This window comes from Manis javanica, chromosome 3 (genome assembly GCF_040802235.1).
Source record: "Manis javanica isolate MJ-LG chromosome 3, MJ_LKY, whole genome shotgun sequence".
Taxonomy (NCBI): Eukaryota; Metazoa; Chordata; class Mammalia; order Pholidota; family Manidae; genus Manis; species Manis javanica.
Window position 1 is genome coordinate 90,352,995 of NC_133158.1, and position 144,179 is coordinate 90,497,173.

Genomic DNA, 144,179 nt, shown 5'->3' on the forward strand with positions numbered 1-144,179 from the left:
ACTCCTTTAGTTTAAGATATTTAATATACCTTGGTGGCATGTGTTGGGGTATCATGTCTTGAACCATATCAGTAGCATAACAGATGTTCAAAAAATACTATTTGAATGAAAAAATCAGTAAAAGAATTGATGCATTAGACCAATAAGTAAGTGTGTGTGTGTGTGTGTGTGTGTGTGTGTGTGTGAGTAGCTCCTCCTAAACCAGTACTTGTGTCTCCCATTGTTTCATCTCTCCATGTCTGATCTTGGCATTTTTCACATTTTGGGGAAGTCATTAGTTATATTTATCACCACTTAAAGGACATTGTTGTACCAGAATACCTTATTCATGCTATTTTGGGATTTAAATTTCTACATTTGAGAAATTGAGATCCATCAAACATAAATTCATGAGTATTTTACATATTGTCAGGATGAGAAAACTGGAACAAAGGGTAATGAATGGCATAGTCAAGGTCACTTAAGATAAAACCCAAAGTTCTTGACTGCTGGTCCACTGAATGTTGCATGATGTTCCTTCTTAAGTGATACCAAAAAGCTCAAATCTATATTAATAACTTAATGCAATTATTTCAAGGAGCAGTAGCTTAGCATAGTGATTAAGAGAAGACTTGAAATCTGACAGTTAAAGAGAAGACAGTTAAAATCTGTCTCTCCAACTTACCTTGGACAAGTTATTAACCTCTTCATGTCTTAGGTTCCTCATCTGTAAGGACTATAATAATATAATAATAAAATAAATACTGCCTCATAGAATTCTTATTGGTATTGAATGAACTGAGACATTATTTGTAAAAGTGCCTAGAGCAGTGTCCTGGCTTATAATAGGTTATATGTAAGTGCTTTCTATATAACTAAATATGTGTAAATATGTATTTCCATTTCTTATACCTTTGTTTCCAAGCATGATTAGAGAGTAGAGGGTCAGCAACTAGTCTGTATCACATTATTCCTTCCTATATTTGGAAGAGGAAAGAAAAAGAAAAAAAAAGAAGGGAAAAAAAAAAGAAAAAAATGACCAAGTCAGCTCTCCTGTTCACTAATAAGACCTCTTAATGGCATTTTTTTAATGGAAAGATAATGTAATTAAAGAAGAATTCTTATGTATGTAATGCTTTTACCAGGATCTAGTTGCCCGAAGTTGTTCATGATAAATAAACAGAATTTATGAATTTTAGAGGCCCTGGCACACTGACAAATATCACTACTATGTGATTTTTGGAGTGTAAAATGGAGAGCTTTCCTGACTAAAAATCTTCCTTTGGGTGTGTGATGCCCCACATTCATCTCTCTGAGGTTTCATGTGCCAAAATGTCTCCAAATGCAGCACCAAAGAATGAGGGAAGCTGAGATCCCAAATCTATACATACATGGGTAAAATTACAGTATTTCCAGAATCTCTGGCCTGGCCTTAGTGCATTTCCGTATCAATAAGTGTTTCCAAGGGGTGGAGAGAAGTAGTCTACCTCCATTTCAGTAGGGGATTATAAGGGTAGGGGGAGTGAGGACATATCTGGGCCAGAGAGGTTTGGTGGGGTCCCTTTTTATTGTCAGGTCACAAGAGACACAGGTGAGCAGAAGTGAATGACTGCTTGTAAGCAATAAACAGGTTTCTCCCCCTTTATTTCTCCTTTTGACTAATTTCGGCTTCAAAGGTAATTTTAATTTTCCCTGAGTTAGGAACTTATTTTCCCCCTGAGTTACAACTGGAAGTAGTTGGCAGGATCTCTGAAGCTGAAATATGTCTTTATGGAAGTGACACTTGGGCAGGTTGCCCCTAGGGATGATGGGGCGATACCTGGAAAACCTTCCTGTGGAATGTGGGGAAGCCGAGGTGGCTGCAGTGATGGAGGGTGTAGCTTCACCCGGAAGCCCCGTACCCATTGGGCTTCCAACTGGGGAGCCCCTAGTGGAAAATTGGTCTAGGTTAAAGTACCTCTTAGGCAGGTTGACCCTTCCCCCAGAACTGGGGAAGGATGGAGATGCCAGAAGCTGTAGAATTAGCCCTCGGTGAGTTAGAAGACTGCTTAGAGACCCTGAATGGTCATGTAGCAGCTGGATTGTGGGATGTTTGCTCCTCGCCTTTCAGTTGTAGTTCTTATGTCCTTTCGTGCTCTTATTTCAATTTCCTCCAGATCTGCTAAAGTATGAGTAGCCTCACTTATGGGTTGCCCTATGCAGGTTTCAGGAATAGTCATTATGGACACAAAGAGAGATGTGGGAGCTGTATGGAGCACCAGATTTCTCATTCCTGCATTGAACAACTCCATTTCTGGGCTCTGGGGTCCATATTATAAATGATGTTTATAATAGCCCTGTGAGCTAGATTTTCATGTAACTGAAGATGGTTATGGTTGGGTCCTTTGGCAGTGGCTTGAACAGATGCTCCAGCATGCTGGATTCTGGTCACAATGCCAGAAAGGAGCAGACTTCTGGTATACCTTGATAGAGAAGGAACTGGCTCCTATGTACCCTGTGTTGATGGCTATGGAACCCATCACCAGAACAGCTCCAACCAAGGTAATAACCACCTGTCCAATTGCAGGGTGGGTGCCAGACTGGAAACAAAGGCCTCAGAGTGACATGGCATAGATGTGTACACTGGCCAAATGAGGCACATATTTACAGCACCATAGCACCCTCTTTACTAGCCCCCCAAGTGGAGAACTCCAACACTTACAGGGTCCATTAACATACACCAGTGGAAAGCAGGGAGAATTTGCTTTTGATCCATTGGTAACTGAGAGTCCTTTTCAGGAGGGAAGAGATATAGGGATACCAAAGATGCTTGGTATATAGATAGTTCCAGTCCTGGGCAGTCTCTGAAGTGGAAGGCAGTGGCTTTTGATCCTAAGACTGAGACAATATGGAAAGAGGATGAAAGGGGAAGAGCAGCCAATGGGCTGACTTGCAGGCAGTATGGCTCATGATCACCCAGGAACCCTCCCTATAATTGTCTGCACAGCTGGGCCATCTATCTTGGCTTGACTCTGTGGTTACTGACATGGTACCATGCCAACTGGATGGTGGGTCACTGGCCCCTTTGGGGGCAAGAGTTGTGGAAGATCTATGGGCCTCTGGTCAGATTAAGACAGTTACTGTATATCATGTGACTGGCCATTTGCCTTTGGCATCCCCAGGGAATGATGAAGCAGACACTTGGCCCAGGCACACTGGCTAGAAGGAAACCTGCCTCTGATGTAGCCCAATGGTTACATCAACTTTTGTTGCATACAGAGAAAAGACACTGTGGGCTGTAGCCCATTGGTGGGGCTTGCCACTGACCTTTGAAGAAGTCAGAAGAGCCTGGAAGGAGTGTCTTGTGTGCTCCAAGAGGGACTTGCACCGAGTCCTGCATCAACATGGGACAATAGTAAGGGGCCAATACCCCTTGTCAGGTGGCAGATGGACTTAACTGGTCCTCTGCCCACACCAGAAGGATATCAGTATGCCATGACTCATGTGGACACAGCGACTAGACTGTTGGTTTTTTTTCCTGCATGTCCTGTAGATCAGCAAACCACCAAAAGGGGCCTAGAGAACCTCTTTGCAGCCTATGGCGAGCTGCAGATGATTGAGAGTGATCAAGGTACCTACTTTCCAGGACATGTGTTAAAAGAATGGGTACAGCAATTAGGGATAAAGTGGAAGTTTCACGTGCCATATAATACTAATGGGGAAGGCATGATAGAGAGGTACAATAGTTTTTTGAAATCTGGCCTGAATTCAGACACCAATAATCTATGGGGCTGGTCAGTTCACTTATTTACAGTGCTACAGTGTTCGATTGAGGAGCCCCAAAAAGGAGCTTTGAGCTCTGTGGACAGGCTAACACACATTGCTGCTTCTCCTATACAACTATCTGTGCAAACCAAAGAGGAGTTACTGAAGCCAGGATATGGCCAGCAGAGCAACATCCTGCTGTCATCCCCAGCTGTGTTAAACCCTGGAGACTGTTGAGTGGGCATGGCCCTGGACATTTTGAAGCATGGACCATCATTGGCTGGCCCTTCTGGCACCTTGGAGAAAAGGCCTGGAAGCTGGCCTCCTGTGTGTTCCTGGATTAACAGCAGAGTCGCTCCCAAAGATCACAGTAGTGTACTCAAAACGTCCAGGAGGTAAGATTATCTTACAGGGAAGTTTTGTTTTATCTTTTAGGCCAGTGCATCTCCCTCCTGTAGCCTTATATATTGACCCATCTGTAACTCCACAAGGAGGGAGGTGAAAGTCTGGTATATTAAACTGGGATGAGATCCCCTTCCTGCTACTGTCTTACCACAGGACCACTCTCTTGCATGAGTCCTACTTTATGAACAAGAATTGCCTATGCTGGTGGCATTAAAACCTGTATCATATCACCCTTTAGGTTATTTTCTTCTACAGTCCCTGTGGCCTGGAACCACTCCCTGGCTGCAGCTGCCGCACAATGATTGCTCTGAACTCCCTACCCATTCAGCTACTGGCACTTGTGGAATGCAGAAGCTATGGATTTAATCTGTATAGGATTTTGAACCTACCTGAATCCTCCAGCTTGAGGGTTACCATGATTTTTTTGCTGTTGTTATTATACATTTTTAATTTGGTTACAGTGCTCCAGTTTTCTTACACAGGGGCCATTGCGGAAGATGTAGTGTGTGTAGACTGTGAGACAATATTTCTGGAGGGGTGGGCTGTGAATAAAATTGAAATAGTTTCAGAATCTCTCACCTGGCTTTAGTGCATTTCCATATCAATTGGTGTTTCCAAGGGTTCGAGAGAAGTAGTTCATCTCCATTTCAATAGGTGATTACAAGGTTTGGAGGAGTGAGGATATTTCTGGGCTAGAGAGGTTTAATGGGGTTGCTTTTAACAGCTAGGTGGCAAGAAACACTGGCAAGCAGAAGTGGATGATTTCCACTTCTCCCCCTTTATTTCTCCCTTTGACTGTTTCAGCTTCAAAAGTAATTTTCCCCAGGCTGGGAACTTATATTCCCCCAGGAGTTACACTGTGACTTGACAGTGTCTAATGGTTAATCAGTCCTTTTAATTTTTAGTTGAGTTTGAATCTGGGGGACAATCTTATTCTTCCAACTTAAATTTGGCAAGCTGTCTCTTTGTTAAACACTGTGCTGTGTACATTGTATACCCACAGTTTATAAATGTTTAAATCACCTTTGGTCAAGAGCCATGACGAGATAGGAAAAGCAGATGAAGATCTGGTGCTGTGATTGGTGCCTACTTATTTTTGATGTTGAAGTATGAAAGATTAGATTTGCGGCAGGTTGTGGAAGTCAGTCTGAACAACAGAATTTAGGAAAATTAGACTTAAAAAGATCTAGGAAATCAGGTGGACATGGAACATACTGCTGCAGAGAAGGAAAATTAGCAAAAACTTTAATTCTCTACCCGTTATTACAGTTCAGGTAAAAATGAGATGTCTAGAAGAAGGTTTCATAACAAAATAAAAGGAAATAAAACCAGAAATTCTTTGTCACTTGAGAAGCCTTCTTACTGTCCCTTAGCCACCTGTGTAGCTGGTACACTTACAAGTAAATTAACTCAAGACTACTAATTCCTTTAAAAAGCCTTTAAGAATAATAGCCATGATTGGTGACCATGGAATCCCAAGGGTATTCTTTTAAAGACTTAGGGTTCTTCATAGCAGAATATTGGCAAATTGTTATTTACATAGATGCATAGATTCTTAGAATTAATTTTAGGGGTGGGATCAGTGTCACTTTTTCCAGAAAATTCTTAAAGGAAGAAATTTTCTTTAGATTTTCAAATAATCCCCAAGTAAACTTGCATGAGCAGACATTTCTGCATAGTGACTATTAATTTGCTGTAATTGGTAAATGAAGGTTTTTGATGGATCTGCTCTGATAGGGGTAACTAATTTTAAATGAAAGCAATTCTAAACTGTCTTTGTTATAACACATTGAATTTAAGGTCATTGGCATGGACTGTGATATATGTTACAGTGTGACAAAGGATTCCCTAATCTTCTGTGCCTTATGTTATATTGTTCTTGGAGCCCTGTGAATTTTTAGGAAGCAGCAACTGACATATTCTGCATGCAAGGAATTGCATGATATTAAAAAGATGCCATCTATGCACAAGAAGCTATATAATGGGAAAAAAAAGAAAAGACAGAAGAGAAAATGTTAAGGGATACCTGGCATAACTGGGTGAAATGGTTTAGATGGCTTTCAAAGAATGGGATAAAAACTTGACAGGATTGCCATTAGGGAGTTGGTAGCTCATTATCAACAAAGAGTGGGGTGTAGAGATAAGAGAACTGCCCACCCACCTCATATTTCCCCATCTAATATTCTGTCTTTATTCTAGCCTGAAGAAATTCAAATCCAATTGTAAGGATCCTGGTATAGAATGAAATATATTGAATGAGCAGGTTGCTAATTCACACTCTAAAAATGAAGCAAGTGTAAAAAGCCTAGATTTGGTTGTCCAACTCCTGCGTGTGAATCTTAAGACATGCAAAGAATAGGGTGACATGTTCTTAGTAACCAGAAATAGTGGTATGCAACACATTTTAGATTTTCTAGGTGCAGGAGGTCAGTATATACAGATGATGCTCTGACAGGTAGGAAGGCTACACTGGGAACATGTGGAGATGTATGGTAGAGGAAATTAATGTAAAGCTTGAGTATCAAATTGTAAAGTTGCCCTGAAGAGATAAGTCTGTGATCATACATACTTTACTTGAGTGAATATTCTGGGTGGATAATGTGTGAATGGAGCATGTTTTATTTAACCTTTTGATAGAATAAATCTGTCTTAGAAGCAGTTACTTGGTCAAGCTAAATATTGCATTTATCCCTTCCATCTCTCCTCTACACAAACATTAAGCAATACAGTATTCCAGAAGGGCAGTAGAAGATCACTATAATGATTAAGGGAATGGTTGAAGAGGGATTTTTAATTCCCCTAAAGTCCTTTTTATCAGTTCTGTATGTCCAGCACAGCAAAACAAATGGTTCGAGAAGGTTGACAGTAGACTAACAATAAAACAAGATGATTCATTAGATTGTTTCAGCTGCACTTGATATGGGGTAGCCTCCATGGGAAGCTCAACAAGCCAAGGGAGACAGCAGGTCACAAGGCTAATGCTTTCATTTCAATACAAATTTGAAGTTCATCCAGGCACAAAAGTAGTGTTGCCTAAGTTAGTAAATAAAACATGGGAGCCCAGTTAAGTTGAACTTCAGATTAAATATATATATATATTTAGTACAAGTATGTCTTAGATCTTACATGGGTCAAATGTATTTTATCTGGCAGTCCTGTGTGGCATCCTTCTGGATTGTAATTTAGTACACAATTTTGCTACAAGTATATTTGAATTGCCATAAGCTAATGAGGCAGGACTTGCATTTGGTAACAATTTAAAGTATGTTAATACACTACATTGGTATATCATGACTTACCTCCTCTGAGGAAGAAGCACAGTAGGTATTAAGGACTATAGTCACCAGTACTACACATAGAGAATAACTGACAGATCCAACTAAAATTCAAGTGCCAGTCCAGTCTGTGAAATTCCTGGCAGTTAGTTACTCAGAGTCTGCCCTGCTCAGCTGCTTTTCACAGCCCATTAAATAGACATTTGCTGCCTTGTTACTGGATGTTGGTATAAATTACCCCAACCATAAAAGAGCATCAGGTAATTCAGGAGCCAGAAATTCTAAGCATGGCTAGGTGATGTAAGAGAGATATTCCAACAGATAAAAAGAAGCCCAGCAAAGATTACTCATCAGATGGAAGCAGTATATTTCTGAGCATACTAAGCAGGGAAAGGTCAAAGGAAGCACCTTGCTCTGGTGCACTGGCCATAGGCCTGACTGACAAGCACTCCAAGAACTTCCTTCGCCCCAGTGCTATGTAAGTGCAACAATATAATTCTCCCCAATTGAGGCAAAACAGATTTCTTGGTTTCCAGTTGAGGATTTGCTTGTTGGTTGGAAATCATCTGCAATATATCCTGCAGATGGAAAAATCTTAGTGACAGAAGGTCAAAGCTGAGAGTTGTTTATTTTGTGGTAGAAGAGAAATTCAGCTGGGGTGCTCAGGGCACTGTTTGAATATTTACAGACTGTTGGGCAGTAGCTAGTGGCCTTGCAACATGGACAAGCAAACAGAATCCTAGATGACTAGACTAAAAAAACAGCATCCTATGGGGTTCTCAGTAAAGGAAATTTCTATGGGAATTTACAGAAAGAATTAAAGTGGTTCATTTTGACTACTGTGCGTGGGTATGTATGCATGCACACATCACACACAACCACACAATGGAAAAATAAACAATCAAAACCAAAGTTGCCAGCTTAGGGGTTGGGATGCTAGGGTAGATGTCCTTGTCAGATCTGCAGGTCTTCCTCCCTAGGTAAATGAAACATACAGAAATGCAGGTACTCATATCACACACAGGACACAGAGAACACATATTACTTTGGCACCTTATGAAACTGAGACAAGGAAAGGAAAGTACCCATTTTTAATAGTTGAGAATTCACTTGAAAATGGCTTGGGGAAAAATTCCCAAGCCAAGAGCCCCACCATATCTAGCAAGTAGATTATATTGGACCTATACCAATAACCCCAGGGTGCTACAAGTTGTTGTTGTTGTTACCTGGGATTGACATTTATTCTGCTTTATGTTTTACTTATTTTGTAACAGAAGCAGCTTTGGACAGTATAGTCAAAAGTTTGAAAGAGAAAATCTAGCAATTCAGATCACCTGAACATATTTCTTCTAATCATACCATACATCTCAATGCTACCAATATATCAAGGAAAAAAAGAAAGAAAAGGAAACATAGTAAAAGTATCATCTTCCTACCACATCCTCAGAACTCTAATCTCTTTGAAAATTAAAATGATAGAAGCATGTGTTACTCAAACTATGTGTTTGATGATATAGATTAATTCTTTAAGTAATGTGTCTTCATGTTGTGTATGAAGGAAGTAAGCCAGGGACTTGAATGGAAAGGTTTTGAATATTAAACAGAAGAATGAAGAGGTGGGGGAGGATGAAAAAACAAAACTTTCGATCTCTCCTCAATAAATTTTCATTTTGTCTGACCCCATAGTCCCAGGCCCAGGTCAGACCTATATATATATATATCCAAAGAAACTGATATAAAAACAAGACATACTGTCTATGCCATTATATCTAACAGCTCCTCTTCCTAAATGTACTGCCAAATATCTCATCACTTCACTCCACATAGCTAGATTAGGCCTAACTAACTGCAACTCCATCACCATCACAGAGACAGTCCTGTGAATTTTTTATAGTCAAATCCATCACCATCCATCTCAAGTAGGTCTGATAAAGTGTTAGTCAGTTTCCTGTAGTGTCTGCCCTATTGGTGAGGAGTACAGCTGGACCAGGGAGAGAAAATCTGAGCAAAGAGAGAGGGTGTGGGTCAGAGAGATGATACACAGAAACAGAGGGGATCTTGCAAACAGGAGGAATGCTCACAAGTGGGTCAAAGTACCAGGAATTAAGTCAATCATGCCATTTTCTTGATAGTATGTTGGAGCTGAGAATAACTCTGTCCACTATTTCTTTCAGATCTGGTGCTGTCTAAAGGCTGATGCTAAGAGAAAATCCCTCTGGAGACCTGTGATTTCCACAGAAGGAAAATTAGATTTCTGCTGAAGTATGAGTTCTGCCTCAACACTCCACTTGGATAATATGGGAGAGTAAAATGATGTACACTCAGATGACTCAACTTCATAGTAGCCAAAAATAATTAACCACTGGGTTGTGCTTTATAGGCTATGTTACCCTTCTGATTAATTTTCAAGTAAGCTGAGAGAAATACTACCCTTGAATAATATAGAGAAGAGAATTCTGATCAGCAAGCTTCTGCATCCAAAATCTACCATGATACCTTTGTATCATGGGGAAAGGATTGCTGCCATGTGACTAATGTCAAAGCTTGGTTTACTCCTCTGATTATACCAAATGTGAATTTGGATAGAAATTATTTAAGGAAAGTGGAAACTGAGTTAGGAGAGCATTAGGAAATAATGCCTTCCTTGGATGTTATTTGTTTGCAATAAATTACAAAATGAGCCCTATTAAGGTTGGCAAAGGAAATTTATAGGAAACTTTATGAGATACAATTGTATTTGATGGTAAACTATATCCTATAATAGACTAGTGGGACACACTATATTTTGGGGTGCAGAATTCCCAGTAATGTTCACTGATAAAATATGTAATAGTTTGGTGAGCCTTAGCCTTGCTATGCCAGTCTATGTTATGCTATGTTCTGAGTGAATTTTAGGAACTGGCCTAAGGGTCTGAGTCAATTTAAGATTAACAGTCCTGGAAGTTCTTCAAAATTATGGAAAATACTTGCCAATTTAAATGAATCTTCTAGCAGGAATTCTCTTCCAAGAAACTTTGGAGAAATTCAACTTTAGAGGGATATAAATCTATAAGTAATTGAACTAATAAAATAATTGCTCTGAGGTAATAATACAGAGAGATAACTTAAAACTCTCACTCAAGGAGAACTATGGGATATTTTAATCATTGTGGAATCTGATATATTTTAACATCAGTGGCCAGGATTTCTAGAAGTCCAAGTTAAAGAGGCACATTTATGGGAAACTTATTTATCATAAGCTTATGGCATAAATTATGATAAGGTCCTAATTGACTGATGATTTGATCAGCATTTCTAATGATAATAATTAGAAGACCGTAAGTATAAAGCTGCTATACTTCTTTTGTGTTGTGACTCATCTGGGACAGGACTGATAAGAAATCTCACTATGTCATCCATATGGCAAGCTTGACTATTTTATATAATGACATTTGGAAGCTAATATATTAGTTATCTATGGCTGTGTAATGACCAAGACAGCCTTAATATCCTCTTCAGCCTTGTCAAACTTTAGACAGGATTATTCCTGAGTAGAGGTTTGATCTCCCTTTTTTTAGAGAATTTAATTTAGAAAAGTCACAACTCTAAGTTCTTTCTCTGCTCTTTAAATGTGAATCCTCCACATCCCATCAATATCTTTCTCAAAGACCTGGGAACTATCCCTTTGGAATGTAATTGTTAAGAAAGTTAGCACTTCTATATCCTAACCTCTGTTGAGGAGCCTAACTTCCATAACCGCCAATCAGCACACATAGATCACAGACACCCTCATCACCTTGACCAACCCTCTCCCTAGTGTTCTCCCATACTTTTTCCATCAACTGATACCAGAGTTTAAATATTCTCATCATTATTTTTTTGCAGAGTTGAGTTTACTGTCTCTCTTTATTGCATTAGTCTCTCCCTTATTGCAGTAGTCGTGAATGATATCTCCCTTGTTATTTTTAACAATTGTCTGTTACTTAGTGACTATTATTATCACATAGGAATAGACATGAGGGTACTTTGTATCTGGAGATTTGAGAAAGAGTGCTAATTAGCTAGTCTACCAGTCATTTGTTGTTATGCTACGTAGTTTCCTTAACCTGTTACAACTAACTCTTTTGTCATTCTCTATCACCTTATTCTTTTTGTTTTACTTTCCTTAATGCACTGATCATCTGTAATGTTATATATTTATTTGTGCATTATTTCTGTCTTCCTCCAATAAGACAAAAATTCCACAAGTGGTAGGACTTTTTTTTTTTACTCATGTATTCACAACAACTAAAACAATATTTTTATTATTAGAATAATATAAGGTTTATCATATATGTCCTCAGTATATTTTGATTGAATGTAAGAATGATATTATCAGTCTAGAATGTTATTTCTGATGTTCTCAAAATATGTATGTAAATAAACTCCTTTACAAAAACTATTTATTTCTTTATTTTATAACTTATCATTAGGTTTTGCTGAAATCTGTTGAAAGTCAAGCTTTATGTTCTACTTCAAAAAATCTCTGGAAAAAATCTTTTCAGTGTCTGCTAAAAGAGGAACAGCTAAAATGTATTTGCATAAAATTGCAAGTTTAATGTTTCCTTGGGGCATTCAGTTCTAGAGCTTTCAATCATTTCCTCATCCTTGCTCTGAAATGCCTGAGTCTCTTTTTAGGCATTTTGTAATTTCTGAAGCATTTTTCTCAGTCTGAAAATTCTTACTTGGATAGAGTACTTTTCTTCATGCTCTTTAAAAATCAATTTTACTTTTTTTACTTTCACTTCATAGTTTTATCTATTTCAGTGAATGATGGTTGATTCTTCCCATTAAAGCCTTCTCAAGTTAAAAACCTTGCAGTTCAAAGCCCTGGATAATAATTTGACAACATTTTTGAAGTCTGTCAAAAATTTTAAAATACGAGGATGCTCAAGTACTGAGTTGCTCTTTCATTTTGTTGACTCTTACTACTTCTACATATACCTAAAGTTGCTTGAATTTTAATTGAACACATTTCTTTTAATGAAAGGATCCTTTCAGATGTTTGAATGTGTATGTGTATACGTGTGTGTAAGGTTATAGTAAGCTAGATGATCTTAAAGATGCAAGTGAAAAAAATCCCTTTGAGGTGAAAACACAAAAGGGAAGAGGAATAGAAATCAGACTCCAGACCAAGAGAGCAACAAAGCAGATCCCTGAATTTCTCTTTTCCCACAGACACACTGAATGTACTGCTACACACATAGCAATTCCCTCTTAAGCAACTTTCAGGCACTAGCTTAGTGACTCTACACATTGAGCAAGTGAGAAAATACCCACACTGAAATGGGTAGGAAAGGCTGAGACAAATTCTTTCCATCAACCCTACAAGTGGCACATCATTGTATAATAATAGAGAGTGAGCCCAATTCCCAGCTTCCACTGAGGAGCAGATAGTTTGGACTTCCTATTTGGTTCCCCAACTTTTAAGGTTCCCACACAAAGGACAGGACCCCAAATCACCCTGCTCTGAAAGCTAATGATGTTTGCATTCACAAGTCCCACAGAAATATAGCAAATAAAGAAGCAGTCATTAATGAGTGTGGGAGCATTCTCCATGGCTACCTAGCTAGGGCTCAAAGCAGAAGAAGTAGGCAAAAGTGCCCATTTCCCAATCTTGCCCTGCAAGTGATTTCACTGCATACTTTCCATGCTGATGCCTGAGGATCTGGTTTCTCATTAGCATCATCAAGGTGCTGGGTGTTATCCTTTCTAGAGACCAAGGAAGCTTGTATGCACTTCCTCAACTTTTCCCTCTAGTTTGCTCCAACAGTAAACCCAAGTCACCAGCATTTTTGTGGAAGCATCATTTCTAGTACAACAGCCTTTATAGCTGTCATCTGAGGAATGGGCCCCTAAGTGAGTGAGGTTTGATTCCCAGGGTTGCTTGCATTCATGAATCCCTCAGGACAGTAGTGGACAAAGAAGTAGGTGCATACGTAAGCACTTGCTGAAGCTATGACCCAGGGCTCCATGCAGAGAGAGCAATCACATCCGTCTTCCAGTCCTTCCCTGAAAGGGGTTTGACTACATACTTTATAAGCAATTCTTAATAAATTTAAAAAATATTGAAATAAATCTTAGGCATCTTTTCTAAACACAAAATATGGAACTAGAAATCAATTACAAAAAGAAAACTGGAAATTTTGGAGATTAAGTAACATGCTTCTGAGCAACCAGTGGGTCAAAGAATAAATCAAAACAATGATTAAAATAGGTCAAAAGGGAAATAAAAAAAATATTCTAAAACAAATGAAAAGGGAAAGGTAATATACCAAAACTTAATGGAATGCAGGGGAAGTAGTTCTAACAGGAATTTTATAGTGTGTAATGCCTACATTAAAAAGAGAGCTCAAATAAATAACCTAATGTTGCACCACAAAGAACTAGAAAAAGAAGAGCAAACTAAACCCAAAGTTGGTAGGAGGAAGGAAATAAAAAAAGAGCAGAGGAGAAATAAATGAACAAAGACTTGAAGAGACAACAGAAAAGACCACTGAGATTAGATCTGATTTTTTGAAGAGAACAAAACTGACAAACATGTTAAATAGGCTAAGAAAAAAAGACATAAGACTTAAATAAATAAAATAAGAAATGAGAAAGGAGACAATATAATTGATGGTATCACTTATATGGGGAATCTAAAATACCAAGAAGTTACACTCAGAAACAGAAAGTAGTACTGGGATTGCCAGGATGTTGTAGGGAGCATTGGAAGAGGCTGGTACAAGGGCACAAATTTTAAGTTATAAGGTGAATAAGGGCTGAGGATCTAGTGTACAACTTGTTAACCATAATAGACAATACTGTATTGTATAATTGAAATTTGCTAAGAGAGTAAAGTGTTTTTACAAACAAAGGTAAATAGATGAGCTGATGAATGTTTTAATTAACTTGATAGTGGGAATCCTTTCATAATGTATGTGTATATCAAATCATCACATTGTACTCATTAAATATATCACAATTGTATTTGTCGGTTATGCCTCAAATCTGAAAAGAAAGAGTATAGAATAAATAGTGGAAGCCACAAATATAATAAGACCTTCTTACTTTTTCCTCTGCCCTTTCTATTAATTAAATGAAATAGCCAGATATCTTTATTATGCTAATTTTATAAATTATGCTTCAATGGAATGTATATTAATTCCTGTGAAGTAGAATGCATCATTGATGACTACATGATTTGGGACCCCAAAATACAGAAAGATGTCAATCACTAGATGCCAACAGGAATTCAGAAAAAATGCAAGAATGCTTTGCATTCTTCCACCTAGAGTTTCTCATTAACCTGCTTAGTATAGGTGAGAAACTGAAGTGTATTAATTATAGGATAATCCTTATCAGACTTGATAAAGTGCTATGGGAACAAATCAGCCAGTGATGAGTCTGAATGGAATAACTATGAAGGAACTTTACAATGAATCAGAACCTGATTTAAGGGGTATTGTTTTAAGAAATGGATTTGACGACACAGATTCATTAAAGAGATAAATCAAACCTTGAGATTTAATAGATATGTAGTTTGAAAAGTAAATGGAATATAGGATAATTCAGAGATTTTTAAGATATGTAAATTAGAGTGGGTGGTTGATTAACTCAGATATTGGATGAAGAATGAATAATTCAGTAGTGGAAGGTGCTCTATATCTAATTGATTTAAAAAGGTCACTCGATGATTTCTGTTATTTATTTATGTGTAACAAACTACTTTAAGACTTAAAAACTAAAACTACCATTCATTATTATCCCTCACAATTCTGTGTGCTGATTGGTCCAAGCATGGCAATTTTTGTATCTCTCAATTATCATTTCAGATGGTGACTAATAGTTTGACTAGACTGAACACTGAAGGTGACTTTTTCTCTTAGGTGTGGGACCTAGAATGGGATACTTAGATGGCATCTCTTTACCATGAGGCCAGCTGGATTTTTCTCACAGCAACTTGGTTCATCTCATGGTCAATAGACATTTTATATAGTGGATTGTTTTCTACTGAATGAGCATTCCAGAAGATTTAGGAGGAAATTTCAAGAGAGCAAGGCCCAGAATACCACTTGTTTTGCATTTTACTTGTCCAGTAAATCACTAAGACCAGCCCAGGTTCAAGGTGTGGGGAAAAACAGATTCCATGTCTTGTGGGGAAATGAGATGTGAATACATGGAAGAAAATAATTGATTATAAACATCTTGGGGATAAGCTATGACACTTATCTCCAAACCATTTACTAGCTTTTGGGTGAATAAGGTGAACACAGTAAGTATAGAGATTTGGGAGTCTTGAGGATATAAGGAGTGCTTGTAACCACAATAGTTTATGTGACTGTTCAGACATAGCATGATATATGAAAATAACATTATATTTTGACAGAGGTTGGTGCTTACCAATGTTCAAAACTGCAGTATCAAGAACAATGTAGGATCTGACATTTAACCCTTCCTGAGTTTTCCACACTTTCACTGATGCTGGCATCACACACAAGATGCTTGAGTCAGGGATAAAGAATGTTATTGAATGAGTTTCTTTCATTTGCCATTTCCCTTGACTCCTCAAACTTCATAGGACTAATATGGTTAAGTGTAGATGTATGTTATTCACGTAGTAAGTTTCTCAGCTGAGAACCTTGAGTACAGAAAACACCAACTTTTTATAGTGGTTGCAAGTAAATCTGCTTGATTTTAATCCTGAGTGAAGATATTACCTATATTACACTCATTAGCAAACAAACCTGTCCTCTGCTCTGAAAGGAGACATAATTTCTATCTTTCAAGGCTGTTTGGTATTTGAATATCCTTGAAACTAAATTTATATTCTATTGCTGCCATAACAAATTATCTTAAACTTAGTGCCTTAAAATGACACAAATTTAATATTAATATTTCATAGTTATGCAGGTCAGATATCTGAGTTGACTGAACTGGTTTCTCTGCTCCAGTTTTCACATGTCTGAAATAAAGTGTTGCCATTGGCAAGCTAATGTGTTACCTGGAGGCTCTGAAAAGAATTAGTTTCTAAGTTCATTTAGGTTGTTGCAGAATCTGATTCCTTGTGATTGTGGGTTTAAGTTTCCATTTCCTTGTTGTTTGTCAGGGGCTTCCCTTTGCCTCTTCCCAAGAAAATCACCAGGCCTCTCTTACTGGTGATTACCTAAAGATCCCTATATTTCAGAGCCAGAGACATCATATAAAATCTTTATCAGTCTACAGCAACTACAAACACAAAGCACAGAGGCTTATACCTGTGTGCTCGGCCCACTGGCTCTGGCACTGCAGGCAGGCAAAGCAGCCAGGAAGCAGGAAACAGCTCTTCCTTCCCCCTAGGCACCAGTACCAGTCCCCTGCAATCCCTGACATTGCTTCAGGGGCTGAGCAGCTCCAGAGAGTAGATTTTCTGGGCACTAGAGGGTGCCATATACCAATATGAAATACCAAAGAAACCTGGTTCAAAGTAAAATTATGAAAAAAAGACCTGAGAAAGATTCAAATGAAAATGACCTCATGAATCTTCCTGAAAGGGATTTCAAAATAAAAATCATTAACATACTCATGGAGGTACAGAAAAATATTCAAGAACTCAGGAATGAATTCTGGTCAGAGATCCATTTGTTGAAGAGCACAATGGAGGGTATTAAAAGCAGATTAGATACAGTGGAGGAGACAATAAAATGAAATCAAAATTAGAAGAGAGGAATAAAAAAGAGGCTGAGGCACAGAGAGAAAAAAGGATCTCTAAGAATGAAAGAATATTGAGAGAAATGTGTGACCAATCCAAATGGAACAATATTCTCATTATAGTGGTACCAGAAGAATAAGAGAGAGAGAAAGGGATAGAAAGTGTCTCTGAGGAGGTAACTGTTCAAAACTTCCACAATCTGGGGAAGGAAATAGTCTCTCAGGTCATGGAGGTGCACAGACCTCCCAACACAAGGGATCCAAGGAAGACAACACCAAGACATAATAATTAAAATGGTAAAGATCAAGGATAAAGACAAACTTTTAAAAGCAGCTGAGAGAGAAAAAAGTTCACATAAAATGAAAACCCATCAGGCTATCATCAGATTTCTCAACAGAAAACTTAAAGGCCAAAAGGGAGTGGCATTATGTATTTAATGCAATGAAGCAGAAGGGCCTCAAACCAAAAATACTTTTCAGGCAAGATTATCATTTAAACAATTTCCAGATAAGCAAAAGCTGAGAGAATTTACCTTCCACAAACCATCTCTACAGTGTTTTTTGGAGGGACTTCTATAGATGGAAGTGTTCCTAAGGTTTAATAGCCATCACCAGAGGTAATAAAACTACAGTAAAGAAAGTAGAACAGTTAATTACTAAGCAAATGTAAAATTAAATCAACTATCCCCAAAGTGAATCAAGGAATAGACAAAGAGTACAGAATATGATACCTAATATATAAAGAATGGAGGAGGAAGAAAAAGGAGGAGAAAAATAGAACTTTTAGGTTGTGTTTGTAATAGTATATTAAGTGAGTTAAGTTCAACTCTTAGATAGTAAGGAACTTAACCTTGAACCTTTGGTAACCAAGAATCTAAAATCAGCAATGGCAATTGGATCTCTGAATAGAATTCATTCCAACTGGAATACATACCTATTGATAATCACCCTAGATGTAAATGTACTGAATAGACCAATCAAAAGACATAGAGTCAACGGATGGATAGAAACAACAAGACCCATCTATATGCTGCCTACAGTGAAACCCAAAGACATTCAGAGACTAAATGTGAAGGTGTAGAAAAAGATATTTCATGCAACTATTAGGGAGAAAAAAGCAGGAGTTGCAGTACTTGTCTCAGACAAAATAGACTTCAAAACAAAGAAAGTCACAAGAGGTAATGAAGGACATTACATAATGATTAAGAGGTCAATCCAACAAGAAGTTATAACCATTATAAATATCTATGCCCAACACAGCAGCACCTACATATGAGAAACAAATACTAACAGAATTAAAAATGGAAGTAGAATGCAGTGCATTCATTCTGGGAGACTTCAACACTCCATTCACTCTGAAGGACAGATCAACCAGACAGAAAATAAGTAAGGAGACAGAGGCACTGAAAAACACATTAGAACAGATCTACCTAACAGAAATCTACAGAACTCTACACCCGAAAGCAGCAGAATACACATTCTTCTCAAGTGCACATGGAACATTATCGAGAATAGATCATATACTAGGCCACAAAAAGAGCCTTGATAAATTCAAAAAGATTGAAATTGTACTGACCAGTTTCTCAGACCACAAAGGTATGAAACTAGAAATAAATTATGCAAAAAAAATTAAAAATCCCACAAAAACATGGAGGCTTCAGAACATGCTCCTAAATAACCAATGGATTAATGACCAAATAAAAACAGAGATCAAGCAATATATGGAGACAAATGACAACAATAATTCAAGACCGCATAATCTGTGGGACATAGTGAAGGCCATGCTAAGAGAATAGTATATTGCAATACAGGTCTACTTCAGGAAAGAAGAAAAATCACACATGAGCAGTCTAAACTCACAATTAACAAAACTAGAAAAAGAAGAACAAATGAGGCCTTAAGTCAGTAGAAGGAGGGACATAATAAAGATTAGAGCATAAATAAATAAAATCTAGAAGAATAAAACAATAGAAAGAATCAATGAAAATAAGAGCTGGTTCTCAGGAAAACAAACAAAATAGATAAACCCCTAGCCAGACTTATCAAGAAAAACAGAGTCTACACACATAAACAGAATCAGAAATGAGAAAGTAAAAATCACTATGGACACCACAGAAATATAAAGAATTATTAGAGATTACTGTAAAAAATTATATGCTAACAAACTGGATAAACTAGAAGAAGTGGACAGCTTCCTAGAAAAATATACCTTCCAAGGCTGACCCACAAAGAAACAGAAATCTGAAAAGACCAATTAACAGCAAGGAAACTGAACTGGTAATCAAAAACTATCTAATAACAAAACCCCTGGTCCAGATGGTTTCACTGGTGAATTTTATCAAACATTTAGTGAAGACCTAATACCCATTCTACTTAAAGTTTTCCAAAAGTAGAAGAGGAGGAAATACTCCCAAACTCATTCTAAGATTCCAGCATCACTGTACTACCAAAACCTGGCAATGACACCACAAAAAAAGAAAATTACAGATTAACATTCCTGATGAATATAGATGCAAAATTCTCAAAATGTTAGCAAACCAAATTAAAAAATACATCAAAAAGATCAACCATCATGAAGAAGTAGGGTTTATTCCAGGGATGCAAGGATAGTACAACATTCAAAAATCCATCAACATCATCCACAACATCAACAAAAAGGACAAAAACCACATGATCATCTTCATAGATGCTGAAAAGGTATTTGACAAAATTCAACATCCATTCATGATAAAAACTCTCCAAAATGGGTATAGAGGGCAAGTATCTCAACATAATAAAGGTCATATATGACAAACCCACAGCCAACATACTTAACAGTGAGAAACTGAACCTTTTTCCTTTAAGATCAGGAACAAGACAAGGATGCCCACTCTCCCCACTTCTATTCAACATAGTACTGGAGGTGCTAGCTATGGCAATCAGATAACACAAAGAAATAAAAGACATCCAGATTGGCAAGGAAGAAATTAAACTGTTCCTGTTTGCAGATGACATGATATTGTACATAAAAAATCCTAAAGAATCCACTCCAAAACTATTGGATCTAATATCTGAATTCAGCAAAGTTGTTGGATACAAAATTAACAGAATTCTGTTGCATTCCTTTACACTAATGATAAACTAGCAGAGAAGGAAATCAGGAAAACAATTCCATTCACAGTTGCATCAAAAAGAATAAAATACCTAGGAATAAACCTAACCAAGGAAGTAAAAGACCTATACTCTGAAAACTATAAGACACTCATGAGATAAATTAAAGAAGATACCAATAAATGGAAACACATCCCATGCTCATGGATAGGAAGAATAAATATTGTTAAAATGGCTATCCTGCCTAAAACAATCTATAGATTCAATAAAATTCCTATCAAAATATCAACAGCATTCTTCAATTCTAGAGGAAATGCTTCTTAAATTCATATGGAACTAAAAAAAGACCCTGAATAGCCAATGCAATCCTGAGAAGGTAGAATAAAACAGAGGGGATTATGCTCCCCAACTTCAAGCTCTACTACAAAGCCACAGTAATCAAGACAATCTGGTACTGGCACAAGAACAGAACAATAGACCAATCGAACAGACTAGAGAACACTGATATAAAACCAAATATATATGGTCAACTAATATACAATAAAGGAGACATGGATATGCAATGGGGAAATAACAGCTTCTTCAACAGCCTGTGTTGGCAAATGTGGAAAGCTAGATGCAAGTGAAAGAATCTAGATTATTGTCTAACCCCATACACAAAAGTAAACTCAAAATGAATCAAAGACCTGAATGTAAGTCATTAAACCATAAAACTCTTAGAAGACAACATAAGCAAACATCTCCTGAATATAAGCATGAGCAACATCTTCCTGAACGCATCTCTTCAAGCAAGGGAAACAAAAGCCGAAATGAACACATGGGACTACATCAAACTAAAAAGTTTCTATATGGCAAAGGACACCATCAACAGAACAAAAAGGCATCCTAGAGTGTAGGAGAATATACTTGTAAATGACATATCTGACAAGAGGTTAACTTCCAAAATATATAAAGATCTCACACCTCAACACCCAAAAAGCAAATAACCTGATTAAAAAATGTTCAGAGGATATGAAGAGACTGTTTTCCAAAGAAGAAATTCAGATGGACAACAGACACATGAAAAGATGCTCCACATCACTAATCATCAGGGAAATGCAAATTAAAACCACAATGAGATATCACCTCACACCAGTAAGGATGACCAGCATTGAAAACACTAAGAACAGCAAATGATGGCAAGGATGCAGAAAAAGGGGAACCCTCCTACACTGCTGGTGGGAATGTAAGATAGTTTAACCATTGTGGAAAGCAATATGGAGGTTCCTCAAAAAACTAAAAATAGAAATACCATTTGACCTGGGAATCCCACTCCTTGGAATTTACCCAAAGTATACAACTTCTCAGACTCAAAAGGACATATGCACCCCTATGTTTATTTAAGTGCTATTTACAGTAGCCAAGATATTGAAGCCACCTAAGTGTCCATCAGTAGATGAATGGATAAAGAAGATGTGGTACATATATACAATGGAATACTATTCAGCCATAAGAAAGAAACAAATCCTACCATTTGCAACAACATGAATGGAGCTGGAAGATATTATGCTCATTGAAATAAGCTAGGCAGGGAAAGACATGTGCCAAATGATTTTCCTCATTTGTGGAGTATAACAACGAAGCAAAACTGAAGGAACAATATAGCAGCAGACTCACAGACTCCAAGAAGGAACTAGGGGTTACCAAAGGGGAGGGGTGTGGGAGGGCATGTTGGGTGGAAGGGAGATGAGGTTGGAGGGGTATTATGTTTAGTATACATGGTGTGTGAGGTCTCAGGGAAAACACTGTAGCACAGAGAAGGCAAACAGTGAATCTGTGGCATCTTACTACACTAATGGACAGTGACTGCACTGGGGTATGGGTGGGGACTTGATAATACAGGTAAATGTAGTAACTACATTGTTTTTTCATGTGAAACCTTCATAAGAGTGTATATCAATAATACCTTAATAAAAAATTAAAAAGAAATCTTTATCACACTAGAAATATCTCTGACTTCTCCTTTTACTTCCAGCTCTGGAAAGTCCTCTGCTTTTAAGGACTTGTGTTATTAGATTGTGCACACCAGAATAATCTTATTTTAAGATTCTAATTATCATTATATCTCAAAAGTCCAGTTTGCCAGGTAATAAAGTATATTCACAAGTTCTAGGGAATAGGCTGTGAAAGTCCTTAGGGAGACTATTATTCTGCCTACTACATAAAATAGCCCTGAACAAAATCTGTCAAGGCTTCTTCTGCTCACGAGAAATGCAGAACCATAAGAAACTGATGGAGAATTGTCTCCTAGCACTCCATAGAGATACAAAAAAGTCACCAAAACAAGGGCTCCAAACTGATCAAGTTCAAAAGGGGAATAAGGAAAGAATAGTGCCACTGAAAGTGGGGCGGGGTAGGAGGGGGCAGTAAACATTTAAAGTAATTACAATAACAATATTAAATACTATATTAAGATAAGTTTAGGCAGTAAATGTTAATCCATTTGATATAGTATTTAAAAAGCCATTAGTGACTATTCAAAAACAATTTTAGCAGTATTGTGGAGATAGATGCCACATTATACTGGAGGATCAAGAAGGTATTTAGTGAAAAAGAGATATCAGCACAGCATACTCCCTTTGGCAAAGCTCGTCAGTGGAGTAAAGGGGCCATCAAAAAGTTTAAAGCTAGGAGTGGAATCACTGATGGACTTTCCTGTTTTGTGTGTGCGTGTGTGTGTGCGTGTGTGTGTGTGTGTGAGTGTGTGTGTGATAGAGAGAGAGAGAGAGAGAGAGAGAGAGAGAGAGAGAGAAAGAAAGAGAGAGAGACAGACAGAGGGAGGGAGGGAGAAATTTGGCCATATTCATATGGTAAAAGTTCCATAGAAAGGGAAGTCAAAGTTGGGTTTAGCTGAGACAGAAGAATTGGTGAAATAAAAGACAGAAGTTGATTGAATCAGAATCACAACTATTAAAATGGAAGTAGAAAATGATGACATGAGCATAAGTTTATATATCGAATTTTATACTATTCTAAACAAAATACAAAAGAAATAGTGGATCAAATGAACACATGGAGATTGACCTTGACCTTGAGTTTAAGATTGAGTGAAATGAGAATACAAAATAGAAACAAGTTAATAGGAATTAGTAGAGTTTGGGTTTGGGGTATCCATGAATGAACTTGTAATGGTATGAAGGTGATAAGGGACGATAATTTTTGCTAAAATCAAAGATGGTGAAAGTTGAAAAGGAATATTACAAAGACATGATGATTATGGCTAATTACTGAGGGAGATGCATAAAGAGATTATATAAGGACACAGAAAAGTACTGCGACTCAGCACAGATGCTCATTGAGGGAAACCGCTGTCGATTTGAATTTTCAGCACTTTTACATGGCTTTTTTCAATAATGCTCAGTGTTTGCTTTAAATCTCTGTTCATACAGAATTTTTTACCATATTTTACATTGCTGAGGGATAAGAAACCAGACCTTATACTTATGTACAGATACATCTTAGATCACAAATTATATTGGGGCACAAAGAATAACCACAAGGTGGGCTTAGAAAGAGAATGTGGAATGATGGCAAAGAGAATGACTGGCTTGCTTCAGTTTCCTGGAGAAAAAATATTATAATATAATTATGTTCTGTGTGAACCGTGTCAATACCCTACTGTACTTATTGAGGAATTTATATTAACCTGAAAAAATATGATCCAAGCAATTAAGTGAATGAGGTATCAGAATTGAATGCCCTTTCTATCAATAAGTAAATATACAAGTCTTACCTGAAAAATTCTTTCTAAAGCCAAGCCTCTTATTATATCAAAAAAAAAATCAGCTAAATGTTAACTTCACAGTAAAAATTACCAAATACAAAAGAAACAAAGCTACCATTCATGAGAGACAGTGGAAACAACAATTAACAAATTCAACTTTGATTGGTAAATATTAATTGATATATCACTAAAAGGCAAAATCTCTTTAAGAATATAAACAGAATGTTATCATATCTAAAATAAATCTTAACTATAAACAATATCTAGTTAATGTTCAAAATTATCTGATTGTTTTATATTTACTTAGATTTTGTTGGGTTAACTCAAGTTCCAGGTAAAGACCATATAGTGTAATTGTTTATTATGTTTCTTAATCTTTTTTTGATCTACAGGTAACCCACCCAATCTCTCTTTTTTTTTGTTTGATTTTACAATTCATTTGTTGAGGAACTAGCTTCCTTGTCCTACCTGAAATTCAGTGTGGTTGTATGGTCACATATATCATGTTTTTCTGACCTTTGTTTTTCCTGGTAGGCAGATCTATGGGCTTGAACAGATTTGGAATTAATATTGTTGTTATTTGATTTCTTTTTTGGCAAGAGAACTCCAGGGGTTAATTTTATTCTCTTATCAGAAAGTAGAGTTTCTGTTTATTTGTTATGTTAGCAGCCTAGATTTATTTCATCTGGTCACAAAATGGCAAAATTCTATTGTTATATTGTCTTCTTCATTTATTAGCAGGATTGTATCTATGCAGATTAGGAAAACATTTCTTCAACTATTTGCTTACACTGTGGTATGGTTTACCCAGGCAAGAAGGAATACAATTTTATTATGTTTTATTTTATTAAACCATCATAATGATGAGCTAATTGCCAGCATCATCCAAAAATAACTAAAGAGGGTTTTGGCCTTTTTTTGTCTTTTAGCCATGAGCAATCCATAGATTTAAACATATTTATTTCAATTATGTTTTTTTTTCTATGATGATTACATTAACATCTTTTGACAGAGAGGCTTCTTCAAGTTGGCCACCGAATCTTTTTAACATGACTTTGGTAGATTTTGACAGTTTTCCCTTTCTGTTATGACAAGTTTTATCAGATCTTTTATATCAAGCCGATCTTTTACTTTTTATGCTTGGACTTGAAATTGGCTAATTTCCCAAAGAATCCTTGTTTCTTTCACTAAGGGAAAATAGGATTTAATAACCATCACCTGAGCACTATTATTGGCTGTAACAGTTTGCTGGGACTGCTGTAATAAAATACCATAGACAGGGTGGTTTAAAGAACAGAAATTTCTTTTTTCAGTTTTGGAAACTGAAAGTCCAAATCAAAGTGCCAATTTCTTTGAGGGTTGATGTCTCCTGAGCCCTCTCTCCTTGTTTTGCAGGTGTTTTGCAGGCTGCTGTCGTGATGCATCTTCATATAAACATCCCTCTGCAAGTGCACCCCTAGTGGCTTTTTGTGGGTCCAGACTTCCTCTTCTTGTAAGGATACCAGTTAGATTGTACTGGGGCCCACCTGTTTGACCTGATTTAATATTGATTACCTCTTACAGGTCCTACTTCTAAATACAGTCAAATTCTGAGGTACTGGGAATTAGGCTTCAACATATGAATTTTTGGGGGGACACACTTCAGCCCATAACACTGGCTGTTTATTGTTTCTAAGTCTTTTCAGTGGAAACAGTGAGGGCATATTTACTTTTAAAAGGTAGTCCATCATGAGTTACGTTTGCATATACTTTTTGTTCTTGGTTCCTTATTAGTTGAATATCATAACTCAAAATAGTTTAGGCATTTTTACAGCTTTGTTTTTCTGCCCTTGGTATAACGCACTAGAGATTTGTTATCAAATTTCTAGGTTATGAAGTGAACTGAAATAGCTTCTTTGTGATTTAGCCACCAACTACACACACAAATAAATTTTTTAATTTGTCTTAGATTTTAAGAATTTCATTGTAAGTTAATTTTTTTCTGTTGTTATGAGAAACATTTGCATTTGTTTCCCAAGTCAAATTCATATATGGTTTCCTGTGAAGCCCCTGCTTAGTATCAGTGGGACCTTCTCACGCAGAGCAGGAACACCTTCTTTTAGGGGTAAGTTCTTGACAGTCAGCTTTCTGATTTCTTGGATCTCAGTACCATCAGAATTCCCCTTATTTTACCTTACTTCCCACATGGTTACTGATACTACCAGAGTCTGATTGCATTTGTGATTTGACACTTTCTACTCATAATTGACACCCTCCATTTTGTATAGTTGTAGGGATAATTTGTGAGGCAGATTATATTTTTCAAAGATGGATGTACATATATATGTATGGATATTTGTTATGTCTTGTGTGTACATGTGTGTGTGTTTGTGTGTATGTGTGTGTGTGTGTATATATATATATATATATATATATATATATATATATATATATATATATATCTGTCTCATCTACTGTGCTGTTAAATGTTTAACCACTGACTCAAGTGGTGAAGTGGATAGCATTCATTGCATTTTTTTGTCAGTTTTCTTGGTGTAAATACTACTGCCATGCCTGACTTCAAGTTTTCATTGTGATGCCACTGAAGAAAAAGCTGGGAAGCAGTGCTGTCATCAGCCTCTATGAGTCAGCTTCACCACACAACTGATCCCGTTATAAATGTTCCACTTTCTATGTGACATCAACGTTCCTCCATAAAGCTGGTGGAGATGATACTATTCTCTTTGAACCTAGGCAGACTTTTCTAATAATTTCAACCAAAAGAAAAGTGCTATATATGACTTCTGAATCTAGATCATTAAGAATAGTGTGGCTTTCTCCTGACTTTCTTTCTCTTTGGAGCTCTGACTCACAACTTAAGTAGTCTAGCTGCTCGGAAGCTGCCTTACTGATGATAGTATATGGAGTGACCCATCAGAGATGGAGAGAAATTTCCTCAGCTTTTTATCTTTCCACAGCAGGCAGCAACGAAGCCTCCAGATGACTTCAGCCCCATCCAACATCATCTGACTGAAATTGCATGGGACACCTCAAACCAGAATACTTAGTTAGGCACAGTCCATTCTTAGAACTCTGAAAGACAGTAAAAATTATTGCTACTATAGTTGGTATAACTGTTCATTTAGAAATAATTTTAGATTAAAAAATTACAAATATGGCACAAAGTATATCATTCAACCAACTACCTCAAGTTTTGCTACTCGTTTTTCTTTGGGGGCAGGATACAACCCAGGAATCCATACTATACAGCTTTAGTTTTGGGTGGGTTTTAGTGCAGATATAGTACTGGGGACATCATTTCTTATTTTTGGCTAATGAGAATCTCTTTATATTGACTTCTGTAATGGAAACCATCTGTTTTAGCTCCCAGATCTACTCTCTGTGCTTCTTCCTCAGCTTTCCCTTAGTCTCAGGAGACTGATTTGGATCCTCTTGATCTAGAGCCTTATGCAGTAAAGATTCAACTTTTCCACCCGACGTAAGTGAAACCAATATATAATGATGGAACAGGGACAGGATTATTAAAAAGCACTTCTGTTCAGGAAGGGAGACTTATTCTGGTGGTCATTTTATTATACTTTATCATCTCATCCAAAGTGATCATTGGAGAAATTAATTGCCCTTCCATTTCTCATCTTGTTACAGGCCAATAGAAGTTTGGAGAGTCCCTTAGGTATTTTAAGTCCTGAAGAAATACTTTCTATTTTGAGTCCAGACCTATCATCTTTTGTAATGCAGATCTCTTACAAACTTGCTAGTTTTCTTATCTTTTTTGGTGTTTAATTCTGAGTTATTTTCTAATTATAATTCTGTGATAGGCTGTAGGACATTTCTTTGTGTTCTTGCCTACATGACTCTTTTTATCCTTGACTAAATTGGATCTGACAGGCTTTGATGAAGAGTCTCATGCTTAGCCTTTATCCTGGAGTCATTTATGTTAAAATAAGCAGATGTATTGGTGTCATGTTAACCAATTAAATTCACTAATTCTTATATTAAAATACTTTTTATTTGATTTTTTCTGCAAAGCCGAGTTTTAGTCAGATTTTTACTTAATTATTTCCCTTTAATTTTCTACTATTTGGAATGTAAGGATAGTTGTCTCTTCCAAATTTACTAGTCCCTGGATTTCTGGATTATTTGAGAATTTTTATCCCTTTCTGCACACTGGCTGATTCTGAATTTAAATTTTATGATACTTTTAAGGAGCAGCAAATAATCAAATGTGCTATTATAAATCTGTCTTAAGACTTTTCCCTAAGATCCATAAGTACATCAGCCAAATTATCTGTCATCAATACTATTATAGGATAAGTTTCCCTATATGTCCACACAATATAACATGCATTGCCATCTGTCAACCTCTGACTCAAATAGTTTCTAAGCCAGGGCCACATCTTACAGGTTCTGGTTGTGGAAATGCCCTACTAATAGGTACTTGTGTTGAGGTATCCCAAAACCATCCCTATACACCATTCACTAGAATTACTTACTGTTATCCTCATGGTTATAGTTAATTAGACCTTAAACATACCAATAAAATGAACAAAGAGAAAAGCCGCATGGGATAAAATCCAGAGGAAGCCAGTAAAAGCTTCTAGATATCCCACCCAGTGAAGTCACATAGGACACTTAACTCCCCCGCAGTGACATGTGGCATGTGCAAAGTGTTGCCAACTAGGGAAGCATATATATGTGTATAGATATGCATGTACATGAATATTCAAATAATTTTACATATATGAAAGTATTTTTTCGTAACATCCCCAAATTTGCTTTTTAGAATATGAATCTCTCACAGGCATTTACTATGTGTGAGATCATCCATCATGGAATTTAGTGCTTATTTATGCTGCAACTTCTATTATTCATCACTGTAAATTTAATGCAGTCATCTCCTCCCCCAAACCTTTGATCATATTTTAAAATCCCTTAATCTAAGGACACTATGTTTCCATTTTTTAAGAATTATGAAGACATTAGCTTATCTTTGATTACTTTTATAGTTTCATCTAGAGGAAGTTGTATGTATTTTTTTGACATGAGGGTTAATTTTCCTTGAAGAAAGACAGAAAAAAGTCCCAGTAAGATCATTTTTGTGGGTTTTCACTAATTTAATGAGGAAATTCTTTGATTTTATTTCATTCTTATTATTGCCCTAATTTTCTTAATATTCCCAATAAGAATAAATATACAGATCTAGAAAACTCTTCGAAAATTTTGATTGTCAGGCTCCCACGCATATTTTTGAATATTTTAAGAGTCATACCCTCCAAAGTTATTATACTTTAAAAGTAGTGTAATATGCTTTTAGCATATCACATTAAAAGGTATTTGTAAAGAATAATTTTATTAAGTCTGTGGAAAACAATTTCTAAAAGTAGTTATATTTTCATATTATATGAGAAACTAAAACTGAAATTAAACTTAAATTTCACTTAAATAAATCTTATTGAGGAACATTTACCTCAAAATCTCAATCTCTACTATTCATTTTTTGCTCCTACATCTGTATACTTCACTTTTTCTTAGCCTAAGAGAAGTTTAGGGCCTGCATCTTAAGCATAATATGAACAAATGATTGTTCATATCCATTAGATTTCAGGGTCACTAGTCAGCTATATTTTTGTTTACTCACTCTTCAGCAGTTCCCATAATATGATAGTATAAGCACTGGTTTTAAATTTTTAGTAAGTGAACTTTATCTCTGTTTCCTTTTTTTAGTTTTTTAAATGCTTTTATTTTTTGAATTTGCTAAAGACTAATCACCTTTGAATCACCTTTAAATTGGATGGTATTTTAAGTCACAGCATGCTTCTCGTTAAGAAGCAGATTGCCTTATAATACTATGAATGCACTAGAAAATATTAGTAATGAAATTAATGAATTATAACTGTTTTATTGATTTAGATATCAAATTGGTTGTTATATAATCATAATTATTTACTCTGCTAGAGTAACTTGTAGACTATATTTTATACATTGATAATAAAACCACATTTCCTTTATAAAATTTGTCTTTCTTAATCTTTTTGTCTTCTTTATTCTATTGAATATTTGTTCTTGAGTTTTTTCCCAGAACACTCCATCTTGACACAGCCTGCAGCATTTCATCACCATTGACACTCTAACCTTGGGTACTGTGAATCAATATTTGTCCTACACGGTCTCTTCTTTCCTATTCTACCTCTAAAACTGTGTATTTTCCCCCATTGGTATCTTGTCTGCAATGTTGTATTTATTTTAAACAGCATGGGAAGCAATTTAATGAAGAGTATTTGTATTTTTAGATTTAGGATTCATGATATTAATGATAAGAGATTGCCATGAACATTTTATGAATTTTAATTCTTTGTAAATCTGATGAGGCACAAAAGGTACTTACCACTTCTACTTTACTTTCTTGAAGATACTGTTTTCCTAGATGTCTTCATCTTTCTGGTCCATTCAAAGCCTGCTCTAAAACCAATTTCTAAAAAATGCATTTATTCATCTTCCTGAAGTTGTTATACATCTTTTGCCTGAATTTAATAAATAATTTTTATTTGTTTCTTTTCAAAATACAGTGTGTACCTTTAAAATTGTTCATTAAGCTCTTGTTCTCTTTGAACACATCTTTAAGCAACTTCCTAATAAATAACCCACGTGTGCATGGGAAATAATTTTTTAGAAAGATAATATATTGAAGTGTATATTAATTCGACCTTCACTCTTGGTTGATAAATATTTTTTATTCATTTTATTACCATTAACCTACAATTACATGAAGAACATTATGGTTACTAGACTTCCCCCATCACCAAGATCCCCTCACAAACCCCATTACAGTCACTGTCCATCAGTGTAGTAAGATGCTGTAGACTCACTACTTGTCTTCTCTGTGTTGCACATCGCTCCCTTTGCTCCTCCACATTATACATGCTAATTGTAAGGCCCCTTTACTTTTTCCCTGCCCTTATCCCTTCCTTCCTACCCCTCCTGCCCAGTCCCTTTCCCTTTGGTAACTGTTAGTCCGTTCTTGCGTTCTGTGATTCTGCTGCTGTTTTGTTCCTTCAGTTTTTCTTTGTTCTTATACTCCACATATGAGTGAAATCATTTGGTACTTCTCTTTCTCTGCCTGGCTTATTTCACTGAGAATAATACCCTCTAGCTCCATAAAAGTTGTTGCAAATGGTAGGATTTGTTTTCTTCTTATGGCTGAATAATATTCCATTGTGTATATGTGCCACATCTTCTTTATCCATTCATCAATTGATGGACACTTAGGTTGCTTCCATTTCTCGGCTATTGTAAACAGTGTTGCGATAAACATAGGGGTGCATCTGTCTTTTTCAAACTGGGCTGCTGCATTCTTGGGGTAAATTCCTAGAAGTGGAATTCCTGGGTCAAATGGTATTTCTATTTTGAGCTTTTTGAGGAACCTCCATACTGCTTTCCACAATGGTTGAACTAATTTGCATTCCCACCAGCAGTGTACGAGGGCTTCCCTTTCTCCGCAACCTCACCAACATTCATTGTTGTTTGTCTTTTGGATGGTGGCAATCCTTAATAGTGTGAGGTGACATCTCATTGTGGTCTTAATTTGCCTTTCTCTGACGACAAGCGATGTGGAGCATCTTTTCATGTGTCTGTTGGCCATCTGAATTTCTTCTTTGGAGAACTGTCTGTTCAGCTCCTCTGCCCATTTTTTAATTGGATTATTTACTTTTTGTTTGTTGAGGTGCGTGAACTCTTTATATATTTTGGATGTCAAGCCTTTATTGGATCTGTCATTTATGAATATATTCTCCCATACTGTAGGGTATCTTTTTGTTCTATTGATGGTGTCCTTTGCTGTACAGAAGCTTTTCAGCTTGATATAGTCCCACTTGTTCATATTTGCTTTTGTTTCCCTTACCCGGGGAGACATGTTCATGAAGAAGTCACTCATGTTTATGTCCAAGAGACTTTTGCCTATTTTTTTTCTAAGAGTTTTATGGTTTCATGACTTACATTCATTCAGGTCTTTGATCCATTTCGAATTTACTTTTGTGTATGGGATTAGACAGTGATCCAGTTTCATTCTCTTACATGTAACTGTCCAGTTTTGCCAGCACCATCTGTGGAAGAGACTGTCATTTCCCCATTGTATGTCCATGGCTCCTTTACCATATATTAATTGACCATATATGTTTGGGTCAATATCTGAGGTCTCTATTCTGTTTGACTGGTCTGTGGCTCTGTTCTTGTACCAGTACCAAACTGTCTTGATTACTGTGGCTTTGTAGTAGAGCTTGAAGTTGGGGAGTGAGATCCCCCACACTTTATTTTTCCTTCTCAGGATTGCTTTGGCTACTCGGGGTCTTTGGTGTTTCCATATGAATTTTTGAACTATTTGCTTTAGTCCGTTGAAGAATGTTGTTGGTAATTTGATAGGGATTCCATCAAATCTGTATATTGCTTTGGGCAGGATGGCCATTTTGATGATATTAATTCTTCCTAGCAAAGAGCATGGGATGAGTTTCCATTTGTTAGTGTCCTCTTTAATTTCTCTTAAGATTGTCTTATAGTTTTCAGGGTATAGGTCTTTCACTTCCTTGGTAAGGTTTATTCCTAGGTATATTATTCTTTTTGAAGCAATTGTGAATGGAATTGTTTTCCTGGTTTCTCTTTCTATTAGCTCATTGTTAGTGCATAGGAAAGCCACAGATTTCTGTGTGTTGATTTTGTATCCTGCAACTTTGCTGTATTCTGATATCAGTTTTAGTAGTTTTGGAGTGGAGTCTTTAGGGTTTTTTATGTACAGTATCATGTCATCTGCAAATAGTGACAGGTTAACTTCTTCTTTACCAATTTCGTTTCCTTGTAATTCTTTGTTTTGTCTGATTGCCACATCTAGGACCTCCAGTACTATGATTAATGACAGTGGGGAGAGTGAGCATTCCTGTCTTGTTCCAGATCTCAGAGGAAAAACTTTCAGCATTTCACTGTTCAGTATGATGTTGGCTGTGGGTTTATCATATATGGCCTTTATTATGTTGAGGTACCTGCCCTCTATACCCATTTTGTTGAGAGTTTTTAACCTGAATGGATGTTGAGTTTTGTCGAATGCTTTTTGAGCATCTATGGAGATGATCATGTGGTTTTTATCCTTCTTTTTGTTTATGTGGTGGATGATGTTGATGGATTTTCGGATGTTGTTACCATCCTTCATCCCTTGGATGAATCCCACTTGGTCATGGTATATGATTCTTTTGATGTATTTTTGAATTCAGTTTGCTTATATTTTGTTGAGTATTTTTACATCTACATTCATCAGGGATATTGGTTTGTAATTTTCTTTTATGGTGGGGGTCTTTGCCTGGTTTTGGTATTAGGGTGATGTTGGCTTTATAGAATGAGTTTGGGAGTATTTCCTCCTCTTCTATTTTTTGGATAACTTTAACAAGTATGGATATTGTGTCTTCTTTGTATGTCTGATAAAATTCTGAGGTAAATCCATCTGGCCCGGGATATTTTTTCTTGGGTAGTTTTTTGATTACTGCTTCAATTTCTTTTCTGGTAATTGGTTTGTTTAGATTTTGTGTTTCTTCCTTGGTCAGTCTTGGAAGGTTGTATTTTTCTAGGAAGTTGTCCATTTCTTCTAGGATTTCCAGCTTGTTGGCATATAGGTCTTCATAGTAGTCTCTAATAATTCTTTGTATTTCTGTTGGGTCTGTCATGATGTTTCCTTTCTACATTCTGATTCTGTTACTGTGTGTTGATTCTCTTTTTCTCTTAATAAGTCTGGCTAGAGGCTTATCTGTTTTGTTTATTTTCTCAAAGAACCAGCTCCTGGTATCACTGATTTTTTCTATTGTTTTATTCTTCTCAATTTTGTTTATTTCTTCTCTGATCTTTATTATGTCCCTCCTTCTGCTGACTTTAGGCCTCATTTGTTCTTCTTTTTCCAAGTTTGATAATTGTGATGTTAGACTATTCATTTGGGTTTGTTTCTCCTTCTTTAAATATGCCTGGATTGCTATATACTTTCCTCTTAAGACTGCTTTTGCTGTGTCCCACAGAAGTTGGGGCTTGGTGTTGTTGTTGTCATTTATTTCCATAGATTGCTGGATCTCCATTTTACTTTGGTCATTGATCCATTGACTATTTAGGAGCATGTTGTTAAGCCTCCATGTGTTTGTGAGCCTTTTTGGTTTCTTTGTACAATTTATTTCTAGTTTTATACCTTTGTGGTCTGAAAAGTTGGTTGGTAGAATTTCAATCTTTTTTAATTTACTGAGGCTCTTTTTGTGGCCAAGTATGTGGTCTATTCTGGAGAATGTTCCATGTGCACTTGAGATGAATGTGTATCCTGTCGGTTTTGAGTGTAGACTCCCATAGATGTCTATTAGGTCCATCTGTTCTAGTGTGTTGTTCAGTGCCTCTGTGTCCTTACTTATTTTCTGTCTGGTGGATCTGTCCTTTGGAGTGAATGGTGTGTTGAAGTCTCTGATAATGAATGCATTGCATTCTATTTCCCCCTTTAGTTCTGTTAGTATTTGTTTCACATATGCTGGTGCTCCTGAGTTACGTGCATATATATTTATAATGGTTATATCCTCTTGATGGACTGAACCCTTTATCATTATGTAATATCCTTCTTTATCTCTTGTGAGTTTCTTTGTTTTGAAGTCTGTTTTGTCTTTTACTGGTACTGCAACACCTGCTTTTTTCTCCCTATTTTTTGCATGAAATATCTTTTACCATCCCTTGACTTTTAGTCTGTGCATGTCTGTGGGTTTGAGGTGAGTCTCTTGTAAGCAGCATATAGATGGGTCTTGTTTTTTTATCCATTCAGTGACTCTATGTTTTTGGATTGGTGCATTCAGTCCATTTACATTTAGGGTGATTATTGATTGGTATTTAATTATTGCCATTTCAGGCTTTAGATTCATGGTTACCAAAGGTTCAAAGTTACTTTCCTTACTATCTAAGAGTCTAACTTAACTCACTTAGTATGCTGTTACAAACACCATCTAAAGATTCTTTTCTATTTCTCCTCCTTTTTCTTCCTCCTTCATTCTTCATACATTAGGGATCAAATTCTCTACTTTTTTCTGTCCCTTGATTGACTTCATGGATAGTTAATTTAATTTTGCATTTGCTTCATAATTAGCTGTTCTACTTACTTTATTGTGGTTTTATTACCTCGGGTGACAACTATTCAACCTTAGGAACACTTCCATCTATAGAATTCCCTCCAAAATAGACTGTAGAGATGGTTTGTGGGAGGTAAATTCTCTCAGCTTTTGCTTATCTGGAAATTGTTTAATCCCTCCTTCAACTTTAAATGGTAATCTTGCCGGATAATGTAATCTTGTTTCCAGGCCCTTATGCTTCATGTCATTAAATACATCATGCCACTCCCTTCCAGCCTGTAAGGTTTCTGCTGAGAAGTATGATGTTAGCCTGATGGGCTTTCCTTTGCATGTGATCTTATTTCTGTCTCTGGCTGCTTTTAACAGTCTGTCCTTTTCCTTAATCTTTCCCATTTTAATTACTATGTGTCTTCGTGTTGTCTTTCTTGGGTCCCTTGTGTTAGGAGATCTGTGTATCTTCATGGCCTGAGAGACTATCTCCTTTCCCAGATGGGGGAAGTTTTCAGGAACTACCTCCTCAATGACACTTTCTATCCATTTTTCTTTGTCTTCTTCTTCTAGTATCCCTATAATTCGAAAATTATTCTCAGTTTTCTCAATATTCTTTCATTCTTAGAAATCCTTTTTTTTCTCTGTGCCTCAGCTTCTTTGTATTCCTCTTCTCTAGTTTCTATTTCATTTATTGTCTCCTCCACCATATCCAATCTGCTTTTAATACCCCCCATCATGCTCTTCAATGATTGGATATCCAACCTGAATTCATTACTGAGTTCTTGGATGTCTTTCTGTAGCTCCATTAGAATGCTGATGATTTTTATTTTGAACTCCCTTTCAGGAAGAGTCACGAGGTCCATATCATTTAAATCTTTCTTGGGAGTTGTATTAATAATTTTACTCTGGGCAAGGTTCCTTTGGCGTTTCATGTTTGTATATGGTGTCCTCTAGTGTCCAAAAGCTCTATTCTGGAGCTGCTGAGCTCCTGAAGCAATGTTGGGGGTCACAGGGGAGTGGTATTGGTGCCTGGGGGTAGGAAAGATCTGTTCCCTGTCTCCCAGCTGCTGTGCCTGTCTCCAGTGCCTGAACCAGTGGGCTGGGCACACAGGTATAAGTTTTTGTCCCTGAGTAGCTGGATATGGATCCCTGCTTTCCACAAGTGGTGGGAGTCCCAGTCTCCCCAGGAACTCTGCTTGTATTAACTTTCCAACCCAGTAGTCATGCGAGTCTCATGAAAGCACCATGAAATGTAGGTTTGTGCTCCCAGCACAGATCTCTGGAGCTAGGTATTCAGCAGTCCCAAGCCTTCCACTCCCTCTCTGCTCCATTTCTCTTCCTCCCGCCAGTGATCTGGGGTGGGGGAAGGGTTCAGGTCCTGTGGAGCCACAGCTCTGGTACGTTACCCCGTTCGCTCAGGTCTGCTCTTTTCTCCAGGTTTGTGCAGTCTGACACCATCCTCTTTCCTGTCTCTCTTTCATGATTAGTTGTGCCAACTGTGTTTTCTAATTGTATCCAGTTTTAGGAGGAAGCCTCTTTCTCTCCTCTCATGCCGACATCTTTTTGGTTGATAAATTTTATGCTGTATTTTTTTTTAACATTGAAGTTTAGTTTTCTTATATGTCAGTATAAATGTTGAAAAGCTAATGCCTTCTTATTCTTAATTCTTTTACTTTATTTCAGAATACGTTTGTTTTCACCTAATTCCAGTGAGATATTTTACCTTATGGTCCTTTTTAAAAGTTTATTGTCCAGGTACTCAATTCAGTAAGCTTTTTCTTTCTATTGATTAGTTCTGGAAATTTTACTTTGTTTTTCAGTTAACTTAAGGGGGAAATTCTTTGATTTATTTCATTCTTGTTATTGCTTTAATTTTCTTGTATGACCAATAAAGCTAAAGATACAGTCTTATTCTAAAGATACAGAATGTTTTAAAATTTTTTGATCCTCATGCTCCCTTGCATATTAGGTAAATAAGATTAATTAAATAAATAAAATAAATACCCTTCTTTCTTTCTCTCCTACTGTAAGTTTTTCTAATAATCTATTAGATATGCTGTATTTTTTAAAATTTTAATTCTGTTTTCTTCCTAATTTCCACTTTTATATACTCACATTTTTGAGACATTTCATAAACACGTCTTTCAACTCGTTAGTTATTTTATTAGTGTTGTTTGTTTTACTTCTCAGGAAATCTTTCATGTTTTCTAAATGTTATGCTTTTATAACAATTATTTATTTCTTGGATACAGGTATCTCTTATCTCTGTAGGCTGTATTTATAGTTTCTTTATTTCAGGTTTTGTTGAGATTCTACAGCCTACATCTTAGAAGGGAAGATAAATAGCAAGTGGATATACTCCCAAGGACTGGGGACCAAACATGAATCCTTTAAATCCCTAAATAGGATAACTAGATCTTTTATTTCTAGGACCTTTAGCCAAGTCAGTTGCAAAAGTAAATGTTATTTGAAGAAGATAATGAGACAGGGAAAATACAGGGGTAGACCCATTCTGTTAGAGCAGGAAAAGGACCCTCAGGAAAGAACAAAAGCAGGAAGTGTACTGAGGGCCTCAGAATTGTACAAAAGCAGGGTGCCTGCGGTTTCTTTTTCTGGTAGCAGTGAGGGTCTTCCAAGGGTGCCAAATTTGGGAATATAAATAACTTTCAATGAGATTGGTCAAAAAATGAACAACATTCCAGAAAGAACCAGCAGAAATTTCAGCTAGGTATGAGATTAGACAATTCAGCTAGGTATGAGATATATACCCCTAGACACAGTACAGAGCGGGTCATTCTTGTCCCCTCCCAGTGTGCGCTGGGAGTTTTGTACTTTCACTTTCTCTGAATAAGAAGCCTTTTTCTCCTGCTTGCTTACCTGGAGCATTTACAAAGCTCATTCTTCAACTCCATGAACACAAACCCAATATCAGTAACATTATCTGTAACTCCATTGCATTAAGTGCTGTAGATTTTCATATATAAGGTATAGAGCACCCTTTAAGAAAAGGCAAATGAGATACCACATATTAATAAAAAAAAGGAAAATTAATAGAAATAGCAACACCAGAGTTTAAGAGATGCTAATATTTAGGCTTATCAACAAAATACTATTACAAAATATATAACTAAAATTAATAACAGATGAAATTTTTACAGAAGATCAAAATTGTACTTATTTAATCTATACATTTAAAACTCACAAAGAAAACTCAAGGCTAAATGGACCCACCAGTGAATTAGAGTAAACAATTATGAAATAATGCCAATGTTATTAAAATTCTTCCTGAGAATGGAAAATGAAGGGCTATTTCCCGTTGTGTTTTATGAGTCTAGTATAACATTATTTCTGAAACTTAACAAGAATTAGATGAAGGAAATATATAGGAAATTTTCATGAACATATACAAAACTAAACAGACAAAAATAACCAGGTATTTATCAAATGTATGTTTTCTTTGGTTAAAGATTGAAAGAGGAAATATTTTTTTACACTATTATGGAAGTTTATCCTGATTTATATCTCAAAGTTTACTCCTCTTTGAAAGAAATATCAGAAAGATTAAGATATCAGATACAGACATTGCAGTAATCTTTTTGTAGGCTCTGTTAATGATTTCACTTTTCTCACTTTTGAAAAAATGTCTGCTTAATAAAAGGCATATATCTGATAGATGACATTCTTATTGCCAAGATGAATAAATAGAACTCTATTTAAGAATGGGGAAATATGTTTTCTGATTAGTTTTCTCAAATTTATCTGCTTGTTCAATTCTTTTGTTTCAGTGTATGTGTCTTCTCTGGCATTTTTACCTTTTTCCCAAATGAAAATAACACTGAAACTGTGGAGAGTATCTGAGAGAATGAAAAACAACAAAGTAAACAATACTTTCATGACTGGTTCTCCAGTTTGGAGGTACAGGAACTGCAAGGTAAGAATTTACTTACAAGAGTAAACCAAAGTAAAATAATAAACCAAAAAAAAAATAATACAAATTCATTTTCTAGTAGCATGCTCATTTGGAATGTATAACTTAGCCAGAGCAAGTCCATTTATATTCAGTTACAAAAGATTGTTGGGGCAAATCAAGTTCAGTGTATGGGGAAAACCTCTTAGAAAAAATTTGCTTCCAGTGCACCAAGTTCTCTAGGCCTTCTTGGAACACCAGAATAGAGAGAAGTTTCACAGGATATCACTGATTCCTTAGAAACTGTGGAAGGTGAACACTTATTCTTGGGATCTTTAAATGGTAGATACATTGAAAAGTGTGCATAAAAGTATTTTAAATATAATGCAAAAATTATTATCCTCCCTATAGATTTTTCAGTGGGATTTTTACATTTGGGATAGAAAAACACATAATTGCATGTTAACCACTGCACACTGAATCTATCATATATTCTTTGCAATATGTTAGGCTCTTGGAAGTTATGTAATGAATGAAACTGTATGATATCTGCCCTTGAACAGATTTTACTTAATTATGGAGATAAACAGGAAACTTTAAAATAGAGCTACTCTTAACATAAAATTCACTTTAAAACTTTTAACTTTATTGAGCTCTACATCTTAGGCCTTCCTTGTCAGACAAACTAATTTCTTGCTTCTTTGATAATATTGACATGACATGGGAGGACCTCACTTTCCATTCTGTCAGTCACAGATTTTATGGCATCTTCAATTCCTTTTCTTCCTTTTCCAAAATCTCAGTAGAATATTTGTCATTTCTTCTCTCCACGGCAAATCACTCTGCTGTGTCTTGGAAACATTCTTTCTTCTTAATAATTTTGCCTTTTATATCCCTGCTTCTTGGCATTTCATTCTATCTTCACTGAATTTTTGCACCTTCTTTTCTAACTTACTCTCTCACCTATGTTCACAACATCTTTTAGCCAACCCTACAACCATTCATTCTAATGATTAAACTTCTTGAAGATTAGTCTATATTTACTCCTTCTATTTCATCACCATACATTTATTTTTTATGCTACAATAATGCTTTGCTTTTCAATCCTGTATTTTTAATGCTCTTAATGGGACAGAGATTCAAAGTACCATAGATTTTTATATTCTCTAGTTCTTAAAAACCATTTAGAATCATTTGTTATGCTTTCCCTTTGTCATAGCAAAGTTTAAGTTTTCACTCCTTATACCTGAATGGTCAAAATTTCTTTCTAACTGTTAGGGTATCCTTAAATAAGCATAACTTATGAGAGTAAGTTCATTATGCATAGTTACTAAATGAATCTTTCTGAAATACTGATCTGAAAAATAGTATAGTATAGAACACCTCTGATGAATCCCATTGTCTAAAGACTAAAAAAAATTGATTTATTTTACATGTACTGCACCATTTGACTACAAATCACTTTCCTGATTTTACTTTTCACTACTTACCCTAAAGCCTTGCCCATAATCTGCTTATGCTCATACATTTGCTCTATTCAAGTGCAGATATCATATAGTTTCATTAGTCATATAACTTCCAAGAGCCTAACATATTGCAAAGAATATATTATAGATTCAGTGTGTAATGGCTAACATGCAGATATATTTCTATTTTTCTATACTAAATGTAGAAGTCCCATTGAAAAATCTACAATTAGTATCAAATCTCTATACATCCACTTTCCCAGTTTCTCCAGCTTTATGATCCTTCTCTGATACTTTAAGGAAAATACACTCTCTTTCTTTTTAACTTCCTTCTCATTTTACTTACACATATCTTATTTTTTTCTTTAAATATATTTTATTACTTATAAAATATACCAAGGTGTGGGTAAACTGCAGTATTTCAAGAATCTCTCACCTGATCTTAGTGCATCTTCCTATCAATAGGTGTTTCCAAGGGGTGGGGAGAAGTAGTTCATGTCCACACCAATGGATGATTACAAAAGGGATGGAGAGAAAATGCATATCTGGACCAGAGAGGTTTGGTGAGGTCATTTTGCAGCTGGGTTGTGAGAGACATGGATGAGCAGGAGTAGATGACTGCTTATCAGCAATAAATGAGTTTCTCCCACTTTATTTCTCCCTTTGACTGATTTCAGATTCAAAAGGTATTTGCCCTGGACTGGAAACATATTTTCCCCCAGAGTTACACCTGGCCATAGTCGGGAGGACCTCTGAACCTGAAATCTGTCTCCATGAGCATGAAGCTTGGGCCAGCGGCCCCTGAATATTGTGTTGAGATACCTAGAAACCCTTGTGGATGGTGGGGAGGCCCCGGTGACTGTTGCAGTGGGGGGTGATGACTCACCCTTCCTTCCAGCAGCAGTGGATGTGCAGCTTCAACCGATAACACCCCACATGTAGGACTTCCCCTCAGGGAGCCTCTAGTGGGGAACTGGTCTAGGGTAAAGCACCTCCTAGATGGGTGGGCTACTCCCAAGAGCTGGGAAAGGGTGGAGATACCAGAAGCTGTGAAATTAGTCCCCCAAGAGACAGAAAACTGCTTAGAGGCCCTGAGCAGCCATGTAGCAGCTAGGATTGTGGCATGTTTGTTTCTCGAGATAGTGGAAAGTGTTATCAAGGAGAGAAACACACTTAGGCATCATTTGGATATGCTGGGCAATGACCTATGGGATGCCCTTAAGAAAGAGAGATGTTATTTAGAGAACAAGTTGTTCTCCTGGAAGCTTTAGCAACAAGGAAGGAGGCTGCAGAAGAATCCATGTTGCTGGTCTCCGTGGGAGAGGGGAAGGAAAGAGAGGTGCCTTCAGCCCCAGAGATGGTAGAGAAGATGTAGAGAAGATGAAAGGGTGGAGCTGAGGGAAGAAATGTTACTAAGGCTACTGCCTGAGGCAACAGCCCTTCCTTTATCAAATGCCCACCCAATTATAATTAAGAAAATAAAAACACAACAATCTCAGGGGGAGGAACAGCCCCCTCGTCAGATTGTGGAGCATTCCTTGCTCTGACCCTATACCCAGGAGGAGCTGGTAGACATGAGCATCTGGTTTCAGCAGAAGCCATCAAAACCTCTGCCTATATAGCTTTGGTGTCTTTGGGATATAGGAGTAGAAAATATTGTTATATCATGTTCTGAAATGGGTAGACTGTCTCCCCTGATGACTCACCAATTCCTATGACAGAAGTTCCAAATTGCCCGTCACACGTCAGGGAATCAGGCACTTCTGGACTGGCTGACAGCAGCCATCAGGGCAGTTTGGCCTAATCAGGGAGATTTACCATATGTACTCACTAGCTGGAAAATGTATGTGGAGCTCCAACAGGTGTTATGGGAATTGGACATGTAAAATATCATATAGAATATGTATATCCAGGACCCTGAGGAGGATTTGTTCAATGCAGGAATGAGAAATCTGGTGCTCCATACAGCTCTTCCATCTCTCTTTGGGTCCATTGTGACTATTCTTGAACCCCACATGGGGCAACACATAAGGGTGGATATTTGACTTAAGCACATCTGGGGGAGGTTGAAACAATCAGAGCACAGAAGGAAGTATGGACTACAACTGAAAGGAGAGCTGCAAAGGGCTCCCTGAAGATCTTGAGGACAAAGGTGTGGGTTGATTTGATAAAGGCCGGGGTAGTGAAAGAAAAACTAGATGGGCAGCTCAATAGGATATTTTTAGAACTGTGGCAACAATTAAAGCCAGAGCAACAGTTTTAGCCACTGAGGTCCAGGACACAAATCTGGAGACAAAGTTCCATGTTTGGCCTGCATCCCTGCAAGACTTCTTGGGGGACAGTACTCAGGATTTGCCTGGGTCCTCACCCCCACAGAAGGATGATTGGGCGTTGCAGTTTGACTGAGGTGGGGGACAAGACCCACACCTGGGGGGACATGGTTGGGACCAGAGGCCACATGTAGAATTAGCAATTCATTGGTCCCCTGTGAATGTAGAACAGTCCTGGTGCTGGTGGACATAGGAGCTGAATGTTCCCTGATTTATGGCAAAACTGAGCATTTTCCTGGGCCCCCTGCTGTGATAGATGGCTATGGAGGTTAAGGCAATTTGAGTGAAGAAAGCCCAAATCCTGTTGGGGATAGGGCATTTACACCAAAAGAGTATACTCTGCCCTCCTTATAGATGTCTTCATTGACAGCTGAGCCATCTATCAGGGCTTGACCCTGTGGCTACAAACATGTTACCATGTCAACTGGATGGTCACCAGCCCCTTCAGGGGCAAGAGTAGTAACAAGACCTATGGGCCTCTAGACAGACTAAGACAGTTACTGAATATCATGTGATTGGCTGTTTGCCTTTGACATCATTAGGGAATGATGGAGCAGACACACTGGCCTAGGTTTTATGGCTTGAATGAAAGCCTGCCTCTGATGCAGCCCAATGATTACATTAGCGTTTGTTGCACGTGGGACCATAGCCCATTGTGGACCATAGCCCATTGGTGGGGCTTTGCTGTTGACGTTTGAAGAAGTCAGCAGAGCCCAGAGGGAGTGCCTTGTGTGCTCTAAGAGGGACTTACACTGATTTCCTCAGCAACATGGTACAATAGTAAAGGGTTCGAAACCCCGTGTCAGGTGGCAGATTAGCTATATTAGGCCCCAGCCCATATCAGAAGGATATCTGTATGCCATGACTTATTTGGACATAGCTCCTGGACTGTTGGTTGCTTTTCCTGCATGTTGTAAATATAAGTAAAAAAACCAAAAGGGCCCTAGAGTGTTTCTTTGCAACTTATGGCCAGCTGCAGGTGATTGAGAGCTATCAAGGCATCCACTTTAATGGACATGTGTTACAAGAATAGGTACAACAATTAGGAATAAAGTGGAAGTTTCATGTATCATATAACACTCCTGGGTCAGGCATGATAGAGAAGTACAAGTTTGTTGAAATCTGGCCTGAAGTCAGACACCAATAGACTATGGTCAGTTTGCTTATGTTTAGTGCTACAAAATTTGAATGAGAATCTCCAAAAAGGAGCCTTGATCTCCGTGGTCATGCTAGCACTCATTGTTGCCTCTCCTGTACAACTGTATGTACAAACCAAAGAGGTGTTATTGAAGCCAGGATATGGCCAGCAGAGCAACATCCTGCTGCTAGCCTCAACTGCATTAAACCCTGGAGACTCTGTTGAGTGGGCATGGCTCTGGACATTCCAACACATGGACCAATGATGGCTGGCCCTTTTGAGACTATGGTTAAAAGGCCTGGAATCTGGCTTTCTGTGTGCTCCTGGAAAATAGCAGATATGTCCCTGAAAGTCATGGTAGTATACCCAAAATGTCCAGGAGGTAAGAACATCTTAATGGGAAGTTTTGTTTTATCTTTATGGCCAGTGAATGTACCTCCCATAACCCTATGTATTGATCCATCTGTAACCCCCACAGGGAGGGGGGTGAAGGTATGATATACTAGACCAGGATGAGATCCCATTCCTGCCATTGTCCTATCACAGGACCACTCTCTTGCATGCATCCTACCTGATGGACAAGATTTGCCTATGCTGGTGTCATTAAAACCTGTATCTTATCACCCTTAAGTTTATTTTCTTCTATAGTCCCTTTGGCCTGGACTTGCTCCCTGGTTGTAGTGACACGTGATGAAGGCTCTTAACTCCCTACCGGTTCAGCTACTGGCCACCTGTAAAATAGGTGAGGTATGGAGTTAATCTGCATCGGACTTTGAACCTAGCTGAATCCCCTGGCTTGAAGATTATTATGATTTTATTACTGTTGTTATTGTATGTTATTAGTCTGGTACACTGCTCCAGTTTTCTCACACAGGGGTCATTGCCGAAGATGAGGAGTGAGTTGATTGTGAGGCAAGGTTTCTGAAGAGGTGGACTGTGGGTAATATTGCAATATTTCCATAATCTCCCACCTGGCCTTAGTGCATCTCTATATCAATAGTTGTTTCCAATGGTTGGAGAGAAGTAGTCCATCTCCAGAGAAAATGCCTATGTGATCTGGAGAAGTTTAGTGGGGTCTTTTTGTAGCCAGGTAGTGAGGAAAGTGAGCAGAAGTTTTTGACTGCTTGTAAGCTTTAAATGGGTTTCTCCCACTTTATTTCTCCCATTGACTGATTTCAAAGGTTATTTGCCCTGGGCTGGAAACATGTTTTCCCCCCAGTTACGCAATGGTAATAGTGTTGCATGAGAAACAGCATAAACATAAATATTGCAAGAATAATATTTTGTGTTATATTTTAAATTAGTTATACCATCTAGTGTATTATCTTGATTAACTGTAAGATTTTTCTAACTTTCCTCTCTACAAATGCTTTTATTAAGTTATCCAAATATTTAACTTTTCAACTTTATTTTCAGTTAATATGAATTAAAACATCATTGTCTGCACTTGGCAAATGCAAAATACAAGTAATTTTTGAAAATTTTTAATGTTGAGTATATTTTTGCAATATAATCTAATTGGATTGTTTGGATTTTTAAAACACTGTTGAGTTTTGAGACTTTTCTATATACTCTAGCTTCAAGTTCTTTGTCATATATGTGGTTGAAAATATTTTCTTCCAATACGTACATTTTATTTTCATCCTCAGCAGAATCTTTCATAGAAAAAAAAACATTCTTTTATCTTATCTAAATTGTCATGTTTTATATTTATAGATTGTGTTTTTACTGCCATATCTAAGAACTCTTCACCTATCACTAATCATTTAGGTTTCCCTGTATTTTCCATTAAAGTTTTACATTTTTGTAATTCATATTTAAATCTACAATTCATTTTGAGATAATTTCTGTAAAGATGTAAAGTTTAAGTTTTTTCTTTGTTTCTTTTACTCTCCTCCTCTCTCCACTAATCTTTTTTTTTCTTTTTTGAATATGAATATCATGTTGTTCCAGCATCATTTATTGAAATGACATTCTTTCATTTAAACTGCTTTTTCACCATAGTATAAAATCAGTTGTCTATGCTTGTGTATGTCTACTTTGGTGTTCTTTATTCTCTTCCATGGATCTGCATTTCTATTCTTACCCCAAAACTACAAATCTTGATTACTGCGGCTATATAATAAATCTTTAAATTAGATAGAGTTGCTAGTCAGCTGCATCTGGGGTGGTTTCTCCCTGAATACCAGGTGAAACCTCAATCCTGATGGGGGAGGGTTCTTGACTCTGAATGAGAAAGAATTCTTGAGCAGGTTGGATTAGTGTAGGTAAGGAAGGAATTCATAAAAGGGAGACATGGAATGGTAGCTGTCTTGCAGGTAACAGAGAGCAAGGAAGCTGAAATAGGACAGTTGGAGTGAAAATCTGTGCTTTAAGTCTAGAAAATAGAGTGAAATAATGAAGTAACAAAGATGTTTACTACTGGAAGAGTGCAGAGACAAAATACAATAAGTTGAGCAGTGAGAATGCTTTATTTAAGAGAATGCATTTAAAGGAGAGTGCAGGCAACCTTAGAGAGGAGGCTTGCTAAAAGTCTGGGGATTCTGTCTTTTAAGGGTTGTCAAGAATGTGACAAAGGGCCAGGGGTATAGACTTGTAAAGCGATCTCAGGATGCTTATCTCCAGTGAGAGACATTATGTCCCCTCTGCTCTATTATCAGTCCTCTAGGTAATTCTACAAAATTAACACAAGAAATTGCTCAGTTTCTCTCCAGGATAGCGGCTTCCCTCTATGAACACATCAGTAAAGACTGCCTGTCCTGCCCTTAACGTGGTTTAAGTATTGACTGTTTACCAAAAAATACGTGAGGATTCTTACCTCCTAACTTCCTGGTTTTTAAAATGGAATCTTAGCCTTAAGGTGGAGTCCCTACTGTTCTTACTCTACTGCTTATATCTTGGCTTTTTTCATCATAGGCAGAAAAAATTAATGAAGGTGCTTGTCCCAGGTCCCTGCTATACATCAGAGTGATTCCTTGCATTTTCTTTCTCTTTTTCAAAATTCTTCAGTAATTCTAATTCCTTTGATTTTTAGAATAATATTATCAATGTCTACATGATATTGCTGAAATTTTGATGGGGGAGAATTAACATCTTAACTGTGGAAAGACTTTTATGTATTTACTTAAATCATCTTTTGTTTCTTTCAACAATATTTTGCACTCTTCAGCATATAGCTTTTATACATGTTTTGTTAAGTTCATGTGTAAGTCCTTGTTTTTGAATTATGTAAATAATATGTTTGATTTTTGTTTCTGTGTTTTCATTGCAAAATAAATACAATTGATTTTGTATGTTGATATTATATCCTGAACATTGATGAACTCAGTTATTAGTTCTAGGAGTTATTTGTAGTTTCTTTAGAATTTTCTGCATGGACTATCATGTCACTGCAAATATTTACCTATGGTATATCTTAGTAGTTACATATCTCTACATTTTATTATAGGCTTGAGAGTTATCTCATATATTTTCTCCATTAATTTAAAAAATGTGTAAGGACTGAACTTTGCACATCAGGAGTCCTAAATAAATAATTAAATAACTTGAATAAAATTTCCTATTTATCTAATTCATATATATCATATAGTGTAATAGAATGAATTATGAACTAAATTAGTCCTTTGGTATATTGCAGGTAAATTCCCATTTAGGAATTTTACCAGCAATATGTGAAATGATATCTGCAACAGAGTCTAATATCATATGACAAACCAATTTATTATTAATTAGTCTTACTTATCAGAATCTTGATTCTGTCATTTGACAGTTATCCTGGTACTATCTATATTAAGCGAATTGCCAAAGAACTTTAACAACTTTTAAACATGTGAATTTCACACTTTCCTTTCATATCCACTGAATCAAAATCTCTTGGTCCTGAGGCTCTGGAATCCTATTCTAAAATCTCTTCAGCTTTTAGTAAAACAATGTGGTTATGAAGAGGTGCATGAGTGAATCTTGTCATGGTTCAGTTAACTTTCTTGATCATGGCAAGAGTTACATTAAGCTACACATACAAAATGCATGAGGTTACACACACATGCACACACACACACACACACATACACACTAAGGCATGTGTAACTGATGAAATCAGATTAAGTTCTCTGTATTATACCAATGTAAATTTTCCAGTTTTGATATAGCATAGTGATGTATGATATTAATTTTGGTGGAGACTGGGTGAAGAGTGAATGAGACCTCTCTTATTTCTTTAAAACTTCTCGAAGTTCTATAATTATTTCAAAAAGTCAAATTTAAAAACAAAAACAAACAAACAAAAAATCTTCTCAGGTGACTTTTATGCAGCCTTTTGACTCCGCCCTGATCGGCATTTAGGAACCCCTGCATAGGAAACTTTGGGGGGAATTCATGCAAAAGTTGCATAGACATTTCTCCCTTTGGTGTTAAACATATTATAATACTGTTATTAAAGAAATTTGACTTGTACTTTGAGTGTTCGAAGAGCATAGGAATACTGTTATGTGTGTGTTAGAAAGATACTGCTTAATTTAAAATTAATCCACCCATCTCTTTCTTCTATACATTAAGCTGCCTTGACCTTGTATTACAGTGATAGAAGATAATATGAATCTCAAACTCCTCATACTGTTAGCTAACATGTCCAGGCTAAGCTATAATTGATAGTCATTTCATTATTGAGGAAGGTCACTGGATTTGCATAATTATTCTTTTATTGTGAATGCATAATTCACATTTTATCCTGTGAAATGACATCTTGGTTCTTTGGTTCATAATCCTAATGGGAGCTATTCATTAGCAGTGGGTAACAAGATGAACTAACAAGATGAACATGAATGCACAATGTCAATCCTTAGTTATAAAAACAGTGGAATAGTGGAATTCATGGTGAGATGGAGAGTATGTTATCATGATATAAGTCTCCATTATACTCAACATCCCAGCATATTTAAAACCTTTTATGGGTACCACGTTAAGTTTTGGTTCTGCAATGTAAAAGAGAATTTACAGAGGATTAAAAGAGAGTTCTGTAAGTGATAAAAGGATTAAGTATATGACCTCCAAAAGAAGGTTAAAGAGACTGTAATTATTTAGCCTGAAGAGAAGAAAGCTAAGAAATAAGTTGGAATTATCTGTTACAGACAATTATATGGAGAATGCTATGTTGTATTCTCTAATTCTTTTGAATATGCCTGGAAGAACTGAACATAAATTTCAGCATAAAAGATTTATATTATATTTTAAATGGAATTTCAAGGCAATTAGATATTTTAGATATTCAAAATCCTTGTCTATGGATACAGTACCAAGTCTGTTGTGAAAAAAAATAAACATATTTAATCAAAATGTATCTAATTTAATTGATCTACCTGAAGAAATATTGGGTACGGAGTGATACTTCTGTCATAGAAACCCACCATATAAGAGTTGGTCTAAATAATGTCCATCATGCCAAGCAACAACATGACAACAATAATGAACAGTGCTTAAATAAGTCGTATAAAACAGACAGACCTATTTTTGCAATGATGAAAAAAATACTTCCTGGAATTAGATAAAGATAAAGGTAGTCTGTCTTGGAAGAATTATGCTCCCTGCCTACAGTGTGTTGTCTTCTTTTGACCTCTCATTGGCATATTTTCCCTCTCTACACTTTAGGCATCCAATATCCTCCCATTTTCCCTATTTAGTCTCCTCCTGTGGAATCATTTATTTGTTTATTTGTATCTAGCATGCTACAGGCTCTATGTTGGCTACGAGGACATAGGGAACAAATACAACAGGACCTACTGTCATGGAGCATACAGAGAAGTAAACAAGCAATACAATACAGGGTGGTATGGCACCACATAGGGAGATAACTAACTTTGGTAATGTGGCAGTTTTGATGACCTAACATTCCAGTAATCAAAGAAATGTGTTCCCACCTTGTTGGATAGCAAAGTAACTTAATCTTGACAATATCTCAGTTGCTTCTGATGTGTATAATTTCTGTTTAATTTAAAATAATTCAAGACAGCTGCTCAGCCTTTCTGCCTACTAAAGTTTACATCTGTTTCTTTCTTAAATGGAAAGTGCTCATTATATTCTCTTGACACAGAGTAGGATTTTCTATCTGGACATGAAGGATCCTGCTCCTTGGGACCTTGAGGGATCCTGAAGTGAAGGTTTTTCTTCGCTATCTGATCACTGCTCTCAGGCTCTGTCCATGAAATCTGCAGCTGGTAGCTTCACAGGCTGAACTCTTTTAGTTTGATCAGAGCCTGGGGTCATCCTCATTGGCACAATCCAACTTCAGTTTTCATCTACTCCTCTGATAATCTGGCTGTGATTTCCATTTGCTCTCTGACCCTCCTGGGGTCCCACCTGATCACTCACAGATCCAGTTAGCCCTTTGTAAGGCAAACTTCTGAAACACTGACCAGACAACTTCATTAGCTACATTTTTATCTTGCCAATGGTTATTCACAATCTTCTCAACAGCTAGGTTCTTATGTCAGTGAATCAAAGCCAAAGAAGTGGGTTGCTATATTTGCAGCGATGAATGATCTTGATGACCAAGAGAAAGTTAGATTACATTACAAAGTGGGGGTGAAAAGGCATATTCCTTGATTGTAAAAGATCCCCTGAGGCACCCCTAAGTACTGCCCTGCCTGTGTTTAACAAAGCAAATTTACAACAACCCAGTGCAGGTAGATCTGAAGATCTGATAGATAGTGAACCACTTATGTCAGGGATGAAGTTCTGAGTTAACCTACCCCACAAGGAACCCAACAACCCAAGATGCTTGCTGAAGAAAAAGGGATTATAGAATGAGTAGGAGAAAGAAGTTGTACTAGTTGTAATCATGTGACAATCTGCTATATGTATTTCTTTATTATTTCGATATAAATATATCTCTATAAAAATATTTTTACACATGGATGTACTATATTATACATATATATTTATAGTATATTTACAGTGTATATTTATATATTACATTACATGTATATATTATACATTTACATTTCTATATAAATAATATAGATATATAAACTTACATACAAGAGTTGATTAAGCAATTTACGTGTGGCTGCTGGTGGTTCCACTTGTTTAATCAAACCTTCAGTGATATATTTGGATAATAATAGTAACTAAGGATAATTGTTAGAATTAAACATGTTGGTGCCTAACTCATGGAATTAATATGACAAATAATTAAAATATTAAGAAGCCCTTAAAACACTTCTGGCCTATAACAATATAACTATAATAAAGTAATGAACTTGTGGATATGATTATTTTAATTAATATTATTACTCATATTTTTATAAACATTCCCATTCTTTCTTAAAAGTATAGCTCTGTATTTATTCTCAATTGTATATTGTTTAGTACCACATGCTTTTGAAATTTACATAATTGAATTATACCATATATTTCTTTGTGACTTGCTCACTTATTACAGTAGCATGTGATCACTGCTGCATTATATACTCTTTTTCTAAACACATATTTATTTATGTATAAAAGTGACCAGAAATAATATTTAATATATACTAACATATAACACAATATATATATATAAGTTGAAGCTATATAGAAATGTTATAAAATAAAAAGTGAAGAAACAATTTATAAATCAGGAAAAATGTATAGCAAAAGGTCACATGGTTGCAACCAGTATTTATAACTATTTTCTTCTACTGTTCATTTTATGCTTACCCTCAACAAACATCTTGGGTTGTTAGGTTCCTTATCGAGTGGGCTAAATGAAAACTTCATATGTGACATCTATGGGCCACTATCAGCTCTGCTTGTATGGGGTTGTCATAATATTTGTTAATCACAGGGCCTAACAGCATTAGGTGGTGCCTCACAGGATCTTCTTCACTCCAGAGATACTTCTTCTTACCCCAACTTAATTTGTTTGGACTTCTATAACAAATACTATAGACTTGGTATTTTCTAGACAACAGAAATGTATTTCTCATAGTTCTAGAGGCTGAGAATATAAGATTAGGGGGCCAGCATGACTGGGTTCTGGTGAAGGTCCTCCTCCGAGTTGCAGATTGATGACTTCTCCCTGTGTCCTTCCTTGGTGGAAGGGGCTAGGGAGCACTGTGGGGTCTCTTTCATAAGAAAACTAATCCCATTCATTAGGGCTCCTCCCTTAGGGATTAATCATCTCTCAAAGGCCCCACCTTTTAATTCTGTCACACTGGTCATTAGTATTTCAAGACATAAATTGTGGAGCAGACACAAACATTTAAACCATCATCCCTATTGTTTATTAGCCATCCCATTTTCTTCTGAACATCAATTTTCCACTGAAAATAGTAGGAGTTTATTTTAGCATTTTTGTGCGTGTGTGTTATGAACAATGCTACTATAAGCATGTAATTATCTATTGCTGAGTAACAAATCACCCCATAACTTTGTGGTTATAAACAATAATAATATATTTACTCATGATTCTCTGGGTCAGAAATTATTCTTGGGCTTAGCTGGGAACAATTCATCTTTGTTTCACATGATATCTACTAGTATCTGTCCTTTGTCTGGAGTCTCAGATGGGAGGGCTGGACCTTTCCGTTCACATGGCTTACATCCACAAGGTGGGAAGTTCAGGCTTTTTCATTTAGTGACAACATTTCAAAAGGGCAAAAGCAAAGGCTGTAAGACTTACCAAGGTCAAGGCTTAGAATATACAGCGCACAATGTCCATAGCATTCTATTAGTCAAGGAAGTCATAAGCCAATCCCAGATTTAAATGGTAGGGAAATAGATGCCATATTATAATGAGGACTTAACAAAGAATTTTAAGCCACAAATTATTCACATTACTTCTCACCTTAAATGTGCCTATCACAATGCTAGATTCCCCAAAAGAATCTTTTCCAAGTGCAATACCAGGCTCAAAGTCCATATTTGCATTATCTACATCAAGTCTGGATGGGGAAATGCTATTGGGATGCAGTTCTCTTGAGAGATCTTTGATTTAAAAAGGCACATTATCATCCTTCTCTATACCCTGTGTATAATCAGGAGACCATGCAGGACAGAAACAATAGACACTGTCAATCAAAAAGGGGAAAAAGAAAGGATACATAGTAGTCACTAGCCCAAAGCAGTTCTTAAATCTATCTGGACACCAGTTAAACCACCTCCTCCATCCTACTCTAGAAGCTCAAAGTATTCTTTAATGAGGACCTATTTTTGTAAACTGAGAATGTTTTCCTGCTTTCTCTTCGTTTCTTAGATCATCTTCTAGGCCCTTGGATTCATGCTCCTAGATAATTATCTTTTCTATAAGATATGATTTGTGTTTTCAGCTGTGCAGCATTTTTATCTTGTTTCCTGTTCACAAAAGCTCAAGGTTCTGGAGGTTTCCTTTGTGTTTTTATAGCGTCTGTCTTTTTCACTTGAGGTATGTGGTGATTTTGCTAATAAAAATCCTTTAAATTTTATGTGGATTTCCTTTGAGTCTTATTAGAGAGTATAGCATACTCTAAAAGCACATATTAAAATAGGCTTTGGGATTTAGAGCAGTTTTAAGTTCATAGCAAAGTTGAGTAGAAGGTATGGGGGGATTGCCCACATATCCCCTGCCCCACTCGTGTGCTTTCCCCATTGTCAACATTCTTCACCATTTGTTGCAATTGATAAACCTACATTGACACATCATTTTCACCCACAGTACATAGTTCATGTAAGGGTTCACTCTTAGAATGATTTATTCTATGAGTTTGGACAAAATTTTGATGAAATTTTATCAATGTGTGTGCTGTAGTAATATGTGTGCAATAGTATCTCACTGTTGTTTTAATTTATATTTCCCTGATGACATATGACATGGAAAATATTTTCATATGCTTACTTGGCATCTGCACATCTTCTCTGGCCTATTTTTAATTGGATGTTTTCTTATTGTTTGGTTTTAACAGTTCTTTGTATATTTTGGAAAATGGTCCTTTATCAGATGTGTCTTTTGAAATGCTTTTCCCAGTATGTGGTTTTTCATTCTTTTGAGAGTGACTTTGCAGATCAGACATTTTTATTTTAATGTAGTACAGTTTGTGATTTCTATCATGGATCATGTCTTTGGTGTTGTCATTACCATATCCAAGGTCATGTAGGTTTTCTACTGTGTTATTTTCTAGTTTTATAGTTTACATTTAGGTCTGTGACCTGTTTTGAGTTAATTTTTGTGATGAGTGTAAGATCTGTGTTGAATGTTCAGTTCTAGCACCACTTGTTGAAAAGACTATCTTTGTTCAATTTTATTGCCTTTGCTCCTTTTTCAAGGATCAGTTAACTCTTTTTGTGTGAGTCTGTTTTGGGGCTCTCCATTCTTTTCCATTGATCTGTTTGTTTTTGTTTTTTCACCAATATACACTGTCTTGATTAATGTAGCTTTGTGTTAAGTCTTGAAGTCAAGGAGTATCAAGTCCTCTGTTCTTCAAAACAGTTATATGTGTTGCCTGTTCAGTCTTTTGCTCTCTGTACAAAATTTAAAATCATTTTTTCAATTTCCCTCCAAAAATATCCTGAGATTTTGATTGTGATTGTACTGTATCTGTGAATCAAGTTGGGGAGAACTGACACCTTGACAATTTGAGCCTTCCTGTCCGTGAACATGGACTATATCTCCATTTATTTAGTTCTTTAATTTTGTTCATCAGAGTTTTGTAGTTTTCCTCATTTATATCTTTTAAATCTACATACTTTGTTAGATTCATATCTAAGTATTTCATTTAGTCCTAATGTGACTAGTATGTTTTTTATTTCAAATTCCCCTTGTTCATGGCTGTTGTATAGGAAAGCAAATGACTTTTACATATTAACCTTGTATCCTGCAACCTTGCGATATTTGTTCCAGGAGTTATTTTGTATTATGGATTTTCTACAAAGATGATGTCATTTGTGAACACAGTTTTGTTTCTAACTTCAAAATATGTATAATATTTTCTGTCTTATTGCATTGTGTAGGATTTCCAACATGATGTGAAAAGTCCAACATGATGAGAGGAGACATCCTTGTTTTGTTCCACATAAGTGGGAAATCCTCAAACTTCTTGCCATTAAATATAATGTTAATTATGGGTATTCTATAGATATTCTTTATTAAGTTGAGGAAGTTCCCCTATATTCCTAGTTTACTAAGAGTTTTATCATGAACTGGTGCACATTTCTTTGGGAGACCAATTTCATTCTGTTTAGAGCCATGTGTCAGTCTACTCTTGGATGGTATTCTTAAGATAATTTGAAGTGCTTTCTTTTTATGTATCTTTTTACAAAATGGTTACTTGAACATGTGATTAATAACTTTCAAATATGGGTATTTTCTGTTTAAATTTGTAATAATTTTATATAATTTTCATTGAAATCAGGAAACATTCTTTATGATCCTAGTATTGAGTTTAATTGATGGTTGTTTATTATTGAGGATATTCTCAATTTTCATAAAATTTCTTTTTGGGTTTTAAGAGAGTGTATGTTCTACTATTGTGAATATGTTTTGTTTTCTTAATAATTTAGTACAGAATATTTTCAAATTTATATTGTAATTTCTCCTTTGACTAATATGTTTTTATGGGTGTATGGTTATTATTTCCAGATATCTGGAGCTTTTCTAACAGCTTTATTGTTGTTGATTTATAATTATAATCTGTTTTCATTCAGGGAATCTATGAAGTAGGATTTCCTTTTTAAATGTATTAAGACTTGTTTTGTAGCCCAGCTTGGGTTTATCTTTGTGAACAATCCACACAAATATTAAAAAAAATATGTACTCTGCAGTTTTTGGAGGTAGTCTTCTATAAATATCATTTATGTTAAGGAAATCGATAATGTAGTTCAGATCTTCTATTAGTTTCAGGAAATGCATTAAAGCATCTGATTATGATTGTGAATTTCTCTATTTCATCACTTAATTTTATCCTTTAATTTGGAAACTGTTATTAGATACATATGCATATAAACATATATATAAATATATATATATACACACACACACACATACACATAAATTTCATATGTATGTATATATATTTCTTTCTATATATCACTTTGATGTATTGTCTCCTTTACCATTGTTTTGGGGCTGTTTTTTCCCTGACATTAATATAGACACTCTCCAGTTTTCTAATGTCTACTGCTTGTATTTTGTATCCTTTCCCATCCTTTTACTTTCAACCTCTATGTCTTTATAAACAAGTGTGCCACTTACGTATGTCATATAGCAGTTTCTTGCTTTGATAGGCCATCTGATTATCTGTGCCTTTTGATTTGAGTGTTTAGTCCACTTATATTTCATGTGAGTGTTTTAGTCAGCTTAGGCTGCCATAAAAATCTATTATCCACTGGTGGCGTAACCAACAGAAATTTATATTTTCTCACAGTTCTAGAGGCTAGAAGTCTAAGATTAAGGTTCCAGCCAATTTGGTTTCTGATGAGAACTCTCTTCCTGGCTTGTAGATTTATGCCTTTTTGCTGTGTCCTCACATGGTGTTTCCTCAATGACTGTACAAGTGGAGATAAAGGGATTTCTCTGTTGCCTTTTTTTATAGTACAATAATCCTATAGGTTCAGGGACTCATTCCTATGTGACTTCACTTAATCTAATTACTTCTTTAGAGACCCCATCTCCAAATATAGCCACTTTGGGGATTATGGCTTTGAACATATCAATTTTGGGAGGATGCAAACATTCATTACCTAACAGCTTTGTGTTGTTGTTGTTTTTTTTTGCTTACATCAACTGCTTTGTTATTTATTTTCTATTTGCTTGTTTTTATTTGTTTATATTCATCTTTCCAACATTCCTGCCTTTTCTGTGATACTTATATATATTTTAGTGTTCTACATCTAATCAACTTGGTGAGTTATTTTAAGTAAAATGCCAGATCCTTATAACAGTTAATTCATATCATTTAATTATATATATAGATAGGTAGGCAAATAAGTAGGTAGATAGGTAGGAATGCACACACGCACACAGATACACACACACTAGCTACAGTTTTTCTTATTTTGATAGTCATGAATAAGTAAGAGAATAACAGAAACTTGAAATGATTAATATGTGGGTAAATTTAAAGGATATGTTCCATCAAATGGTTTATTTCTATTGTCCTATTCTTGTGTAAAATTTTACTTTTTTTCTCTTTTAATTATTATTTTGATCATTCTGCTTTTCTCCTTGAACTGCTTTTAAAATTGCATTTTCTATTTCTGGTATTGTGTTAGTTAATAGAAATTAATACATATATTCCTAACACTTCAAAGTTTAAGTTTACTGAATAATATATACTCCTAAAAGATAACATAAGATCTTACAATATTAGCTCTGACTTTTAGACATACATCACTATTTTTATTTGGCATAATTTATCCTGTTGTCATTTTATCTTTATAAGACATTATTATCATTGATTTATATGATCTAATATGTTAAGATTTTCACATATTTTTTTTCACTTTCACTGGTCTTCATTTCCTCTTGCCTCTCAGCCATTTATTCTGGATTTATATTCCTTTTGCTTGAAGTACATTCTTTACAATTTCCATTACTGATCCTCAAACTTTCTCCATTTCTTAACATTTTTTTTCTGGAAGTAACTCCTTAAATCTTTGTGAGCACAATTTTCGCATTTCAATATAATGTTCTAGGTTGTGGTAAACATTATTGATTCTGACCAGTATTTATTTATTTTCTCCTTCAGACATATAGAAGTCTTTACTACTTTGCTCTTCTTTGGGACACGGGCATATCACTGTGGCTCTGGATAAAGAAATAGGAGCATAAGTGATTGGTATAACTGTGTTGTAAGAAAAACTAAAAGGCAGTTGGCTAATGAACAATAAGGAAATTTGTATCAAAGACAGGAAAATTGTAATTCATTTTTGTAGTGGCAAAATATTTAGTAAAATCATGTCTTCCATAGGAGGCCTAGCATGTGATTATGTTAGGAAAAGAGTCATGGTAAGGAAAGAGTTTGGACAACAGAATATAAATAGTAAGTATGCATTCCATTTGCTGCTTTTATCAGTGTATTATAAGAAAGTGAGGATCTTGGGAAAATGTAGACAAGTTTTGCACATAAAAAAAGTAATATTGAGGTTCCATAAATTTGGAGCTTTTTCAAGTATGGAAGAACCAACTGCTACATATGATAAATTTGAAAATACTTTTGAGGGAAAGACATCCAATAAATACCTTCAGATGTGTAAGTTGCCTATGGGCAAGAATGAATTTAACCCATATATGTCCCCATTGCTTCCACAGCCATCCATTTCTTTAAAAAATTTTTGCTGTGACTTACCTTGTTTTTCCAGTTGTTGCATCTTGTTTTTCTAGTTATTAGACTCCCTGTGACCTTCTTCTTCCTTACCAGTTGTGGAAGTTCTCTCCTGAAATAAAAAAAGAATTTACAAATACATAGTTGTCCTTAAGATCCCTTGAGTGTACAATGAAAAATGCTATAACTATTTAAGTCTTTAAAAAAACCCTTGTTTCCCTACCTCTTATGAGCTACAAGTAGGCTAAGGCCATGTAGCTTCCAAGGAAGAAAGACTATTACCCAACAACCACTTCAGCTAAAGCAGAGGAGAATAGAACTCTGTTAGATCAGGGGTCAGCAGACTTCTTTTTAAAGGGCCTGGTAGCAAATGTTTTAGGCTTTTTGGCCGTACGTACAGTCTCTGTTGCAGCTACTCAATTCTGCCACAAAAGCAGTCACAAACAATATGTAAATCAATGTTTGTGGCTGTGTTCCAATAAAAGTGAATTTAAAAAAGATTTTGGTCAAGGGCTAAGTCTGATATTTACGTTGCAGTTTGTTGACTTTTGCTCCAAAGATTGAGCCAGGCGTCCTGGGACAAGTTTGTAGGAGTTACTTCTTAAACAGTAGAAGTGGTACCTAGTAATACTTTACTTTAGAAGGGCCACGACTGCTCAAGGATATTCAAGAACAATTTTATGCTTGTGGCTTTGCATGTCTTCCATAATTCTCCTTTCTGAATGGAAGTAATTATGTTTCCTATTAAGCCATTTTACTGTTATCTGTTAAACCTGTACCCCATGTAAGTGCGCAGGTACAAGACTGCAAATAACTTGTTTATTTAAATCCAGACAGCATGACCTAATTTATCTTGGCTAACAAATAAAGAGACAGATACATTATTTCAGCCTATTGACAGAGCCATTCTACTGTGACTTTTTATTGCTAATTGCAATTCAGAACTTTTTTCCAAATGTAAAATCTTATTTTGGAAGGTAATATCTCTTTTATTTTAGGCTGCTGTTGAGATTTGTCATTCTCCATGAAATGACTATGTGCTGATTTCTGTTTAATTTAATCTGATTGAGATTTGTTGCTTTTCTTAGTCTTTAGTTGCTTGTTTTTTTTGTTATTCTATGGAATCTTCACAATTATCTTTTCCTCTGGGCATTCTCTTTCTCTTCTTCTACTGCAATCATGAAGAGAATGCAGGATCTTCTCCTAGTGTCCCACATGTCTCTTAAACTATCTTCCAAATCTGGTTATCTCCTTGCCTCACCAGGCTGTGCTCTGGAAAATTTCTTCTGACCTTTTATAATCTTGAAACCTACCCATTTACTTCCAATTACAGTGATTTAATTTAGTTATTATGACATCAATAACTATTTCTAGAGTACCCATTTGATTATTTTTGAAATTTTGTTAATCATTTATCATACTTCTGTTTTCTGCAAATATATTCTAATTTTTCTATTTTGTTTAAACTTACTAATCATAATAAATAAATTTCATAAGGGTTTTTAAAATTTATGCTTGATTAGTCCAACACTTAAAACATTTTTGAATACTAACTGCTATCATTTCTGCTGGTTCTCAGTTACCAGTTACTTATTTACTTGTATGATTTTTGCCTGTGAGATGTTTGCTTTTTAATGCAACTTAATCTGTGAATAGTTTTAGGCATTCCTTGACTTGAGTTTCTCCAGACAGGATTTGTATTTGCTGCTGTTTCCTGCCTGGGGCCACTAACAACCAGAACCACTTTAAATATTAATTCCCTCTTTGCTTTGGTATTTGATGTTTTTCAGAGAATACAGGTAGCATGTTGGGTTGAAAATAAGTGCTAGAGCCATTTTAGGGTTTTTGACTTTTCAAAAGAGATTTTTGTTTGTTTGTTTATTCTTCCAACATTGAGGTATTTGAGCTTCCCTTCTGTGTCCACCTCAGTGCAGTGTATTTCTTGTTGAATCTTACCCTGAAGGTGTACCCTATTGAATGCTGTCTTATAACAGGTTTCTTTAGGTTTTCTGCCTTGTCTCTGCTTCCTTGTGTTCAAATGTCAATTAAAAAGCCCTTGTTCCCAGAGTACAGCAAACAACCCCAGGGTGAAAGACACCTTCAACTTTCACTTTTTTTTTTTAAACAGGATTCTTGTTTTCACTTCACTTGTTTCTTTCAGTGTCCTTCAGCAGTGTTTACAAACAAATCTGGGCTTGTTTATTTTTACCATTTTAGCTATTTATTTGGAAGGACCAGCAGAGTGTATAAGCTGCCATACTGCAGGAAATATAAGTTCATTCCACTTTCCCAATTTATAAAGTGTTATGACAATTTACTTTTTATTTGCTTTCAACATGATTCATGAGAAGAGGAACCATGTCTCTTACTTATCAATACATTCCAGCACCTAGCAGAGAGCTGGATGTATAGCAGCTAGCTGGTAATTATTTGCAGAGTGGAGGTGTTACTAGATTCTTTTAGATCCTAAAGGCCACTGTCCCAGCATAAATGTCTATACAGAATAGGTTTCTGTATTAAATCATAAATGAGATAACAGGTAAGATGCAAATTGCACAACACATGGCACATAATTGAAATTCAACACATTAGTCATAACCTGCTCTGTCATAAGCCATGCCCCACACATATCCCAGTTCTGTTTCACAATCTGATATACACATCGATCTTTTGTAAGGTTTTCATTTTAATTGTGGTTTGACTTTAATATTTCTTTTTCATTTCAAATCATATAAACATCACCCACATATCAGGCAGTAAAATGATATTGAACAACTACATTATTTTTACCTGCAGTTATGCAATTTCTGATGAAAGACATATGTAATTGAAATCAGTGTCTTCACTAATAAATATATGACCTATCAACATATTTTTCTGTTATATATGAGTTACCCAATAAAATATGTAGAATATTAAAATAATCTGTTTAGATAATACTGACTTTTTGATAAAAATTAAGTACCTTAAAAGCTAATTTCTATTTCAATAAACACTAATGTGTATTGTTCTTTGTGTTATGAAAACATATTTAATTTTTTAGAATGTGCAACAATAATTGAAATGTTGAAACTCTTCTCTATTCAAAAAATATCATTTAGTAAGCAGTGTTGTAGTAGTGTTGGCCTTTAATTCTGCTTGTTTTTATTTTAAATATTCTTTGTAATTTTCTTTATCTGGGAACTTTTCACTTGGTTTCACTGAGCCATAGAACTTACTCTTTTGGGAATCTTTTTTCCCCCAATTGTAAGCATACCTACACAAAGTTTATTTGTTAATTTTCTGGACAGGGTTAATCCACTAAAAATAAAAATGGCATTTTACAAAATATTCAGATACACTGATGTCACATAAACCAATAAATGTATTTTCAGATTTCACCTGTTTCTATGATACTGTTTCCTTGAATTCAGGTGCATTCAGAAAAGATAAATATAGCAGGAAAGGACAGAAAGAAGTTGAAGCAACTCATCTTTAAGGAATGTTTCAGAAAAGTTGTTATCTTAGGCAAATATAAATATGGGGCAAAATTTCAAACCAATAAATGAAGTTTTGGGTTAACTTACCTGAAACTTAGTCTATATAGTGGCAGAAGTAAGTTTTTTGGGAAAGATTAAGCGAATCTTCAGCAAAATGGATTATCAATGAGGCTTTTAGGAATCTGTGCTAAAGAGAGACTGATATAATTTCTACACTGTCTTTCAAATCCAAGTGTTGTCCTAGAAGACACCAACCTGCTATTCGGAAATCTAGGATTCTGTACTGGTGGCAATCAATTACTTCATTAAGAATCTGAATATTTGTCTGTTTGCAGTGAGACTCTGATCACAGAGATCAAAAATGAGCTTCTGTATAGAGTAGATTGGTAAGAGATGGGCAGGGAATGAGGCCCCACATAATCAAATAAGGTTGTAGATTGCTCACTACAGTACTGCAAGGGAACATAACCTGAGAGAACCCTGGTGTAATTTCAGCCACACAAATTTAACTATTTCAGAGAGGGAATTTTTTCATCTGAAAATTTTTGGATATTAATTGTTCTGCATTTGCCTTATTAACAATGTTCTAATTTCATATTCCATCCTCAGTAATGTAAATATTTCCACTTTGGCTTCCTGCCTACACCAGAGGCTGCTCCCCCACGTACTTTTCCCCACATTATACCTTCTTGACTGATGCTTTTGATGTTGCCACTTTTCAAGTTTTAAGCTAGGCAACAGAGATTTATTATAAAGACATAGGAGATTATATCCCTTCCCATATCATAACTGTATGCTGATGATTCCCAAATGTGTGTACGCAGCCTGACCTAGCCATTGACTTTCAGATGTTTGTATTTATTGGCCTATTCATCATCTGTACTTGGAACTTTCATATGCTACTCAAACTCAACAGTTACAAAAGAGAACTCTTGACTCCCTCTGAGAGCCTTACTAGATTCCCTCAACTCATTTGTTGGCATCAGCAATTTTACTACATGCTAAATACATATTGAAATTTGAAATCTGACTTTCATTCTTTTGATTAACTCTTCATCTAGAGTATAATCTGAATTTGCTCTCTCCTTATAATCTATAGCCTTGACCATTTTCTAGTAACTCTTTTTTCCTGTTGTCCTTTTGTCCCTTCCTATTCCATTTATCTTAGATAAGCCAAAATGAATGTTTCAAATAGTGAAAAGCCAGTAATATTGCTTCCTTATTTATAAGTGCTGTCATTAAATTTACAACAACTTCCAAGCTTCTCCCAATGCTTCTGGTTTGGTTCAACCTCCACCCACTTCTCCTGACTCTATTCTCAGTTCTTCCTTATTCATTGAGTTCTAGTAACATGTTCCTTCTGTCAATTTCTAGATCATATTGAGCTACTTTTTTCATCTTTAAGATACAGTCTCTGATTATACTGTCCAAAGTTGGCTTCCTTCATTATTATCATAGAATAACTTACCAAGTATTAATATTATACATGTATATATATTATAACATATATATAACACATATTTATGTATATCCAAACACATGTGTATATAGCATATGTATGTTACATATATATATATATACATATATTATATGTACATGTAATATCACAGAACTATGCATTCTGGGTGTCTTTCCCTACATCAGTGTAAGATGTAAACCCCATAGGGGCATGGATGGACCTTGTCTACCTTATCATTCACCCTAGCATATACAAAGCTCTTAATAAATATTATATAATTAAAAGAAACATAAATAGTTAATGAAATCAAAGAAATCTTGTTGAGGGGGAATTACAGGTAGATACCATCGTTGGTCTTAATTCCATAATTTAAAAATTCTGCCCCTTCTTAAACATATGAATGCCATTTCATTTTGTCAAAAAACATCTATTATAAGCCTATCATGTGATAAATGTTGCATTAGGGGATTGAAATCTCATATCTTTGTGAGCTAACTATGGTTTGCCATCTGGAAGTTATATTCTAATAAAAAAGGCAAAGGATATTCAAATTATAAAAAAATGTAAATTTTCAACTTTTAAAATGGTTATAAAGGAGTACAGAAAGTGTCATGCGAATTTTAGTAGGAGAAAAATTAGAAGTTAAATATGTGAGTTGGAAATATAAAAAGTGTTTCTGGGATAGATAATTACATACAAAAACCCAAGGACCTGTTTGATTTGTATCTTCCCTTTGTACAGAGACACCTTTCACTGCTGTTTAAAGTACAGAATAGGAGAGGACCAAAGCAAAAGAGAAGTCTTTGGGCTAATGCTGGAGCCCAAAATAAGAATGTCCTATGTTGTATAAGGATGACAGCAATAGAAATGTAGATGATTAAATGGATTTGAGGGAAATTCAGCATAAAAAATTTCAACAGCTAATCAGAAGTCACCTGATGGCTACCCTTGAATAGCTAACATAAAATAACTTGTTATTCACTATCACACATAACCTGCTTTATTTTTCTGTATAGCAGCTACCATAAACTGACAGACTTGCTCTTTCATTATTTCTTGGCTGCCTTTCTTTCCCACTTCTCCCATCCTTTTATTGAAATGGTGTGCCATGATGGCATGGACTTGACTTATGTATTTTTTCCTTCTATATCCTTAGAACTTAGATCAGTCCCTGGTCAGGAGTAGGCACAAGAATAAAGATTAATTTGTTGAAAGACTGAATTTGGGAGGAAGAGAAAAACAGGAGCCAAAATAGCTTGTAGACTTCCAGTTCCTGAAGCTGGGATGGATTGATGGTGATGTAACTCAACGATCGGGAACACCAGGAGAGCACTAGGTATGGAGTGCAGAGAGGGAAATGTCGCAAATACGGTTTAGGACATTTTGAGCCTGAGCTGGGCAGATAGATATACAATTAGAAATAACTAATAGACAGGTAAGTGTATGTATATATATATATATATATATATATATATATATATATATGTAGGTAGGCCTTAAATTTATTTGGATAGGGAAATGATTGACTAGAAATCAAAGCATTTAATTCAGTCTAAAATCTATACTTGAGAAAACCAAATTCTTACATTTTGGTAAAGGATCACATTAAAAACACCAATTAGCCAATGAACAAGACAAATATTAATGTTCAGAGATATAGGAAAATAGTATCAGAGGACAATTTTAAATAGGGAAGAGAGGAGAGTTTTAACAAAGATGGAAAGGCCATCATTGATCAATTTGGGGGAAGATAAAAAGATAGTTGGAAATGAATATTGAGTTTAGCAGTATGAATGCCATTGATATCTTTAGTTACTTAGTAATATTTCTGTGGAAGGAAAGAGACAGTAGATAGAATGGGGTGAGTGGAAAATACAAAGATGGGGAATGATGATACTCTGTGGTTCTTTCAAGGAGATTGGCTGTAATAAGAAGGTGGTCTCAGATATGGAGTCTAGGAGTTATTTTTAATATGGGAGACATAATGTTTAAATGCTGAATGATATTCAGAGGGAAAACTGGATTAAAAATAGTTAATTGATCATCTAATTTTCTTAAGAAAGTGGGAGGTATGTGACCCAAAACATAGGCAAGAATACTGACCTTTGATAAGAGACGCTTCCTCTATTAAAACAGAAGTCAGGAAAAAAATGAATAGATAGAATTCGAAGAAGTTCCAGTTGAATGCTTTATATTTAACCTGTGATTTAGGAGGCAATCTCATCTGATAAAAAGTGGGAAAGTTTTGGTGGAGAGATAGAAACTTGCAGGAAATTAGAAAACTTTAGAAATAGCTATTGTGGAGAAGAGAAAATAACTGAAGAACTCCTGGTCCAGGTTCAAGGAAGGAGATCTTGAATTTTTTTAAATCATGTATTTTTAAGGACAACAATAATAATAATTATAACAATAGCAAACACATAGAACTGAGCTAGGCATTATTCTATGTTCTTAACATGTTTTAAGTCATATCATTAAAGGAAATATGTGATTTGTTTAAGGTCAGAGAGCTAATAAGTATTGAGCCTGGTTTAACAATTTGTACTAGGTAGGTAATTAGTCACTAGGGGTGTGTGCTCTTACAACCAATTGAAATTTCACCCTGCCTTTGCTGGCTATAATGGCAACCAATTTTTCCAAACCAGCAACCAGAGGAAGAAATCATGCCTCCATAATTGTCTCCCTCCATTCTCTAATTGTTCAATAATAGATACTTTTTTACCCTCAGATATAAAATTTCCAAGATATTTTTTCATTTCCCATAGATACTCCCTGTGTTCTCAGTTTATTTACAGTAGGGGCCCTGGCCAATTTCACATGTCCTAAACGTGTTTATTTTTTTCCACTGAGAGAAAGCCAGTAAGAACCTGCATCTTACTTGTTTCTATCATGCTGGCTGAAAGGAAACACATCAGACTAGTTCAATTAGGACAACTACTCACATAAATCTTAAATAGCAAAGGAAATGCACACACACATATAGGGAGTACACAACTTTTCTGGCCTCATATAAATAGTCTGCTTCTCTGGATCAACTGAATTACAAAGAAATATATACTATTAGTCTACTGGGAATTGAACATATCATAAACAGTCTATATCATTCTTTCTCTTAGTCATAGATCCTGTAGCAAAAACTGCTCAATAAATGTCACAACAAAATCCATTGGCATAAAATAACATTAAATTGCATTTTTGCGTAGTGTGAATGAAGTATGAAAAGTTTTTCTTAATTGTTGCTAGCAATTTATCTTTTAAGTTCTTTGCATTTTTGTACAAGCAATGTGTGCATTGCATTGGGTAAGGACCCATGGGATACAGAAAGCATAAACAAAAGAGGCAAATGAGGAGAGTTTAGTGAAGAGCCTACTTAACAAAAGTTTGGTCAAGGGAAAGAGAAATCAATGAGAGATGGTGTGCCATAATAGGGATACCATTAAAACACATGGAGAAAAGTTGGCTGAGAGTTTTTTTTAACATACTAAATTTAATATGATCATTGCTCTGGAATATTATTCGGCCTTAAAAAATAAAAAAATAACCTTGCCATTTGTGACAATGTGGATGGACCTGGAGGACACTACTCAGTTAAATAAACTAAATACAGGAAGACAAATACTATATGCTACCACTTATATGTGGAATCGATAGTAATCATACTTATAGAAGCAGGGACTAGGGTTGTGGGAAAATGAGAAATGGTCAAAACTTGCAAATTTTCAGTTATGCAGGATGACTAAGTTCTGGAAATCTAATGTACAGCATGGTGACTATAGTTACTGTACATTATATTTGAAGTTTGCTAAGAGGATAGCTCTAAACTGTCACCATAAAAACAAAATGAAACATGGTACTTAGGTGACGGATATTTATTAGATCGATTTGTGGTGGTTATTTCACAATGCATATCAAAACATCAAGTTGTTTATCCTTAAGTATATACGATTTTTAGTTGTCAAGTGTATCACAGTATAGCTGGAAAAAGAATAAGTTACCTAAGATGTGAAGAAGGGTTGTTTGGACTTGGGTGGGTAGTCCTATCAGTCGCTTTGTAACAGGACTAGCAATTTTGTTTTTCAGGCTCAGTAACATCATTCTTTCCATTTAGTATGACAGCCTGACAATGTGAAATACTTACGGTCTCTGAACCAGAAGCCAGTTCTGACATTTTTTTCCCCCATCTACAAGAACTATTATTCTACATTTGAAAGTACAATGTAAATTTTATAAGGTTCTCAGCAGTGAATTTTGTCATTTTTATTCTGGAGAGGCTGATAAAGGGAGGAAATAGGGGGGAGTCAGAGCCACTGCAGAGCTCGACACAGTTTGCTGTTTGTCACTGCCTAAACTCATCATGGGTATGGGGTTATGAAAGAGCCTGCTGGAAGAATAAGGATTTTACTAGAACATTTCAGAATAATATTAAAGTGAGATTTATATTGACACTTAAGATGAAAATTAATGCTTACTCTGTTAGCTGCTGTGATCTGAGGAAATACACAGTGTTGAAGTGAGGCACATTATCCTCCCAGCCAGAGCAAGTTATATAAGGTATAAAAAGGAATACAGGAAATGAAGGGGTGGAACATACAAAAGATAGATGTATAGTTTTTTAAGGAAATGTAGGATAAAAGAAAAGGAAGAAATAGAGAAAAGGCAGGGAGGGCTATAACATACATTTGGGAGAAAGAAACATTACAGAGAAAAATGTTTATTTCATAGTATAAATAGCATAGAAAAATAAAAGTAGAAGGAGTAAGAATAAAATAGAAACTGATATGAAAATATTCTAGTTAACTTCATTTTTACTATGCATTATTCAACATATATTTTTTAATTATAGCATGTATTATTTACTCTGAAATTATGCTTCCTATTTCTTAACACAATTTCTCAAGGTTTAATAATTTAATTGAACAAATTTCATTCTAAATATCAGCTTAATGAAGGCTTTATTCAGCTTGCACATATTGCCACAGAGGCTGTGCAACATCATGTCTTAAAGCTTGGCCTTGGCCTGATCTCAAAGTGAAATACTGGGTAAAGTATTCATTCTCTCTGTGCCTCATTTTCCTCAAGTGTAAAATGTAGTTGGTTGCAATAGTATTTACTGCTTGCTGTGCCCATGAATATTGAATTAATTCATGAAAACACTGAAATGAATGATTGCTAAACAATATATGCTTAATAATATTACCATTCTTATTATCACCTGCAGGTTAGTAGTTCACGCCTGTCATAGTTATAACAACATCACTAGATAACACAGTTTTTAAACTGTTTATTTTTAATTAATTTAAAGAATGTATGAAAGTTGCCAAAATCACACAAAGTGTCTCCTTATTTCTTCATTCTGCTTTCCCTGAGTTAGCATTTTATTTAACGATAGTACAGTTGTCAAAACAAGGAAATTAACACTGGTGCAATACTATTAACCATATCATAAGCCTAATAAAATTTCATCAGGTTTTCCATTAATGTCTCTTTTTTGTTTCAGAATTCTATCCAGGACCCACATTATTTAGAATTTTATTTCTTTTTGGTATCTTCCTAGTCTGTAAGATTGTCTCAGCCTTGTACTGTCTTTCATCATGCTGACACTTGAAGAGAATTGTTCAATTCTTCTACCAATGTCACTTAATTTGGGTTTGCTGATGATTTCTCATCAGAGCAATGATGTTACACACTTTTTGAAAGGGCACCATAGAAACAGTGCCATATCCTTTTTATTGCACCTTATCAAGTGGTGCGTAATGTTAAAGCATTCTACCACAAATGTTGTTAATCTTGATCACTGAGTTGAGGTAGGTAGCTTCTTCCACATTTTCCATGGTAAATTTTCTATATCTTCTTTGCACTTAATAAATATACAGAAGAGATACTATGACATTATGAAATCTTGATTCTCCTCAAACTTTTGTCTAATAATTTTAGCATTCATCAGTGAATCTTCTTTCAAAATGTACTATTGCTGTGTTTGTCTAATGGTAATTTTCTATTTTCCTCTTGCCTTCTTTAACAGTTTGAATTATACTGTAAGAAGGAACATTCTGTTCTCCTTCATTTTTATTTAATATGGATTTAATATTTATTCAATAATTTATTAACTATTTAATATTCAATATGGACATACAAATACTTATATTCATCTTGGTTTAAAATCCATTACTATCTATCATTTATTTGGCTGTTTAAAAAATTTTTTTCAGCTTTTGCCATTACAAGATTCTTCAGATTGATGGACTCTTGTGTTCTTTTAACATGGCCCTGTTTTTTTTTTTTTTTTAGTATTTCTTTACTTTCTGACAATGTAAGATGTTCTAGTTCTTGTTCTATTTCTTCTGCTGTGTCATTCACATTTCTAAGGGGTTATTGTTCCTTTTATTGGAGAATGTTGTGTATAGAGCAAAATGGAATACTGGATGTGCTGATTTATACTAGAGTATTATTGCTTCTAACATACATACATTTATATGCACATCAATATGACTGTGTATAGCTAGCTATCTCTGTGTGTGTACATGTGTACATGTATGTTTATATAAGAACACACAGATCTGCATATTAAAAATTATTAGTTTATAGTGCTATTTTATAGCAAATGTCTCTGGATGAAGTTAAAAATCTGGCTAAATTTTGAATATGAATTCACATATATATCCATTGGATATCTAGCCAGTGTAGCAGTTGTGGAAAACTGCAGTCCAGCTGCAAAGCTGCATAAGCACATACATAACAAAATAATCATGGAGTGGAAGAGGAGCAAATTTAACAATGGAATTGTAAACATCAGGAAGAGAAGACAAGTGAGGAAAAAAATAAAAAATATCAGAAAAGAGGTAAACAAATTGCAGAGGCCCATGCGTTAAAAGTGAAACAGAGTAGGCTTAAAATCAACTATTTAATACCAGAGAGACTTCTCTGGAAAAAAAAAGGGGGAATGGGGATTGAAGGAATAACTAGATAAATTCATTTCTGATATCAAATTTGAATAAGGAAAAAGAAGTTTTCTCAAAGTGGAAAAGCAGAATCTAGGCTACAAAAGAATATTTTTTGTATTTGATAGTAGTATAGAATTATAGAATATCAGATCTGAAATCTATTAAAAGTCAGATGTAAATAAAACCTAAAAATTATCCTTTAAATTGGATCCAGTAATGAATGTGTAGAAATTATGCTTATAGTTCAGATTAGAATGTAATAAATACATTTAAGCTTTTCCACACTAACTGACTAGAAATAACTGAGTTTAATATAAAGTAGTAAATCATCATAATCGATGAATCACGGGGCATCTTCAAACAGAAGTGAATTGTAGATGATGTAGGGAAGGAAAGGCAAAGGAGATTCTCATTGGCCATTCCAGTCCAATGCGTGCATTGATGGTGTTACTTAACCCATTACTGGAAAGAAAAGTATGTCCCTCTGTTCGTAGCATTTCTAGGAAATTCTTAAGCGAGGATTAACTGCTAATAATGAGTCCTGGCAAAGAGAAAATAGTGTGGTTTGTGTGAATATAACTGTCAAAAGGCAAGTCCTATGACATGATCCCACACAGGATATAATGGCAGAATAAGGGCCTCATAGTCTCCTCAAAGATGTCCAAGTCCTAATCCCTGCAAGTTGAACACCGCAAAAGGGAGTTTGCATATGTGATTAAAGTTAAAAACCTTGACATGAGAAGATTATCCAGGTAGGCCTAATCTAATCACATGAATTCTTAAAAAGCAAAAAGATGAGAACTGAGAAGGATTTGAGCTGCCATTACTGGCTTTGAAGAAGGATGAAGAGGTTCACAAATGAAGTACATGAGGTGGCTTTTAAAAGAACTAACCTACAGTTTATAGCCAGCAAGAAAACAGAGACTTTGGATCCTCAGTGACAAGGAAAAACAACTGAATTTAACAACTGATTCTCCTTTAGAGCCTCTAGAAAGGAACACAACACTGACATCTCGACCTTAGCCAACTGAGTCCTGTGTCAGACTATAGAATTTTAAAATAATAGGTTTGTGTTTTAAGTCCCTAAGCTTGTGCTAATTTGTTATAGCAGCAGTAGGAGTTAATACATTGGGTTTTCCTTTTGTTCTGTATACCTAGAGGGACATGAGAAAGTTCAACAAGCTGCAATGATTAAATTAAAAAAAAGATTTATACTAACATGGTAAAAGACAAATGAATGTTTTTGACAACAATTATGTATTAAATGTGTAAAGTAGCTTAAAAAATTATCATATAAAATCACCTCTATAACCCTGTGAGATAGGTATCATTGTGCTCATTCTATACATTTGGAAACTGATACCTAGTTGGAGAGGTTGAATAATATTCTGAAGGGTATATAATTATGAAAGAGTGAGATTGTGATTTCTAGCTAATGTAGGTCAGTCTTCAAAGCCATATCCAATAAGAGGCCATGTTTCTTGAAACATCTGGACATGTAAAGTCTTGTGATATGTGCTTTATTTGCATTATCTTATTTATTACTTATAACAATTGTGCTGGGATTGACTATATAAGCAAGCAGTTTAAAAAAGGGAAACATCAGTCAGTAGAACAGTTTTTTAAAAAAGGTGGAAGTGGAACAAAGACTGAGCCTTTGAATGGGAGATGGGTGATAAACGGCATTTAGGTTGCCAGAGAATAGTAAGAAAAGCAGCAAGATGCTCTAAAGGTGAATTTGTGTTCAGTGGGTTTTTTATATGAAAGATATTAGAAGCACTAAGAATTATGTGTGTATGTAATATAAAATGTGTTTATATGTAATGATGCATTACTTTATAATATTGGCATTGTTTTTGATGTACTATCTATATAAGCTATATTGTCCTTTCTGACCATAGTGATAAAATGTGGTTGTTCATTAAACGGACAGAAATGGAAATTCACTTGATTGTTAAAGAAAGCTTTAAGAAAAACTTACCAAAACTGCAACTAAGGGAGACCATGTCTCATATTGATAATCTATAATTGCAGATTTAAAAAATATAGATGATAATTTATATTCTACAGTATGTCTCATATATAATCTATAATCATTTAAGATATATTCAAGAAGTACAGTCTACAAATGATTTTAAAGACAGAGTTGTAATAACATAAGCAATCTTTGATACTTCATAGCATATAGCTCACTCTGCAGTTAAAATTCTAGCTAAATTTTGACTGCCACACCTGAAACAATGCAACAATTTCACTCAATTTCCTTTGATTTTTTTCCTCTGATTTTTTCACAAGAATGGAGTATTGGCATTTGCATGCTCCATTTATTCTGTGAAGTATAGTAATATGCTGTACTATTTTGACCTTTTTGAAAGTCTGAAATTTAATTAGTTGACTATTTTCCACTATCATCATCTCAACCTCATTGAGTTGTAAGAAAGGATAGGCTAGCCATAAAATATGAGAAATAATGAAAGATTTAACATTTCATATGTCTTTAATCCTCGTGATCCTCTCAGTTCTGTTTCAGGTACCTCAGATGTATAACCAGTATTTGATCATATTGAAGTCATGATAATACTGTACAGTGTTCACTACAACACACATATCACGATGCTTAAAATGTTTAGCTCGACCTCACATATCTAGAAATGATGCTCTTTAAAAGTGAATGTACAGTATACTCTACAGAGAGAAAGATATTTGCTGTCTGGGAAAATAACTTACTATTTTGATATCTAAGGGTTTGGCTCCTATTCCTACTGAAATGAAGGGCGGTCATGTAGATAAAGTTCTGTAAATTACATGAAAGAAATAATCTGGTCTGTGCTGCTGTTTTAAAAACAGTCTGCTATCAGTCTTAAATTATGTTTCTCCCAATTTATATTAGTTAATATAGAAGTCCATCTGTGCTTCCATAAAATAATGAGTAAAACACTTAAAATTTTTTTTGAATGAATGCATGGATAATAGAAATTGAATATGCACTACTTAGTTAAATAACTCCATTTGTGGCTAATGAATTTCCTTTTCTGGAAATAACATTTCAACATATGTGATGTTAATTATAATGATTTCTATGTTGTATTCAAATGTACATTTTTTGTGCAACACAAAATTATAGTCATCACTAAAGCAAGCAGTCTTTTAAGGTTAATGGGATAGTATAGCTTTCCAATTCTTATCTAAGGAGGATCTTTAAGAAAAAGGGATTATTTTTCTTTGTCACTTATTAGTGACCATATACTTCATTTCTATTTATGTTGCACGAATTTAAAAATAAAAATTATGTTTTTAACAAAGTTATATTACCATAAATATGAGAACTTAAAATGATTTTCAATCGCATTATAAGTTTACTAAGATTTTTAAGTTGAGGCTACAATTTTAAACCTGTCATCTGCACAGTTGGTTGTGGAGCTCATGAGGTAGAGGGCCTCTTCGTTTACTATTGCCATGACTTGCTTGTTGTTAAACAAAACAAAACAAAATTGTAAGACTTACCATTATCCAGTCCCTGATGATTTGGGAGATGTGCTTCAAGTCAGAAAGCATCCTCTTCTTATATCATCATAGTTTCACCTTCCCCAGCATTCTCATTTGTTCTCAGAGCTCTGCTGCTTATGGCTAAATTCATTTCTCTGAACCACTAAATCAAACACTAATCAGACTCTTTCCCACAAAAGGAGATATTTTAAAATAATCCTACTCCATTTATGTGATTTGTAAGAATGGGAACACTTTAATTAAGCCAAGTGAGCAGGCCTTGAATTACTACAAAGTAATTCACACCAAGAGAATACTTATAAACAGCATAATAATTCAAGTCCATGAATGTATATTTTATTACAAAGTGATATTTAAAAAACTCTCATTTGTTTGGAAGTCACATGAGGATATATTACACTTTACAATACCAGTTTCTTAAAAGGCAAATGATTTTGTGAATTATAAAAGCTAAGGAGAAAGGAAGAATCTCTAGATACCAAATTTGTTAATCTTCCCTGAAAGAGTCAATGTGTTTCATAATGATTCTCTTGGCTTCTCTCTTGCAATGGCTGAACATGGGAAAGGAAAGTAAGAACTTATTTATATATGCATATTTTAGTGTTTTTTCCAAATATGAAGTAACACTGTACATATTGATTATAACACATTTGAAAACTTATTTACCAGCCACACAGAATGTCTGGTTTCATTTCTAATGACATCAACAAAGATCTCTCTGTTCTCTGGAGTCTAGATTATAACATTCATAAATTGTTGACAAAATGTATGGGCCATGGCTGTTTATTATGGTAGACATTGTATGTTCATTTATTATTTTATTATTATTATTACCATCAGTCACTTGCAGTTCTTCTAACACAACTTAGAGCATCCCATGGATGATCACTTTTCTTTTACATCCTCTTGGTCTGAAGTCACATTCTAAGTAGACATTCAAGATGCTCACCTTTCTCACTTCTGCTAGGATTCTAAGTAGCCAGAGATAAGGTAGCAGTAGTAGGTAATATGTTCTATAGAACAAACTCCAGAGGTCATCTGTTTTATTACCATTATTCATTATTAATGTCTTCTTTGGCATTTAGGGAATAATTGCAAACAACTTTATTTTAACTCAACTTCCCTTTTATTAGATATGCATAATACTTAACATAGTGCTATGACTATGTTAGACCCTAAATAAAAACTGGTTGGTTAGTTAATTAATTTAGAATAGTTTCTACTACTTCTCACCAATATTTCTTTTCTATAAATTTTGATTTATAGGTTACTAGATTACCCCCATTATCAAGTCCCCACCACATACAAAATTACAGCCACTGTCCATTAGCATAGTAAGAGGCTGTAGAGTCACTACTTGTCTTCTCTGTGCTGTACTGCCTTCCCTGTGCCCCACCACCCACATTACATGAGCTAATTGTAATGCCCCTTATTCTACGCAACACCCCAAGTCCCTTACCCTTTGGCAACTGCTAGTCCATTCTTGGGTTCTGTAAGTCTGCTGATGTTTTGTTCCTTTGTTCTTGCTTTGTTCTTATGCTCCATAGATGAGTGAAATCATTTGGTACTTGTCTTTCTCCACCTGGCTTATTTCACTGAGCATAATACCCTCTAGCTCCATCCATGTTGTTGCAAATGGTAGGATTTGTTTTCTTCTTATGGCTGAGTAATATTCCACTGTGTATATGTACCACATCTTCTTTATCCATTCATCTACTGATGGACATCTAGGTTGCTTCCATTTCTTGGCTGTTGGAAATAGTGCTATGATAAACATAGGGGTGCATGTGTCTTTTTGAAACTGAGTTCCTGCACTCCTTGGGTAAATTCCTAGGAGTGGAATTCCTGGGTCAAATGGTATTTCTATTTTTAGTTTTTGAGGAACCTCCATACTGCTTTCCACAATGGTTGAACTAGTTTACATTCCCACCAGCAGTGTAGGAGTGTTCCCCTTTCTCTGCATCCTCACCAGCATTTCTTGTTCCTATTCATTTCTATGTTGGCCATCGTAACTGGCGTGAGGTGATATCTCATTGTGGTTTTAATTTGCATTTCTCTGATAATTAGCGATGTGGAGCATCTTTTCATGTGCCTGTTGGCCATCTGAATTTCTTCTTTGGAGAATTGTCTGTTCATATCCTCTGTCCATTCTTTAATCGGTTTATTTGCTTTTTAGGTGTTGAGGTGTGTGAGTTCTTTATATATTTTTGATGTTAACCCCTTGTCGGATATGTCATTTACATATATATTCTCCCATACTGTAGGATGACTTTTTTGTTCTACTGATAGTGTCCTTTGCTGTACAGAAGTTTTTAGCATGATGTAGTCCAATTTTTTTATTTTTTTATTTTATTTCCCTTGCCCTAGGAGAAGCATTCAGGAAAAAGTTGCTCATGTTTATATTCAGGAGATTTTTGCCTATATTTTCTTCTAAGAGTTTTATGGTTTCATGACTTACATCCAGGTCTTTGATCCATTTTGAGTTTACTTTTGTGTATGGGGTTAGACAATAATCCAGTTTCATTCTCTTGCATGTAGCTGTCCAGTTTTGCCAACACCAGCTGTTGTAGAGGCTGTCATTTCTCCGTTGCATATCCATGGCTCCATTATCATATATTAATTAACCATATATGCTTGTGTTTATATCAAGGCTCTCTAGACCGTTTCATTGGTCTATGGGTCTGTTCTTGTGCAGAATAAAATTTGTCTTGATTACTGTGGCTTTGTAGTAGAGCTTGAAGTCAGGGATCATAATCCCCCCCACTTTATTCTTTCATCTCAAGATTGCTTTGGCTATTCAGGATCTTTAGTGGTTCCATATGAATTTTGGAAATATTTGCTCTAGTTTGTTGAAGAGTGCTGTGGGTATTTTGATAGGAATTGCATTTAATCTGTAGATGGCTGTAGGCAGGATGGCCATTATGACAATATTAATTCTTCCTATCCATGAGCACAGGATGTGTTTCCATTTATTGGTATCTTCTTTAATTTCTCTCATGAGTGTCTTGTAGTTTTTAAAGTATAGGTCTTTCACTTCCTTGGTTAGGTTTATTCCTAGGTATTTTATTCTTTTTGAGGCAGTTGCAAATGGAATTTTTTTCCTGATTTCTTTCTGCTAGTTCATCATTAGTGTATAGGAATGCCACAGATTTCTGTGTATTAATTTTGTATCCTGCAACTGTGCTGGATTCAGATATTAGATCTAATAGTTTTGGGGTGGATTCTTCAGGATTTTTTTCTGTACAATATCATGTCATCTGCAAACAGGGACAGTTTAACTTCTTCCTTGCCAATCTGGATGCATTTTGTTTCTTTGTGTTGTCTGATTGCTGTCACTAGGACCTCCAGTACTATGTTGAATAAAAGTGGGGAGAGTAGGCATCCTTTTCTTGTTCCCAATCTTAAAGGAAAAGCTTTCAGCTTCTTGCTGTTAAATATAATGTTGACTGTGGGTTTATCATATATGGTCTTTATTATGTTGAAGTCCTTGCCCTCTATACCCATTTTGTTGAGGGTTTTTATCATGAATGGATGTTGAATTTTGTCGAATGCCTTTTCAGCATCTATGAAGATGATCATGTGGTTTTTGACCTTTTTGTTGATGTTGTGGATGATGTTGATGGATTTTTGAATGTTGTACTATCCTTGCATCCCTGGAATAAACCCTACTTCTTCATGATGGTTGATCTTTTTGATGTATTTTTGAATTTGGTTTGCTAACATTTTGAGAATTTTTGCATCTATGTTCATCAGGAATGTTAATCTGTAATTTTCTTTTTTTGTAGTGTCATTGCCAGATTTTGGTAGTAGAGTGATGCTGGCATCTTAGAATGAGTTTGGGAGTATTTTCTCCTCTTCTACTTTTTGGAAAACTTTAAGTAGAATGGGTATTAGGTCTTCACTAAGTGTTTGATAAAATTCACCAGTGAAACCATCTATTCCAGGAGTTTTCTTATTAGGTAGTTTTTGATTACCAGTTCAGTTTCCTTGCTGTTAATTGGTCTTTTCAGATTTTTGTTTCTTTGTGGGTCAGCCTTGGAAGGTATATTTTTCTAGGAAGCTGTCCATTTCTTTTAGTTTATGCAGTTTGTTAGCATATAATTTTTATAGTAATCTCTAATAATTCTTTATATTTCTGTGGTGTCCATAGTGATTTTTACTTTCTCATTTCTGATTCTGTTTATGTGTGTAGACTCTTTTTCTTTCTTGTTAAGATTTTGTTTATTTTCTCAAAGAACCAGCTCTTGCTTTCATTGATTCTCTCTAATGTTTTATTCTTCTCGATTTTATTAATTTCTGCTCTAATCTTAATTATATTCCTCCTACTGACTTTGGGCCTCATTTCTTTTTCTTTTTCTAGTTTTGTTAATTGTGAGTTTAGACTGTTCATTTGGGATTGTTCTTCTTTTCTGAGGTAGGCCTGTATTGCAATATACTTCCCTCTTAGCATGGCCTTCGCTACATTTCATACGGTTTTGTACTATTAAATTGCTGTTGTCATTTGTATCCATACATTGTTTAATCTGTCTTTTTATTTGATCATTGATCCATTGGTTTTTTAGGAAGATGTTGTTAAGCCTACATGTGTTTATGGGATTTTTCATTTCCTCTGCATAATTTTTTTTCTAGTTTCATACCTTTGTTGTATGAGAAACTGGTTGGAACAATTTCAATCTTTTTGAGTTTACTGAAGCTCTTTTTGTGGCCTAGTATGTTATCTATTCTTGAAAATGTCCCATGTGCACTTGAGAAGAATGTGTATTCTACTGTTTTGGGTGTGGATTTCTGTAGATGTCTGTTAGATCCATCTGTTCTAATGTGTTGTTCAGTGACTCTGTCTCTTCACTTATTTTCTGTGTGGTTGATCTGTCCTTTGGAGTGAGTGTTGTGTTGAAGTCTCCTAAAATGCATGCATTGAATTCTGTTTCCCCATTTAATTCTTTTAGTGTTTGTTTCACACATGTAGGTGTTCCTGTGTTGGGTGCATATTTATAATAGTTAAATCCTCTTGTTGGACTGACCATTTTATCATTATGTAATGTACTTCTTTGTCTCTTCTTACTTTCTTTTCTTTGAAATCTATTTTGTCTGATACAAGTACTGCAACTCCTGCTTTTTTCTCCCTATTAGTTGCATGAAATATCTTTCTGTCTACTTTCTGTCTGTGTATGTCTTTGGGTTTGAAGTGAGTTTCTTGTAGGCAGCATATAGATAAGTCTTGTTTTTTTATCCATTCACTGACTCTATGTCTTTTGATGGTGCATTCATACCATTTACATTTACGGTTCTTATTGATAGGTATGTACTTATTGCCATTTCAGACTTTAGATTCATGGTTACCAATAGTTCATGGGTAATTCCCTTAATATCTAACAGTCTAGTTTAACTCACTTAGTATACTATTAAAAACACAGTAAAGGTTCTTTTCTTTCCTCCTTTTTCTTCCTCCTCCATTCTTTATATATTAGGTATCATATTATGTACTGTTTGTCTATCCCTTGATTTACTCTAAGGGTAGTTCCTTTGATTTTGCTTCTGCTTAGTAATTTATTGTTCCACTTTGCTGTGGTTTTATATCCCCTGTTCACAGCTATTTAGCCTTAGAAACACTTCCATCTATACCAATCCTTCCAAATGCACTGTAGAGGCATTTTGTAGAAGGTTAATTCTCTCCACCTTTGCTTATCTGCAAATTGTTTAACTCTCATTCAAATGTCAATGATGACCTTGCTGACTAGAGTATTCTTGGTTTGAGGCCCTTCTGTTTCATTGCATTAAATATATCAGCCCACACTCTTCTGGCTATAAGATTTCTGTTGAGAAATCTGATGGTAGCCTGATGGGTTTTCTTTTGTATGTGATCTTGTTTCTCTGTCTAGCTACTTTTAAAAGTTTGTCTTTTATCTTTTATCTTTGCCATTTTAATTATTATATGTCTTGGTGTTGTCTTCCTTGGGTCCCTTGTGTTGGGAGATCTGTGGATTTCCATGGCCTGAGAGATTATCTCTTTCCCCAGATTGGGGATGTTTTCAGTAATTACCTCCTCAATGACACTTTCTATCCCTTTTTCTCTCTCTCTTCTTCTTCTGGTACCCCTATTATTCCAATACTGTCCTGTTTGGATTGGTCACACAGTTCTCTCAATATTCTTTTATTCTTAGAGACCCTTTTTTATCTCTGTTCCACAGCTTCTTTGTATTCCTCTTCTCTAATTTCTTTTCTATTTACTGCCTCTTCTGCTACATCTATTTGGCTTTTAGATCCCTCCATTGCATGTTTCATTTCAGATATGGGATTTCTTAATAAGTGAATCTGCATCTTAAATTCATTCCTGAGTTCTTGAATATTTTTATTAACCTCCATGAGCAAGTTTATGATTTTTATTTTGAACTTTCTTTCAAGAGGATTGGTGAGTTCAGTTTCATTTGGCCATTTTTCTGGGGTTTTTGAGATTTTGTTCTAAACCAGGTTCCTTTGACGTTTCATATTTCTGTGTTGCAACCTCTAGTGCCCAGCAGCTCTAGTATTTAGAGCTGCTCAGCCCCTGGAGTGCAGTGGGGGTCACAGGGGAGTGGTACTGGTGCCTGGGGGGAGGAAAGAGCTGTTTGCTGCTTCCCAGCTTCAGTGCCTATCTCCAGTGTCAGAGCCAGTGTCTAAGCATACAGGTGTAAGCCTCTGTGCTTTGTATCTGTAGCTGTCATAGGTGGGGCCTTCCTCTGACTTCCCTGACCCCAGCCCAGTGACTGCCGATTTGTGAGCCGGTACTGGCAGGCCAGGAGGAAGGTGCAGCAGGCTGCATATCACAGTGGGGGACCTTGGAGCTGAGTAGGCAGCCAGGGGATGGGGCGCCTGAAGCTCCTCAAAGTTCCCAACCTGCTGGGCAGAGTGTACACAGACAACTTTGTCCACCTATCTCTTCTCCCATGCAGGAAGCTACATGTAAACCCTTGCCCCTTCAGCAGCCCTCTCCCTTCTAGGAGGCCTCTCAGACTTCCCAACTTTCCTTTGTCCCAGAGCAACCAGATGTGCATCCCTGCCCTCCACAAATGGCTGGAATCACAGTCTATCTAGTATTCTTCCCGTCTTAGCTTTCCAACCCCACTAATCTCCAGAGTACCATGCAATGTAGGTTTGTGCTCCAATCAGATCTCCAGGGCTGGGTGTTCAGCAGTCCTAAGCTTCTACCTCTTCCCTGAGCTGCAGTCAGGAAAGGGCTTGGGTCCTGCAGGATCAAGGCTTTGTTTTGTACATTACCCTGTTTCATGAGGTCTGCTCTGTCCTCCAGGTGTATGCAGTCTGGTGCAGCCTTGTTTACTGTTGCTCTTTTAGAATTAGTTGTATTAACTATATTTTCATACTATATGTTGTTTTGAGAGGAGTTCTCTGTCTCACCCCTCATGCCACCATCTTGAATCAATCCAGTATTTGTGTTTCATTCTTTCATTTGCATTTTCCTGTCTCTCTGAAATTATATGAGGCATGATGAATTGATTTTCAAGCAGAATTGAGTTTTTTTAGCTTTTAAGTGGAAACATTTAGCATTAAAAGCCAGTTGGTGATTCTTCATGCTCTTTTTCATAGGTCGCCATGATAATGGAAGCACATATTGATTTCGATATCCCATGAAATTAGAGTACTTTCAAATGTGTAGTCATCACCTGGAATGCAACTTTCTTGTAAATTGCCTGGACTCACAAAGAAAAAACTTGGCTATTTTAAGTTACTGGTATTTTGGATTATTTGTCCTAAAGGATTGAATGATAACTTTCTCTGTAACAATACCAATTTCTATCCAAAACATTTACCAGTGGTCATATAGAAAGCATGTGTGTGTGTGTATATGTTTGTGTTTGTGTTTGTACTGAATAAGCATAAACAGATATGTTATCTAAATGACTATGGGTAAGCAAATTGATTGTTCCTTCATGTGAATATGGGAATGGGAAAAATAATTAGAGGTTACACATGACATCCTTCTGTGAAGAAATTCCACAAAAAGCAAAGCTAGGGATATCAGAAATCCCCTCTTGTGACAAATTTTCTCATGAGTTTCAGGTTTCTTTAAATGTGACTTGTTGACATTACCAATGTTATTTACAAAAGCAACTCATATTCTATATTTCTCATTCCTAGCTCATCATTTCTCCTTCAAAAGATTCCATGATTTTTTCTCAGTGAGTGATCCACCACTTTCTCAGTTGCTTAGTCTTGAAATCCAGAAGTAACTGGTTTCCTCTTCTCCTCTTTCACCCAGACACAAGTCCTCTATGGACTTCAATTTCTTAGCATAGTTCAGTTGTTCCTCCCTTGCTTTACTGATCCTGTGTTATTTCATTATTTCTTACCTGGTCTAGCCAATAACCAGCTTTCTCATATCATTTGATTTTAGCCTTCAACCGATCTCCATAAAAGTCATGAGAAAAGTATTTCTAAATTTGAAAATATTGTCTCATCACTTCCACATATGAAGTCTTATATTTTCATTCTTTTCTAGGAGAATTTTTGATACTTGTAAAAATTACCATGAATAAATGAATTTAGGAATCACTTATATTTAGTAATTTACAAAGCACATAGATACATTAAAAACTCAAAGAATGCTTAATCTTGTTTAATTGTTATTTTCCAAATTTATTTAATGAATACTTTTATTAATTTATATCTATTAACACCCTGCAGATTGTTTTTCCAGATGGACCCTAGGATAAATGTCAGTCTCTTAGCATGTCATTCCACTCCATGTTTGCTTCTCCAGACCTATTTCTAGCCTTTAACTTTATGCTCTACAAATTATAAAATTATCTAAGTCACTGAACATTCCCAGTTATTTCTCATCTTCTTATATTTCTTTTTGTATTCTATCTAGAATGTCCTCCCTCCCAAAATATTATCTGCCTAACTGCTATTACATCTCTATGTTTCAGCTCAGATGTATGTAAATTATCACTAGAAAGCCTCCTCACGTTTACCTATTTCAGCCATTTCAATTTCCATTATAAATGCTAGTTATCTATTTACGTGTTTTTTTTCCTTACAAGCAAAACTTTTGAGAGCAAGGATCATCTCTTTCTTGCATTTCAGTTCCTGAGAGATATTCCAGTGCTTGGGTGTTCAATAAATATTTATAGAATGAGTGAATGAACAGATTCACATACAAAAAATAAATAGTTTTAAATGATAATTATATGAATGACTGTATATTACAAATCACTGTGAATAGTCTTTAAACGTTTAATTCCAATGTCAGTGAATTGCAATTCATTTCAAGCCCTCTTTCTTAATTTTGACAGGCTTTTTTAAACACCTAACTCAGGATTATAAATTTTCCATAGTGCATCCACAAAATATAAATGTATTATGATCAGTTAAAGCTATCAGTCTTGGCCATTGACAGTTGTTGTTTTTTTCTAGTTTGCAGTTAATCCTTTTTAATGAAGTGTGCACTTGATGAACTTATGTTGGGTATAAAAATTGTCTGCTGTCTGTCCTGGATTCATCACAATCTAGAAATTATCAGATTATGCTATAACAAGAGTTTTCCCGAGGTAGGCTTGATCTCAGAATCATGGACCATTGTGTTTTGCCTTATTGGACTTGCTTCTGCATCCCTGGGTAGAAAGTTGGAGTTACTTCTGTGGATTTCTTAACTATTGTATTTTGCTTTAATCCTGTGACTTCATCTCCAGATTCTTGCAATTCCTGTCAACCAGATATAGTCTACTTTTAAACAACACATCTATGCAGAAGTCTCCAGAATCTGTATGTCTTGTTGAAACTGTCCTAAGTCAATAACCCTTTATTCTAATTCTTCATGTCTTCACCTTGAAATCTATAAGTGGCATACACTTTAGAACCTATTTTATCTCTCCCCCTTCCATCACCACCAGTGTCCTTTCACTGATTTTCCTAAGGCAACATCATTCTCACAATCACTAACATGTGAAAAATCTGAACTTCTTTGGCTTCTTTTTCTACTTAGAAACCCAAATTGTTATAGATTCTATATTGAATAGAATCTTTGACATTGAATATTTTTGGATTTCTAACTTCTGTGAGCCATTACAACAGAATCCACACTTTGTCCCCCATATCAATTATTTTTGCTTTCCAGTTTCTTGTATAAACTGACGGTTTGCGCTAAATTTAAACTCATAAACCTCATTTGGAGTCTCATGATATTTTAACTGGCTCATAGTTATAATCTTTTATGAAACAACAAAAAAATGTAATGGAAATATCTCATTCTGATGTTTCATGTATTGCCCTGAGTAATCTTGAATTGTTCATTGGAATTTTTTTTTTTCTTTGAGAGGGCATCTCTCATATTTATTGATCAAATGGTCGTTAACAACAATAAAATTCAGTATAGGGAGGTCAATGCTCAATGTACAATCATTAATCCATCTCAATATGGATACCTTTTCAAATTGAACATGTAGTTATTATGATTTAGATAAAAATATTTGATTCCTGAATCAAATGCTGAAGCACACAAAATCTTATGTCCTTTTAATACAGTCTAAAATTATGTCTGTTTATCTGTATATTGATAAATATATACATTTTATTCATAAGCATCATAGATCAGTTCATTTAGAAGCATCCTAATTCTTATCTGTATCAATATAATTTATATTCTGTTAAGAGAAAATAAATGTTTTTGATTATTGTCTGAAGGCCATATATTCCATTCTTATTCTAAAGGTTGACTGGATTAAGTAAAACAAAAGAATTGTATGTACAGATCATATTATTTTAGTCCTCTAAAAGACCACTGCCAAGCCAGTTTCATAGCTCACTAGATTACAGTTGTGTTGAGATGTGGATTCCTTCATCTTCTAAGAGGACAATGTAGGGCCTGAGGTGACTTAATGTCTTAAATTGGTTGCTCTGTTCATGAGCAATAAGGGTCAAAGGGACAGTTCACAAATATAGGGTTATCATTTTTTATGTATACTTTGGTTTGACAGTAGTTGGAAAACACTACTACAAAATTTTTACATTGAAATTTTTAGTAATATTATGACATGTATTTACATTATATAAAAGATGGTATTATAATTATACTAAGTGTCTTTGAGAATCTAATTGACTCCTGTATCAGTCAGGGCTCAACCAGAGAAAGAGCACTAGTGGAAATATACACACACTCATGCACACATACACACACACTTATTGCAAGGAATTGATTTATATGATTGCAGATAACAAAAACAGTTTGAAATCTACAGCACAGATGGTCGGGAAAGGCAGGTTGAAACTGTCAGATACGAATTGAAGCCGCTATCTATAAGTGGAATTTCTTCTTCCAGAGGGATGCCTTGGTTGTACTGTGATAGCCTTTGAACTGATCAGCCCTATCAAGATTATCTAGGAAAACCTACTTTACTTAAAGTCAACTGATTATGGACTTTAATCACATTTATAAATTACCTTGGCAGCAATACCTGAGTTATCATTTAATTGAGAAATTGATGAAGACAGCCGAGCCAAGTTGATACATAATACTGGCCAACATAGCTACAACAGCCCGTCTAATCTTAATGATGCTACAGAGTAGAATTTTTCACCAGTCTTCAGGGCCAGTAATATATGCTATCCTTCTGGGAAAGTTATTTTAGTTTGCTTGCTTTAAGTTTATTTAAATCATGACTAACAGCCTTAGGATCCTAAGCAGAGGAGCCAGCTAACTGATGCCTTATTTCTCATACACTCAAACTGAGATAATGTCTGTTGTGCTGAGCTGCTAAGTTTCTGAAATTTCTTATGCAGCAATAGAAAATTAATTCTCTTTCTCTAGTTCTGGTTAAGGAAGTCTAACTTTTAGTTGGTGTTCTTTAGCAAGACCTTTAGCAGCCCCAGTAAGCCTCATACCATACCCAAAACTGAACCAAGAAGAGAAGTGATATTTTGACTTCTGCATGTTTTAATATGTGTCTTATTGGTTTAGAATTTATATGAAATAGAAAGATGGTTTTAATTCAGCTGCATAAGAAACTGCACAGTCAGTTTCCTGATCTGGGGTTACTGGGAAATAAAAGAAGGAGTGGAATGTGCAGACCCAAACAATAAATGGTAAAGTCCTTGGTGGAACCTTTAGGCTCCAAAATCTTTGAACTTTATTATTTTGTATTATTTCATGGTGAGGCTTAGTTTAGGGCAAATTCTCCTAATGCCATTATAGGTCTTGATAGATTTAACAGTTTTACTCAGTCTAATGATTTTTCTGTGTGGGTTTGATCATGAGGAAATTTTAGGCTTGAAACTGTAAGCATTGACCTTTATCCAATGGCCAGGACATGGTCCAGAAATTGTGTAGCTTGTCTCTCTTGGCACCATTCTGAGGCCTTCTTTATCCACCCTGTGCTAATTATCCTCTTGAATATCCAGGATCAATATTCTGGCTTTACTCTCAGAAATGTATTACTTAAAAATAAAAGGCAAGAAGTGATTTTGCCATGTCAGAGATAGACTATCCACTTGCAAAGAGATAGAAAAAGCTGGGTGACTTCCTAACAATTTCACAGTCATGATATCTTTACAGAGTACTTCGTATGAGGTGACTGGGTAGTTAGGCATGGTGCAAGGAAGTAGAAGGAAAGAGAAATTACAAGATGCTAGAAATGAATAGAAGACAGTGGCTCAGGAAATAGTTTCAGTGTTAGAGTGGCACAGACAAATACAGAGAAATAAAAGAGCAGAGGGACACGCTTTAAAGGAGACTTGAAGCTTCAAAGGATAAATTAGATCTATAGCCTAATATAAATTAGAAAAGAGGGAGTATATCTAAGATGACTCTATATCAAATCTGACGGTCTTTAAAGATAAGGTTATAAGGAGGAGGTTTGACTAGTTACCACATAAAAGCACAGGGCTAGGGACCAAAGAAATCTAGTAAAAAAAATGAAGGGATCAGTTTAGGGAGAAGATGGAAATGACAATCCTAGGGAGAGACAGGATCTAGGAAATTAAAAATCACAATCCTTAACGCTTAGTTCTGATATCTGAAGTGCACTAAAAATAAACTGTCTTTAACAACTTGATCTGGAAGCAAAGCATGACCTTACCTGAATTATATAGGGAGAAAACTTGATTTGAAGTTATTTATAGTCTTTATGAACCTTATTTTATGTGAATATTCACATATTTCCAGCAGAAATATTAGTGTGCTTTCTTATAGAGCACACCCCAGCTCCCTATGGGTCTTGCACAATATACAGTATATAGACAATTTCACATTTCTATAATCCCCAAATTCTGAATTCTGAAATTTAATTAATTCCAAGTGTATGGAACAGGGACTGTGGGACTCATTTAAGAAGCACCCTTTCAAATCTGAAGATAGAGAAGCCATTAAACAAATAATTAGAAAAATACTCCTTACAGTTTAGGAAATCATGCAGAAAATGTGAACAGCATATAAGTTGTGGCATGTATATTGCTTGTCTCCTGAGAAAAATAGTTATGATAATTTATGGAACTAGGACTCTAAGGGACAGGAAAAATTGTGATAAGCAATGTTAAAGAGGAGCTAGACCAGACAATTAAAAATTGAATCTGAGCTTAACATGACTTTTGGTTCCCTGGGAAAGTATCACTTGAATAGGATTACCTAATCAAGGACATTAAGGTAGCCTCCAAAGAGACCATAAAAGCTGCTAGAAGTCTCTTTTAAAGGTCCAAAAGCTGCTGATGCATATTTTGTAAACTTATTTTCTACTGGCTCAATCTCATTTTAGCCTCTCATTTTCTTTCCCATATGTTTTATTTTTTACTTTATCTGGTATGCATTTCACTAAGTCCTTTTCAAACTTAAATAAAAAAATGGTAGGTAAGCAAACACAAATAAGTATATATGTATCATGGTAGCCAGTATTTCTAAGGAATAGTTTCACTATCTTACTAAGAAGCTCTTTATTGGATGTTTTTGCTTATTCAACATAAAAAGTCTACTATATTTCAATTTTCATATCCCACAACCTTCTATATCCACCCAAAAGCCAAATAAATCTTAAATACTACTTTTTAAGAACACATTGTACCTTTCTGATAACTTTAATGAGGAGTGTTTGTTTATTTTTCCATTGTCAATTGGTGTGTAAGAAACTACCTTAGAATTTAGTGGCTTAACCAATCAACTATTATTTCTTATGTCTGTGTGGATTAGAAGTCGGGGCATGGCTTATTTGTCACTTATTCTGTTCCTGAGGAATCAGCTGGGAAGTTAATTCAGCTACATTCAGGTGACTGGGTTAGGCTGTAAGGTCCAAGGAAGCCTCATTTACCAATTTGGCACTCCAGTGTTCCTCCATGTAGCCACATTCTTTTCCAGTGGTGTCTTATTCTCCAGCCTTCTTCTTCCTCTCTCTTCCCTCCAGAACAGCCTGAATTTTCATACAGCATGGTGGTTGGTTTTACAAAACAAGGGAAATGAAAGCTGCGGTATTCTTAGGCCTGGATTTGGAAGAAGTTGAACATCAGTTGTGCTGCATTTTGTTGCTCAATGCCAGTCAAAATGTATGCACAGCAAAGGGAGGAATGGTTAAGTGTCCTTATTTAGTGGCTCATATTCAGAGATACTTATTCATATATTTGATACGTTGGGCAAGAAATAAGGTATTGGCAAATAGGTACTGGAGACATACTTTTGCTCAAAACTCTCTGTCTACATATTCAATATGTCGCACAGACATAACCCTTATTTCATTGAGCAACATATCTAGTAATGAAGACAGATCTTAATCAAATCTCTTTAAAATATGATTCTAAATGGTTGTATTAGCAATAAAGAGAAACTTTAGAGAGCTCTTTGCATCTGTAAAATAGGGGCATCATTTATCTTGGATGAGACAATGAGTAATTGATGGTTGAATACAGGTAACAAAATGAAGTAGAAAGAACATGGCAGAATTTCAGGCAGTGATAATATGTGCAAGCATGGGTATGACAATACACCAACTTTCAAGGTGGCTAGTGCTACTAGATTAAAGAGATTAAGAGAAAAAAAAGAGATTAAGAGAAAAGAGTGACTTGAAATGAGGTTGGAGAGTCAAGTCAAAACAGACAGTTCTGGGTCTTGTAACCCATAGTAAAAGTCTTAGTCTTTATATTTACAATAATGAGCTCTCAGTGTAAGGCCTGAAATGATTGTCTTTATTTATGTTTAAAGTTCACACTGCCTACAGGGTTCACAATGAATAGGGTGAAACAAAGGTATGTAGGAGAGAATATTTAAATAGCTAGTACAAGAGATGCTGGTAGCTTAGTTTGGTTGTTTAAGGTGAGATGGATAGATGCTTACAAATGAGACGATTTTTTGTTTGTTTGTTTAAGTACAATCAACACAGCTGGATGAATGGACAGAGTAGTTAGTGAAACAGATACATATCAAGGATACAGCATTCTCAGAATGGGGAATTCTCTTTTTAGGTGTCTGGCTTGGGAAGCTGAGTGAATTTTGGGTGTGTGGTTCTTCAGTGCCTTTCACAATTTCAAGTTGAAATGTTATGGAGTATGTTATGTGGACATTTTTCTGCTTTGAATTTTGTCTAGTAGTTTATTTTGTAAGTTTATTTCAGGATACATTATTATATCTATATGTTACATCAGTTATTGCTAACACCTTAACATATTGCTTCTTTCAAAATACATTTTAAATTGAATTAATGCAGCTCCTAAGAATTTCTCTACAATTTTAACTCTTTCTCCTGGAAGTAGGTCATGTATATTAGATTGATCAATTTCAACACAATACTTCTTCTAAATCATACTCTACAACTTTCTTAGAGTATGGCATTTTTCTTCTCTCCAGGTTCTTCCTACAGAAATAAAAACATACTTAAAAGTTATAATGAAAAAATATTGAATTTCTTTAATGTTATCTATTTAAGAATAAAAATAATGAAAAATAATGTTGTATTTGAAATGAAGTGGAAAGGGAGAATTCCTTTTCTCTTCTTCAAAGAATGTCATTCTGAGGGCAGAACTTAAAAATCGTTACCTAAGCTAATCGATTTATGGCTTAGCACTATTTCATCTTAAAATGTCACAGTTCTTGGGTAACAATATCAGTTGTCCACATTTGAAGTCAGGATTTACTTTAATAGTGGCAGGAAGGACATTATGCTATAGAAGAACAGATGCATTTTGTTCTTTACACTAACTTAAAAAGTCAAAGAAAATATTGCCTAAATATAATGTGAGCATACTTCCCAGTTTGACCCTCCTAGTTTACACTTGTGATACCAGGGTTCTGTTCATGGAGTCCAAGAATGAGCTTCGCAAACTCTCAGGAAAAGCAAGAGGAATGGCTTTAATTTAGAGAGAGAAAAGCACAGCTTGTGGGGTGGGAGGGGCAAGGCTGCCACATAAGGGCTCAGGTCCGGGGTTTTATGTCTACTGCAACAGCAGGAAAACTAAGCTGATTCTTACTGATTTTTGCAACTCTGTTGCTGTTTTTCACTGGTTCCCGTCAGAATGACCAGCTGTATTTTAGCCAATCAAATTAAAGGTCATCTCTATTTCAAATTGGTATGTTTTAGTCGAATGCTACCTGACTTAGAGTAGGAAGAATGTTCCTTATTATCGAGATTCGGTGAAAACTTCCTTATACGTTGTTGTATTGTTTTACCTGCAGGCATCTTGTTTTTCTTTACATTCCCGAAGTCCTTAGCAAGCATCCTATTTGTCCTTTCCCAGAGCTCTTATCCTGCTCTAACTGGACAAGACTGCCCCCTCTCCTCTCCCTGCCTCACTTGTATCTATATTTATTTCTAACCACTTTTTTTATTCTCAACATTGTCCCAGCTTGGATCATAAATTATATAGTCACTCTCTTTAAATATTAGGAATTAGTGTATGTGCTGCTATTTGTGAATTTTCCACAGCCTATTTTAAACTATGTATTTCCTTGGATTCTGCAATATTGTAAGAAAATTCATACTTTTGTTAGGTGCTGTGTGATGTACTCATCTGCTTTTATTAATTTACATCCTTAAATCTTTTTTTAAGTTTATTGAGGTAAAATTGGCATGAATTATTATGTTAGTTTCAGATATACAATATAGCCATGTGATGTTTGTGTGCATTGTGAAGTGGTCATCCCAGTAAGTCTAATTACCATCTGCCACCTTACAAAGCGAATACATCGTTGACTGTATTCCCCATATTGTACATTACATCTCCATGACTTATTTGTGTTATAGGTGGAAGTTTGTACTTGTTAATTCTCTTCATCCATTCTCACCATCAATTTCTCTCCTCTGGTAACCACAATCTGTTTTCTGTACCTATGAGCCTAGATTTTGTTCTGTTTTGTTTTTGATTTTTAGATTCCACATATAATTGAAATTGTGTTGTTTCATTCTTTCTCAGTCTGACTTACTTCACTTAGCATAATACACTCAAAGTCCATCCATAGTATAGCAAATGACAAGATTTAATTCTTTTTTTGTGGTTGAGAAGTATTCTATTTTGTAGAATAGGTAGATGAATCAATGCCACATTTTATCCATCCATCAATGGACATTAGGTTTCTTAACATGTTAGTACTTATAAATAATGCTGCAGTGAACATAGAGATATGTGTATATCTTTTCAAATTAGTACTTCTATTTTTTTCAGATAGATAGCCAGTAGTGGAATTGCTGGATAGTATTAGTAGCACTATTTTTAATTTTTTGAGGAACTTCATAATCTTTTCCATATTGGCAGCACCAAGTTATACTCCCACCACCAGTGAAGGAGTCTCTTTTCTCCACATCCTCACTGACACTGTGATATCTTGTCTTTTTGATAATAGTCATTCTGACAGGTGTAAGGGAATATCTTATAGTGATTTTGATGTGCATTTCCCTGATGATTAGTGAAGTGGAAAATCTTTTCATATGTCTTTTGGCCATCTGGTTGTCTTCCTTGGAAGTATGTCTATTCAGAACCTCTGTCCATTTTTTAATAGGACTTAGGACTGTTTTTTTTATTATTATTGATTTGAATGAGTTCTTTATATATTTGGGATATTAATCCCTGTTCAGATATATGATTTGCCAATATCTTCTTCTGTACCATAGGTTCCCTTTTGATTCTGTTGATGGTTTTGTTCACTCTGGTCAGAAGCTTCTTACTTTGATGTAGTCCCACTCATTTATTCTGCTTTTCTTTCCCCTGCTTTTGGAGTCAGATCCAAAAAATATCACTAAGTCTGAAGACAAGGAGTTTACCACCTATCTTTTTTTTCTAGGAATTTTATGTCTATTAAGACAGGTCTTAAACCTGTCTTTAATCCATTGAGTTAATTTTTGTATATGGTGTAAGATAGTGGTCTACTTTCATTCTTTTGCATGTGGTTGTCCATTTTTTCCAGCACCATTTGCTGAAGGGATGTCCTTTCCCTTTGCATATCCTTGCCTCCTCTGTTTTAGATTAATTGACCAGATATTCATGGACTTATTTCTGGCCTATTTTGTTTCTTTTTATTTATTTCTTAAATTATTATACTTTTTAATTTGCCTTACATTATTACATTTTTTAATTGTGACTTACTCCTTTTTTTTAGTTTGTATTTTCTCCCTGCCTCTAGAGTAACATTATGTTCAGTCAGCTTTCCTATCCTTTTCTATTTGCTTTTTCCTCTCTGGCCTTTCTCCAGTACCCATTCTTGAAATGTGATGACCAGAAGTGCTTGCAGTATTCAAGGTACAGGTGCAGTAAAGTTTTCTACAAGACAAGGACAATATGGGTTCTGCTGGGTTTGCTTTTGCTTTTATGTTTGCTGGCTTCCAAAAGCTCTCCTGAGTGTATTAAGTATTGTGTTGGCTCCTTTGTCTGCTGCGGCACATTGGCTTGATCTCCCCAGGGAGGAAGCTCCAGCTTCCCACACTGATACTGTATTGTCTTAAGGGTGCCACAAATGTCCTCAGCTGCTGTTAAAAATTGTTAATTCAGATATTCCTTTTGCCATTGCCTGAGGGAAGCCAACTTTGACACAAAAGATATGAATGAAAGATGATGACATGCTTCCTTTGAAAGTCACTACCTTTGTTCTAGGCATCAGTATTTTAGAAACATATTTTGTGCTCTTAACAATTGCAGTTTTCAGACAAAACGTTAATTTTTTTAAAAAAGAAAGGAAATATATTTCTGAAAACACATAGTAAAACTTCTTTGGATTTCATCCATATAAATCAAATAAATTTTTCTATTGTTTCCTGCAAAAAAACAAGTGTTTTATATTTTATTCATAGTTAAGATACATTTTTTCAAAGCATCATGGTATTAAGACAGTCTTTTTTTTAAAATTTGTTTTTAGAATTGATATTCATTGTCTTACTTCTTAGGCAAAAAGTGCTATAATTTGAAGGAACATTATCTCTATGAGGTTTTTTTTTCCCCTTGATAATGGGAGGTTTCAAAGTTCTGTTGAGGAACCGTATTTTACAGGCTGAAATTGCTAAGGAGAAGAACAATCTAGAGTCATTTTCTCTTAAAAGACAGGGACAAAAAATCCATTCTACGTGTCTTTAGTTACTAACTTAGTTTTCCATCCAACTTTGGGAAAGTGATTTGTGCAAGTAACAGAATAAAGACACTAGCATTTATCACTCTTACATAAGGCTCTACATAAGCCAAACAAATCTCTTTAAGAACAGCTGCTTTTCATTTTAAGGTGATAGAGGGCACGAAAGCTACATCTTAGAAATTTTCAGAGAAAAAAATAAAACATGAATAAATGAAAATAAAACATCCAGATTATGGAGTGTATTGTTTGCATGCAAGAATGTATAACATAGCTAGAAAAAATGTTTAGTAGTGTTTGTGTAAGTGTGTGTTTATGATTTAGGATCAGTGGATATAGCAAGAGGGGCATTTTCGAATGAGGAGTTCAAAGAGTTTGAAGGTATAAACTAACTCTTTTTTATGCTATTTACTGAATAATTGAGCAACTTGATGTTCCTTTAAATGATTCTTTCATCAAGTTTCCTGGGCTTCCCAAGGAGACGGTAGGCTATCAGAATGAGCAAATTCTGGTCCAAACCTCTCACATTTTATAGAAGGAAACAGTCTCAGAGGGAGTGTTCCAGAGTGCTCCAGAGAGCATGTGGAGTGACTTACCAAGCACAGGCAGCGAGTTCGTGGCAGAGCCCAGATGAACGCCCGGGTTTCCTGAATCCTGCCCTGGGTTTTTTCTGTAGCCCTTGCTGGATCCTGGCCTTCGGGGATTTATCTGCTTAGCACTCCTGACTTCTCTTTGGCTGTGCTGTCCTGGTTCTGCAACTCCCCTAAACATCTCAGAATACATCTCCAATTCTGTTTAGTGAGAAACTAGCACAGGCCTCATGCATTCCATCCACACCCACTGAGGACCTGTGATCAGAAAGGATGCTGGATGGAACTTACTGCAGTGAATGAGAATGGGTCCCTGCTCTTCTAGGAAGAGAGGTTTAATAGACTAGTTGGGAGACAAACACTGGAAGAGAAATATTATTGCAATGTTGATATTATATTTAACGATTGAAAGAAACTATCCACTAAAAAAGTAAAATGGCTCAACCACGGTCACAGAAATTATTAAGTGGCAGAACCAGTACTGAACCCTAGCAAATTGCATCTAGAAGTCTCTGTGTCAGTGTTATATGAGAAGTTACCTCCAAGCAAAATTAAGATAGAAATGTTCAAGGAGAAATACAAATGTCCAGAAGAAATATGTTGTGCAGTATCTTTAGGAAATATTCACAAATCCTAGTCAGTAATGTTGATGAGAAATCTTCACATTGGCCCTCTATTGGCCATAGGTCAAATTTGACATGTTATAGAATTGGACAAAGCTTACAATTATTACATTTACTTAATGTACATGAATTAGGAATAACACTTTCCAGAGGGGAAAAAAACAACACAAGAAACCACAGTATTTAAAGAAGCCTACTGTGTTTGATTTATATTATGGCTTTACCTATTATAAAAATAGAACAGAACAGAATATATATGACTTTTAAAAACATAAAGATAAAATATTCCTCTATTTTATGTTGTCAATTTTGGGCTAACAAAAACAGAATAATATTTATTCACATGTATTTTATATATTCCAAATATTCTAAAATCTATTTTTTATCATTTGAGCCATTTGATTCTCTTAAGTTTTGAGTGGATATGATATACAAAAATAAATTAAGTGTTTTACTAATGTTTACAGTAAAAAAGGAAGAAGATGGTGAATATTAGAAATACCAGATATTTTTGCCATTTTCCTGAGAATCAGTCAAGTAGAAGAGAAGCTATTGCAGTCATGTTTTATATATATATTATTTCTCAAACAAGCATGCTAATGTTATGATTCATCTGAACAAGAGTATGTTTGACCAATGAACATCTTAGAGAATATATCATGATAGAAATTGGAGGGAACAACTGAGAGAAAATTCTGAGATTATTCAATTACCAAGAGGAAAATAAAATACATGCTACAATCACACCATACAGATGGGCACTTCATATTGTTGTATATTTCCTATCAGATTAAATATGTGTATTAACCAAATAGATTATATAAATTACTTTCCTCTTTCCAGAATATGGTGATGCCTTTTTCTTCAAGCACACACTACACTAAGCACTTTTCTTACTGTTTTCATCTAATACTTTTTAATAGACAGACATCAGCAATCATCATAGTACTTGAATTTTATTAATTTCAGTAAGAAAATGCATTTTCATATATAAAAAGAAGCATTTTTTCTGAAATTCCTTATATGTCCTTTATTCATTTTCTGTTGAACTTTGTGCATTTTTATTAAAATAGTTTCATATATTTTATATTAACCAACATTTTCTCTTATATGCTGAAATTATTTTTGCTATTTTATTTTTTGAAATTTTGTTGTCTTTTCACTTCTTACATACATATATTCCAAAAACTTACTTAATCAATTTTATTCCATTATGTCTGTCTCTGAGAAAATTACTTTTTCTGTTGGCTTTCACTTAAAATGTTTAAAATGAGGTTTTTTATGTTGAGATTAGATATGCACCAACATTTACTTTTAATGTTGAAAGTTTTTAAATATTTGATTCTGAGCCAAATACAATTTGTTTTTATATATTTGTGAGATAAGAAACTAATAGATTTTTTCTTAATACGTTATAAACTCTGCCAGCACTAGGTGTATTTATAATTCACTTTTTCTCTAAAGATGTGTCATGGCATCTTCCACATCTACCAAATTCTTATATATACTAGCTCTGTCCTGGGCTGTCTATTCTATTCCATGAACTTTGCTCTCTCTGCTTTTCAAAATACCAGAATTTTAATTATTGCATTATCAGTTGCTTTATAATAAATTAACTTAGTTATATGATAATTAGTTACGGTTATGGCTATGTTTCTTATTTAGTGATTTCATTGTTTATTAGAGCTCCATGACATGCAAGATAAAGAAGTCTTGGTTTTGTTCCTTTTACATTTTTCCCTATTTAAACGATTTGGGGAAACATTATTAGAAAAGATGTATCTGTCAAGTTAGGTTACATTATGCTGAAATAACTAACAGCATCCACAAATACCCAAATCTCTTGATGATTTAAATAAATATTCATTTTCACTCATTCTCTATGTCCTTTGAGTTAGTGGATTGAGTTGAGGGCTTGCTTTTCTCATAGATACCAGTGAGGGTCTGGGCTGCTGCAGACCTCATGTTAATGCATGGTTCCACACTAGCCAGAGTAGATAAAGGAAACCTACTGACTCTTCCACTGTCTCTTAAATATTTTATCCAGAGAAGACATTCACCCTTTTGCTCATGTTTCATGTCAAAGGAGTCAAATGATGACACCTAACTTCAAAGAGGCAGGGAAGTACAATCCTGTTGTCTGAACAGGGCACAGGATCTCTGAAGTACTTGCAGAAGAGTTTGCTTTTCTGGTCACCAAGCATTCAGGTCACTCTTCAAATATAAGATGCGCTCCTCATAAAATGAAACAACACAGCTTCAGGTTGAAAGTCTAGAATCTCCGAGTTTTCATACTACTTTCTTAATCAGAAGATGATATCAAATGGTCTACAGAGTATCTAAAGTGGGTTTTCTTCTGATTCAGAAACATGAGAGATAAAAACCAATTGATATATTTCCAAATGCCCAAAATACGATAATACAATGGTAGAACAAGGATAGGCTATCCAAAATATACCCTTCCACTTAGGAATAATTAATGGTTATTACATAAGAGACTCAGCAATCATATATGTATGTATGTGTGTATATACAATCAAATATGTAAAGGGCCTGAGACTTCAAAGAAAAAGTGAAGTAGATCACAGGCATATGAAAAGAGTAAATGCTTGGTAAATAAAATACTTGATGGCCGCATTGAAACAATGGGACAGAGTGAGGAGTTTTAACAGACTTTGTTAACATTCCTTCCTGTCTTATCATCACTAGTTTACATTATATATAATAGTCTATGGTGATAGCTCTCCTCCTGGTGTAGCTCCTCCCATCTAAATCCTTTCTATGCAGGTGTGTGCGTGTGTGTGCATGTGTGTGTGTGTGTGTGTGTGTGTGTGTGTAGTGTGGTGGGGGAAGCCAAAGCATCTTCCTTAATCTTTTTGGCCTTGATGGTTTTCAGCTCAAAATAATCTGCATGTCACAGTGGCACATCTTGGGGCAGCTTATCCTTGGTCCCAAAAACATCATAGATTGTTCCTGAGCTACCAGTTTAGGTCACTACAGACTGTTCATAAACTCATTAACTTGAAATTTATTATTATGCACATATCCATTTAAAATTAGCAACAAAATTGCAGATGTTCATTGATGATAGTTCTGATTCGTGTTTAATTCATATTGCATATTTTCAACTATTTATATTACAAATATCAAGTTATTTCATTTTTTTGTCTTATATAAAATTTACAGATTTATTCCATATACAATACATTGAAAACATGTAAAGTGTATAATTTAAGTTTTGATATGTGACTAGACCTGTGAAGCCATCAGTAGAATCAAAAATACTAATTTAGAAATCTCTCTAAAAAAATTCACTGTAGTACAAGCAATAACAGTTCAACTTTAATTAAAGTCTCTAGTAGGATTTGTCATCACATTTTTTTCAATTATTTTTTAGGGATTTCAGATTTTCCAAATGGTACAATGTATGATTTAATAGTGCTCTGCCTCTGCTAGATTAATGAAATTTCTCCATAATTGTATCATGTGCTACTTAATTTAAAAATTGTATTGGTAATGAAAATTATTAGCATGGATTTAGATCATTTAAATGATCTCCAACTCACATTTCCCCCTTCATATTTGACAAAATGTATTTATGATTATTTAATCTCAAATTGATTATGAAGAGTTGTAAGCACCTAACATTAGATGGAAATAACATAAAAATTGAAATCTCAAATAGAAAATATTACAAAATAAGCAAAATTCTATGATGTTAAAAGAGAAACGCAAGAATTTCTCAAAGCATACAAAAATTTAATTTTATCAATTTCAATTTCAACCTTGAAAAGACAAAATATTAGGTACTTGACTATAGAACAATTTGGGCATCAAAGAATAACAGTGGCCTTTTGACAAACTGATGAATGTTTTGAATATATATTTTGAATTTATGTTTTATATATGTTTTGGATATAACCTGGAATGAGATGCATAGTAGCTCAAAATCCTCCACTTCAAGAAAAACTGTTACTGCTCCCAGTAAATTCACTATGAAATTGGTGAGACCAAATAAAGACAACAGAAAGTTGCGGGTTAAAAGGGGATCATACCACGTTTATTCTCCCTGGTGGTCACCTGGCTGTGAACAAGCGGCAAAGACAGTCTCTGATCACCAGTCTGTGGTCTGGCTGCAGCTGCACAGTCTGGGGACTGGCTCCTGCTCCCCCAGCATGGGCTGCACCTCCACACGCTTCTACACACTCTGCGGCTTCTCTCTCCTGCTTCCTTTCTCTGCGCCCTAAGCTTTCCGCTTCCATCCTTCTCTCCTTACCTGCCCCTAGCACTGAGAGGAACTCTGTGGGCAGGTCTCTATGGTGACTGGCAGATGCCCTACCAATTACAATTATGTTTCCTGTCCACCCTCCCCTGCCGCCGGTGCTCCAGTGACTGATGGTTGGCTCAGTGGGCTGCTAAACATTCTGCTACCCATAAGTATGCAAACGGGCTTTTTAAAAAATCTATACAATGGGCTAAATTAAAGCCAGGTGAGAACCCTGGTCAAATATTTCCATTTTCTGGACTCTAACCTTTAAAATAAATTAATCAATGGGCCGTGACCTGAATGTGAAAATGAATAGACTGCCACTGCTCACAGTGATCTCTTTTTCCACTGGACTAATTCCTTCTTACTATTCGTTTTTTAGTAACGCATGTAAAATCTGAACACATTATTACTACAAAAAATATTACATATAAAGACAGTTTTTCTTATCTAAAATCTTGGCTCTATACAAGCCACTATTGCTACCATTCCATAAATATACAGTATATAATAATTATTATAACCATATAATCATTCTATATGATTATCCTCTCATATATCAATATAATTATGTTAAATTATATTACTATATTTAAATGTTAAATCATATTAATATATATATGTATTATTATTATATAATATAATGTGTATATATTAATATTACATAAACATACATATGTGTATATATTGGTATGACAATGATTGGCTATCTTACATATAAATATAAAATATAGAATAATATTCAAAGTAAGGTACGTATGTATGGATTATCATGAACAATGTAAACTACATGCTTTTAAGTAAAAAAGAAAAAAAATGGCAAAAATCATGTAAAGTGCATTTAAAAAATTTTTTAAACTAAATATCTCTGTACTGGCTGTAAATGTGTACATACAAAAAAAGATGTAGGACATGCATACCTAACTGTTAATTATGCCTTTTCAATCTATCTGAAATAGTGATATTTTAATAAAGATTAGCTATATTCTTGGAGAATGAGAGTGTTCATTAAGGAAAGTGTCTATTTATGTATTTTCATCTATTATACAGTTTTGATTTTTATAACAATCTGATTTTATAATTATCAATAAAAGCAGTTATTTAAAATATGTAAATAACTATTCAGTTCTTTTTAAGCAGATCATGTGCTTAATTTTTTTGATAGGGGCTTTTTCTAGAAATTCTTAAAGTTTGATTTACTCAAATTTATTGTCTCATGTTTTTTGTTTTTGGAATTTTAGAGATCTAAGTCATAACATTATCTTAACATTATCTTTTTTTAAACTTATTATCTATTACATATATTTTTTATTAAATTTACTGTTCATTAACTTTTTTTAACAACATTAATTTTAAATTTTACATTTAATATTTTTTGAATCCATATGGATTCTTTGTATATCTCATGCTAGAAAGTAGGTTTTATGCTTCTACTTAGAATTTGCAAACTTCTAAAACAATCTTTCTGCTCTGTCTCTGTCTTTCTCTGTCTCCCTTACTGTCTATTTCTCTCTGTCCTGCCTTTTTGTTTCTTCACTTTTTGGAGAGTGGGAGTGTCCAGTAAGGTATGTTTCAGTAGCCAGTAAGGAAGTCTTCTGTCTCCTGTTTTGTCCAGGTTGACACAGCTTAATTAAAATGTTGTATTAAGTAAATATCAAAATAAATGAATTATTCAGAAGTCTAACTGAAATATTTATTGGAATTGCAGTGAATTTATGAAAATCTTGAAGATAATTGATATCTTTATTTTAAAACCTCCTGTCCAAAAGCATGGAATGTTTCTCTCATCTTTTTAATTTTAATTTTTTAAAATATAATTGAAAGTTTTTCACTACAGAGACAATTTAAACTTGATTTTATGTTGTATATTTTAAGCTTGACTTCTAGCTATTACATAGTTTTTATTCTCTTCACATTTTGGTTATATTACTTTTACTTACTTTTAGTTATATTATTTATTTTTTTTTTGCTATTTGGGAGAAATGTTAATGATCTTTGTAATTGAGAGATTCAAAGACATATTGAAACTACTTTTGTATTAAAAATGCTGAAATTACTGTACTAATTTAATATTCTATTTTTTACATAAATATTTATATCATCTTTAAGTGATAACTTGTTTCCTCCATATATGTTTACATTATTTATCTATATGTTTACATTATTTATCTGCTTTTCTTGGTTATGTCTGTGACATTTTAATAAAAGTGTAATATATCTCCAATAAGAATAATAGTTACTAGAGATTTTTAAAAGTTCTACCTCTTCTGAATAATTTCTCATGGATTAATAGTTTAGTAAGACTTATAAAAATCATAATTGTGGTTTTTTAAAGTATCAATACCTTATTTATAGAATATCTGGAACTTTTTCATTTCTATTCTTTCCTTTTTGAAGGAAATATGATTTCTACTTCTTTATTATTAATTGAAATGTCTGAATTTTCTATTTCTTAACTAATTTTGACATATTGCATCTTTACAAACATTTTACACCTAATAGCTAGTTATCATAGTTTTAATTCTTCAAATACCTTTGTTTCTAAAGATTTTCCACATTTTTAATCTTGTAGACTTTTAGATATAGTATTCTTTCATATATCAATCTTTGAAAAACAATAGTAATAGTATTTCCAAATAACCAAATTTAGGGTTATATTTGCTATTTATTACTGCTGCATTTCATGGATATGTATCTTTACTATTCTCATCTTCATTTGAGATTGCTCTCAGGCTCTTTTTACAAATTAAATACTTTATCTGTTCTTTTTTTTCTGTTTTCTGATAGACATTTAATATTTTCAAAATTTTGGTAAGTGTAGTTTATTTTCTCAGTTCTAAATATAATATAATTTTCATGATGATTTCCTCTTAAACCAAGGATTATAGTAATAGCAGTAAATTTCTAGACTTACAGCATTTGTTTTTGTTATTTTCATATGTTTTTATTACTTTCATTGAATTCCAGTAATTAATATAGTCAATTATAGATACAGGAGTTACTGAAGTTGGCTTCTGAAAATATACTTGCTAATATGTTTATTTGACTCTTTTGCCATTTGTGACTTTATATATTTAAAAGTAAATGTTCCTGATTTTTTGTTTCTTTGGAAGTATAAAACTTCCCATTTTTAGCTGAATTCTGTTCTGTCAGATATTAAATATGGTATGATGTTTTTATTATTTTTGCTCATATTTTTTCTTCAGTATTTTAATTTCAAACTACCTTTAGCCATTATTTTGTAGTAGACACCATATTGTCTGTGTCCTAAAAGAGCCATATTATACAGGTTGATTGCTTCTTAATGGTATAATTTATTTTCCTATTATTTCCATTTCTTAGGACTTGGTATTTTGTTCTGGAGTATTGGTTAGAATAAATTTTGTCTTTGGAAAGGATATTCCATAGATTATTTGCTATTGCATTTATTATGAGGAGATAGCATCTCACTTTCTAGTCCAAGATTGGTTTGTTACTTCAGATGGTGCTTTCCTTCATTTGAAGGAATTTATTTCTTTTTGGTATAGTTCTTCCTCCAAAAGTGTTATTATGGACTCCCTGTGGCAAAATTCCTGAGGCCTTGCATGCTTACAAAATATTTCTATTGGACATACACATATAAATCACAATTTTGCAGGATTCAATTCTGTAGGTTGTGTGTTCAAACATTATCTCTTTTTACACTTTGAAGACATTGTTTTTGTGTTAGATCCAAGATTGCTGGTCAGCCCTCTGTTACCATTCTCAATTTTTGTTACTTATGGTGATCTGTATTTTCTCTTTGGAATTCTTTAGCTCTATTAATTTCTTAAACTTTACTATAGGTCTTTCTATGCACTTTCATTTTCTGATTGCCATTAATTTAATCTTATGTCTTTGTCTTGATTTGATTCTAGAAAATTATTTTCATTATTTCTTCCAACATTTTCTAATCATGTTTTTTCCCTTTTCTATTGATGTCTGTTATATGGTGATAGTTATATTGTCATGACTCTTAGCTGTTCTTTCATGTTTTCTGTCTTTGTACCCCAATTTTTTGATATCTTTTGGAAGAGTTACTCAATCTTTTTTCAGATTATTATTTTTTTCTTTGGTTCCATTCATCCTATATATTCTCCATATCCCAATTTTGGATTTTATTTCATTTATTTTATAAAATTAATATCTTTCCTTAATGTATATATATATATACACACATTCACACATACGTTGTTTTAGATATCATATATTATTGTATATAATTCCCTTGACAGTTATGTTTCACTATTTTGTTGCTTATATACTGTTTTGTTTGTTGCTTATTTTTATTATGGTCACATGTCATTTCAGATGTTTGATTATTTTGACCTATGAGTTCATGTTCCCAGAGGTTTTAGCTACCCTATCTCTATGAGGGTGATGGAATGGGAGCTGGCCCCAGTTTTGTCCTTCCTGTGGGTTGTAAGAAGATGATAGGAATTGTGAGTAGATCATTCTAGGTATCACAGATTAACTGATGAACAACCCAGATTTTTCCCACATCCTTACACAACTCTTTTAATCAGATAATCTCACTTAAAATTTTTAAAATAAGTATTACTGGAATAAAGACATACTCTTTAGCTTGTAATCCTCAAAATTTAAATATTCAGAAGAGCAGAGACTTGTGAATAGTTGATTGCACACACTTATTTTCATTAGCTGCTATCCCCAGGAGGGCCTTAATATTGTTTGATATTATTCATCTTATACCCATGATGTAGGCTGTTGTTACTTCTTTCCATTATATATGTCCTTTCCTAAAGCAGATATTTAATCTCTTCTCCAATATATACTCCTTCTGATAAGCCTATTGCCAAATATTTTTCCTAGGTGTTGGTACATACTCCTCCTTATATACCAGTTCAAAGAACCTTGTCTTTACAGAGAGTTATTTGTGGTCCCTTAGGTATATGTTTAGCTGTATTTTCTATAGTTTCTACATAGTAAATTATGGTGAAAAGAACCATCTGTTTATGTCAGCTCAGCATCTTCCCAGGAAGTGAGAGCACCCCCCTAAAATTTTTATCAGCATATTTTTATCAGCACCTTTGGAGATTCACTTTTGTAGAGAGATACTTCTTGAGCTATATAAAATGTGTATTTTTTAAGTGCTAGCAAATTTTACTCTAAATGTTTTCAATGATAACTTGTATATTAATTCAGGAAACAACCATTTTTGAAGACATCAGTAATTAACATTATCCTAATGTATACACACATGTACTGTCTATAAAACTTACAGTAACTTTTGAATACAAGCATAACATCAATGTAATTATGCAGTATTAATAGTTATTAAATTTTTATTTCTTTAAAAATCCCACTCTGTTGGGTTAATCTGGCAAAGCATTCCCTAAGAAATCAGAATAAATTCCTGTAAATATCTGATGAAGTAAGAAGGAAAACAGTTTCCTTTTCAAATATATATCTAATCAGCTTTAATCTTAATTATATCTATAAATCCAAGCTAAATTTTGCCTTATAGCGTTGTTATCTTCTTTATAAACCACATTATTGATTGAAGTGATAGAGATTATAAAGTGTAAACACAATGGACCATCATATATTTGCAGTTCATGGCCTTTATATAGTTTGTATTCTATTTGATATAATAAGTGAATCTTGATTCTTAAACATTTTATTTGCCATTTTGTATAGATTAAAGAGGAAGAAAATATAAACTTTACAAATGCATTCCAATCCCAAATCAATTACTCACCATTCTATACTATTTATATCTTTTATCTTATCTATAAATTAAAATAACAGAAATATCAATTTTTACAATATTATCAGAATTTTATTCAAAGACACAAATTCATGTAAAAACTTGACAAAACTGCAGTTAAAAAATGGACCTGTTTTGTTCATTAATTTTTCTTTGCTCACTGACTTTCTCTGTCTGAATATGATAATTTAGGATATATGTACACATAATCAAATAGTGATTTATGCAACAAGTGGCACAGTGAACATTTAATGTTTTTAAGTAATGTAATCATGTTATAAAAGGCACACAGACTGTTGAATTGTTCATTAGAACAGCTCACCCATGTAACTATCAACTCAAAGTGAACTATCTACAGGGAATCTTATCATATGAATTTCACAGTAGTTAAAAAATGAAGCAAGATCAAAACAATATTCAGGGAAGGTTGTGAATATCAATATATATCACTTCATTCTTATATTTCCTATTGCTCACTACCATACTAATTCTAAGAGACAAATGTTATAATAATAGAGGCGGCCCATAGCAAAAATGTTATTGTTCATATCAAGTCACAGATAGAAGATGGTGGAATAATGCCAACATTTATTATATTCCAGGTGTTTTATATGTATTAAATATATAAACATGTGTATTATTAAATAATGTATATTAATATATCTTAATACATTATCATCTATGTTATATATGCAGTCCAACTCCAAGATCATGCTCTTAACCACCAGAATATGCTAAAGATATGGTTATTTCTATGAGAAGTGAACTTCACAGTCACTTCAGTGAGAACTACTAATTTTTTTTTTGCCTTTAGAATTTCTTAGTCTATCACTTATTTCCTCATTTCTAACTCTCAGTTTTTTCTTTGTTGATTTTACCCAGCCAGTTGCATGTGTATGTGTAGATGTTTATCAGTTTATACAGTATGTAGCCAAAACACACTAACTTTCAACCCTCATTATTAGTTATAAAAAGATTCTAATGAAGAATTATTGTCATTTTCTAGTCTAGAGTGACCAACTGTTTCAGTTTGTCCGGTACTAAGGGGCTTCCCAGGATGCAGGACTTTCAGTTTTAAAACTAGGAAAATAGTCCCAAGAAAACCATGATGAACTGGTCATTCCATCTTTATGGTGATAAAGTTATGCCTAGCTAGAAACAGTAGAATTTTCTAACCCAGTTCTCCTTCACACATGCTTAATCCTTTTTTTTAAAGTTGTGGACTAGCCCACAGAACCTCTAATATGTATGGAGAAGATGTATACTAGTATCTGAAACCCTTGGAATAAATAAAGCTTTTCTCTTGTTTAAAGTCCACACAAAGGAAATCCCATGGTTTAGATGCATTCACAAATTACCATAAACAGACGTGAAAAGTAAGAATCTTGTTCTTAAGACATTTTAAGGAAAGACTTGAAACCTGTCAGACTACCAGTATTAACCCTTTTCTCATAGAGGAAACTGTTCCTGTAAGCCTTTGTGTATCATCCTTAATTTTCATTTAAGAGTCATAAATTTCAAGTGACACTTCCCTCCAGAGCTGGCAAATTATACTACCTCATTGCTTTCTGGTGTTCAACTGGAGAACCGTATATCTTGCAATTTGATGGCTTCATGCTGAATGACCACCAGGTAGTAATAATAATGTAAAAAGGATGGGTGTGCATTTTCAGTGATACACAGGATGAAATATGGGTAAAATCCCTCCTACCAATAACAGCACTTAGGCTTGAAGTAATAGCTCTTTCAAAGTATGGAGAATGGATCTCTATAATGTTTAATTCTAAATCATTAGAGGACGGGCTCTCAATCCTGACAAGCTCATGGTATGCATTGAGAAATGACTTATTTTGATAAGATCATCTTACACACACCGCACAGCTGAAGAATATTTCTGACCCTCTAATGACTGGAACTGCAATTATCATCTGTGACTTATGTCTCACATGTATATGTACCTGCATGACTCTCCTATAACTAGGAAGTTATTTAGGCATGTGTTTGGTGACAGGACTCTATTTCCACTTTCCTCAAGGATGTATTATATTACTAAAAAAATAAAAAATCAGTGCTATGAAACACTATGGTAATCACATGTATATTCTACTCACAGCACATAAACATATATTACATAACTTTTCCAGACAAGAATTTCCCACAGATTCTTAGGAGACCTCCTATGCAAGTATATAATAAATGGGAGGTAAATTTCAAACAAGTAGCTTATTTTTATTTCCAATTCAGTCATCCATTATGTAGGTCCATTATGTTTCGGCTCCTATGGAGCTGAGCACTGCAGGAACAATGAATTGAGCAGTACTGACTACCATTCTGATTAGACCAGAAGCTGAGACAGGGTAATTTAAATAGAATAGTCTGGCCAATGGCTAGATGGAGGGGGTTGAATGAAGAGAGGAAGTCATTTGCAGAATTGGGCAGAATCACAAAGGTGCGATTATCCAGGCTCAATCCCTCAACCATAGCTCATGTGGTCCTCCTTGGAATACTGTGGCCATCACCTGCTGTTAAAACTCATTTTGTTCTCTTGCAGGTTAGCAAATAACATCTATTTGGAACTACTGGGATTTGCTATGGTTTCACTAAGGAAAAGCCCCACAGAGCTTTGAATAAGAAACTGTACCTGTACTTATCTAATTCTATCTTCATATAATCTGCACTCTGGTAATTGAAAATCAAACAACAACTGTAAAAATGAAGGTTATTTGGGTCCAAAAGCTTAGAACAAATAACAATGAAACTGTGATTCATGTTGCTGCTGGCAGCAGAGATAATTATAGAAGCTATTGGGCAACTTTCTTTGCCTTCAGAAAAACTGGGCAGGAGAGAAAACTGGATGACAAAGTTGAGGGTGAATCTTTGATAGCAAGTTCAAACATTTGTAGGTTTAATGATCCTGTTGATTCATAACAAATAATAGTAGTCCTTGTGGCTGAGATGGTGAATTTGAAGCAAAGCAAATATCAATGTGTAGAAGGGAGTCATGTGGCGAGAGTTCAAGCCAGGATGGCTGCCCCTTGTAAGAGCAGTCTTGTTGGTCTCATTTAAGGCAACATATTATTGAGTTCAAATGATAATGTGGCAATATTGGTACTACTATTGGTACTATACAAATAAAAAAAATGAAATGATGTGCTGTTGTGCATTTCATGGATTTAGACAATTACCAATGTTTTTGAAAGTACCCTTTGTTAATGGTGTCCAGAAGCATGTTAAAAATTACGAATTGTATCTTCAGTTTGGCAGTCTGACCCTTTTGAGTGCAGTATTTTGGAAGTAATTTGTTTTATCACCATAGAACTGGTGACCAGTTCACTACCAGTCAACAGCCCTGTCATGCATATTGCACAAAATTTCAGTCAATAGTTTCATTATAGGTCTTTAATATTAAGAAAATTTAAATCCAAAAATTCAAGGAATATTTTTACTATGATTAGAACAATTCTGAAGGGTTTTCTTCATTATTTATATATTCAATTAATGCTAAACACTTGCTTTCCTAGGAAGTGGTGTGAAGCAAATACTTTCCTACTTCTGTCTTTTAGGTTTTGGAATATAAAGAGTCCTTTTTGGAGATTTTCTTTTGGAATTAATACCTTCTTTAGTATGGAAAAAAAGTCCAAAAGGTCAAATGTGGCAAGTGCAGATAGAATTTGGTCCTTAAGACAGAGCTTGCCTAATTCCTGCTTTCAAAAAGCTAAAGGCAAAATGATCTTGCGAAAAGTACTTTTAGTTGGCAATATCCTCATCAAGTACAGAACATTATTCTGTACCTTAGGTTAATACTGTCAGATCATCATCAATCCTTTTTTGTCTTCCAATGCAAGCTGAAAACATAAAATTTGGTATGAATTAAAATAATGGTAGGAAAAACACACAGACCTATTTAATACTGTGAGATGTAAACATAAAGCTGACAGTTATTACCAGAGTCTACTCTGGGATCCTTTTACCATGGATTGATTAATTTCATCTGCTTTATCTAGTGTGAAAGACATAGCCAACCTACAAGGCACCACACACTTGGGGATAGCCCTCACCAGAGCAGCTGGAAGGAGCAAGCTGGCCTTGCACTCTAATCCTATCTGTGAGCTTGCCTTACACTCTAATTCTACTCTTAAGGATAGGAGAGGAGAAAATGTTTCCCAAGTAGGTGCATACACACCAAAAAAGCAGCAAGAGTAGGAATATCTTGTGCAATAATGAATTACTTTAACCAGTATTTAACCCCACTAAATCTTTCAGCAGAAAACTTTAACATTCCAGGCTACTGTATGATGCAGAGAATTCTTCTTAAATTAGTGTTGACATTATTTCTGACTCCTTTTGCTGTTTATGTTTTCAAATAGTAGGTTCTAGAGTCTACTTCCTTTCTTTTGTTTCTTACTAAAGCAAAACATCCATGCAAGGAACAAAACTCTACCTTTCTTTGGGCAGCACATATACTTTTTCTTTGTAATGGGAATATTAAAATTAACCTTCACATCTGTTCTACTCTCTAATTACACATGGAAACAGAAGAGCACAATTCACAACTGTATCATAAAACATAAGCTGTATATGATTTAAATTCATATGCAGTGTACGCTTTATTCCAGGCAGTATATATCTGTTATGTTATTCTCCTGTTGCAGACATAAATCAATGAGCAGTGTCTTTCCCTGGGGAAGAATTTCTGCTGCCTTTTCCCCTATGTAAACAAAACACGGTTTTCCTCCACAGAAAGGACTTTCATTTCATTCGTTTTTAGAGCAAAGTTCAAATGACTATATTGGTCCTGTGAGTTTGCTTTGATTGCAAGGACTAGCCCCAAACTTAAAAACAAAACAAAATGCACTCAGACAAAAAAAGTGGTCACTTGATGAGAATTTTACAAGCACAAAGTCACATAGGAGCCTTTTTTTCAAGAATCCTTAAAAAAATTAAAAGAAAAAAACTTTTTATTTGAGGAAAGTTAACAGTTGAGTTGGTTTAATGTAAAAACAGAATAGACTACTGAAGGGCCCCCACCAGTAAGATGGCGAACTTCTGGCTTCTCTTCCAGGTCCTCGGTTCCCGATGGTGCCACCTGAAGCCCAATCACCTCCCTCCCCCCTCACACTCCCAGCACCTAGCCAATAGCCACCAGCCCCGTAGAAGTGACACCTCAATCAGCTCATGCCCCTTCCTATATAACCCAGCACCTTTCCCTAATAAAGCAGAATTCTCTGGTAAATTGCTGCTGTGTGTTGCTCCTTTCCTTTCATTGGTGCTAAAACCCGGGAGACGGGACACCCCAACTGGGCCCTGTCTTCCCCCCGACACCAACAGCAGCTTGCCCTCATCCTCTTTTTCTGGCGCTGGCTCATCACACTCACCACTCCTCTCACCTTTAGGTAAGTTTTCCCCCGGAGTGGACCACTCTTCCCCGAGCTATCGCAGTGCCATTGACCGTGATTGTCTGGCAAGGCTCTGATGCTCGGGGATGAGGAGGGAATTCTCCCCGCCTCAGGCCTTCATGGCTGCAGTGGACCCTCAGGCCCCTCCTGCAACAGCCATAAACCTTGCCTCAGGCCTTCACGGCTGCAACAGACCGTCAGCCCCCTCTTCAACAGCCATAAATTGCCGCCTCAGGCCTTCACGGCTGCAGCAGACCCTCAGGCCCCCCTCCAACAGCCATAAACCCTGCCTCAGGCCTTCACATCTGTGACAGACCCTCAGGCCCCTCCTCCAACAGCCATAAACGAGGTGACTCCTTTGCGGATGAGAATGCTCCCTTTTCCCCCTTACTCCTTCCGTTCTGCCTGCCAAAATCCGTTCCGTCCGCTGAAAATTCCTAGTACTAGGTACCTCGTGACTCCGGCACTCTGCCTTCTTAGGGAAGTCTGGGTGAAGACCCACACTTCCTAAGAAATTCCAACTCATATACAAGTTTCCTTACACTCTAATACCAGCAAGGATCATCCGGGACACCCTTTGTCTCCTTGCGGTCTGCCTCCAGTCCGAGGATCTCCATTCATCTTCCCCTGTTTGTCTCCTTCTCTGTCCTTTACCATGGGAGCCTCCTCATCCCTCCCTGAAAGTTCACCTCTTGAATGCCTGCTTAAGCATCTGTCTACCCTCTCCCTGACACCTGATATAAAACCAAAACTTCTCCGTAAATACTGCTCCCAAGATTGGTCGACATACCCCCTAGACAATAACAACCAATGGCCCGCAGGGGGAACTCTTGATCCTAACATCACTTGCAATCTCTTTAACTACTGCCAGCACCTGAAAAAATGGAAGGAGATTCCCAATATCGTAGCTTTCCACCTCCTCTCTCCCCGCCCCCACCAAGTTCTCCTGGCCTGCAAGCCGTGCCCTTGCAGAAGCCTCCCGTTCACTCCCTTCCCCTTCTCCTACAACAGCCCTTCTCCCTTCCTCCCCCACCATCTCCTCCCCCATCTCACCTCCTCCACCTTCATCCCCAGCGGATTAAGCCTGAGCCTTTCAGCCCCCCTTTAACTAGGTCCCGGGGGCCTCTCCGTCTTTGCCCTCATCACCTGTTTCTCCCCTGTTGGGGACCGCCTTTGTCTTCTCACATGTTTGTAGGCAGAATGGGAAAGCACCTTCCCCCATGTCTGAATGCAGCATAGGAAAGCACAAGCTTGAGAACAACCGATGCAGTCCTTGGAAGTTATCTGTCCACAAAAACATATCTTGTCCTTGAAGACGAGCCAAGACTCTTCACTCTGAAAATAGAGAGACCTTGAAGATGTGTAGAAACACCGCCCCTGCTTCTAGCTATGCCCTTCCCCCACTTGCCGATGTGGCAGGAATAGAGAACAAAAAACATTCTGTTTATGCATTCCATAAGCAACTAACAGGAGCCCTGCTGTAGCTCAGTTTGTAGAGCATGGGACTCTTAACCTCAGAGTCATGAGTTCAAGCCCAACTGGAGCGGCAGAGGCAAGCAGCTGGGCTGCTGGCTGGCGATGCATGGGAGCGTCAGCCCTCCCAGTTCTTTCTATCTTTCTTTATTTTCTTCACCCCCCTTCCGCACTTCAGGACCTGCTTAACTAGGCACAGCTGGACCGTGTCACTCCCCCACAGACTGAGCCAGAACCCTTCAGTTCCCCTCAGACTCGGTCCCGAGGGCCTCCCAAAATTATCACCCCCCTCTGGGACGTAGCTTAGACAGACTCACTCAAGCCCTACTACAGTATACCAGCCTTGACCCAGAAATGCCTGATAGAAGACATGTCCTTATGACATACTTCCTAGCTCAAAGCTACCCCAACATTAAAGCTAAACTCAAAAAGTTAGAACAGGACCCCACTACCCCACAGACTGAGATCCTAACAGTGGCCTTTAAAGTCTTCCATAACCGGGAGGAGGAGAAAGAACGCTATAAACAAAAGGCTGATCCTTTTGTGCTGATAAAACCACAACCTGGGTGCCCTTCTACAAACAAGCGCCCCCCAGGAGCTTGTTTCAAGTGCAGACAAGAACGACATTCGTCAAGGGTGTGCCCTTCCCCCAGATCTCCTACCACCCCATGCCTCTGATGCCACAAAAAGGGCCACTGAGGGTCTGATTGCCCAGCCACCCGAAGGGGAGGCTGGACAAACAACCCCCATCCTAAGCCCGCAGTAGTGGGGCTGGCAGAAGAAGATTGACAGGGTCCGGGGGCTTCTCGCCTGACCATTTCCATCACCAAACAGGAGCCCAGTGTTACTTTAATAGTAGATGGTCGCCCCATCTCCTTCCTCCTAGATACAAGACCCACCTTCTCAGTCTTGCAAGAATACCGGGGCCCTACCACACCTGCCGTTACTCCTATAGTTGGGGTAGGAAGTAAACAGATTTTCCCATTAAAACCACCCCCCTTTTATGCACAATCCAAGACAATCCCATACCTTTCTCCCACTCCTTCCTAGTTATGCCCCAGTGTCCCATCCCTTTACTAGGATGGGACATCCTTTCTCTCCTCCACGTTTCCATAACTATATCCACTCCCACAGCCCCCAGTACTCCCTTTCTGATAGCCCTCATAGCTGATGACCCCCCCTCTACCCAATGAAAATTCCAGTTTCACCCTCATACACCCTGTAAGTCCCAAAGTTTGGGACATTACAAGCCCCTCCATAGCTCTATGTCCTCCTGCCTCTATCAAATTATGTGACCCCTTTCAGTATATCTGTCAGGCCCAATATCCCCTAACCACTTCAGCCCTCATAGGCCTCCAACCCATCATTCAAGATCTCTTAAACAAAAATTACCTCAGACCCACTCACTCCCCATTTAATACCCCCATATTAGCTGTTAAAAAAAACCAACGGATCTTTCCACCTCATCCAAGACCTTCGCCTCATCAACATGGCCGTTGTCCCTATCCATCCCTTAGTTCCAAATCCATACACCCTTTTATCGCAAATCCCTGCCTCAGCATCCCACTTCTCAGTCCTAGATCTCAAGGACCCATTTTTCTATTCCTCTGGACCCCTCCTCCCAAGATTTTTTCATCTTCACCTAGACGGATCCATACACAAGACATTCTGAACAACTCACTTGTACAGTTTTGCCACAAGGCTTCCAAGATAGTCCCCATATTTTTAGACAGGTCCTAGCTCAGGACCTCAAACAGTTTCATCATGATCACTCTGAGTCCACCTTATTACAATACGTGGACGATCTTCTACTCTGCAGTCCCTCGTGGGAACAGTCTCAACTTGACACTGCCTCCCTACTTAACCTTCTAGCTTCCAGAAGTTACCGGGTATCCCCCATCAAAGCTCAAATCTCTTCCCCTTCTGTCACTTACCTCAGATTCCTCCTATCTCAACAAAGAAAGTCCATTACCTTAGACAGAAAACAGCTCCTCTCTGACCTGCCCATTCCCAAAACCAAGACTGAAATCCTTTCCTTTCTAGGCCTGGCTGGGTATTTTAGAGCGTGGATCCCTAACCTCTCCCTGTTAGCAAGACCCCTATATGACCTCAGCAAGGGCCCCCCTGAAGAACCATTATCCTCCTCACCCCGACACTCCTTCATTGAGCTCTGTCAAGCCCTTGTGGAAGTGCCAGCTCTCCATCTTCCTGATTTGTTGAAGCCCTTCTCATTATACATTCATGAGAGGTCCAGTCAAGCTCTAGGAGTCCTAGGTCAATATTATGGCCCATCCTTTGCCCCAGTAGATTACCTCTCCAAGCAATTGGACCCCACAGTTTGGGGATGGGCCCCCTGCCTATGGGCATTAGCCGCTGGACAGCTCTTGCAGAAGGAAGCTCCTAAACTAATATTCAGGGTGCCCCTTACCATTCTGTCCCCACATCACCTAAAAGATCTCTTAACCTACAAAAGTTTACAGACTCTCCCTTCCTCCAGACTCCTGACCTTACTGCCCTCTTTCCTCCAAAATCCCGTTCACCCCCTTTGCCATCCATACCCGAATCATGACTTTTTCCTCCTTCACTGCTCTCTCGCTTTTTTTCCTCATTCCTATTGTCTTCCCCGCCACCCCAGCCTTCTTTGTATGGTGATTCAAAGTTAGACAGACTTACACACAGCATCAAACAAAAGTTACTGCCCTCATTGCCACATCATACTGCCCTCTGAAAAGCTGCTCTGAGCCTTTATACCTCCACTTTCCTCCCTCCACTAAAGTGTTCACTAGCAGCTACCCTTATTCTCCCTACCACTGCTTCCTCTATGACCAAAAACAAGCCTATAGCAGGCAATGCCCAGACACCTACAGGGAATGTCCCTACTGGTCCGGCACCACTCACTGCATGAGTAACTCCCAGTACCCACAGTATTACTCCTCCAACCATTTCATGAAATATCCCAATGGCTCATTCTCCTTATCAATCCCAGATCCCTGGGACTCTCGATGGGCTGCTAGAGTCACAGCCTCAGTTTACTATGGGGGTCCTCGACCCCCCACAGTACCCTTCATATCTCTTAAAAGTATGTTCCCTCTCATTCCCAGATCTCTCAAATTGCATCAGATATCAGACATTCGGAAAAAGTCATTATCCAAACTCTTGACAGCACCTCTTCATCTTCTTATCCCCGCCCCTCTTCCAATTTCTCCTACTCTTCATTATAGCTCATTCAAGACACCACCATCTTTCTCAACCACACCCTTAACACCGCCAATTGTTTCTTGTGTACATCACTATAGTGCCCACTGCTGGCCACTGTGCCCCTTAATATTTCCAACTACTCCTTCCATGCAGAAAGACAACCCCTCTGCCCCCTGGCAGACATACCCCTATGAGAACCAGAATATGCAGATAATCTCACCATCCACCAATGTGTAGGCCCGACTCCACCCCCCTCCAGCGCACTTGACTGCCTCCCAACTCCAGCACACCCTGCATTTTCGTCACCCTAATCCCACAGCTTACACTTTACAGCATGGCAGAATTCCTTGAGCTCCAACCTCCCTTGCCCTCACGCACAAAAAGGGCTGCTTTCCTTCCCATCATGGTCAGTATCTCTTTGACCACCTCAGCCATTGAGGCAGGATTTTCTGGGGGAGCCTTGAGTCACTCTCTATGGGCAATTAAAGATATCAACGCCAAACTTGAGGGAGCCCTGACATCCACTGCAGATTCCCTGGCCTCTCTCCAAAGACAGGTCACTTCGCTAGCTAAGGTCACCCTTCAAAACCGGCGGGCCTTAGATCTGCTTACAGCTGACAAGGGCGGCACCTGTGTCTTCCTTTGAGAGGAGTGCTGCTATTACATCAACGAATCCAGCATTGTAGAAACTGACATCACCAAACTCACCGACCTTGCCTCCAGTCTCTTCCAATTCTGCTTCCAATTCCAACCCATTCTCGTCAATACTAGCAAACCCCTCCTCACCTGGCTCTGGCCCATTGCAGGCCCCATAATAATCATTCTTCTCACCTGTCTCTTCTTACCCTGTATAATAAAGTTCATCAAATCCCAAGTCGGAAAAATCTCTAATCAAGCTTTCAACCAGCTTTTACTCAGGAACTACCAGCTTCTGGCCACAGAAGATCCCTCACCCTCACATAACCTCCTCACTACATGCTGAGATGGAGCCCTCTCTCCACTGGAAATTGTTCCTGTAAACAATGGCTGCAGACGTCTGGCTTCTGGCACCCTTATCCTCCTGGCACCACCATTAGAATCAACAAGTCCTCAACCTATAGTTACAGAGAACCTTCATTGATTTCCAACCTGAAGTCCACACCTACTCATCCTTACTGTGGGGAGTCTTATCAACCTTTTCCTCCCAGTCCTCAAGCCCTCACTCCCTTCTCCGCCCCCGTTCAGCAGGAAGCAGTCAGAAAGAAAACAATGTCCACAACCCCATAGAGGAGAAAGGGGGGAATGAAAGGCCCCCACCAGTAAGATGGCGAACTTCCGGCTTCTCTTCTGGGTCCTCGGTTCCCGATGGCACCACCTGAAGACCAATAACCTCTCTCCCCCCTCCCACTCCCAGCACCTAGCCAATAGCCATCAGCCCCATAGAAGTGACACCTCAATCAGCTCATGCCCCTTCCTATATAACCCAGCACCTTTCCCTAATAAAGCGGAATTCTCCAGTAAATTGCTGTGTGTCGCTCCTTTCCTTTCAACTACAGTCCTCATTAAATAAGCCACCTTTCTGATTGCATAGCCTCAAATCACACTAATTCATTCTCTCTTCAATCCAGTCAATTCCTGGTTTTCCATGCTGCCAAGAGTCATTTCCTTGGACAAAGAAAATTCAGAATATTTTAATATGATTTGAAATATAACTGTTTCAAACAAATTATAATGGCATTCATGTTGGAATAGTAGAAAATATCAATCACATTCTTGTCTGTATAGTAGAATTTTTATAAATGTGAATTAAATGGATAAACTGAACTGAAAAAATATGCATCTACCATCCATTTCTTTCCCCCTGCCCCCATTTTTACTCTCATTGCCTTGAAAAGAGGTCTTTATAAAGATGGCTCCTTGACAATTCATTCTTAACCCAAGGTCATTCTTCCAACACATCTTCTATAGTGCTCTACAATTTATCACATTCAGTTACAATTTTTGATTAACTTCATTTATGTTGGTTATCTAATACTTGCTCAACTACATCCAAATTCTATACTTTGGATTAAGGCATACCATAGATCCTTACCCTATATTTACACTCTTTCTAATTCTGGGAAATATTTTAGCCATCATTAAGTGATATTTTATAATGTTCTATTTGGCCTTACCCCAACATTTTTCTGCTTTATCAATATTAAACCACATCTCTGCTACTTTCTGTCTCTAGAATTGACCTTTCTTAGTCTATTTTTAGACTGAGGCTATTAGGAAAAAAAATAACCCTCCATCTTCTAAACTCAACATGCCTTTTCTTTTCTACTCCCCTCTGGATTCAGAGCAATACTTTTTGGTCTTGTTTACCAAAGCTCAACTCCCTACTGAGGCTATGATTCTTACCTCTTATCATATATGGCTTTTGTCTCTTAAAAAAAGTCTCTCTCTTCACTCTATCCTTCCAGTCCACTGAAAACTTGTTCAAGGGAATTTTATTCTAAAATCTAGTAACAAGAAACTATAAAGGTATCTAACCTAAAATCATGTACCTGTCAAGGCTGATAGACTTACCTCTCTACTGCTGTACTTATTGGGCAAGTTAGTGTACATTCGCTGCCTCAGTGTTATGATTACACCCAAATCCTGAATCTCCTGTAGAGTGGTTTCCTTCTCATCAGTCTTCACAATTGCTTGCATAAGTATAATCAAATCATCTTCTTAAGCTAACTTATGGAAAGCTTTCTATGCCAGATATATCCTAAGATCTTCACATGGATTACTTAATTTAACCCACAAACAGATACAGAACTGTGTCAAAAACTTAGAAAACCACACAAGGTCACAACAGGGCTAACAAGTGGCAAAACTTGGGTTTGAATCCAGATTTTCTAATTCCAGAGCCTACTGCCTAACTGACCTTTTCTTACTAAATACCAAAAAACAAAACCAACAAGTTAGCATAGAATTATTTTAGCTTTTACCTTGAATTTTCTGTATCATTTATCACTATTGACTGCCGCATTATCAATTCATTTTCTACTTACTTGGCATCTGACATTGAAATATTTCTGTCCTCTTCTTAATCTTATCTGCTTTTTTTCTAGCATCTCTATGTTGAATTTTATTCCTCCTTCACTCTGCCAGTGCAGATGTTAACACAATGGATATCTCCATGACCCTCTGCTCTCTCAGCAGTCTATCTCTTTACACTGCTACAGCTGTTCAACTATCACCTCTATATGACTGACTCCCAATTTCGTAAATTCTGCTCTGACTTTCTTCCTGAGATATGAATATTCATTTTTAATTGACTTGTCACCATTCCTTATTACTTATTGAAGCTCAATATAATAACTTCACTTCACAATAAAAGGATAAGGTTAAATACTGTTACCATAATGTCATCAGAGACATTATTTTTTCTGGTCCCACAGCTACCAATGCTGTTAATCCAGTGAAGATTGAGGAATGATCCAAAGACATGTATTGCTCAGGATTATAGAAAAAGAAATGTAAAATAAGTGGAGCAAGAAAGCATTTTATTAAGTAGTAATTTAACTGAAATTTGTATATGGAACTCATTTAAACTTTTGAGGTAACATGCTATATATAATAAGACATTTCTTAAAGTGTAAGGTTCCTATGACTATTTTTGTCAGCTCCATCCTCTCCTTGAAACCAAATTCTGGACTTGAACATAATCCTGTCTTTTCCAGTTACTTTCTTACACTCTTTTTTTTTTTTTTTGCTATTCCAAATCATCTTCAGTGGTTATAGTGTTATGCTGAAGAGTACAAAATTTGGAATTTGTTTTAGACAGTTTGATGATCTCTGTAATGCTAATGGATCTCAGATTCTATGACCAGTTTTCAGATTACTGGGAAATGCATACCATTCACAGAGATAGAGGACATATCTTATTTTTTACATTTTTAATACACATAATGTAATAGTGAATATATCTTCTTCATATGATTTTCCTTGTCTTTACAGATATTTTATATGACATGTGTACACTATCATTGGCAATTCACGAAGGGCTTTTATCCATAAACACAAACAATCTATTACTTATCTATCTTCTAGTAGATTTGCTTAGTACTGGGAAATGCAAGAAAATCAAAGTATAAAAATCATTGTTTCTTTCTGAAGGTTTACAAGTTGATGATGGCTAGAACAATGTTCTTGTAGAGTTGTTATTGCCTATGGTATGGCACTATTGGGCATACATTGGAAACAGTATCTTGAGAGATACCAAGTCTTAGCTAAGAAAAAAACAGAGGGAGCTTGATTTATCAAAGGGGGTAGATAATTACCACGAGATGAGCTGAAGTGAAATAAGTAGTAGATGAGACATTATACTCAAATGGAGAGAAAGCCATTGTGTTTAACCTGAGTATGTTTGTAAGCTGATGCGTAAATACCCACTAAGCCTTTTGCGTTGTTATCTGGGTGTCCCAGATCCCTTTAGTGGACTTTAAACATTTTAGGTTTCTCTGTAAGTTTCAGTATGAAGGTGGAGGATAATCAATATAGATATGGAAGATTTTGAGCTGCAGCCTATTAAAATGGTGTGTAAACTAGGGGCCATGATCAAGTTTTTCTTTTATAAAGGAAATATTTGTTATTAAATAGAATGAGGTGAAAGGTTGACAGGAGGAGTTGTACTGTCTTATTGTGATTGAACTACCTTTTATCATTGAGATGGTGGGAAAGCTACGGGAGCGGATTACTATGAAAGCAAGTTCTTTGTGGTAGGAATATAAGGTCTCTTGGAAACTGGAGGGCTTTCATTAATCTCTTACACTTCCCATATCTGTCTTATTCTAGGCCCATCTACATATGTAAGATTATTGTTTCAGATGAATGAACACCCAAAGTCTCTAGGGCCATGTTATGAATGGGCCATTGTAAATTATTAGGTAAATGTAAAAATAATCCTGTAGAAAATTAGCATGGATCTGTGGTTAATCCATACAAATAGTCTTTCTGATAGAACAGGATCATCTGAGCTCTGAACTTCTGAGGACTGGAGAATTCTCAGTCTTAGTCAACAATATTTACATAAAATCATCTGATGGTTCATTCAGCTAATTTTCATGGAACAAGCTGATTATTAATTCCTTAGATCAGAACATTTTTTAAGGTTAAGCAAACTTATTTTCTTCTTAAGATCTCTTACAGGACTGCTGTAAACTGTGGTGCTCAGGAATAGACATCATGAATGGAACTGTTCCTCTAGAAGAATGTACATATACATTGAAGACTGTGTTTTCCTTGATAGTTAACAAAGCTATTCTCTGATATTACAGTATCACCTGTTCTGGAAATATGGTAGGATTGCATTTATCTATGTAAATTGAAGATGGCTGTCTGACTTGCTTCCATAAATGGAATGTGAATAGACTACTTTTTGTAAAAGCCATTAATAGCCTATGAGCCATATGCCAGATATTCTTTCTCTTGCATGAAGAATCTCTGCTCTAGAACCTTTCTAATCAGTGTAGTTTACAGACCAACACTATAAATATTATTTGTGAGCTTTCTAGAAATGAAAAATGTTAGGTACCTCATTAGAGATGAGTCAATATATGCATTTTAACAAATGTTTTGTATGCACAGTAAATTTTGAGAAGAGTTGCTATGAAAGTTCAGCCAGCCTGTGTCTCAGAGTGAGGAGAGCTGGGAATAAAACTGCCAGCAAATGTACCATAAACTTGTAATATTAGCAGAAATGAACTTTAGTGGTCTTATGTCACATAGATATGGGATAACTTTTCATTGCAACATAACATAGCTTATTATGATTAAGACAAACATTGAAAGCCCCACTATAACATTGGATAAATTATCCCATATAATAGTAGTACTTAAGCTTGAAATAGAAAATATTGTGCCTGTTTTTTGTGCCACATGGTTTTGATTACTATAACTTTGTAGTATAGCTTGAAGTCAGGGAGCTTAATGTCCTAAGCTTTGGCTATTTGGGATCTCCTGTGGTTCCATATGACTTTCAGGATTATTTATTCTAGTTCATTGAAAATTCGTTGGAATTTTGATAGGGATTGCATTGAATCTGTAAATTGCTTTGGGCAGAATTGCTAATTTGACAATGATAATTCTTCCTATCCATGAGCATGGGATACAGTTCCATTTATTTGTGTCTCTTTAATTTCTCACATGAGTGTCTTATGGTTTTCAGAATACAGGTCTTTCATCTTCCTGGTTAGGTTTATTCCTAGGTATTTTATTCTTTTTGAGGGAGTTGTAAATGGAATTGTTTTCTTGATTTAATCTTTCTTGTGTATGTCTTTGGGTCTGAAATTAATTTTTATAGGCAGCATATATTAATGGGTCTTTTTTACTTTATCCATTCTGCTGCTTTATGTCTTTTATTTGGTGCATTCAGTCCATGTACTTATTGTCATTTTATTAATTATTTCCTGATTGTTTTTGGAGTCCTTTCTTCCTCTCTTATACTCTTCTCTTGTTATTTGCTGGTTTTCTTTACTGTTGTGATTGGACTTCTCTTTTTAATTTTTTGTGCATCTGTGATAGGCTTTCAGTTTGTTGTTACCATAAGTTTCAAGGATAGTTTCTGACAATGTAACAGTCTATATTAAGATGATGATTGCTTTATTTCAAACACAATCTAAAAGTACTTCTTTTTTCTTCTATTTCCTCCTCCACACTTTATATATTAGATGTCATAATCTGTGTTTTTTGTGTTTCCCTTGGCTGATTTTTTTGTATAGTTGGTTTCACTACTTTTGTTTTAATTTCATACTTGCTTGGTAAGTAATTAGTCTGCTACCTTTACTGTAGGTTTATTTTCACTGGTGAAAACTATTTTTGCTTAGAAACCTTTCCATCTACAGAAGTCCCTTTAACATATCCTGTAATGCTGGTTTAGTGGTTATAAATTCCTTCAGACTTCATTCATCTAGGACATTTTTAATCTCTCAAGTTTGAATAATAATCTTGCTGGAAAGAGGATTCTTTGTTGAATGTCCTTCTGTTTCAATACATTAAATATTTCATGCCACCCCTTGCCTGTACACTTTCTGCTGAAAAGTCTGCTGATAGCCTGGTGAGGTTTCCCTTACAGGTAATCTTCTTTCTCTCTCTGGCTACTTTCAATACCCTCTCCTTTTCCTTAATCTTTGTCATTTTAATTATTATATTTCTTGGTGTTGTTTTCCTAGGGTCCCTTTTGTTAGTGGTTCTCTGAGATTCCAGGACTTGGGTGTCTATTTCTTTCCCCAGACTGGGGAAGTTTTCAGCAATTATTTCCTCAAAGAGACTTCCTATGCCTTTGTTTCTCTCCTCCCCTCTGGTGCCCCTATTATGTGTATATGCTTTCATTTGGAGTTGTCACACAGCTCCCTTAGCATGCTTTTGTTTCTAGACACTCTGTTTTCTCTCTTGTTCCTCAGCTTGTTTTCCTGTTCGCTAATGTCCGTCTCATTGTCTCCTCTACTTGTAGCAATATATTATCCATTCCCTTCATTGTACATTTCATTTCAGTTATCCAGTTTGTTGGCATACAGTTGTTTATAGTACTCTCTTATCTTTCTTATTTCTGTAGAATCAATAGTAATGTCTACACTTTTATTTCTGATTTTAGTAATTTGAGTCTTCTCTATCATTTTCTTAGTCCATCTAGCTACAGATCTCTCAACTTTATCAAACTAACTTTTGGTTTCTTTGATTTTTCTCTCTGTCCTTTTTTGTTCTTCTGTTTATTAATTAGTTTACTTATTTATTTATTTCTTATGCTGTACCATAATCCCTGTGACTAATTTATTTTATAAGTGGATGTTTGTGCCTCTTTATCCCTTAATTTCTCTCTCTTGTTTTTCAGCTCCAAAATTTGTTTTTGATATCTTTTTAGGTTTGCTGTCTCTGTAACTGATGTTTCCATTTTTTCATACATTGTTTTGACTTTCTCCACATCTTCCTTTTCTTTGCACAGTTTTAGGGCAGTTGTTTAAAAATCTTTATCTACTAGATCCTAAATTGGTCTTTTTCAGGAAAAGATTTTGTTGATCTATTTTTTTCCTTTGGCTGTACCATATTTCTCCTTCTTTATATGTCTTGTGGTTTTGTTATTTAAAACAGGATATTTATAAATTAATAATGTGGTAACTCTGGAAATTAGATTCTCTTTCTCTATTTTTTACTTTTTTTTATTGTTTTTATTTTTATAGGCCCCTTCTTTTGCAAGGATCAGCCTGAAATGTAACGTTAAGGTCTTTTCAAGCCTTTATCTGAGTCTATGCCTTTCTCTGAGCATGTGTGATGACTTTCATTAATTTCCCCCATATATGCAGCTGCTTTTGAAATGTTCTAATATGTAATGTCTGACTCCAAAAGGGGAAAGAGCACTCTTTTAAATCCCATAGTAGTCACTTCAACCACAGGGGAGGGGAGTGGCTTGCAACAATTGGGGGAGATGCCACATAAATGGCTTCCCTCATCTTTGTCTGAACCTCTGAGATCAGAAGCAACAATGAGTGATCAGAGAAAAACTCCCTGATATTTGGAGAATAGGGTCCTTTTTGTCCACCTCAGCTCTTACTAGCTGATATAAACTGCTTCAGGAATGCATGCATGCATCTTCATATGGGGAAGGAGGTATGAGGGAGTAGCTGCTGCTATGCTAAGAGCTGAAACTGACTGAAATTAACTGCAAATTTATTTCAGTCTTCCCCTGGAAGCTACAAGCCTTCAACAGACTCCAGAATAGTTCCATGAGATCGATTCTGCTAGTGTAGTGTTTTGTAAGTGGAAAAACATATTAGTTCTTCATACTCTACCATCTTCCTCTATATATTTTTTCTACCTTTACATTTTTTTAATTGTGGTATAATTGATATACAAAGAACTGCACATATTCCATATGTACAAGAGATAAGTTTGGACATATGCAAACACTTGCGATTCCATCACAGCAATCAGGTAACAGGCATATGCCAAACTTTCCAGTGTTTCCTTGTGTCCCCTTTATTTTTATGGTAAGGACACTTAACATGGAATCTATTCCCTTTAAGAAATTTTTAAGTGCACAATACTTATTGTTAACTGTTGGCACTGTGTTCTACATCAAATATCTAAAACTTATTCATCTAGCATAACTGAAACCTATGCCAATCAAATAACTGATATTTTCTTTTTAATGAGTCTGATTAATATAAGAAGATATGGCTTCATCAATTCAATGTTCTAATAGTTGAATCTCCTCAGATCACCAAAAAAAAACTATTGCTTTCTCAAATTCAAAGGGAACTTTTCAAGCAGTTTACTTTGTCATAAAAAGCATAATAACCCTAATTAATTTAAAACGATGGCTTGAAAGTTTTTAAAGGGGAGTCGGATTATCAACAATAATAATTCTGTTAGGTAGATCGTATGCTAATCATGTATATCATTTTTCATAATTTTTAAGGGACATTCATACAAAAGAACTGTCTTAGTCTATGTTCTATATAATTAAAAGAATTGTCATGGAAGTTAAAGAAGGCAAAATAAAAGTATTGTTGAAGATTTAAGAGAGCATGCATATCAAACTGGGTCCATGAATGGTGGGTATATGTTTCTAAAAATTAGTAAGTACACCTTTTCTGGAAATTAGAAGAGTTTAAATCATGATTTGGTATGAGATAACTTAGGAAATGTGAAGAAGGATGAAATTAATGCCAACAGGAACCATTATTCTAGTATAAATGGCTCCTTTGGGTAATTAAAAGAGAGAGAAAAGTTTAATAGGGCAAAATTAGGAGATTTTATTAATGCATGGAGTCCATCACACCAGGGAGGCTTGGCGATATCCCAGTTTGGACTTAAATAAGAATGGGATACAGTCACGGATTACCATGTACTCTTTCCCATTATTGTGTGCTATTTATTGCAACATTAATAATTCCATTAGGTACAAAAAGGGGAAGCCAGAGCAGAAACCTTCACCTATCTGTTCTTCTTGACATTCCATGCAAGACTTTCTATGACATGAAATACAACTCCAAACTGATGTTTTAAGTGCAACACTGTATGCTTGAGTATGTAGAATAAATAAAATGTACCTACTTGGGGAATATATGCCTATCCAAAATCTATAAAAACATAATAAACAAATAAAATTCCAAATTAACCAGTGGAATGAAAGAAGGAACAATATTAAAACATTTCTATATGAGAATGTTATGCCCTGCAATTGTTTTGAACCTTGAGAAATTGAAACCACATCTTTGCACAGGACTCAGGGAAGATTCAAATATACCTATCCACCAATTTAATCTCAATTCAATCATATTTTACCTTGCTTGTAATAGATGTTATGCGTGTGTAACATCAGGTCTCTGCAACATTACCCAGAGTACTTATACCAGGCAATTCAGGAAACCATGGCAGTACCTGAAGAACATGATGTAATCTGAACAGACAACCCACGAAGGAACTAAGAATATGTATTCAAGAAATAAGAATTAAACCTGTAAGCTAAATTAGAAACTGTGTCATAGAAGCCTTTGAAGTGGGATTTCTGAAAATAGTCTATGAACTCAAAGTTATATTGAGATTCTAGGAATGAAACATATTACTTATATGACGTTAAGCAAATCATTTATTCTCTTTAAACCTTCGCTTCCTCATCAATAAAACTGAGATCTAATGAGCACTTTATTCTGAAGATTAAAGAGATGGTGCTCATGAGGAACCTGAAAGATGGAAGATATTGAATGCTGGTTACCTCCTTGTTCCTAAGAAAGTTATTCCAAGCAACTTCAGTTTGCTAACATGATGGGAAGGTGCTGGCTATCATGCATAAATGTGTATGTGTGTGTGTGTATGAACAGACAGTTATTTTCTTACCCATCATGAAATAGAAATGTGCTCTGAAATTTATCAAAAGATTTTCCTCCAATATATTCATTCAGTATTTACAATTAGGTCAGACACTTCTAAAGAAATTACTTCTGTTTTATTTATAATCCATACAGATTCAGCTAGGAATCTGTGAAATAATACATACCTAATGGATTGAGCAATTTTGAGGCTAAAACATGCGACATAATTTCTAATTATTTACTAAGACTTATCAGCCAAGTGTAGAAGGCAAATTCCAGAAAACTCATAATTTTCTATGATCACTAGGACAGAATTATATTTAGTGAAAGCAGTGTTCTTGACATATGAGACTATCTTAAATGTTATGTAAGAGGTTTGCTGTTTTGAAAGATCCTTGAATATCTGCAATATCACATTTTTCAGCAGGGGTTGGAAATAAATCAATTTATGATTCTCATGGATGAAAATTTTAGTTCACCTTGGCTTATGTGCAATTAATTTTTAAAACAGTGGTTATTTGAAATATTCCTTTCTGTTACCTTCTTTTAATGGTATTTAAAGACTGCTAGCAGTCCCTGCCTCTAAAAGGGCATCATGCCTTTTGTGTTCCCCCTCCTGACAGGCAGTTCTACAATACCACTGATATAACAAAAGGGGCACTCACAATACCATCTGGTAACCTGAAAGAATTGACCTTGTTCAACACAAATTTTATCTAAGAATCAGTTAATTCACCAGTGAGTGTCTGCAATGTCTTCTTGTCTGTCTAAGCAACCTTAGGTCAGTGAGTCTTATTTGAGATAAAAATGAGAGAATATTGTTGGTGAGTCATGGTAAAGCTTGAAAACACTGAAAACTACATATAGCAAGTCATATTAAACACACTTACAGGGGAAACTGTAGTATGCATTGACAATAGAAAGGAATGTGTTTCTTGTCAGGTACTGTGACTTAAATAGAGTTTTTAGTGATATGGACCTCTTTTTGCTCCATAACATTAAATGATACCAATCTCACATATACTTACTCTAGTCTTCTACAGTAGCAGGTGAGACAAATCTGCTTGATTTGTATTTCTCTGTATCTTATAAGCAAAAGCATGTTTTTGCTTATAAGAAACAGTACATTGGATCATTGAAGTAATAATGCATTTTGTTAAAATGGGAAGCAAAATGATAGAATGGTCTTAGGCAACGCTCTTTGTAAGTATGGCAAAAATCTATTAGCCACCTGGAGGGTAGCTATATACTCAATATTTATCACTGAAGTCTAGCAGAAAACAATTAAATCAACACCTAAGAGGAAAAAACCTCTCAAATCACAAACAGAATATAGATGAAATGCTATTCAGAGAATGGAACTTGCAAGTATCATAAAAAATTACCTTCAAATGAATATCACAGAATGCCAAGTCAGTTTTTAGGTACTTCCTTTATTACATTTCCTATCATGGAAGAAGTCAATAACCTAATTACTGTCTCTCTAAAGGAAATTTTGGTTTGTTCCATCCGTTTTATTTGTATGTTAAGAAATTTTGGATTTAAATATTTTATTCCTGGGAAGCTCCACTATTATCTGCCTTCACCTTTGCACTGACTTTACTTATGCCATATGTTTTATTCTCCTTCAGAATTGTTGATCTTTCTTAACAAACATGGCACAACCTTAGGGTTCTGCAACTACCACCATCATTGGTGATGGGGCACATGGTAGGATTTTAATCACTTGAAAATACTACAGCCTTTTCATCCCCAAACTGTTCTTGTACAAAATGTCCTGCTTTGAAGCATTGCTTAAAGTGCACATGGAGCTCTCTCTGCTTTCAGAAGCTTCATGCATTACTTTGGTGACTCTGTATGGAGCCCTTTTGTCAGTAACTGTGTAGAGTAGAATCTGCCCCTTCTCTCAGGGAGCTCCCAATCAATCAGGATGACACGTATCATATTTTATGATTCACTCTACATTAAGGGAATGAAAAGAGGAATAAGCACTAACCTGAGTTCAGCAAAGGCCTTTTGTAAAGATGGCTGAGTTGAATTTTAAAGAATAAGTACTCCTTTGACAAAAGAAGTGTGTGTGTGTGTGTGTGTATGTGTGCGTGTGTGTGTGTGTGTGTGTGTGTGTGTGTGTGTGTGTGTGCATCCTTTTGTAGGGGTGCTGGTGTTCCTGGTTATGTGTCCAGGCAGAAAGAAAACCTTATGCAGCTGTGAGTATGTCTAAGATGCCGTGACACTTTTTGTAATATTGGAATACTGTAAATTGTTCAGCCTAGCTAAAGTATAACAGACAAGGTTGAAATAGAGAGACATATCTAGAAAGAAGGGAAATAAGCAGTCAACATAGAGATTTACTTGAAGAATGAGCTAGGGAACAGACTGTTATGTTATCAACTCCTTTTGGCTATCCTAATCAAGTGGTTCTGTTATTTATTTCTGCTACTTCTACTTTCACCCTCACCAGTACCATGGCCAATGTCTCAATATGTGCCGGTCTTTATGATAAATGTTTTACACACATTAATTCCTTTAAAACATTGCCTCTATGAGGTTTTTAAAAATAATTTTCATAAAGGCAATTTTAAACTAAGAGGTTATATAACTTGTCCAAGTTGTACGGTCAGTAAATGATGGACCCTAATAACACATTCTCTATTCTTACCCAGACTACTGCACTGTATCTGATATAGTTTTGTTTTCTGGTAGACCAAGTTCATTCCCAGTTGCCATACCCGAACATCCCTGAAAAGGATGATCCAGTGCTAATCATTTCTTCATAACTGGTTAAAAGTTAGAGAATTTAACCTTGTCTAACTTACTTTTCTATTTTCCCTAAATATTTTTTCATTATATTTTTTATGTCCTCAAAGTTCTTAGTTCTTTTTCACACCTCCAACACACACGTTCAGCTGATGATATTGCCATAGAATTCATTATGAAAAATAAAAGCCATCAGATGGGAACTCCCTCATTTCTCTAATAGGAACTCTAAAACTTACAGCCATATACCACAGGCTTTATTTGTCCCTCTACTTTTAGGAAGGAGAAGGGATTCTTTTTCCTACTGGAGACCAATTCCTTCACATTTGCTCCCTCCATGCCCTTGATTGTCTCAATGAATTCACACCTTCAATTTTTGCTCCTTTTTCTTACATCTTTAAGATACTGCTTACAGGTGAATCATTTGAATTTCCTCCATCCTATTTGCAAGCCTCCCTTAATCCTTCAACTCTTTCCTTTACTATCCTGTTTTTCTGAGTTTTCTGCTCACTCTCACAGCAAACTTTCCTGGTAGACTCTTTTTTATTCACGTGCTCTTCAGTTCCAAAACTTCAAATCATTCTTTTTGTGTAGAGTGTAGGGAAGGAGTGTGGAAGTTATGATAGTAGTAATCTATAAGGCTGTCTGGTTAAAATGAAGGTTGGAATTAAATAATATACTAGTCTGCAGCTTCACATTTAGAAAACATAAAATGCCCCACTTCACCCCTTGTTTTCCTCCACTGCCTCAGTCACTATTATCATTACCAGGCCATAAAGGCAAGGGGGAGGGACAGTTGTCAAGGTCTGGAAGCATTAGTTGTCTTACTGATACATCAGTAGCTTCAGAGCCATCACAGCCTTGAGACCTGGATGCTAATTTATGTAGTTTCTGGCTGTGTGTAAGAAAGTTAGCAAGAAATTATTTATTTCAAACCAAACTTGCTGAGTTTTGGCTTAGCAAGCAGAAGCCGCTTAGCCAGTTGAACTACAAAACAATATCATCCCCATACTTTGAATGTTTAAAGGCACCAGTGGTTCCCTACCTGCCCCTGAAGCAGTAGCTTGCTTAGGCTCATCCATTGTCTGAATCCCTAGGCAGCTCCATCCACAGTGCCCACAGCTGTCCCTTCATATGCAATAAAAAGGAGAAAACAACATGGATGCATCTCAAATACTCTGTGCTAAAGGAAAGAAGCCAGACTCAAATCCTACTATTTATAGGATATTCAGGAACAGGTAAAACTAGATTATAAAAAGCAGATTAATCATTGTCAGTGATAGTATGAGGGGGATACAGGTGGGCTTTTGGGGTTTTTTTTTGGTGGTGTGAATTTTTTTTATCTTGGTTTTGACTGATGTGACATAATTTTAAATATGTGTCAAAACTCATAGAACTATACACTAGAATGGTAAGTTTTATCATATATGAATTATTCTCAATAATCTGATTTTAAAATCCATTAATTCTTTACAAAATATTTAATTCTTCCAAACTTGAAATTTTACTTCTTTCCTATTTGACCTCTCACCCTCTGAAAAATATGCTATTAATCTAATTTCTGTCTCATTTTCTCCTGAAAGAAGACATACTAAGTGGCACTTTGGAACTATAGACCTTGGGATAACGACTATGTATAACAAAGTTGATAAGTGACATTATAAGTCTTTCCTTCTGTCTATAATATACCTGTCTGTTCTTTATGTTTATACTTCATTAATTTGCCTCCTATGAAAGCATTTGTGGAGAATGTAAGTATGCTTTATACTCATGCTTACGTAGGTTAAGGAAGACCCAGTGTGTTTCATCTACCATAGAAAGTTTAAACTATTAAATTGACTTAGAGACCTTTTATTTTTCCAGTCCTCAATGCAGAAACAATAAAGTCTCTATTTCACATAATTTTAAACCTAAGATTTCCATATAAAGTGTATGTCTATCAACCTAATTTATAATAGGAAAATTATGACTGTGAAAGCAAAAATGACACTTGCACAAGGTTACAGGTTATGGGGGTCTGGGTCTCTTTCCTGCTAGTTAGGAGATCCTTCCAAATCACAATACTGTCATTCTAATGATGTAAAGACACATCAAAGTGAGACTTTTTCAGAAGTAATTGTACCTTGGGCTAATGCTAACAGAGAAGCTAAGAAATCATGAATTGTGACATAAAACAATCCTGTTATTTAAATGCTTCATTATTGCATGGTTGAGAAATACTGGGAGTCAAACTGTTTCCTGTCTCTCAGTGGATGTAAATGATTTAACAACACAATGCCAGGCGGCTGCCACAAGGAAGATGTAGAGGAGTAATTCACAGGAAATATAAAAGTGCCTAGTGATATCTGCAGAAAAGCATTTTTCTCATTGTACTCAATCAGAAAAAAGCTCACTCTTGCTTTCTGCTAAAAGCCAGAGACAGATAAAACTTGCATACTTTTATAGCACAGAAAATGAGAAAAACTGAAGCCATACACTCATAGCAAAGATCCTTGGGACAAAACAGGTGACTGGCCTTTTTCTATGTAAAAGGTACTTTAGCATATTGAAAATGAAAAGATATATAGAACCATAGGAATATAAATTATGAAGATAGTTACACATCAACAGACTAAGTATTTCTGTTTTCAGTTGTAGAATATGCTCAGTATTTCCACCATTCTTCACATGCCTGAAAAACTATGTAGGTAATAAGCTCATTCACCTTATTATACAAAAATAACATTTTGGATAGTTGTTTGACCAGTTCAATATTGAAGTCCCTAAAAGATGATGGAACCTTCCCTTGTGCAGGGGGAGTTTTCTGACCCCTCAGCATTAGATGTGGGGCTGCTGAGTCACTGGTTTCACCTTTTGCCTTGCGTATGTTCTCTGTTATGGGGGAAGTTGTATTTTTCCTGAGTTATGCTCTAACTTGTATCTGCCAAGGAATATTCCCATTTTTGTGCATCTTCCTGGAATCTGCTACTAAAATCTGTGACTAGTAATTTTTGTCATGTTACTCTTGACTCAACCTGGTGGTGTCCTATATTTATGGCTTTTTAGGTGAGATACAAAATATAAAAACAAGTTCTCCGAGACACAGGAACTGCATAAGTAAATTACAATTAGCTGTGTTCTGTACAGGATAACCCTCAGGTCCCTGACTTAATGGAGCAGTATTTTTACACATTAAAGGAACTCTGGGTATATATGTAAGATCTGTGTGAGTATATGTGTATGTACATATACTAAATGTTATTTTAATACCTACATACTTATAAAAATTTTATTTATAAGTATTCACAAGTCAGGGAAAATGCTCAATTCTTTTGTTCTCATTTTTAAGTTTATTGTTGAATATCACCATAAACAGTATTAAATTAATCCTGCTGGATATTTTCTTGTGTTAATGTATTGCATCATGTCATGAAAAGCATTTTTTTTCATGTCCCGATTTTATCTAAAAAGGGATAATTTAAAGTAGGTTATTTTTTTTTCAGGAAAATCTTCGTAAGACTAGCAAATACTGTAATGTACTAAGTGCCCAACAGTGTTAACATTGTAGTTATTGAAGACTTGTTTAGAGGTAATGAGCTAAAATGTTGACAGAATTTGAGACTATGTGGAATTCTGCTGTATGTCTTGAATGCTCTGAGTCCTTATAATCATATTATATCTGCTTTTGCTCATTCTGAAACAGACAACCTCAGACATGGAGAATTGATTTTTAGTTGGCTGTTCCCTGTTTTATTTCTGAAAGGGGAGTTAGTTGAAAAGACCTCAATAACAGAAAATACACCTTCCTGAGTTTTAAAGTCAGCCTCTTTATTTTCAGTTATTTATGGGGAATTCTCTTACAAGGAGATATTTTTATTAAGTATTTTATCTTTAAAGTCTCATGTTCCAAAATTCATATGAATCATAAGCCCTGCTTCAAAGGTTTGAGGGCAAATTGAATCTTTAAAATAGTGACAGCATATCATATACAATTGATGTTTAAAAATAGAAAATGTGTGCAAAAACTATATGTTCTATGCATGTTTTAAATATTTTGATTACTTCTCTCAGCCCTCAGACTATATACACTGCCATGAAAGCAAGAAAAATTGAAAGTAGACAATATTGTAGTACTTTCCATTTCTTTCTATCTCTATCTTCATTCCTCTAAGCTCTGACCTGAATCAACTTTAAGGAACACGGTTCTCCAATCAATCAGGCCATTGCCAGAAGATATTTATGAAGATGTTAGACAATGAGAATTAGTCCAGGAGTAACAGGAAGATAAATATGTTCTAAATCTCACTGTACTACAGATGGTCCTTGAAATCAAGGAGATGTATATGTGTGCACATATATTAACATATAATATATCAAGTACTATTACATAAGTCTTCTTCAAATGTCAAGAAACACTGAAGAGAGGCACAGAATCTCGCTTATTGGAGCTAAGAAAGTTTTATCAGTGGAAATGCCATTTGAGTGGAGTCTTGAGGCATCAGTAGGGGAATTACACATAAACAGAACTAAAAATTTAAGCTGAGGTAAGGTGGAAATAACTTTCATATTTTTCACTTAAGAGTTTTGATTTTTTTTTAAAAGTCAGCAGACAGACTAAGAGTCCTTAAAACAACATGGCATTATCAATTTTGAGCTTTAATACCTGTAGAAGTAGTGCAGAGGATGAATAGGAGGTAAAAATTATCAAGGAGGTAATCTCAGAGTTGCTTCAATGACCTAGGTAGAGAGGATTTTAAGAGTATGACTCATTGTATGTTAATAAATATTTAGTAATTTGTTTTCTAGCTTTATGACAGCAGTGCTTAACTCCTCCATGAAGAATTCTGGTTTTTTTCTACCCAGGTTGCTATCACCAGTTTTGAATCCCAATGTGAACTCCTATAATTAGTACTGTTCTGATTAAATGTTAGCTTTTTGTATGCTGTTTGATCTCTGTAACTTTACTATAAATGTATCTCCAGACACAGCAAAATGCCAGGTATCTAGTGTGTTACTCAGTAATAATCTACCATTACTATCTATATTTATATTATATAAATATCATATATCTGTCATTAAAGATAATTTGGAATATTTTTTTAAAGTTTATCACTAAAGTATAGTTTTAGTGTGATGAATTTAGTATTTAGTAAGGACATTTGTACAATTACAACTGAAATAAAACATGTTCAAAAACAAAAGATAAAATGCCATTTGATTCTACTTTCTAATGGACTCAGGAGTTTTGGTTTTGTACAAGAACATACTCCACCAGGAGAATTAATTATAATATCATGACATCATAATTTCAGGAACTTGAAAAATAAGAAAGCTCAGATAACTATGCATCATTATGATATAGTCTGATGCTTGCAAATTTATGAACTTCATACCCTACTCTATCAGGGGAAACAATTAAATGATGGAATTTCCTTACCTATCATATAGCTATGATTTTATCTTTTGTTCAATTAAAACTTGAACAAATTTCATTTTTATCATTGGGAATATTACTTGAACTATAACTAGAGAACATACTTCTCATACAAACTAGGAATGGTTAAAATCATAAAGCCTAAACGGGGACAGAAAGAACAATAGAGTTTGCCTTGAACCAAAAATTCCACTTATTACTAACTTATTTTGTTTCTTGTGATTTATGAAATTGGAAGGAAAATAAACTTTCAAAAATTTGATCCCTAAATAAGTTGATTTTATGTTAAAGAAGGCCCCTGTCTTTTAAAGTGTCCCTCAAAGCACCAAAATCTTGTCTACAGAAACCTTAATTATCCTCAACTCATATGAATTCAGAAAGGTAAGCTGAGTAATGTATCAAACTGTGGAATGCTGAAATCTCCATATAAGTTACCTAGTCACTGACAATTTAAAATGAAGATTAATACAAATGAGAATTAGCAGCCTCTTAAATGCCATTTAAAATAATTATGTACTCTTGCCAGTATTTCTCATACTTTTTTTATTTTTTTGAATATACTACCCACTCTACAGATTGGTATATGCTTCCTGGATCAAATTCAATCTGATGAATAATGCATTACCAGAAAATCAAACACATAAAATGAGATTAGCATAGTGCAAATTACCTCTTGCAATGTTCCCCCAAATGTGCAGCTTAAGAATTGTAGTATGGTAATATGTGGGCCAGAGGGAAGGAGGTTACCTACCAACATCAATCATAGCTCATCACATACCTAAGTCCTGAGTGTATAGTAGGGAATGTCTAGAGTGAGCAAAAATAGTAGTTAGATTGATGAGTTTACTAGAAAATTCTTTTATATAATAACATCCCTGGAGTCCAGTCTTTTATATATGCTTAAAGATGCATCAATCACCAATATATATCCTTGGCAGGTTTCTTAAGGAATTGATTTATTGAATCATTCAGTTTTGCAGTTTACAGGTTTTTGCATTCAACCCAGGATAATGAGATCCTATTCCCACATTTGAAACATCACTAGGCTTTTTAATGCTACTGAATCAACACTATAGAAACATGACATCCTAAGACAGTTTTAGCTTGAATCCTTTATACAACAGACAATAAGGAGTAACTTGATCTTTATGAGTTATCATTTCCCAGACCTCCCTACAAAGTAGACTATTTAATAGGTGGAGAACCCTATCTGGAATCTGCTTTTGATTTGGCATATATATTTTAAATATCAAAAGATATTTATCAAGAAAGAAAATTATTCCTTTTTCATTTCAGTTTGACATATTTTAATATATTTTATTTTCATAGAATTTCAGATAAAATAAAAATGGTAAAATATACTACTGCATTCCAAATAGCTTTATCAAGACAAGCTGCCATCTATTAACTAAAAATTAAGCTAGCAAAGAAAGGATATATGGTTCTACCAGCACCCCCATAACTCTTGGTAATCTATTTTATATTAGATAATTTATTTTAAGAGATACATTGTTATTAATTTAATGTGAAGGTTTTCATGAGCAAATTATAGATATCACTTTACAGAAAAGAAGGATGAAAAAAGGAGAAGAACAAAATGTGAAGAGAAGCAGAGAGAAAAGGATGCTGTAAGACTGTAATGTTACTCTAATTCTTTCTTGCCATGGAAGCTGTAAAAGGAAAAATGTTCATATAGGAACTGTTTCTCTATGCTATATCTAAAAAAGGGATTATCTCAGTTTTAAAGAGATTATTCCATATATTAAAATGATGTTCATTACTATGTGAACATTTGTCTGCCTTTTAGGTAGGTTCAAAAATCTAAGATAAAATGCAACATCTACTGCTTCAGTTAATATATCTTCAGTGATCATGAATTATATCTTCCATTGGAAAGGTTTTTTCTCAGGTGTGTGCTACTCTGGTATAAAGATGTAACCTACATACCATTTTTTCAAATAAATGAGGCTGAAATAGTGTTGACTGTCTGACCAAGGATCAGCTTTGATCCTAGTTTTTGTTATTACCACCAAGGGTAGGAGTTGAGGGAATGGCATAGGGTATCCAGAGAATAGAAGTCTGAAATGCTGTGTGCAAAACTCTGGCCTATTTTATGTAAGGTTGCTTGACAGTACCATTCCAGTAAGCATTTATGACAGGACTGTTGTAAAAAATAATGATTTCATTTGATCATCTCTATGTGGTGTAGGTGGTGTAGCCTTGAGGCAGTGTTGCTTGGTAAACATGTTTTATTACCTGGAAATATTTCTACACTTTTAAAGTAAAAATAACAATGTTTAAAATGAGAATGATCTTCCTTGCCTGTACTCAAAAGCAAATGCAATATAAACACTAAGATGAGTTTGATCTTGGAGTGCTCAGAATAAATGCTGCTACCTAATGGATCATTTTCTTTTTTAACACAACATATGCCTGATGTTAAGTTTGCAAGAAGATCTGCAAAAAGTCTAGTTAGATGACAGCCACAGGTTGAAAATCTTCATTTTGTAGTGTATGATTAAATTTAGCAACCCAGAAAGATTATATCTAATCAATGCAGCTATGATGATAGATCAGGAATATCTCTACACAGAAATGTTCTCGTATGTTAAATACGCTTCCAATAAAATAAGTCTACATACCACATGAAATTCTCTTAAAATAGAGAATCAATATAAGGTATGTGTCAAATATCTATTATTAACAAACCCACTTGGTTTTTATTTAAATAAATTTGAGAGAGCAGCTCTTATGAGACCTTTATGTGAAATGCTAAATATTTTTGTTATTACATATATTTGTATTTCAAATAATTTACCACAAGTTTAGAGAGTAGGATCTCTTTTGAAAAAAGATATGCAAATTAAGGTTTTATAGGTACAAAAGGACAAAATGGAGAATAAATCAAGATTAAAATATCTGCATCTTCCATGCAAAATTCCTTCAAGTGACAAATTGACTACATTGTTCTTATAAACAATATCCATGTTTTGTATGTGTGTGTTTTCTTTGACAATCTTCCTTTTACCAAAAACTGTATTTATCACTCAATCCTTGCTTCAAATACAGGGCTGAAACCTATTTCTACATTTCTTCTTGACGCTGATGTGGCTCACTGCCACCTGGAAAGGTATTCTCATAAATAGTTTTCAACAGGCAACATCATTATTCCTGTCTTCTTGTTTTTACTTCAGTCTCATATACACATCAGGTAAATCCTGCCTTCCCCAAACATCGAAATGTAAACAAGGTTGTAGAAAGTGGGTCAGGAAAGTTAACATCAGTAGCACCAAGATGATCCTGACTTTATCGCCTGATGTGTGTAATGGATAGAAATGCAAGCTCTTTATTCAATTTCTCTTTAGATTGAGGGGGTGCGGTTCCCTTTGAAATAACTGCACAATAGGGAGTCCATTAACTTAAATAAATAGAGAAATGTTGACTTAGAAGTTTACATTTCTTCTAGGCACCTTACACTATAATGTTATGTTATGCTGATAATTTGATAATCAAATTCTACAATTGATTGTCAGCTGAGATGAACATATAAAAAGTTTTTTGTTTGTTTCTTGCTTCATCAAAAATTTCTTAAAAAGTGACTCATTCTCTTGTGTAGTAAGAAGAAAAAGAACACTCATTGGTTTGGAGGAGAAAACCCTTGTTTCCAATTTTCATTTCACCATTTTTAAGATTGTCTTATATCTTTATGTTTAACCAACTTTTAGACAATGCCACTAACTTCCTCCGGCTTTAACTATTCCATCTGTAGAATGAGGAGGATCAAATATTTTTAGTCTTCTTATACAGATGACACCACATATTCTTTGCTGATTTGATGAAGATCTTTGACACTATCTCTCAGCATATCCATAATTATGTTTATCTTGCAGGGCCATCTCCAGTGCCACCTAACATGAGCTCAGCAGCTACAAAATACCTTTGGAAAAACATTCAGTCATCTATTTTGGAATAAAATTTCTCACAGATGGACTGTTTTTGAAAAAGTCTCCATCACATTATTTAAATAGCCCTTAGATTCCTGAAAACAGCAATAAAGAGCTTTAGGTCTCTATGGATGATTTAGGAAACTAGGCCTAGGAAATAGCTCATAATAAGCTGGTTTTCATCATCAAATATTGTTTATGACGCCAGAGGAGTACTCTCTAAGGCAGGGCAAGTACATCCTGATGATATCAAGGAAATCTTACTCATTCCTATCTTATATTTGTTTTATAATGTACAAAGTACAATTTAAATAATACTTGGTTATATTAATATTTGACCCCAGTCTAAAAAACTGCTTCTTCTTTGAGGCGTATTATTACAAACAAATGAAATGACACTGTGCTGAAAGATTATTTGCTCAATGCTGCTATGCTTACTAATTTATATTTTGTTTTTAAAAAATATAAAGTACAATAAAAATTAGGTCACTAGCTAGTTATTGCTTGGTTGCATAAAGTTCTTAGTTAAATAATACATGTGTTTCAAGGGTGAGTGGCATTATTAAAATCTATATTTTCTCATCAATTAACACCTAATTGTTATTATGATTAATATTCCAATGTTATTTCTACAGTATGAAATAAATTCTCTATACTTTACTTTCATAACTTCTTGGAATGATATTCGATCTGTGAAACTATATTTTCCCACACTATATGCAGTATATTACTCATCTTTAAACATAATGCCTTTCACTATAATCAGAACATTACTATGTCAAATTTTGTTTTGCTTTACTTTCATAATTGTTTTTCACATCAATGTAAACCATAAGATTTAAATAACTACTGTAACATGCTCAAACATTTCAAGGTTCATCATTTCAAAGAAGTTAAAGACTGGTCATGAACCTTTGACATTTGATTCAGATTTAAAGATAATTTTATACTATTTGAAATGTTTCTTTTAGGTTTATCAATGTGAAATTATTTTTATAATTGACACCTATCTGGTTTCATTAGGGGAAGTCTTGCATTAACCAGGAAAAATATATACATTTTTTTCTTACGGAATATCTTTCATCAATGAGGGCAACACAGAAGAATGGCAAAAATACAGACAGTAAAAAGGGACATGCTTGTTTTACTTTTTCCCTCACCTGATGATTCTGTTACTCTGAACACATCTCTTAAACTTAATAAAGCTCCATTACTTTTCCTAAAAAAATGCATAATATTCTTTTTATTGCCCTATAGGTTTTTAACTGATAGTGATTTTTTTAATTGTAGAGTATGTGTATAAAATACATTCTTATTTACACCAATCAGCCCACTTGCTCTCATTAAGTCATCCTTCAGAAAACTTTTTGGACTAGTTGAAAACTAGAGGAATAATAGAAGTGTATCATTTTATTCAATGATAATCATATATTGAATTTCTTTAATTTTCTACATTTAAATGCTTCAGTAAGCATATAGTTTGTTTACTTTGAAGTTATTCTGATGAGTAGACAAAAGTTTATGTATAGACTGTAAGTTTATATATAGGTTAGAAAATTTAAGGAACACCTACTGCTGATCAATTTTACAAGCATAAATACTCTGCAAGTGGTAAACGGGTACTTTGCACTTTTTTTTTTGAGAGGGCATCTGTCATATTTATTGATCAAATGGTTGTTTACAACAATAAAATTCTGTATAGGGGACTCAATGCACAATCATTAATCAACCCCAAGGCTAATTCTCAACAGTCCCCAATCTTCTGAAGTATAACAAATAAGTTCTTACATGGTGAACAAGTTCTTACATAGTGAATAAGTTCTTACATGGTGAACAGTGCAAGGGCAGTCATATCACAGAAACTTTCTGTTTTGATCACACATCATGAACTATAAACAATCAAGTCAGATATGATTATTCATTTGATTTTTATACTTGATTTATATGTGAAGCCCACTTTTGACACCACCACCTGACGTGGCGTCCAAAGTAGACAAATGAAGGAAAGGGTTACAGGGAATATAATGATCTTTCCTCAGAGATAGTTCTCTTTGTTTTCTGAGATAAGTCAAATTTTATGTTTCCATCACCGGATATTTATTATATAAACAATGGGGATGAATAAGCAGTTTCTTGTATGCTTTCTTGTATGCATGGTGAAATTTATTTCACTATCATGATAGTCCAGATTGTAGTAGTAGCTTAATTCTGAAGCTTTCTCAAATGCAGGAAGCATCTTTAGTGACCTCATAAATGTGTGTTTATATTCTTTCATTTGAACATTTGGTTACTGCCTGTATTCCTAAAAACTCAATTGGAAAGTGAGCTCACTGAGGACAAGTCTTAATGTTGCATACTTAGTAAGATGTTGTCAAATATTTAGAGTGATTATCAAGGTGGGGGAGGGAGGGTGGGGAGGGAGGGAGAAAGATATTCAGGGGTATTATGATTGGCACACACAGTGGGGGGGGGACCATGGGGAAGATGGTATAGCAGAGAAGGCAAATAGTGACACTGTGGCATCTTACTGCACTGATAAACAGTGACTGCAGTGGGTTTTTTGGGGGGGGACTTGATAATATGGGTGAATGTAGTAACCACATTGTTTTACATGTGAAACCTTCATAAGTGTGTATATCAATAATACCTTAATAAAAAATGCATATATAAACAAAACTTGAAAAAAGTACCTAAAAATAAATAAATAAATAAATAAACTGTGTTAAACAAATAAAAAAAGAAGGTAATAAATTTGGAATAAGCCACTAAAAGATTCAGTATAGAACAAAAAGACTAAATTTTCCTGGTTGAAAAGAGAACAGACTTTTTAGAAATAAATTGTTCACACTGTCAAACAGAAAATCTAAGTACCTGATAAAGCAGCTATCAAGTTTGACACTTTGGAGATCATTGGTAACCTGTAAGAAACCAATTTCAGCAAGGATGAGTATTAGAGTAAAAAAACAATGGCTTGAGATAAACAGAAAAGGAAGATGGGAAGCAGCAATCATGGATCATTTTTTTTGTGTGAATAATTAGGGGTAAAGAGGAATTTAAAAATAGAATCATAGTGTAGAAAATAAATAAACAATGGTAATGAGAGTTTAGGGACACAAGGCCAACAGAGAAAGGCACTTAGAAGTGCACTTAAGAATACTATCTGTCCTTAGATAGAACCTGCCTGTACTTGAGATTAATACCCAATGGATAGTATTCTATGTTTATGTTCATTTTTTTCACTTACATTTTCTTGTATGTTCTAATATTTCCACGATCCCCAAAAGCTTATTGTATCTTCCATTTCTTCTTTAAGTCTTGCCTCTGGCTCACTCATTATGATACTGTTTCTTTCTTCACTGAGCACCAGCTATCATAAACTCTTTTCATATTGTGAAATATTATGCAATGTATTAAGGAAAGTGTTTCATAAATGAATTAAATTGGGGTCAGCATATATAGGCTGCTACTCCCATATCTGGAGTACATAGCAGGCATGCTAATTCATCTACATACTTTTTCTATTAATCACTGAAACAACTTAAACAAAGAATTTTAGTGAGCTGATCCCAATAAAGCATGCAAAGATGAAACTTTTGCAATTCTGAGATAGTAGTCTTGGTTAAGTTAACGTCAGATATTTAACCTTCCACTTCACAAAGAAAAACTCTATTTTTAATCCAAAGAAGAATTCACTTTGAATTACTTGTAGTTATCATGAACATTTATCCTTTTAGTCACAGAAAGATAATATGCATTTCTTCATTTCTTACATTTCCAAGTTTATTAATTTCACTAGATACCTTGAGGGTCTCAAAAAGTATGTTTTGCCTTTAATGGTGACAATCTAGTTAATGAATACAACAGTATAGAATGTGCTACCCACAAAGCATTCATGCATAATATATATTTAGGTGGACAGCTTAAAACTCACCAATCTTTAATTAATAAAGATGGACAGATACACACTAATACACAATTCACAGGCACAATTAGACAGCTGAGGAAAAATAATCCATCTATTATGAAAACAGCAAAATGTTCAGCATTATTTTTTCTAATAAATGAAATTCTAAGTGTTAGCCCATTTATTATACTTTGAGAGCAAGTATGAACAAAATAGGTACTTTATTTGTGTGTGCTTTATACTTTGTAAATGTTCACAAGATGATATTTCTAATTTTCTTGTGCTGTCTATCCCATATTTCTTTTGTCTTTAGTCAGAATGTCAACTGAAAGTTAAATAAAATTTAATTACCACTCCTAACGGAGTTGGGACTTATTAGTCCACACAGCATAGAGTCAGTGAAAGAAACAGAGAGATAGAGAGCTAATTGAAAGAAAATGCCAATAAATAGCTGCATATCATATTCCAAAAGTTAGGTTGATTTCTTATGAGACACAGATCACATCTGGATGAGTACTTACAACAGTGTGAAAGTGCCCCTGTGAACACATTGTGAGGATGTTACTGTTCTCATCCTTTGGGTCCTTCTCAGACACTATAAATAGTAAATAAAAATGTATACAAATATACATTGTCGATGAGTGTTGATCAATTCTAGAGTTTCCAAATTTCAGCTTCAGGATTTGGAATATTTAACCACTTATATAAGATTTTACGATTATATATTTCTATTTATTCATGACAAACAAATTCAGTTGCTAGCCATCTCTGAGTTTTTATTTCTTCATCCCTAAATCCAATCTTCTATATAAATTTAATTTTTCTTTTTAACTGTCTTTATGAGCACTTTTTACTTTCTATTTCCTTTATCGTCACCTCAGCCTAGAACTGTGTGAAAGAAAACTCAGTAATTTCTCAGAAATTTTACTGAATCATTGTCTGAAAATATAAGCAAGACAGTTTGTTTCCCATGATCCTATCACATACACATGTCCAAGAAGTCTAAGAAAGAATAATATGCACCACTTTATATTAACAAATATACTTTCTATTTTTTTTGTAGTATGAATCCTTCACTTTGAACAAGCACTGTGATTCTTTGAATGTTCCCTCACAATTTTCCTTATGGCTTGAACACTCTGCTCTCTCCTAGCTGCATGATTTATAATGCCATACCTTTTTCCATTAAAAGTCAATTTAAATACACTTTCTCCAAACACAGTGTGCAAATGTGTGTCATAAGCAGGTCCTAGTTGGTGAGTAGGATGGGTGAATTTCATAGCACATAGTCCTCTGAGATTTTCTTCAATAGAGATACCTGCACGATCTCTCCCTTACCCCATTGAACATGAAAACTGTTAATATACTAAAATGTTTAAGCATTTCTCATGAAATAGCACTGGCCAGATAAATTATGGTGAGGCAGAAAATCTATTGATAATCATTAAAATAGCGCATTTATGGAGAACAGTATATTTTACGTTTAGATTCCCTGATAACCAGAATAATATATTTTATTAAAATATCACCCAATCAATATACAATCTAGGTTCAGCTAATATCTAAATGTGTGCTTTTTAAAATTGTTATATTTTGCAAGTTTAAGACTCAGTAAGCAATCATTAATTGCCAATAGACAAAAGCTTTGCATAATATTTATGTATTAGAAGGAGAGACCAATGTTTTGAAATTACTTAAAGATGCAATGTAATATACAAAATCCAATTTTTCCTACAGATAGAATAAATGGTGTAGGAATTTAATATGAGCAATGCTTGTAAACACTGAACTACCATTCAATTATGTATTATATAATAGTTTGGGGATGTATTCTGTAGTACTGTGACACATCAGAGTCAACCTTGCCCTGAATATGTTCTGTTCAAATGTATATTAGAAAATGATACAAAATGAGGAATGGAATGTAAAAGTAAATCAAGGCATGCAATATTATAGTAATATTTTTAGCATGCAAACATGCCAATATGAGTTCTGACTTAGTCATCTCATAAAACAGCATCAAATCTGTCAGCATTTACATAAATTCTTCAAAGAAAATTGAGAGTTTATAGGGAATTGTGAGGTGGCATCCTTCAGTGTGAATGATAAATAAAACAATCCTTGAGAACTGATGGGAGGTTGGCATTATTTCAGTGAAAAAGTTTTATTCTTCAGTATTCATTATGCAGTGACAGACAAAGCTTTCTGACCTGGGAAAAACCTATTTGTAAGTAATTTATTTGGAGCTTTTGCATGTGTTTCTGTATAGGCATTTGTTTACCACTTAAGTCAAAAAACAGTTTATTTAGATTTTAAAGGCTATCAAATAAAATGATATTTGTGGAAGTATATAGCATATATAAACTTAAGTTACTATTTTGCTAATACAAAATTTGCATAATTCTAGCCTATACCATTGTTCCTTTATAATAGAAATATTACATAAATATATGCTAGATCACATTATCAAATCCAATCAGCAGAAAATTATCAGATAGTTGTTAGCAGATGTATTATTTGGGAGTCACCACCTAAAATGACAGTTAATCTGCATATGATTTACCTAAAACAAAATGCAAATCAAAATTCCTGCACATCAATCTTCACTTAATGACATTTACTACAGTGCATGACCCTAAACTAGTTACAAAACTGTATCCTGTGTAAAAAGAAAAAAAAAATACAACAACCACACCAAGGAATATCAAGCAATGATCAAAACAGGGATCTCTTAATCAATTCGAAAATGACCAAGTGTGTCATGAAAACAAAAACACTCTTTGTTACTCTGTATATTTTTAACTATTAATCTGGATTTTACAATCAGTTTAAATATTTGAATTCTACCTAATTTTCTGTAACAGTGCTCCATAAGCTTTATTTTAACTTTGTGTTTAACGTAGTAAATAAAACTGAAACTAAAAATTAGTAGGTATTTTGAAAATAATACTGCTGGAAAGGAAAATTCTTAATCT